Source organism: Dermacentor andersoni, chromosome 6 (genome assembly GCF_023375885.2).
Source record: "Dermacentor andersoni chromosome 6, qqDerAnde1_hic_scaffold, whole genome shotgun sequence".
Taxonomy (NCBI): domain Eukaryota; kingdom Metazoa; phylum Arthropoda; class Arachnida; order Ixodida; family Ixodidae; genus Dermacentor; species Dermacentor andersoni.
The window spans coordinates 52059508-52176431 of NC_092819.1; the positions used below are offsets into that span (position 1 = coordinate 52059508).

The following is a 116924-nucleotide window of genomic DNA, read 5'->3' on the forward strand; positions in this document are numbered from 1 at the left end:
TGTCCCTAGGCGCGCCGTGCCGGCAGAAGTCGCGGGGCGCGGTTGTGCTGAACTTAGCATCGCAAGTTGGCGGCTCGACGCAATCATATTTAATCGATCATGTTTTTACTAATGAAAACAACGTGTCATTATTTCGCATTATTGGCGGCGCCTCCAGGACACCAAAGCGGCAACGGGGATATCAAAGCTATAGAAGCCGGACTGGTCCGTGGGTTGGGGCTCGCAGAGGCCGAAGCGTGCCTGTGGGTGTTCGCGTAAAACATTGGCTGTCCGCGATAGCGGACAGCCGATCTTATACTCCCCTGGCACGCTTCGGCCTCTGCGAGCCCCAACCCACGGACCAGTCCGGCTTCTAGCTTTGATCCCCCCGCTACCGCTTGGGTGCCCCGGAGATCCTGCGCCGCCTGCTTTAATATAACCTCAGGTGCTCTCCTGAGGCCTCCGTTTGCCGGTTACATGTGCCCTCCTGGAGCAGTGCTTGTAAAAAATCCGATCTATCGTCGCGACGAAAAATTCGACCCGCGACTTATAAAACACCAGTCAGAACATTGTCCCTTCAGACACAGCGATCACCAAGCGGCGTCCGCGCCCACTGCCTCACCGCGCGGGCAGCCAGCGGCGGAGCGTATAAACCAACTCGACCGAACTCCGCAATGCCGGCATGTCAGGGGACAAACGAATACAACGCAATCTAAGAAACCTCCTCCGTAGTGCCTAGGCTGAGTCATATATTCAAGGAGCAAAAGCACCCAGATTTTCTCTCTCGCGCCCGCTCTTACTCGCGCCTGCGCAGAAACGTCGAGCTCCGTCAAAAGTGGCACGCCCCGTTGTACCTACGAGCAATTCTAAATACGCATCCGGGACGACGGCGCTTCCTTTCCGTATGCCATTACACAAGATGCTGACGCACTGTGGTTCAATGTGAAAAGGGAAGTTGGTGCTTTCTGCGGCCCACAGTGCACTACAAATACTTCTAGTTCACTGTACTGCGGCCCTTGAGGGAGCACGGCTCAGCGCCACGTGACAGCCCCCTCCTCCCCCTTCTGACTTTCCCTTTCATCCATGTCGCTCTTTCGGAGCACACCTCCTGAAACTTTCTGTTCCGTGGGAAAGAGGAAGGGGGGCTTTGCCAGAAAATATCGGGAGAGGGGGGGGGGGTTCGACCCTACCTGAGCCATGGCTACGCCAATGGCAACGCCGATGCATTACTCCGCAAAGTTCTGGAATTCATATCTCGAAACTGGTGTCATCCTGACAATTCCTTTCAAGTGGATCCGCCTTGCGAACTCTCCGGCTAGAATCTGTAAATTGAAATATGCGCCATAATCTAATTAGTTGAAAACGTAATTAGTGATTTGTTTCTTAATTAGTTCATAATGCATTTAAATTCTTTGTGCAAGTAACGACCGCCTCTTCGAGTAGACCAGCTCATAAACTAGAATTGTGCCATCTGCCACAGGCCACCGCAAAGCAACTTCACCAGGCCTGACCCGGCACACAGGCCAGGCCCGGGTTTCCGGACTAGCGCGAGCCCGAGAAATGCTCTACTCTAGGGTGCCGGGTTAGTGCCGGGTGCTCTATTGCACGCACCGCGGCACTCAGCCGAACTCAAATAAAACCCCTTAAACTTCGTAAAGTAGCGCCACGCTTTGAAGAATGCCGACGCCTTCTCCTCGCGCGCTCTGGCCGAGGCCGCGTCGCTATTGGCCTAATAGCATCACGTGGGCCCTCGCGCCGTGCATCAGCGCCATTTTCGCTCTAGAAGCGTCCACGGAGTGGCCAAGGCGGATTTGGAGTGGCGAGGAGCGCATGCTAGCTGCATCTGCGCCAGCGTGCGCTCCTCCGAATTCTCAGAGCCATCTGCTAAGAGCTCAACCATGTATTGCCACATTCATCTTCCAGTATTCAATGCATGCAGGGGCGATATTTTAAGCAATGCAGACAAAGCGAGCTTGATTGCCAAAAAAACAAATTAAAAGGGAAGACAAATCTTTTTAAAATTTTTTTGCCAGAACTCCAACACAGGCACGTCAGCGTGACGTCGCAGATTTTAAAACATCTTAATGTAATAGGGCTTAGCGGTGCAGTAAAGCTTTTAGAAAACTTGCCCGCTTCCTTTAGAGTACAATACAGTACGTCGTAACTGACGAATAATTAGGCCCAAACAAAATCAATGACGTCACAGACCGCTGGCACAGGTAATTCAAGGCAGTGTCACCACCCATGTAATTTTGGTGCCTTTTCTGTTTATCTTGATAAGAATGGCTTATTCTTTATTGTATTGCAGAGACATAATTTACATATGGAGTTCAAATTATTTTTCTGTTTAGTCTCTAACAAACCTGCAAGGATTCTGGATTGAATGTGAAAATTATGACAAACATTTAGGGCTGTTTTTATGTGGCGCTGTTCTTGATGTATGCAGATGATGAAGAACCTGCATAGATGTTACTGAAGTTCTTATTTTTAGTCTTGTAACTCTCCTTTTTATTTTATTCGTGCAAATTCTGGTAACTGCTCCGCCCTTTGCACAATGTTTATGCTGTTACTGTTCGTTATCTCAGGAAAGGACTCACACAACCACATGCAAAACCTGTGCTTACACAGTTTATTCAGAAATGAAGAAAAATTCCCAAAGATACATTTTCTTTAAAAACGAAGCTCTGTTTCTCCGGCACAACTCACTTGTTCATACCAAGTCAATGTATACCTCGCAAGAATAATTCCGCACAAATTGGTATACAACACAAAAATAAAGTATCCAAAGGACACTGTTTTTCACCATTCAGTGCAAAAATGTAGGCACAGGCAAGCACAAAAAGATAAGAAAATAAATTACCTCGGTATGTCCGGATCGGCAGACAACGCTCCTTTTCATTTCTTCTTTACCACTCTACAAGTGCTACTACGGTTTCTCCTTCATCAAAGACTTGCATCACATATAGCTTTGCTATTAGTACAACTAATTTTCCTTAGCATCAGAATATCTGTCTCCAGTATTAAAATAGTAGTAGCAAAAAGCAGAAAAGTGACGAGTTCCTTAACTGCTGCACACTTTGAACTGCGTGAACGTTGAAAGCTGTGCTCCATGAATTATACAGCCAATGATAGCATGCCAGCATGCCACTTGTATTCACTAAATATGAAAAAAATAAGACAGTAGTGGCTTATCGGAGTCACCTTATTCCATTGGTGCTAGGTACTAACAGTGTTAAAGATGCTGCAACTGTTCACTAATTGAACTATAAAGACTAAGACGTCTCCTAAAACAATTTAATCTCTTTAGCATTAATACAGGAACAGCAGCAGACAACTGAAATCAAAGTGCAAATTGAAAGCCAACGTCAATCATTTCAATGTAACACTGCAGGCAATCACATCAGCAACCATGTTTCAGCCTGTTCCACGCTCGTTTGAGCCCAATTTTAGCGTGTTTACTGTAAGCTCCTCGTATAGTATGGAAAGGAGGTGCATCAAATCATTGTGTCAAGCAAGATCAACAAGTGCATCGTAGCAACATGTTAAAAACTGACCAAACATGCGAGCCATGAACACTTGACCAATACCAGCTGAACAATAAACTACAAAGAGGTAGAAGCAAACCGACAAAATTCATTTGCATGGACAATTTACATAAATTAGAGCAGCCTGCCAAATGAAGATGCTGTCTATATAATCCTCTGACAACACATACATGCTATCACAAGTGCTTGAGTTTACCTGCCTATAGCCAATGTGAAGCAACAGTCGCTGGCCAGATCATTGGTCTCCAATCCCCACATCGTCTTTGACAAAACTAGCTGTGCGCTGACTGCATGCAAGAATGCCTCACAACTTCCGTCTGCCCACTAAAGAGAAAGCAAAAAAGAAAAACAGAATAGAAACAGGCGAGATGCGCCCAGTCTAATGACGCGAGAGGGCCAAGGTCTTGCAGCAGAAGCAAGCTCTAAGGTGGCTACAAACACAGACACAAAATGACTTTGCACCAGACATAGCGGGACGCTGAGGGACGGTTGTTCGAAGAGGAGGGTGGGGACCGTCCTAGGCTAGATGTTCAAGTGGGAAGGGGAGCGTCACGAGGTCATGTCTTCGGGTCCTGAAAGCGGAGCCATCAGGGTCCCTCCGAGCCTGTGGTAAGCAACCTGAGTGCTTTCTGCAGGTTTTCAATGGCTGTTGGAACGTCTTCATACTGCAGCGCGCTGCCGGCAAACTTGCAGTACTTCTGAGCTTTGAGAAAGTCTTCCGAGTTCAAAGCCACGCCATCTGAAAAAAGAATAAAGAAAACCTACTGAACAAAGGAACTACAGTGAAGCTTTGTTACAACAGAGTTACGAGGACAGTGTGTGGACTTCATTATAAGTGGTATTTCGCTAAAAGCAGGTAGCTTTAAAGGAGCCATAGTAGCGCAGCTCGCACAATCAGACTGTGTAAGAGCTCATAAAAGGTTTACTGAAATGAACCTGCACACAACAGTGACACTACACCAGCAGCAAGATTCCGCCTTGTCTATCGGTTATCGTCATAAGTACATTCGGTCCCAAGGAGCTGGCTCCACTTGGCAGAGTGACCTTCACAGCACTCTGTGTTTCCAGGTTTGTGTCAAGAAACCCGAAAAGCCATTGCGGATGCTGCACTAAGCAGTCCTCTGCCAATATCCCACTTTGCATTTCATACTAAGTGGTGTACAGCAGCACTGGACTTTGAATACTCCAGTGATTAAAGTGCATGCACTGTGATCAGCAGTAGTAAAGACTTCGAGGAAAGCGATAATTCAACCAAAGCGATTTTTCTAAAGTGAAGAACTACTGTAATTACGATACTTATTCAAATCTAATGTGCCTAATGTGCCTAAATCTAAAGCGCACCCAACCACTACTCCCTCAGCTTGCCGCATATGAATGCACAGGACTGGAGGGTGAACAGCCACCCATTGCACGTGACCCCGTACTGAGACATGCACAGATTCTTTATTCAAGTTATTCAAGGGGCCCCAACACCTTTTCTTAAGAACCTAGCAATATGGTGGAATGACTGCAATGCCTTTCGAGGAATAAATTACTGAAGAAATTCTTGAAACAGGCCCAATGTGAACAAAGATGTGAAGAGTGCAATGTTTACTTTCCCCACTTCTCCTCGACTTATCAGTTCCTCAGCACTGGGACGACCACTCACAACAAAGCATCCCAACCTCCTCTCCCTATTGCTCCTTCCTTTCTTCTTGCCAGAGTGTACCTCTCGTTGCCCCTTGAGGCTGGTGTTTGACAAATGTGCCCAAAAGCAATGGAGGCGTGTTGACAGGATGCATTATGCAAAAGCTTATGGCGAGTAGTTCATGGTCATGGACAGTTGCTCAATGGCAGCCGTTTATGCACCATTGCACTAGCTGGAACATCATTGCCGACTAACATACGGCAAAAAAAAGAGCAGAAGCTGCAAGAGAGCATTCAATTTATCATGCACTATTGTAGGTTCCCTGCTGAAAGCAGCACAATATTTTGTTTGCATGTTCACGGCAACATTGTCTACAGCTGGGAAGAGTTCTTTTTTAAAAAAGGCATTCACACAATATCTTTGATTTTTTTCTCTTTCATTAAATGAAGGCACTAGACCTCTAAACCCTAGAAAAAATATTTACAAGCCTCAGAATGCCCTAAATAATTCAATATAATAGTTTTTCAATGGCCAGTTCCACTTTTGCTATGCAGGAGGTTGTGTCGTGACATAATGCAGGAGGAGGCCATGTAGGGGCAGAACATTTTAAAACTCCATAAGTCACTTCCTATGCTGCTACTTGTGAGGGCCAATGTACCAGCACAGCAGATGACCAACCGAGTCAGAGTGAGTGTTGAAACCTCACAATGGCCTGCTCCTACGTGACTATGTCCCGCGCCATGACATCCCGACAGAGAAGAAATAAAATATTATGAAATAATATTACAAAAATGTATTATAACATAACATTAAATTATTTACGGCCAGTATTTTTCTAGGGTGTAGGACTCAGAGTTTCATTTTAACACTTTAACACAAAAAATGAATAGCCTAAAACATGATGTCAGTACTCCTTAAGTTCAAAAGTGTTTCAGTGCCCCTCTTAAAGAGTATGGCAAAGTGCTTACTTGCAGCCCGAATGTCATCAATCGGTGCTATTGACGGTGAAGGCTGCGTGGAACCGCTAGGTGTAGAAGGGGGGGCCTGAGACCCTGGGGTGGGAACAGGAAGGGACGATGGCATAGGCTGGTGGTCACCGTAACTTGACCGGGCACTGCTGGGACCAGGCTCTGAGAATCCAGAGGCAGTGGCGCCTCCGACTGCAAACCCTGGAGGGAGCGGTGGAAAGCCATCGCTGCCTCCCACTGCTCCAGTTGGTCCGTTCGAAGGGCTTGGGTTGCCTCCGACAGCTGAGAAGGCCAAACAGCGTCTCATAATGTGATGAGATAATGCAAGTTTTTAAAACTACTGCTACTACACCATCATCAGCCTATTTTAAGTCTACTAGAGGATGAAGGCCTGAATTAGTGCAGTACATCAAAAAGAAAATTTTGATCTAGCACCGCTGACTTCTCCACTTTGTCTACGCATTACAGTTGGGCTGCAACAAATAGCTCAGAAGGCCAACAACATTGTATCGACAATCCTAGCGAAACGTGTCCCCAGAGTATGCAAGCTTCAAGAAACCACATGGAAAATGTCACCGTCAGCAATCTATTCTATGTGTGCCATGGGACAAAGACCAGAATTAGGCACACAAGAACCAAGAATATTGAGACTCCTACACCAGCTTTACAAGAAGGCTGAGTGTTTGATTGACAACAATTCATACCACAGGGTAAGTGGCCATTTTAGAAAGACCAAGTCAGTATTAGCTTAGTGTAATATTACTTCAGTGAGTAGACACAGAACTTAAAAGAAAAGAAGATTACCTATAACCATTTCTTACAACATTTCTTTCAGGCATAAATTACACAATTACATTCAAATATGAGCAAAACTGACAAGTGCTGATGATTTGACAGAAGTGATGGTAAAGCAGACAAGGATAATATATATATATATTAGGAATTTTCAAACTTAAATTACTTCAAGTAAACTTTTCAGTAATGCTATTCGCTGGTTGTGATGAATGACCATACCACCAGCGTCTTCTTCAAATCCTTCATCTTCGCCCTTCAGAGGTCCTGGAACTGGCACTTCGCCGTTCTTGAGGCATCGGTGAATGTATGCTGCCTTCCATCTTGCATACTTCCGATGGTTGGAAACCTGTAGACAAAGCGTTTAGTACAGCTTTACCATGAGAACTCTCACATGCTGAGCTGCCTCCAAGGCCAGCATGATGTAAAAAGTCTATTCCAATGCTGTTCTTTTTCATGCTTTTCATTAATGGCCAAAGCAGTGTTCTGTCCACGTTATCACTGAGATTTGCTGGCCATGAATGATGGTTGATTAAAGAACAGAATAGAAGAAAAGGAATACTTAGATTACACCAGCCCAAGTCACTTTCTACCCCACAAGCTGAGCATACTACGCACTTCTGCAAAGACTGACTTGCATTATTAAAAACAGGAGATGCAAGACGAAATAATTTTTTGCTGACAAAGTGTCACAGCAGCAGTTCACATCAGAATTTGTAGAGGTTCCGACTTGTTTCCAATGAGGGTGCCACAATGCAGTCGCATAATAATTGCCCTTTTGTGCTATAGAAGGTGGGCGCCACTGTCGCATTCACATAAATGTAGCCTGTAAGAGAAGCCATAGTGGGGTCTGTGTTAATTTTGACTGTTTCAGGTTCTTTAACCCTTTATTGACGAGCGCTGCCTGTAGGCAACGTAATTTTTTCTTACCGAGGTTCGGTGATTTTCAGTATGAGTGAACAGCTGAATGCTTCTAGAGAGCTGTTCACTTTAATAAAGGACTGGTGCACTTGAAGGCATATATTTGTTACAGTAAAGATATTTGGGTAGTGTTTGTTGTTTCGCTGCAAAATTCAGTGGAGAGAAGAGCCGTTAGAGAGCACATCTGTAACGGTTGTACGTCTTAAAGAGCTAGAACAGTGGTCACTGAGCGACGAATACGCACCGTAAGTCAATTGCATGTAGGCACACGGCCTTTGCATTGGTGCCTTTCTATGGGCAGTGAAAAAGCGATCCCCATAAAATAGGCAAAAGTGCCTAAAAAGGCTATTCACTATGATACCAAGCCCTTGAATTCTCAATTCTACCCAAACACTTAAGTTGGAGGTTACACAGGGGCTAAAAAAAATCAGGTACCTGCAGCAGTCAAATAGCTTTATCAGAATATTTAAAAAAATATATCTGCTCTACAGTCACAGTTTCCAAAAATAACAGCGGCTGCAAACAACAATAACTGTCCCTGAAGAGAGGCCAACATCAACATACCTCGTCTGTTAGTTCTCCAAACGTTGTGAGGACATCAAAAAGGTATGCAGCTGTGTAGAATGCCTTGATGACATTCCTGCAAAGTAAAATAAACCGCCGACAGCTAGCTGATAACACTGCTACAAGACAAACGATAACTGTCAAAGCTGGTATGAAACGAAGAGAACATACTTGTTAAAGCGCGCTGCCCTGTCCTCACCATCTGCCCAAAGAAATAGCTTCAGTGCTCTAGTCTCAATGTGTGCCTGGGCAACGACGTCACTATTGATGGCTTCTTCATCTTTCCTCTTGGCTTTTTCCTGCACAAGTATTAGGCAATGTTCCTGCAGCCAACCACTCAAGTGAGCTGGACACGGCATCCTATTACCTACTCCTACACAAGAAAAAATTCTTTCCCATTAAAACATAGCAATGTGGAAGCAAATGCAGCTTACTTCTCGTTTGCTTACAAAGCAGTTTTCTCAATTCTGCTAGACAGCTAGCACATTATTAGGAACGAAAATTCGTCGTAGGTAAGGTAAATACAACGGAAATATTGGTGAAGCTAGACTAGTGGTCATAATCCAAACCAGATAAAAAGTTCACAGAAAGATGAAAACTTGAAGTAAATGACAGCGAAATGACATAAAAGCCCGTTGTATCTCCTGTGTAAGACTTGCAAACACCTTCAGAATGACATAAAAGTTAAAAGCACTGCAACCAATTTTGTGCACTAAATTATAGTTTTACCTGCACTAGTTTTAACGTCATTTTATATGCTGGAATGTTAATTCCGCTCTGCCATGAACAATACATCCGAGCAACAGGACGGCCCATGAATGTTATCCTAAACAGACGTCGTACGGACACGTCCAAGAAGCTTAACACTACAGCGACATTTCTTGTTCGATCACTGTTGTTCACTAGCGGTCATAATTGTGTTCTTTTATCCAGAACTACACGCATACCTTCTCCAACCAATCCATGTAGGCCATGAGGAATCCCCTGCTTTCAGAGGAAGATCTGTCCACCTTCATACCAGTCTGCAGCGCATAGAGTCGGCCTGCAGCAGTGAGAAAACGCAACATATCAGAGATAGATAGCTGTAACGTCCGCAGCTGTCAACGTGAACCGCAAGCATCCGGAATAGAGACGAGATCTTGGTCAAGTCTGGCGCGCATATCGAGCACCAGTTCAAAGTCGCCACTCTTAAATCCCCAACACCAAATCTGCGGAGCACACATTTTGGGCAGAAAAGTGTCATTCTTTATCCGGCGATCTTGTGGCATTTAAACACACAAACAACACGGCGATCCTGCTGTGCTTCCGAGGGCCCGCCCCTCCTCGCTTCTCTATCCGCAGGCATGCATTCGGGATGACAATGACTTAAATCGTTGAGCTTACACCAGTAGGCGATGACTGGGTCTCTGGAGTCATGCTCGGCTGCTATTTTTACGTAAGGAAGCACTGACTTTAATTTATCGGGCACCTGCGGTAGCGGAGCGGCCGCCATTTTTAAAAGCTCCCTGTCTTGATGTTTGCCTTTCGGCAATATAAAAAAGTGACAGCGATTGACAGTTTAGAAAATAACTATTGCGTCTTAAAGTATATATTGCTAATTTTTAAAGAACTTGTGCTGGCACAGCTGCTTCAAATTTTATTTTATTCAAAACTTGGTTACTACAGTGCGCATTGAGGCCGAAGCGCTGAATCAGTTGCGGCAGGTTTCGGGGCAAACATGGCGCTGCCCAGCGAAAATGTCGCACACAGGCCAGGCGCCTTCAAACAGCAAAATAAGGCACATAAACATGGTCGTCACAGAAGCAACAGATCGCTGGAATCTCTGAGTAGGGGTAAGGCGTCAGTCTCTGCTCAATCCTTGCGACGGGCGCGTCAGTGTGTTTGTTGCGCTCAGTTGCGTGTATGGCCATGTGCTTTCATGTAGCATTGCTGTGTGGCCTGCGTTGGGAAGTGCTTCTTTCGTTGCAGATACATGCAGTTCGTCGTTCTGATGTTGTTGTTGTTTTTTTCACGTTAGGAAAGGTGAGCCTCAAAGCTATCACGCGCAAAAACAAGCACGAGCTGAAGAGGCAAGAGAGGAAGAATCAAGTAAGTGCCAAGTTGTAGTTTGTGTCCCTATTCACGCTGTCCCTTCTTGGAGCGCCTTTCAGGCCACTTCGACAGGCTGTGCTGCTACAGGTCGTACCTTTTTGTTAGGATACTCACGTGCCACAGTAAAATAAAAATGCGGGCACACCTTACGAACTTGTCATCGACAGAACGACAGATTTAGCCGGTGACAGCAGTCCGCGATGACACCTTTCCACGTCCACTGCCCGCAACAGAAGCGTTATCTTATACGGCTGTCACGCGATACACTTTCGATCACGATCTATTCCTATCGGGATCGAATTTCTCGATCGCGATGGGCTCCGCAAGCTGGGAAAGAAAACAAATCGTAATCGAGTAATTTGTCCGCGATCGAAAGTGGCCGTGTGACTCCCGCATAACCTAGCTGGCGGCAACTTGAGCTCGCGATCGTTACAACTGCTTGTTACGGGTTTTGTAAGCATCTAGATGAATTAACAGTCGGGTCTTGCCTTCTGTAAAACGGCCACCAGTAGTGCTTTTGACTGCTCGTTAACTACGTATTACCCCGATCGCAGATTCAGCAACTCAGAAAGCTGAAACGCGAGGAGGCAACCGAAAGGAAAAGGTCGCTTGGAGGAAGTGGAGTACCCCCTTTCCTTACAGTAAGCATCGTGAGGCAGCTGTTCGTGGCTGGCTGTTCACAAATTATGCCTCTTTTTTCTTTCTTTTTTGTAATTAAGGGTTTTATTACTTGCTCCGCTTTTCCCCAAAGGCGATCATCCCGCTGCACGCAAACGAGGACCCAGCGAAGTTTCTCGAACTCGTGAAAAGTTGTGACGCGGAAGCGGTCATCAGCGAGAGCAGCCAGGGATACTGCCATATCAGGTAGGGATCGTGTCTTTCTGCGTCAGTGCGTTGTGAGGGAGGGACTTCACCAGGATAAATGACTGCCTTACCTTTTTTTCACAGTTATCATTTGAGTGCTGCATTGAAGTTCCCAGCTGATACACATTACTGTGCAGAAGCAATCACGCATGTCACTTCCGAGTTGTATTCCACGAAGTTATTCTAAGGGTCCTTCTTTTTTCCTTCAGTCTGCCACGATTTAAGAAAAGATACTCCTTTGTGATTCCAAGGCCAGGGGATGTGTACGCAACGCTAGACGCTGTTAAGGTGAGTCACTCATCTCCGTGTCGTGATCGCAGAGCATTGTTTTCATTGTTATTTTGCTGGACAGTTTTTACCTTAGCATAAACTTTGTTGTGGCAGTCATGTCATGACAGTTTCACTACGATATGGAGTGTAGTGCAACAGTTCAGGTGCAGAGTTTCCTGGGAGCATTACTGCTCGGTGTGTACTTTACTGCCTGGTTGGCAACAACAGTTGGTTTGCAGCTTTCTCGAATGTTACGCGACTGGGCCCAGTCCCTTGTCACACTAGTGTATATGGGCCACATTGTTGCTCACTGAAGAGAGCTTCACATTACTTAGATGTAGGGATACTTCAGCACTGTTATGTAGGGATTCATTAGCACTGTTACATTTACTCCTCTGTATTTGCTCACAATTCTAGGTTGCTGACTCAACGGTGCTCCTGTACTCCCTTGATGGTGGCTACGATGATGTGGGTGACACGATGCTGTCAATCCTCTTTGCCCAGGGATTGCCATCTGCAGTCCACGTTGTACAGGTCAGTGCTGAAGCTATATATTTTAAGCATGTAGTATGACTGCTTACAGAGTGCATACGGCAGGCATTGCCAGATCCTGACTGGTAGCTTTCCAATATCATTGAAAGGAAAGGTGTACTATCACTGCATTTTACCGGTGCTAACATATGGGGCAGTAACTTGGAGGTTGACAAGGAAGCTCTAGAACACGTCAAGGACCACGCAAAGAGCAATGGAACGAAAAATTTTAGTCGTAACGTTAATAGACAGGAAGAGAGCGGAGCGGATCAGAGAGCAAACAGGAATAGCCAATATTTTAATTGACATTAAGCTAGAAAAAATGGACCTGGGCAGGCCACATAATGCGTAGGATGGATGACCAGTGGACCATTAGAGTTGCAGAATGGTTGCCAAGAGAAGGGAAGTGCAGTCCAGGATGGCAGAAAACTAGGTTGGGTGATGAAATGACGAAATCCGCAGGCGCAAGTTGGAATCAGTTGGCGCAGGACAGGGGTGATTGGAGATTGCTGGGAGAGGCCTTCATCCTGCAGTCGACATAAAAAATAGGATGGTGATGATGATGATGATGATGACTGCTAAACAGAACATCAATACTTGTGCCCGCAGTCATAATTTGTGTATGGATCATTAATATTGTTTTTGTAATTTAGTCGGATTGTATTCAGAAATAACCAAAAAAAAGCTATGACTTCGGCAACAGAAATGCTGTTTGACAGAAGCATGCTTATCAGAGGCCCGTCACGAATCTCCGACATCGGCATTTGTAGAGAGACATAAAAAAATAATCCGTTTAGCCAAGAGCCATAGTAAAAATGCGGGCATGGAGATTTTCTTTAGTTCGTCCAACAAAGTTGGTAGTCACAGTGAATGCCACTGTTGCAGCAGTTGCTCACTCTGCCTCTGCATTGTGCTTCCCCATTCATGAAGCAAGCAAGCTTGGAAGTTTGGCTCAAATGCCGTGGTTCCAGTCCAGAGTAGCTCAGCTTGATGTTTGTAAGGGTTGTATGCTATTTTGACTTCACTGCTTTCATTGTTGAGGAGAGTGCCTCAGAGCAGTAGGTTGATGCAAACCTTGACAGAAGTTTGTGGCCCGCATCCTTGATGTGGGGCATTTTTCTTGTGGAACACAAATAAAAGAAGCTGGTCTTTAGAGGCAGAAATATGGTGGAGAGGGTACAAATGCTAGAGAGTTGCAAGCCACACTCGGACCCGCGAGGAGCTGCAGTTTGGCCACCCCGTGTCTATAGCCTGTATGAAAAACCACTATTTGTATTAAAGGTACTTAAAATAAAGGTCAGCGTGTTCTAGCCAGACATGAGCTGAAGTCTAAAAGAAAATTAATGCCACAAGAGCACATTATTTTCCCAAAATAAATTAAGCTGTAAATTATTACCATGAGCTCCATTTAAGTTGAGGCTGATACTCGAAATTCTTTTATGAGCTAAACAATGCGAGGACCTTTGCCTAACTTTCAAGAGACTTTTCACACTTCCAATCATATGAAAAGATTCGCAAGGCTCGTTGAGGTTCTTTCTGAGGGGCGTCTACTGTGTAAGCATGCTTCATTTGTTATTGTCATGGCATCAAGAATACCTCAGTGCCTCTGGGTTTATCGTCATCTGCTGGGAAGATCTTGGGTGTATGGCAGCTGGTCTGTAGTAAATTTTTGCTGGTGCTTAATACATATAAGCAAGATATTTTTAAATAATAAAGAACTAGCAAGCATCTTAAATAACTGAAAAAATTATCTTGGGCTTAGCGTGACCACTTTGGTTTTAACCCGCTATTGTGATTCAGCAGCTGTGATGCTGTGCTGCTAAGCAAGCGATAGCGGGTTCAATATGTGGTGGTGGTGGCTGCATTTTGATATACCTAGCTGAAATGTAAGAACGCTTGTGTGCTTAGTCTTGGCCGCATGTTAAAGAACCCCAGGTGGTCAAAATTAATCCTGAGCCCTTTACTTTATGGTGTCCCTCATAGCCCACTGTGCAGTTTTCAGAAGCTAAACCCCGCAGTTTAATTAGCCCTCCATGTGGCATCTCTCAAATCACACTCTGCAGACATTAGACGCCACAATTCCTAACTTTGATTTTACAGTTCACGTCCTTGCATAACAGCAGCATCGAGCTGCAATCTTAGGTGCAATTCACGCTGCGGTTGTAATGGTCATCTTTTGGGCATCATATAATGTAGCAGGGCATCTTAGCTGTTAAAGAACCTGCAATTTTTTTTTAAATTCTGACAGCAGCATTCGTTGTGTGAATGTATACTACTCTCTCCTGCTACCTGCAGAATGTCATCTAAGTTGTTGAGTGCAGGATGCTGGTAAACTTGTCTTGCCAACTTGCCAAAGGAAGGAAAATGCATTCAGAGGCAGTAGAATTTTGGATTGAGTGATGAAATTAGGAAACTTGCTGGATGGGCTCATCTGATGCAAGATAGAGATACTAGCTGGAGGACTGTGGGACATGCCCTTATCCGTCACTGGACTTGAAGTAAACTGATGCTAACAATGAAACTGGTCTGGTTTAAAGAAATTCGCATGCAATTTGTAGTTTAGAGTCTCTTTTTTCTGTTGCTATTTACACAGCCACACTAAGCAACAATGCGCATGTGGCATCTCAGATGTAAGCTCACCTCGAAAGCTCAGAAGTCATGGACTCAGGCCTATGACTTCTGAGCTTTCTTCTTGGGCTTACTTTTTTGCCATTTTGCATGAAGCACTTGACAGCACATCCTTTTCTTGTATGCACATGCTCTTTTTAATGTACTCGCCTATTATGCCAGAGAGAAAGTTTCCTAAAGTACCGTATTTACTGGCTTCTAGCAGGCCCTAGATTGTAATATCTTCACAGCTAGATATGTAAGAATGCAAGGTCCTTCAGTGGTGTGGAAAGTTCGGCGAGTTGGTGATTAACATACCATGTTGGTGAAGCAGCGCATTAACAAGGACAGGGTGGAGACACACAAGAAGTTTCATGTTTTCTTGTTTGTCTCCCCCTTGTTCTTGATTGTTTGCTCCATTTCTTCATGCTAAAAAAAAGAACGGGTAGCGACTATTTGTTGCCACCTTGAAACAGAAACCTTATCGCATCCAAGCTACAGTGGACCAGGTATTACTTATTATCGCTGTCTGAGGCCTCCTTATCGCTATGAACGGCCCTGAGCATATCACCTTCGGTGCCATCTATGGCATTTCAGGTAGCCCATTTCTTAAACGCCTTGCAGACATAGGAAGGCTACCGAACATATGGAGCGGGCAGAAAACTATTGCAGCTCCCACAGCTGTATGCAACGTGTGGATTGGCTTACAAAAATTTCTGCTGCCAATGAAATAGCTTGTCACTATCTCGCACTTGAATGTAACCTTCCTGTTCTGCGAGGTTGAGTTAAACGAAAACCCTAAATGTATTTTTTTATCTATTTATTGTACACATGCAGGCCCAAATCTGTATTACTTTTCAACATAATCTCCCCATACTCAATGCACGTTTGCCAGCACTTACAAAGTGCCTGAATTACGGTAAGAAAGAACTAGTTTGCGAGTGTGCGCAACCACTTGTGCACTGTGCGAGTGTAGCGGATGTGGAAAGCACTCAAGCTTCAGGTCTGTTATTGTCACAACTGTTGCACGGGCTGTATGCGGCCGTGCATTGCCGTGTTGCAGGAGGACACCTTCTGTAGCGATTCGCATCATTTCGATTTGATTGCAGGCCATAATTTATTTTTTATGAGGTCACAGTACGAGTTCCTAGTGATAGTGGTTCCTCACGGCATGTAGTGCTTCAGGGTGATGCCTTTTTTATCCCAAAAGATTGTCAGCATAACCTTTCTTGGTGATGACTTGGGTGATACGAAATGGCGTAATTCTTTACCTGCTCACTTTGTTTCTGGTTGGCAATAGTGGACCCAGGTTTCGTCCCCAGTGACGATCCTTGCAAGGAAGGCATCACCTTCTTCAACGTGTTGCAGAAATTGATCAAAAGCATCAACACATCGCTGTAAAATTCAGGAAGCAGCTGCTGGGGCACTCATGTAGCAGACGTTTTGTAAAATTTGAGCACATCATGCACAATATGGTTTGCTGGACCATGACTGACATTTACACTTGCTGCAAAGTCATCCAGTTTCACTTGGTGGTTTTCAATCACAATGGCTTGAACGGCCACATTGTTTTTTCTGGAGTTGCAACGTGATGGTAGACTTGGACAAGGAGCATTGGGCGCGGACGTCACACCATTTTCAAACTTGCGACTCCATTCGTAGATTTACTGTTGTGACACACATGGCGTCACCGTACTGGACCTCCGTTCTGCGATGAATTTTGATAAGTTTCACTCCTTCACTATACAGAAACCAGAAGCAGAGCGCTGTTCCTCCTTGGTGCAAGTTAGTAGTGGGGTGGCCATCTTTATATGGTTCGTGTGGTGGTGTTTCTGCATGTGAATGATACTGCCACTTAGTGAACATCCATCATACTACCAGGGATATGTCTGCCAACTTACAGACTACTGATGCCATCTTTTGCTTTTTTGTTACAAATTTACAATATTCATTTGGCTCAGCCTTATATTTGAGTAAATACTCATGGAAAAAAAGATACGTGCTATAATTGAGTAACTACAATAAGTAACCTTGTTTCTTTGTGTTTTATACAGGGGCTTGAGGCGCTGCCGCAGAAGCAGAGGGCAGAAGCAAGAAAGCAAGTCACCAAAGCGTTGGAGTCTAGGTAAGCACACTCTTGTAAGCAGCTGATGTACTGGTGCCTTAGCATAGACACTGTTCTTTCCTTTGATGCCACGTAAAGAGATAGATGTGAGTTAAAATTTCCGAGTCATCTCTGTGCCTTGACACAAGAGTCAGACAAAAACTGAGCGAACACTGTGTGATTTTAAGAATAACTGTGCAGTGGAATCTCAATAAACGGAAATCGTTTAAATGGAACACCACGTTGGTTGGTTTTGTATTCATGCAATGCTCTCTGCAATGTCACTCAGTAAGTGAAACTCTTGATAAATGGAACCAGTTTCCCTGGTCCCTTGAAGTCCACTGTACTTTAAATCATACAGTTTTTGCTCATAGGTTTCAGGAATGCAGCGCATCATACTGTTCCAACATAAGAATGCGCATGCCCTCGGAGATTGAGGTGTACATATACAGTAGAACCTCGTTTATAGGATCTCGAAAAAAAATTTCAAGAAAGATACGTAATAATTGGGAAAATGTCAGATTCGAGGCCATTACAAAATTTGGCAAACTGTAAATGAAATCTGTATAATGTGAAGCATTGCAGCACATGACGTTGACACACGCTCGTTTGGTGGGTCCCTAGCAGCCCGAAATGCATTGTCATTTTTGCAGCTTTGGCACGCTTACATTGGCACTCCTAATTCAGCCTGAATCGGCAGTTTTTTGGGGCAGAGCATTCTGGTGGGAACTTTCGACATGCCTACTTGGCCAGAATCATTGTGGCATCAGGCATGCACCGAGTTCCTGGGGCTTGAGTCACCTGAGACATGCGTTATCGTTTTAAGATTGTGATGGGAAACTGAAATGAAATCGACCTGGTGGGCAGTGCCGGAATACGATGCCACAATGCCGCCAGAGCGAAACATGACACCCACTTTGCGCCGCCTGCAGCTGGGAACGACGGCACACTTGGTTTATTGCCTATTAGTTATGAAGTGGCACAAGCCACTTTATTCTGGTTTGTGTCACGTTATATTCAGCAGTGCTGCCCACCGCTGACAATGCAATAACACCAGTACAGTTGTTGCGAAAGTGCACTAATCGAGCTAGTAAGCACCATTCAAGAAAACATAATTCTGCTCCAACTCCACAGCTAAAGCATGTTCCTAATGCATTTAGAAATTTTCTGACGTTTGAATGACTTAAATAGTAAAAGTGCAGTTGTAATAATATACATGTTCTCGCACCACTAGTAAAGGGACATTGTTTCACAGCACAGCATATGTGAGACCTGTTACTGGGAAATGGCCACTCAATGGACGAGCAGTGCAGCATTCCAAAACAAGTGACCTCCAAGATTGAGTGTACAGTGGAACCTTGTTAAATACAATCCCGTTTTTTATTATTTCCCAGCAGCCTTGTTCGCAAACGAGAACGCATAGAATGACCCAATACACGTACACTTCTTTACCGGTTAATGTCTTCCCAGAAAACACCATCTTTCGGCTCCCAACGTTCAGCACAGTGCCAAACTGTGATCTTAGGACACGTTTTCTGGCCGGTAGATACAATGTAAACAAGAAAATGTGCAAAACACACATGATCGAGAGCAGTAGGTGACCACAATGGCAGCTTCCCCACAGTACTCGTGTGCCATGTTAAAATGCTGCCATGCACTCAGTTTCCTATATCGCTAGTACCAGCAAATCTCCCCACGGGTCGTAGCACGTCGGCATTCACAGCTATTGCCGCCAATTCATTACGATAGGTATCTTCACCTATCTGTTTCACAGTGCGTATAGTGTTAAACGATAGGCGATAACCAAGGCAACAATCAAAGTAGGCACTCAGCTTTGCTTCATTGAGCTGTAGGGTTCGTGGATCATCCAGAAAGTTCTTTTCCCAACTTTGATAGATGCGTAGGTGTCCATGTGTTTTCCCTTTTACCTATTCTGGTCACTACAGGAAATCACATTACTACTGCAATTGTTTCTGTCGCTTTGCCTGTTATTATGCTCTGAGGTGACATCTGCACTTAATTGTTGGCTCACTGTAACGCCGTTTCTAAGCGAAACATCGCAGTTGCCAATACCTATAAGGAAAGGATGGTGGTGGTGATATGGGCAGGTATCTTACATACCTTACATTACAGTAATGTTTCAGTTCTGTTTCACACAAAAGCAAAGCACTTCTTTTATTTTTTTGTTCAGTACTGGCCTAGTGCCCTAGTTTTAGGAGCCCTGATACTATTAACTTAAGCTGTCTGGTATGCATTACTACGGTATGCTCACAGAGAAGAAACAACCATGAAATCATTTAGCACTCCTATAAGGGTTCCTTCTAGTGGTTGCATTCCTCCTTGGTACCCGTCAATTATTCACAAGTTGCGGCCCTTTGTCTGTCGTAGGTTTCCTGGAGAGAAGCTTCGTGCGGTGGACAAAAAGGAAGATGGGCTGCTGCTGCTGAGGCAGATCGCTGATCAGAAACGGCGACCGATAAGCTACAGAGATTCGCGGCCACACATGCTTGCAGAGAGCGTAGAATTCTGCCCCCACGAAAGCCAGGTAAATAAAGGTGCTCTTAATGCGGGCCATTTAATTTTGTGTGTGTAAATTTTGTTCCTGATATTTATTGCGATGGTGATTGTAGCGACACTCCAGGAAAATTTCTGCCGTCGTCATTGCCTGTATAAAGTTGAGGCGTGATGAGATCCTCTTGATGCCCACATGCCGTATGCTTTAGGTGCAAAGGTAAGCATGCTAGGGTGAGCCAAGAAAGATGATGGCCTGGTGCGCGCAGTAACGTGATCAAGTGTGCGCTAGCCTGGCCCTGACAGGGCATGGCGCAGCTGAGCACAGTCCCATGCATCCTATCTTTGAGACTATAATGCGGTGGCTGCAAAGCCTAGCCAAGCCGAAATGGCTGGTGGCTTCGTGTATGTCGTGTTCTTGCACACGTAGTGCTCGAGGCGATGTAATCTCAAGGTTCAGACGCTTCGATAAGCAGCTGAAGCATTCGCTTGCCACTGCTGCTGGCCTTCATCATGCCAACATTGTGACACAATGACCGTGGACAAGTGTCCACGGTCATTTGACTAAAGTCTGTTCATATTTACCTGTGGGCATGGGGCACCAGGCTTGTTAATTTAATTACCATATCTACTCAAAGATTGGTCAAGCATGAATATAGGTCGGCACCCATATATTAAACTCGCTGACAAAACAAAAAAATAATAATTAGAATATAGATTGATGCATATCTTTTTAGAAAACGAAGATCTTTGAGTATGACACACCTTTAGTTAGGTGAATCTTGGCTACTAAAGCTCGTCAGAAACTCCAAAGTCGTCCTCATCAGATGTTTCGCAGGCGTCCTCAGTACCCCAAATGACGTGCTCAATACCGTCAAGTGTGTTAGATATGCAGCATTTCTTAAAGCCAGTCTGGATAATCTCTGCTAACAGATCTGGCAGGCATGATGGAGGAATTCTCAGTTAGCTTAGTGCTTTTGCTGACGTTGTTCACAAATATAAGTCGAAATTCTTTGGTCGTGAATATGAGTCAACAGTCCATTTTGGGTGACATTCTCGAAAAAAAGGTCGACCTATATTCTAATGAATATGGTAGTGAAGAAATGTGAACTACAGTTTATATGGCTGATAAAACTGCAACCCTTACTTCATGTAGTTGTGTAATATTTTCCTATCCCTGTATATCATATCTTCGCCTATTGAATGAAACTGTGACCCGGACACAAGAGTGTTACTTAAGGTGTTGAATTGTAGTTCAAATATGATGGCTATTTATCTTTAATGTCCCTTTATATCAAAACCTACAGCTGCGAAAAGTATGGTGAGTCACTCCTGCAGATCTTACTTTTCAGAACCTAGTGGGAACACTCAAGGTTTCCGGTTACATCAGGGGAAAGCCACTCAGCGTGAACTCACTCATACACATCCCAGGACACGGAGACTTCCAGATGACGCAGATTGATGCTCCTGACGACCCTCATGGGCTCATCCTGAAGTCTCGGGACACTTCTGTAAGTGACACTGCCAGCATCGACCTTTTAACAGTGGTCACTCCACTTTCAGCATTAGGTCAGGCAGTTGCTGCATACTTCACAAAGTATCCTATGACTTGCACAGAGCAGAATAGAAATGCGAGTTTTCAAATTGTTTCACTTCTTGCTGCTTCTCTGTGAATATACTTGTTTCTTGTTGTACAAATGTGTTTCCTTAATGTTAAGGTGCCTGTGAAAAGTTTTAAGTGTTGATACACTTGCTCCTGTAGCGCTTTATTTTGCAGGCAATTTTGTGCCTTGCACATTTATGCTCTTGTACCCAAGTAACTCCACTCCCCCCTTGCAGTTTCGACTTCAATTATTGCATCCGCTAGCAAAGATCCCATTGTTTCTTCTTGAAGATCAACTTCAGGCAAATAACTACGTCTTAAACAAGAATTAACGTTAATTGTTACATCAAGTGCTACATCAAGTTGCGCTTTGCAACGATCCTGGAGGGTGGTGGGGGTCTGTTACTTTGGCTTGTAACAGTACTTTTGTTCAGAATTTTGTCTGGGTAGTGTTGTAGCAGCATCTCAACGCGGTAGATTGACAACCACCAGTAAAAGAACGAAGCTCGAACTGATATTTGCAGAAGTCAGTGGAAATGGCAGACCTGACCCCCAAGCTGTTGGAAAAGGCTGACCCTCTCAAGCAAGAGTCGTTGCAGTCCGAAAACGTGCCGGATGACATGGACGCCGAGCAGACTTGGCCAACGCCTGAAGAGCTGGCAGAAGCTGAATGTGAGTGCTAAGGCAGACCACAAGTGTGCTGATACGTTGCGTTCAACCACCATTATATTGCAAAAGGATAGAAAGTTGGGCGAGTTGGTACGGTAACATGGCCTTGAATTGTAGCATGAAGTGACACAGACAGAGTCTGTCTGTGTCCTGTCTGCTTCTAGTTTCTGTCTGTGTCACTTCGCACTACAATTCAAGATCATGTCACCATTATATTAACTACCACAGCAACTCAGTGGCTGTGGCCTCCAGCTGTTGAGCACAAAGTCATGATTTCGATTCACGATCACTGCGGCTGCGTTCCAATGAGGGTATAATGAAAAAATGCTTGTATACTTAAGTGCATAATAAAGAACCACAGGTGATTGAAATTACATCTGTAGCCCCCATCTCTGGCATCGCTTACAGCCCATGTGGTATTTCTGACATTAAGCTGGATAATTTTATTTTATTTGGTTCATTGTAGTATTATTCAGCCTTGCAGGAATTCTTGTCAGCTGCAGTTGTAACTATGGCTGCAGGCTAGATGTAACACATCTATGCTACAGCTAAATGTGAGCTTGAAATGTGCTCGTTGTAGGGGCATAAATGAAACAATAACCAAAGAATTCTTGCATTGTGTTTTATCTCTTAGTGGTTCATTAGTGCTTGCTTCTGTCACTCTGTTGATGAAAGAGGTGCGGGTAGTGTCTGTTGAATGCGTATGGTTTTATTCAGCCTTGGTATTGATCCATAAAAGAAGTGGCTTCAGTAAGAGAAGCAGCTGTACGAAGCATAAAAATATCTTCATGGAACTTGTGCAGAGGATCCTTAGGCACCAATTATAGGATCACTGCTTTGTGCGAAGAGAGCAATAGGACGGCCTCTTCAGCAACTGTGCTGCCATCTCTTAAGCCGGATTCACATGATGGGATGGACTGCCGATTCAGCTAGCGGATGAACATGGCATAGCTGAATGCTGTCAAACCATGCCACTCATGAAAACACCACAGACAGGCTGCTGGCACCGCGATTGGTTGCAGCTCAGTCATGTCACAGCCGTCGACGGACAAAATCGGCAATCCATCCTCTCGTGTGAATCTAGCTTTAAAGAATGCTAGTCTCTACAGCATCAGTCTTGACGGACTGCTTTTGTGTCTTTGGGACCAGTGCAGTCCATATCCATTAATTTGGCCCTGACGGAATCAGGAAAATTGGTCAAATTCAGTGATTCAAATTGAAAGGAAAGGGCAGAAACAATACTTGAGCTTGTCATCATTTTATTTGTGAAAATAATCCGTAATACTCTGTTGCTGCTTGCACTTGAAAAATTGTTGGCGATGGCTTACTGCACAACACACCATTGTTGGTAAACACCTCTTCTGCACAGATTTCATGTGACAGAACTTCTGAAGCTGCTTGTGCTCCATAACCAATAAATCTCTGCAGTGCAGTGAAGGCTAAGGATCCTGTCAACCTGTTGGTAATGAAAGCCCGTTCCATGTTCTAAGAAATGAGGAATGCTCACCCATTGTGCACTGCTTGTCCCTCCATAAAGCTTTCTCTCAGTTAGTGAGATGGAGCATAGCTTATCTACCGGATCTCACAGCAGCTGCACTATAGCTTGTTTCATTTTTGTGCAGCTGCATTCTAAATGTTGAACATTCTCTTCTGAAGGCAGGAAGAGAGGAGTTATAAAACGCTATAGGTAGTTACGAGATCCAGTCTTGCACTGTATATACATAGGCAGTTATGTTATAAGTAGTCTGAATGGCAACTGCATTGCTTTTTGTTTGTCATGAGGGTTATCGATAGTTCCCTCTTGCATTAAATTTGTGGCAACATTACATATTCATTCAAAAATACCACTCACATATTCTTTAGTGTTTCTGCTGTTTTTTTTTCCATTTATTTATTCCTTGAAGTTACAACTTTGAAGTAATGCTGTCACTCTCTTTCTGAAAATTTTTGTTGTAGGATGCTTTCTGGACAGGGCTTTACGTCTTTGAGTCTTTACATCTTTACGTCTTTTAGCGCACACACCCAGTAGCCAGATTTAATTGTTATAGCCAATAATGCAGCATGGGAACATTGCGGTAAGCAGTTTATTTTACCATAGAACACAAACAAAAATTTATGTTGCCTCAGCTACTCATTGTGATATCCGATATGTTGTTAAAACCAGTATCATTATAAGTGGGTTTGACTGTAGTACAAACTGCATGGCTAAGAACATAATGTCATTTTCGCTTCGAGCCCAATGCCTACGCGTGCTCTTTCTTCCTTGTTATGTGACTGCAATCCCTCATCCTCCAGCCGCACAGTCCGAGGCAGAGTCGAGAAAGAAAGTGGTAAAGAAGGTTCCCAAGGGCACATCCGAGTACCAGGCCTGCTGGATCATAGATGCAGAGAGTAGTGGAGAGGGGTCCGACTCTGGTTCCGAAAGCGGGGATGAAGAGGAGGGAGCTGGAGGCTTTGAACCAATGGACAGGGATGTTGAGGAAGTGTCGGACACCGACAATGCAACCATTGCCGACGACACTGAATCGGTATGTTGGGGGCTCCACGCTGCATGCACCATAACTGCTGAAGGACAGATGCACCACAACATAAACAAATATATGCACAAGAAAGGTAAGGCACAAACTTACAGATGCGTTCAGCTGTTTCTTTTTGTCAGACAAAAACATTTGAAAGTTTGTGCCAGTTCATGCCTAGCCCTGCTCGCCCTTGCCTATGTTGTGCTGAATATTTACTTCAGCGTATGAATGAACTAGCCCTGCAAGAAGTTTTATTCACAATGAACTGCTAGTATACAAAACCTTGGTCACTCAAGCATTGGGCATTGTTGAATGTGCACAGTAAAATCTTACTGTAATAAAGTTAAAAGGGATCCTAAGGTACTTCGTTGTAAAGTTGAACACCTTTATCACGAAGTGCTTGGAGCCTCTGAAATCATTCGTTATACTGGTCTCTTTGTTGTAAAGTTTCCACACCGCACCAGTCACAGTAGGACTGGGACGGAATTATACCATTGTTATACAGGTAATTTCAGTGTAGAGGCTTGCGACTGTAATTGCCATTAGGTAGTTCTTTATAACTGCTATCCACCCTCACGGCCGACATTGCCGTCTGGCTTTGGGGTTGCCACCGTCTAAGTTGAACCGCATGCAGCTTGGCACGCACCATCGAAGGACGACGAGAGAAATAGAAAAAAAAAGCCACAGGCCTATTCGGCACAAGCAGCACAGTCACAGCATAAGCTATAGGAGCTCCATTTCCGGCAGTGTGCACTGGAGGGTGTTCGCGACAAAGACTTTCTGCATTGTTTTTACGAGAATAACTGAACTGTCCACCCAGTGTCGACGGCGAGCTAGGGTCTATGGTGCTCTCTGCACAGTGGTCCACTGAGCTCGACATTGCTTGGTTGCAGCCGCACGCAGTGCTCTATGATTCGCTTCTTCAACAGCGATTCGTACCTTACGAGGAGGCACCATAACGTGTACCGAAGGGTAAACACAGGTATTGAGATTACGAGGTGCGCATGTCACATCACTCGACCCATGGCAAGATACAATGCAACCGCTACGTGTCGTGATACCTGGTGGAATACAGTGCAACTGCAATGCAAAATTCGCGTATAATGATGCTATGCAGCATGCATCTCGCATTGCGTGACAAGTGGCACAAAACGATGCATGTGCACGTATCAACGCTAGGCAGCACACATGTCACATCACATGACTACTTGCGCACTAAAACGCCTGTATAGGGCATGTCTCTGCAGCAACTAGCAAGCGCTGGTGTGGCGCAGTGGTAGAGTAGCTGACTCCTACACAGAGGGCCAGAGTCCGACCCCGGCAGGAACAGTTGTTGGTGTAATCTTTTCTTTTTTTCTTCACTCTCTCTGTCTTTTGTGTATGTGTGTGTGTGTGTGTGTATTCCTGGCGATAGCTACGACGCACACTGGCGGCAACGGAAAACATTGTCAACCAAAACGGCTATTGGCATGAGCCCAACAGCTTACGCTGTAAAAGTGCGCATCTGTCGATTTATTGTTCAGAGTTAAAAAAGTTATCCATCCAGCTTACAACACATGCTGCACCATCTTACTGCGTCATCAAGCCATCGGGCTCGCAGTTTCAATTGCAAGAAATAGTAAGTAACAAGCAGCACATGGCTATTTCTTGCAACCATGCTAAGCCAATTCGCTCTAGCATCAATCCTTACTCAACTTAAAATTGTGCTCTTTTGTCTCGACGATTGCTTTGCTTATCAGCATTTTGTGAGCTTGCTGGCAGATTGCTGCAAGCCTTTGATATTGTATGACGCTCATCACTGGACCTGACCGGATGCTTCTAAACAACCACAGTAAAGCAATTGCTTTATGCTGCAGGCATTTTAAAATTTTTTCTTTGTTGCTAAAAAAAGAACCTTTTGCACCATATTGGACTATTTCTTCATTATTCTGGCTGCCTCGAATGGAAGCAGTAGGTCTTAGCCGCTCATCATTGACAGTACAATTGCTCATGGCATTCTACATGAGGTAGAGTCTATTTCAGATCTCCATTGCCGGAGGAAAGGAGGGCTATGACAACCATCTTGACTTAGAAGAGGAAAAAGCTAGGTAAGAGAGACTTCTCTGCCACTTTCTTTCTATTATTATGTCTTCTTTCCCCTTTCTCATGAGGCATGTTTTTCAAAAGTTCATTGACACCAATGTGTATTAATAAGAGTTATTAACATCAAACATTTCCAGGGTGATATTTTGAACTTTAACTCACTTGGTCATCTCTTGTGCCATACTTAGGCATACGTATTGCTTGTAACGTAGCGGACATAATAAATTGTACTCCACAATGCTGCACTGGGCATGTAGTTTTGTTAGAGCCCTAAGACAAGGTTCAGATTAAATTTTTGGTGACAGGTACTACGTTATTTAGTTGCTTAAGACACAGAGCCTATCTTATCCTTTTAAAGCTTGATATGCCTTTAAAGCAGTTGATTTGAAGCGTGGGATCTTATATAAATTGATATATTGTTTCATTATGTCAAGCCCCATGTAAAACTATTGTTTGTAGTTTGTAGTTTAAAGAAGTGTTGTTGGCCTTACAGAAACTCTTTTCTTTTTGTTTAGTCTTGTGAGATTCAGGGAGGAGCGCATGGACCAAATGTTTCCTGATGAAATCGACACACCCCTCGACCGACCTGCACGAACAAGATTTGCAAGGTGAGGCCTTTTGACTTCTTGATGTGTTACAGACTTCAGAACAAGTTATTCAAGTCTTCCGCGCATATTTAAGTTCTGCACCACATTTTCTCTTTTTCCTCTTTGACAGAAAGCTAGTGTTTTAAAATTTCATGCTGTTCTTTCAGCGCCAGTACAGAGCAGTACATGTTTCCCATCTGTACCTTGGTCTTTGCATGCATTAAGGCACTCTATATAGGAGTTATTTCATTGGATCCATTTTTATAATTTATGTCCTGACATATCAGTGTTGAGTTAGCTCTTTTTACTTGCATCTGTCATGGTTATGTGCGGCACAGTCATTGGCCATTCATGGTTTACGATGTCTAGCAAACACATTAGGCAAGTAGCTTTCAAATTAGTTATGCTAACTTATTACCCATTGATATTTTTTTTTTTGTAGCTGTTTGTTGTACCTACCTCACTGTCATAATAGCTGAGTGGTGATGGAGTTGTGCTGATAAGTGCAAGTCTGTCGGTTTCATCCCCTGCTACCGTGGCCACATTCCAATCTGAATAGTAGCCACTGCTTGAGTGTTCTTACGGAATTTAGAAAGTTTCTTGTAGTCTGATGTATGTGTACATTAAAGAACCCTAACAAGACAGAAGTTTACTGGAAGATTCAGGCTCGAAGTGAATGACAGTGGTCAAACAAGGGAGTGTCGCTAGAGCTAACATTTCAACTATAGGACTTTAGACAAAGGGCTCTGTCGAAGACAAAGTCTTCTTGTTGAAACCTTTGAGTGGGGGAAGGGGGCATGTACCAGGAGTGCCACCTCCTGGCTATGCCACTGCCAGCAGCATTCCTTGTTAGACCACTGTTATTCAAGAACCTCAGTATATCAGTAGTCAACCCCAGTACTCAATAGTCAAACTGTGGATTTGGGGTGTAAAAGCAGTTCATTTATCATTACTAACCCTAGTGTTATGTGTTTGATGGCCTTGCGGCCAAACTTGGCTTTCTGTGGCGATAGCCGCTACAGTTTCATTGCATTATTTCTTTGAAAGTTCGTATAGAAAATACTCTTCACTGTATTTGCAAGTCGTACAATGTTGTGGATTACGTAGTGGACAGTTTTGCAGCTTCTGACCATGCCGGTGTGCCATGCAGGTATCGTGGTTTGAAGAGTTTTCACTCATCCCCTTGGGATCCCAAAGAGAACCTTCCTCTCGACTATGCCCGTGTGTTCCAGTTTGAGAACTTTGCCCGGACCAAGAAGCGGGTCATGTCTGAAGAAAAGGAAGGTGCCATGGTGGGTGTGCTGTTTGTTACGTTTGCCTGTTTCCTCTTGTCTACCTATTCAGTCTTATTTGCATGGCGTACGAAAAGAATGCAAAGGTGCAATTTCTTAGCTGCCTCTCGTAACCTCTCGCACATAGTATTTTTCAACTCATAGTAATGACTCATTGCCTGAATCTGTCAATTCCTGTGTATGATACTGCACTTAATCTTCAGGCCAAATTAACCAGAATCGCTAAAATGCCTGTGCACACAATAATTTGATTGGTTCTTTCATTGGTTCTTTCATCATTGACGATGACATTTTCCTGTTCGCGGGATGAGCACTACTAAGCCTTTTCCATCAGCTCGTTCTCGTGCATAATAGAAACCTGGGCCACTATTTTGTAGTGAAGCCTTATGCCTTATTCTATGCTATTCTTATCATCCACCACACACGGCCGCCTGATCCCGTTGATAATGTGGGCAGACCGTCGCTCTGACCACTGCCCAAGCACAAAAAGTGTGAAAAAGCATAGAATCGGAAATGGCATCGCTACAAAATACCGGCCCTGGCTGGCCTGGTGACCACTTTGTTTCGTTTGGGTCATACTGGTCACTGTACATAGTAATCTGATGAATTTTCCTTTAAGCTAGCTAAATTGGTTTTCACTCTGAAAAATAAATTGGTCTGGAATGAACCTGCCTTTGCGTGATGAGTAGAAAGAAGCAGACATTTTTTTCTTCACAAATGACAAAAGCTGTTCACTTTTGCAGCCTGGATGGTACGTCACCATACACATCGCCAATGTTCCACGAACTGTTTATGGTAAGTATCAAAGTTTCACTAGTTGACCATGTTCTTGCGATTCCTCCTCGCATACAGAAAGACTTGGAAGAGATTGTATGTCTTTCTTTTTTTTTAAATAGCACTGTGTGATCTTATAGAACAGAGGTCTCATATACGCAGCATTTGGGTCACACGAGGCCCTTCAAGCTTTTGTGTGTGGCCTACATGGTCTGCTCAGTTTTAAACTGCTCTTTCTTGTTTTCTAGTAGTTTAATTGATTGCTCAACTCGTACCCCATTTTACAAAATGCACTCCAGGGCAGGCCATCAGAAGCTTCGTGCTCTTTATTGTGGCCTGGTGCATGACATGAGTTTTGAGACCCCTGCTGTAAATGAATGTAGGATTGATTGATTGACCGACCGACCGATTGTTGCTCTTCAAGCCCGATCGATTGATTGATTGATTGATCAGACAATATAAAAAAAGAAAATCTAGTAGAATAGCAGAAAATAAATGTCTTTGTGTAGCTGCAGGTACCGTAACTGCCTCACTGCCTTGTGGGCACCTGAATTGTACTCCGTTCCATACATAGCAGGCAATGCTACAAAGGCTGGAGATCCCACTGCTTGCATTTGCCATAAGAAAGTAGTGTTCCACACATGAAAGAAATATGTAGGTATCACCATATGGCATCACGTAACTCGATGTAACATCGTCTCCTACTCTTGTGTGGGAAACTAAGATATTGTGAGATATTAACATATGTGTGAGAATTAAGATATATAGGCGTCACAGATGTGAACCCATTTACCACCACGTAAGCGGAGTGACACATTTGTGCAACCAGCGACCTCAGCGCATCGCTTGTGCTCGCGACCAAGACATAGTAATATGTCTTGAGATAGCAGATTCGGTATCGTGTCCAATTGCACTGTACAGGCAATTTTCGACCCATTTGTCCCGAAAAAAAAACAAAAAAACTTGTGTTAGAATTGGGTAAATGCCGTATTCGGACATTGTCAATTACACTTACTGCTTGAAAACTTTCCTAAAGCAGGCCAAAAATAGGCATTTTTGATTAGATATGTGATATGTGTTCAATGCGTTCACTGTTCCGTAACCTCCGCCGAGACAGATGCTGCCACCAAAGTGGTCGCTATTTGCGTCATCATAAGCGTGAGGCGTGTACATGCTAACTGGTCAAGTTCAAGTTATCCAACAAAGGTCAATTTTAGGATCGGAACGAAAGTTTGGGTCCATAAGTCCATAAAAATGTACGGGCGCCGGCCGGGACTTTCAGCTGGGATCATATTAACAGAAGTCAAATGAATGGAAGTTTACTGTATCACTTGCGTGTAGCACTTTGCAGGCCTATATATAGAGGCATAATTGCCTTGTGAAGACGGTGTGCTGTATAACGTCATAACCATAGTGGCTTAGGGGCTGCTGCATTCTGCTGCTTAGCTTCAAGTTGTGCATTCAGTTCCGGACCACAGGGGGACGACATTCCAATGAAGACCGAATGCAAAAGCACTTCTGTACGAAGCATTAGGTGTACGAAAAAATCCCAAGTAGTCAAAATTGGTCCGGAACCTTCTTCTATGGCATCTGTCATGTCTTGGGTGTTTAACTCCATAATCAATCCTTTATTACTAAAGTTCAAAAAGAAAAGTGCTATATTTGCACTGCTGAAGCAGCCACTGTTGCAGGCAACAATGAACATCTGTATTTACATTATTTTAATTGGTTAATGTCTCCAGCGACTTCCAAATGTTGACTTATTTTGTTATGCAGGCACGAGAGAGTTGTATACAACAGCATTAGACATTGCTTCATTTGAGCACTGTTAGCCATTGTTTAGAATTTCTTTTTCTCTGCGTTTGGTGGGCACAAGCCTTTTATTTAGTTTATTCTTGTGTGACAGAAAAGAAAAAAAATATTGTGTACCAATCCACAACACCACATACGTGGGAACATGTGACAGGTTCATGTCAAGTGAAAAAATGCCGAATAATGCCAGCTCCTTCTGACACTTCCACTGATGTCACTGACCTGCTCTTGTGCTAAAAGACGCGTTCCAGACCCAAGGGGATCCCCTGGTGCTGTTTGGTCTGCTGTCGCACGAGCAGAAGATGTCTGTGCTGAACGTGGCCATCAAGCGACACCCTGGCTACACCGACCCCATCAAGTCCAAGGAGAGGCTCGTGTTTCACATTGGCTATCGCCGCTTTTCTGCCTGCCCCATCTTCTCGGCACACACCAATGGGGACAAGCAAAAAGTGAGCTTGCGGTTCTGTTCAACCCTACTCTGATGTCTGTGCTATTGCGCCAGAACGAGATGCGCCAACATTTATTAGTGCAAGGAACTCATAGGCTTGGTCCTCGGGTTTGCTTTCTTGTCATTCGAGTAACCTCATTTGTGCACTCTGCATTGCATACACAAAGGTTGTTGAGAACATGTGTTTGAGCATGTGACATCAAGCATCCTCTCCCTTATCCTCTCTCATATGCAGCAGGTGTTGTCTATACAGCCGACTCCTATCAATTCAACCTTTGCAGGACCGCAAGATTTGGTCGGATTATCTGAAACATTGAATTAGCGAACAATGGCAAAATGAACGAATTCAGGTGCTTTATTGCTTGAAGTAGTCTGCAATGTCTTTTTGCTTGTTGCTCTTCAAGCCCGACTCAGCCACCATGCGGTGAAGAGTACCGACATGTTTAAGCACTGCCTTTTGAGTTCAGACTTGAGAGGTTTCCTTCCATAGCAATCTATGGTTCTTGCCGGGACTTACTGGTGAATTCGAATTAAGGAAAAAGTCAAAGTAATTGAGATCGACGCAAAGGGAATCGACTGTACTCCATTCCATATATGGCCGGCAACACTATGAAGGCTGGAGATACTTCTCTCACCGCTCACCTTTACATAGGTACGTGTCTTGTATGCACAGCAAGATCGAATTTTATGGTCCCGAATGTTCAGTACTATAACACTTAGCACTGTTATGTGCCTGTTTATCAAGAAAATAAAGCAGCGCAAAGTTGCCTTTGTCGGTGCCTTTCTCTGTAATGGTGTCCTAAACACGGTAGCCATGACATCACTGGACGGCTCGTGCGCCTGCAGTATGGGGAACATGGCCTTCAATGTTGGTTTACATTGCTTGGAGAGTGAGGCTCTTGCTGGAGCTGCAGTGTGGGCACTATGAGCAGTGCAGACAAAGGCAACTCTTTAATTTTGTTTCCTTTAAGAATCGGGCTAGTTACAGTGAACAATCACGACCATAAAATGCGATATTGCTGCAACATTCGAGCAATAGCAAAACAACAAAATGAAAGCTTTTTTTTTTAACATTTGTAATTGGCTCTCGCACTGGCACGCCGCCACTGTCACTGCAATCGCATATTACTCAGCTGGACAGACGATAAGAAATGAATGTAGGGGTGTATACATTTTGCAAAGTTAGCCTGCTCGTCTTCATTTATAGCATATAGCTGTCTTCACATATATAGTAATATCATATGGTCTACTACTATTATGTTTATGTTTATGTCACAATATGCCAATATGTCTTGCAAGGTTATCCTGGTCATTAATTTTGCTGTGCATAGAGAAAACTAATGCATGTGATTTTGTTTTGAAACCTGTAGGCAAGACCATAATTAAGTTGGCGGTAAATTGCACATGAATGCTTATTGTGGTGGCACCTATTTCACTGCAATAGAAGCTCCTATGAAGACAATAAAACTAACAGCGTAGAGGTTTATTTTTGCACAGAGTTCATCTTACAGTTAAACAAGTGTTTTTATGAAGTATTCAAAGGTACGCAATAGTATTAATAGCTTTTCCACATGCGCTTTCTTTGCAGTATGAAAGGTTCCTACGGAGCGATGCAGTGTCAGTCGCAACGATGTTCGCGCCCATTGTCTTCCCACCCGTCTCAGCAGTGGTGTTCATTGAGGACGAGAATGGTATTTATTTATTCCTAGCATCAACCTTGAGTGAAAAGTTGGGGAAAGACTGCCAAACGAAATTTGTACCAAGGGTTTGAGCAAAAACTTGCCATACTTCTTGAATGTAATTCAGTGGAGATAAACAGGTAATTTATTTGATGCACATTATTTGTGCTGGGGGCACGTCCGTAAATGTATGGTGATAAGTAATGGTGTGACATACCGTATTTACTCGCATAATGATCGCACTTTTTTGTCAGAAAAATTGACGCAAATTCAGGGGTGCGATCATTACGCGGGTTAAATTTCCCGCAAAAAAAAAATTTTTTTTTTCGTCCCGCATTTGCTGCGGGATGTGGGTGCGGGACACCAAAACAAAAATGGCGGCCGGCGGAGCAAGCCGAACGCGCCGAACGCGATTTTTTTTTTCTTCTCGTGAGTACATTACGTGCATTGAAACAGTTTCTTCCGTATCAGTGATGAATAATATCGTTAATATCGGCAAGTTTGCAGCAATAATGTAGCCATGTCCACTTTGAGGGGACAGAAACAGATGGGCGCGCTTAGCTGCCAGTGACAGAAACGCATGGCCGGCGTGCTGCGGAAACTGCGGCATCTGTCTTCACTACTATCCTAACACGGCACGTTTCCGCTAAGGGTGGGCGAATATCTTAGCTGTGTTACAAGTGTCCACGTATGAATAGGGTACAGTTTTAACGTATCAGCGTAAACGTGGCTACTGTCATTGCCGCGCGCGATTTGTTGCGTGCTCACGAGTGCAGGTGAAAAGAATCGAAAGGTGCCTTTTTTGTTTTTGTTGACCACAACCATTGTAAAGCCTACCCATAATAAAGGCAAGTTTGGTTGTACCTCTTTTTGTCATGGAAGTTCGGAAAGTGATGAAAGTAATGAAATGAGGCATCTACTTAAGAATGTTTGGTGCGTGCAGACGAGTCCTTCGCGTAGCATTCGAAAGATGGTAAGCGCGATCATTATTAGCTAGACTTGGCACACAACATATCGCTGCGGCAAGTTCGGGGTGCGATCATTACACGGGAAATAAAAAAAATCAAATTTTGACGACAAAATTTAGGGGTGCGATCATTACGCGAGTGCGATCATTATGCGAGTAAATACGGTAATTGCGACTCCTCATGCCGACTAGCCCTACTTTCTCCCTTAGATATTACTTATGGGCTGATTAATGCAATACGTATTATTGTATTTATTAAAAGACTTCTTTCAGTGGTCAAAGCATGTCAGCTTAGTAGGAATTATTAGACTGTTACTAATTTCAAAGTATCCTTCTCCAAATTTGCATATGAAACCTACTCACAGAGCATTTTGCATTGTGGGGCAAAACATGAACGAATGGTGTAGTATTTTGAATTTCAGGTGCCCGCTGTTTGACAGAGTTACGATGCAGGTTATTCATGCATTTATTCCAGCAGTGGGCTGGAGTGGATTCTTATAAGTACGTCCAGTTCACAAACTTGACTAACCCTTCGTAGGTCAGCATAGGCTGGTTGGGTCGGGTGCTGTGCTGGGTGCCAATCCAGACCGCGTGGTCATCAAACGAGCTGTCCTGAGTGGCCACCCTTTCAAGATCAACCGCAAGTCTGCTGTAGTCCGTTACATGTTCTTCAACAGGGGTGAGTTGATTGCAGGGCTTTCATGCTTTGTTACGTCACTTGTATTTATACTTGCTGTACTGTACTTGGATTGTGACAGTAGTGCAAGTTCGTGGCCTTATTGAAACTAATCTGTCATGTCTTGTGAAAAGTGAAAACTCCCTCTCTCCTTTTCTTTTTGCGTGAGGGGCATACGTGGAGAATACCGGCATGATTTTTTTTTCTTATTGTCATTTTCATTTCACAACAGAGGATATAATGTGGTTCAAGCCTGTGGAACTGAAGACAAAGTACGGAAGGAGGGGGCACATCAAGGAGCCGCTTGGTATGTTCTTCTTTATCCTTTCTTGCAGTCTTTTGATTGATTCATTCATTCATTCATTGCAAGCATTAAAATTTAAAAATTTTTCCATCCTTTTAATTGGAGCAAACTGGCACAAAAGCAGTTTGCTCCGTCTGGACGTTTAATATGAAGTTGTTTTTCAAGCAACCTGTACAAGCTCTCTCTGCAGGATCTTGCAGCATGTCTACATTCAATTTCCGTGGAATTCATTTCTTTGTACATTGAAACATTAATTATACTCGACCTTCCCATTTCATTCAGAGAAATTCATGTGAATGTTATCCTGGAGACATATTTCATCAGTGCAAAAAAAAAAAAATGGCGAAAAACATGCATAGGCACTCTTTGTGCACATATTTTTAAACTACATATGTATCTTTGTGTTCATTCTGCACATTGTAAGAACATCAACGAAATTAATAACTGTATCTCATATTCAACTACTACTACTATGGAAACTTGCAGGTCAGGTGTCACAGTGACACCTGTCACTTAACCTTTCTGTGCATGTTTACATTTGTGCTTTTGCATGGACCCAAGTGAATTCACTAGGACAACATAATCTGTCAACAACTAACCTTTTGTAACCTTCCCTTGGATCTATTAGTGGCAGAATGCAAAAACACTCATATACCGAGCAGTAGGTGCACGTTAATAACCCAAGTGATCATAATTAATCAAGGGCCCTCTACTGTGACATTTCTCATAGTCACTGTATCACTTCGGGATGTTAAATTTCATCAGTCAATCAAACTTTAATTGGAAAAAACGCAGGGGCACCTGTCAGCCAATTTCTCTGCATACACATTTGCCTACTGCCTAAGTTGCATTCCTATAGTTGCATAATGGTTGTACAATTACTGCAATTAGCGTTTCAACCCATTTTTCCTTTCACAAGAGCGGCTGGCATGATCGGATGCTCTTCTTTGCAGGTACACATGGGCACATGAAGTGCGTCTTCAACGGCCAGCTGAAGTCGCAAGACACAGTGCTGATGCATCTATATAAACGCATGTTCCCCAAGTGGACATACGACCCTGAAGTGGGCAAGCCTGTCCCCTACTATGAGAGGCATGACTCGACGGCCGACGGCGAAGATTGCAAAGCATTCAGCCTGATGGATTAAAATGTAAATTTGTTGTTTGTTTGAACTGTGGTTGCACACCACATTTTAAGCCTGATCATACGGAAAAGGCCATGTCTCTTAACTTCACCATTGAGGAGTGCCACTTGTACAAATGAGAAAGGCTCAGAGTTTTCTTTTCTCTTTGAAAGCACATTGTACAATTTAGAAACATCATGCTGATGTACCAATGCTGAGGAGTTTTCAGAGTGACATTCAAGGAATAGAAAGATTGGCCTCCATTTCCTGCAGTAATAAGGAGTACCTCCCTGCCAAGTTAATGAAAAATAGACTTTCTTGAGAATGCTTTACCAGTCTAAACTGATTTTCTGTTACTCTTCAGTGGGCTTCTTTTAAGTGACCTAAGAAACTGAAAGTTACGGTTTGGCAAGACAGCCGCGGTGATGCAGTAAAAGCTCGTTACATCGGATTTCACGGGACCAAAAAAAAAGAAGGCCAAATAAACCAAATGTCACATCATTGAAGCTATCAAAAAGACAAACAAACTCTTTACTAAATTGACACACATTTACTTGCTGAATGAATCAATAAATCTTGTTCCTATTTAGCAAAGTGGTGCGGAAGCTGCAATTCTCATCTCGTGACAGATTAGCACTCGCAGTGGTGAAGGCCTCGTGCTTCCTTCGCAGTACGGTAGCGGCGCAAGATCTACGTCCTCATCTGAGACATGCCTTTCAATACCACGCGCACATCCAGATGATATTTTTCGACATTGAGCTGGTTAGGAACAGAGCGTCCGTTCATCGCGATGTAGCGGCCGGATTTGGTGCGAGCATTAGGGCTGCAGTAGAATATGCAGCTCCTTACCCTCAACAGCTTCCACCATGTTTATGACATTGTGCGTGCATTGCATTGATTCGAAACGAAGCTTGTGCTTCCTGCAATCGCTGCGGATAAAACCGTGGTTGCTGTCGATGCAATCATGCATGGCAACCATAGATTTCTGAAGTCAAAGCAAAACTACCGTTTGCCACAATAGCGGCCACTATAGACGCAATCATGGATGGTGAACATGCATTTAAGGCAAGCAGCCAACACACGCGCCGAGTCAAAACGAAACTTCTGTTGTCCGCGGTGACTATCGACGTAATTATAGATGGCGACCACACATTTCTGAAGGCAAGTGGCCAACGTGCACTCCGAGTCAAAATGAAGCTACTGTTTGCCACAACCGCTGCGGTTGAAACAGTCCCTATCGATGTGATCATGATAGATCTGAAGGCATGCGGACAATGCTGTGGTAAACGCAAGAATAAAGGAAGGCTACAAAGGCAAAAAGCGTTCCATCATTCTTGTCAGTGTCGTACAGTTTCCACTTGCGATGAAGGCAACGTGGATTCTGCTGCTTCATTTCGGTTGGATGCTAGTGCCGCTTTTGCTCATTTGTGTCGTACATTTATGGCATGCCGGGCTCGCCATGCTCTGAGCTGTCCTAATTAACGAGTTTGATGTCGTGAAGTAATGCATGGGCTTTCCGAAGTAACGACTGCCTAAATAACGAGGTCTTACTGATATTGTAAACTCACTTGGTCAGCGACTGCATGTTATGCAGTGCTTCTATGCGACTGTCGGAGACCCTTAGCTTAAACAGACATTTCTCAGATGAGCAAATAAATCCGCTGACTGTTGTGTTTTCTAAGAATTGGCTGTAAATTTACACAAAGCACAAAAATCTGAAGAAAGACAGCAGTACCAATATTCCAAAAGACCACTGAAACAGTTTAATTTTTCCATCGTTGTGACATTAAAACACAGAACAATTCAGTACAACTTTTCACAATACATTTCCTTGTTGGAAACAGCCGAGACCAAACATGCATAAAGATTCTCGTGACAAAAATAGGGTTAGTCAGAAAGAAGTGTTAGCAGCCAGCATTGAAATTTCTAACATGAACCTATATAATCACAACACACGAAGTTATCATCATTTAGTCGTTTCAGTGAGCAGCCTGAAAAGGAGGGATTGGTCCCTATGTGGGTTAAATTTATAAGCACGGCATGTAAAAAAAAAAAAATGTGCGTGTTTTCCTATTCACCTAGTTTGCCTTCCCCCTTAGTTATCTGCAAATCCAGAATTGCTTCGCTGTTGTCTGAAAGCAGAAAGCCTGTTCTTGCTCAGGTTGTTTCCGCCTATTGTCTTGAAATGATCTCGCATCTACAACAGCTATCATATTCACAGTACTGACAGTCACTGAACTATCTTCTAAGGCCTATTTGGGATGTACGGTAGTTGCAGCTGCTTTCAAATGGGAATTGAATGACATTGTTTTGTTCTCAGAGCTAGCAGCTGACCATTCATTTTCACAAAAGATGAGCAAACTCAATGGTTTCAGTGTTCACTGACCGATGAGAGTGGTCTTCATGACATCAGTATAAGACCCAGGGCTAGCTGACTTTTCCAACCACATTTACAGTAAATTCAATCAAGAAAGCTCTGGTAAGCAAAGTGGCGCTTTCATTCATTCTCATTTCTATCCAAACCTTCAATATTCACAGAAATAGCAGAGGGCTCAGGAAGCCAGACGCAACTTGTTTTCATTGCCTCCTGTGCCTAGCTGGCAAACAAACTTTGTTGCACACACCACAACAGGGCAGGCAACAAAGAAGGGTCACGCATAACATGGCCTTCGGTGTTGCACACACCCAATCCCAATCTCTGATGCTAAGCCACACATAACCGCCCTTTTCTTGATCTCTGAGGCTACACCGTATACTGTGCCACTTCTTTACTGTCTCCCATGTGGGCATATCATTATTATTATTTGGTGTGACTGAGTGTGTGTGGTTGACGCTGCAGTAAAATAGGTTCATGTGTTTGTGAAGCTCCTTGATGGTATTTAAAGGCTGGCAGAATTTTCAGAACGTTGCTGAATTCTTTCGAGAACTGGAGAAACCAGCAGGGAAAAGCCTACCTTACTGACACTTGCAATTGCTGCATCCTGCTGTTTTTTTCTTTTTCTGTTCAAGCACGCGCAAACTTGCGAAATAACAAATGCTACTCTTTACTCTTTAAGCTGCCATGCCAAGCATATATGTTATCACAGACAAGACTTCCACATAATGGGAGAAGCAGGGACATTGCACTTTTCTCTACAACCAAGTCATTACACACATGGCGCACATTTCTAGTTTGTAAGTCTTCCTCTGTTGTAAACGCAGATGGAAAAGTAGAAGCCATAGGTTATAGATTTATAGATAGGAGGCACTTTTGCACTTAGATCGAGAGCTTTTATAGATGCAGCAGTCCAAGCTACAAAAATCTGGGGGAAAATAAAGGCGCCTAGTTTGAACTGATAGGTATGTAATGCATATATATAGCAACGTAAACAAAGCACCACTTACTGCTAAAAAAATTTATAAAACCTTCACATCTTGGCTTCTCTGTTAGCTTAATGTACAAAAATGCAGCCTTCCTGCATATTTCATCTGCATACAGCCATCTGAAAAAGTAAATATACCACACAAGCCATGAAGGAACTAAATTTCTTCATGTTGTAAGAACAACAAACCTTCAGGCTGTGCCTCTATATAAAAGACTGTAAAGTAATATAGGTATATATTTCATTTTTTTCAGGACACCAAATAATTTTGGTCCGTAAGCTTTGTTCACTGTTTTGCCACTGTCTTGTATACATCTTGATTGTCTAAATGTGCTTAGAGTCACCAGAATTCCACAGACGGTACAAGATTATATTTACATCAACACCTAGCTGGCCATGTTTCATCCAAATGTGCTATCTCGCGTATACATATGAACGTAAGTATTGGGACCTGTACACTGGCAGTAGGTTAGCGTGACACAAAGGCACATCAAGATGATAGATGCTCACGAGAAAGCACTCGGGAAGACAGATCAGACCAAGGGTGCTATTTTATAACTGTCAAATTATGCCATCTTAGCATTTGAGACAATCAAAGAAGGCATATAGCCAACGAGAACTGACAAGATGGCAAAGTTGGCAACATGATGGAATTAGACGACGTCCAACATGGCACCCCAGCGCTTTTATAATGAGAAAGGTGTATCGGTAACAACCGGCCAAAAAGAAGAAAGGCATAACATATTACAGGAATAAGACATAGCTGCCAAAGTTGGCAGTTTTCTAACCCCGAAACATATACCAAGATATTTAGCTACCACACTTAACAGCTTTTGTAACCAAACTCTCCAGCTGCCTTTTAGATCTGTCGCTACAGTAAAAAGTCTTCTATACAGTTTCTCAGTTCTAGAATTCACCGTGAAGTGCATTGACAACAGGAGTTTTATAGGTATTTTGTTACCAATAAGTGTCGGTGCTGGCATTACACGTAGCAGAATAGTACCAGTACGGCAATGCAAAGCAACACAAACAGCAGCACTTGTGGCAACATCTGGTGATGGTGCGTTTCAAATGAGAATGTGCTATAACTTGTTTGTCTCACTTTCTGGTAGGGAAAAGTACAGTATTGGTAAAGTTTGCATTGCTGCAAAAAACTGTTATGCCAACAGATAAGTAGAATCACAGAATGCAGATGAACCCATTTGACTTGCTTGAGCATGGCATCGCAAGATGTCTCCAGTGGTGCTGTTCGCTGCTTCGTACCAGTATTCCGCTGATATGTTAATGCTGAAATGTACTACTATCCGTATAGGTTAAAACTCTATAACACCCCATTTGTATTTGGCGACGCTAATTTTTCTAGGTTATATATGTTCTCTCTATTCTTTCACCCCGCTGTGCTTTCTCAGGACAAACTGATCATGTTCTACTGTTCTGCGAAAAAAGAAAGAGCTAATTTCCTATGTTTGCATCACCCGAGCCTTTGTTCTGGTGTGGTGGCGCATTTGGTTTTGCATGCATGTGGTTTTTCCTGACTTGATAGAAGTGTGGCTCAAGATTAGCTGCAACAGCGCTGTACACAAAATGTTCTTTTCTTATAATATCGTTCTGAAACAGGCAGCATTCTAATGTACAAGCTTTTTCTCTACAATGTAGCACTTTTCACAATGCCACGTTGGAATTTTTACGTGAGCTGCGCATGCAAAACCACTGCACGTGTATACATATCAAGATTTAGGGTTACAAGTGAAGCATTTTTGACTTGCAGCGTAAAGGGGAGACTGCAAGCATATTTTCTTCTGTGCAGCAAAGATGGCTGCTGCGGTGAGCGCAAGTCAATAAGACATGTTTTCACCTCGGAACTTTGCAATTGCTCGTCTAGCACAGAGTGGTGTCAGTCATATAAGGGAGTCATGAAGCCGACTGCAGCCTAAGAAGCATGAGCTACCCGTGGCCAGGGCACAGAGCTTCCTATAGCACTACCTGAAGGAAACTTTGGTGCCACCGTTTATGCGAGTGTCTTAATAAAGGACAGTGTGACTCCACGGGAATGCTGGGATGTGGATAGTTCGGCTTATCTTGGACTTGGCTTGGCCAGACGTGTGACATTGCTGTGCAAATAAATGCAGATTTCTTAGCCTGAAATCTTCATTGGTGTTCTCCCATAACATCTCATGCATCAATGTTTGCCCGCGTAGAGTATGCCGTACCAAGCAAACGAAGAAAATGAAAATGCACAACTGAAGTCGATGCGCAGTAAACGTGGTCCTCATCTTTTCTCTAAGTTTAGCAATGCACCATTGGTATTGTTCCCATTCTGTATAACTCTGCACACTGGTATGAGTTCTTGATTTAACCAACATTTTTCTTCCTTAACAGAGAAAAACAGTTCATTTTAGACGCTGTTCTATAGAGACCCAACTATCATGACAGATGGAGTGCTGGTTGCCGAACGTGTCTTCAAATGTGTCCTGACACTACGAAAAAGGTAGCACTCTGAAACCCTCATTTCCCGGCACTGCCATGCATACATACAACAGCACAACAGCGGCACTTTTCACTCTATAGGTAACTGTAAGAAGCTATGCGCCGGGCCATACGGTCACGTATGCACACAGGAACTAACCTTAAACCAGTAGCCTACACTAGACAACACAGATGCTCTTCCGAGTCCACTGCTCCCATGCTTTAGATGGGTTCATTGGAGTCTGTACTGGTACAACACGCCACCAGTTCCACAGACTAGCACTCTGGTTGCGAGGCTCCCAACAAAAGTGAGAACAGCTTCAATGAAGCTCTCCGATAGTGCTCAGGGGAGGCCCATCTTGTCGAGCAGGCTGTTGACGCGCTCATTGAGCCATGCGCGCTGTTTAGGCAGCAGCCCCTGCACCCAGGACTCGGGCAGGGCCGAAAAGCCGTCCCGGCAGCCGAGGAAGGCACCCGCTAGGCAGCAGTTGACGCTGCTGTGGCCCCCTTGCATGGCTAGGCGGCTGATGGTAGACCTGGGGGAGGGAAAAAAAGAAATAATGAGGATCCTACATGCTGTGAGAATCGGTTTAAGCGAAGCTTTGTTTCGTTTTGCAAGGGACACTGTCCTTGTTCAGCAACCATTGGCCAGCATAGACGCAAGACGAAGTTGGACATGTTTTTATTGGGAAGCACCTCGCTCAACGTAATCTTGCGCTTCAATACCATGGACATGCCCTACATAAACCAGACTCTATTGCACGCACTACAAGCTCAACAAAACTTGTCCTGCATGAATTGTTTCTCAAAGTAAAACCTATAAATAACATGGTCTTGTCCTGCTGCTGCCTCATCACTGCTTCTCAGTGCCCCTCCAGCTTCGCATTTACAAACACATGTGTGCTCACATTTTAAGAAGCCATTCCTCGGGGCCTGTCTATGCTGCTCCATATCATGTTTGCAAGTCTCACATTGCAAACCGTACTTCACTGTGTATTGAAAACATGCCTGCTCTGCTTGACGCCTCTTGTGTCCTTCACATTCAGTATGTGCTTCGACTCTATTTTGCTTGTGTTGGGGCCTGCATCTCTACTACAAGTATAATGCTGCTGGTTGCCCCAGGCCTCCTAGGTCTACGCGTACATCTTTGGGATTGGCCCATTGTACAAGGCAGCAGCCAGTGTCCGCAAAGTGGGAGGAAGAAGCAAAGAAAGCCTTGCTTTGAAAATAAGGTGAGATTGGTGCCTCACACACTGACATGTTCTGGCTAAGAGGGTTTCCAGGTGCCACACCTGAGAAGTAGCCACGATATTTCTGGAAATAGGCAGGTAGTAGCTAATGTAGGCTACGCACAATAAATAAGGTAGCCAAGGAAGTACCTAAAATGCAACTGTACGTGATTATCAAAAGTACTCGCACTGCATGCTTACTGATGTGCCCTTGAGACACACCTTCAACTAACAACTTGTACGTAGAGGTACATTTTAATGCAGCACTAGAGACAAAAAATGTGTAACTGGCTTTGAAGGCATGTTACACGTGTAGTAAAATTGAGTATCCGTTTCGTTAGAGCTCATTATTATTAACAGGTTCATGGTAACACTGCAATACCTGACATTTAGATGAAAGAGCCAGCCAGAAAATAGCAAAGAAGCAGAGGACCCATACTTGTGAAGGCAGGAGTACTCTAAAGGTAGCTAATTTAATGCAGAGTAGCCAAACCTGGCAACTTATTCATAAAATAAGCCTCTGGAGCATGGATGACACTTCAAAAGTGATGCTGTGGATGCCCCGTTACGATGGTCGTCACAGTGAATGCACAGTGAGGTAGCGTGTACCACCTTTATTAGGCTGTGTGGATCTTACTCAATGCTTGTATGTGCCACAGGTCAGGTGTTAGGGCACAACAAAACATATTATTGGACTAGTTGCTGTGTCAACAGTACCAGAGAAAACAAATGACAAATGGGGAGACCAAGACGATCACAAGACACTTTATGATCTTTTCGGCCTCGCTGCTTGTCCTTTGTGTTTGTTGCCATTTGTTAGAGCACATATTGATGCTCTGCAAATGCAGCATGTGCCCTAGAGCAATTAAACTAAATGTTTAATTGTACCATGTTAATTTACGTTGTAATCCGTCACGCTGACATACGATATACAGCTAACTGTTCAAGTAATGCACAAGAAGTGGAATAGCGCCAGGTGCTGCAGGTGACTATTAGGTCTGTTTACAATCCTGAAAACACGTGTGGTATAGCACTGTCTTATCAATTAGCTCTTAAATGCCTGTCCTTGAGCTGTAGGCACTAAGGAACGCGCTTGCATGGCGCAAGTCGTGTCTTCTTTTGTCATTGCACAATGTCCTCACCTGTAATCATTGCACTGCTTGAGAGCCATGATGCTTGCAGATAAGGACTTGAATGGGTGACTGCTCAACTGCTGATCATTCAGCTGCAGCCTGCACATCCAAAAATGTGACAAGTCTTACATTGTTACTAAACCGGCTCCATTGTAGACCTCTATTGTGAATTCTTGTGCAAAAATAAGCTGTGCAGTTACACGTACTTGTGTGTCAAACGTTGGTGTGGCCAAATGTTTGGAGCAACAAAGCAATTTTTAAGCTGAGTTGGTCACACCTCATTTTAGAGGAAGCTGGAAGCTTCTTAACAAAACCAAAAGCAAAGATCTAGTATGGCATACGTTATGAGGAGTAGGTGTTACATTACACTTAATCAAAGTTGCATTTACCAATTATCAAGACATTGTGCTGCTGATGGGGAGAAACAATTACTACTAGACCCTTTCCCACATATCTACAATCTGCCAGCATGGTTCTCTTACTGTGAATATATCTCGCTAAACACTGCTCTATCAAATCAGAGTGAAAGATAATGTCATTAAATGCATGTAAAGGATTGTCATTTCTCATTAATAATATCACTGACATCCACATGCTTTTTGTACGTGGTTTAAACTACAGTGCTATCCACAGCAATTTATCGTATGTCTACTGTTACAACAAATATGTGACGATTCTTATGCCACTGCATTATACCATTGTTGAGCTACTGTTCTATTTGTGATTAATGAACTCGGCACGTTAGTTGCATGTTCCAAGCAACAAGCACATCACTAAAAGCTACCGCAGCGGTAAACAGGGATTCTATTAATCAGCAGACAAATCAAGCATATAAAAAAAACTATTTAAGAATGTTCTTTTGCAGAAACTCACTCTTCAAAGCTGCTTGCTTCAAAACATTTCTTGAAGCTTGTAATGTTGCCCTCGCTTGTCAACTGCCTCACTGATAGCTGGAACACTGTGTCAAGTAGCCTCTCCACATCCGTGCAGCTGTAAAGGTTGTGCTTACCCTGCGAAGGAAGCGTCAAAGTGAAATTATCGCACATGAGCCTTCATCACCGTATCATAACTGCATCATCGGCTTTCCACGCAGTGCAATAATTCTGCCCCATTCATTTAGTTTCTTGTGAAAAACATTTTCACATAGCATTGCAAGATTTACAAGTAGAGACGCACTCCACTTAGCAAGAATGTGCAACCAGAATTTGATTTTCAATTGCTATTGCCAGCCAGCTTAGCATGGAACTAAGGGCAACTTGCATCACTAAAAAGCTGCAGTGTATTGTTACAGACGATAATAACATTTCAGGTTTAACATTTATAGCTTTAACAAGCTATAAGGCATGCCATACTGGAAAGGTGAACAATTTTGAGCAATTGGTGATGTTCCTTAATATGTACCGAAATCTAAGGACACAAACTGTTTTGTGTTCCACGCCCATTAAGACCTGTAATCTCATGCCCAGCAGAAGAATGCCATAACTACAGAGACACCGGGGTGAGAATGTGATTATGAAGCTAGAGGTGATAATTAAACCTTTACACTGTTGCAGAAGATTGTTAAATTTGTGTGATAGTAAGCAACAGCTTCTGTTTGTTATGCTTCTTTCTTCACAATTTTACATGTAAGAAATGAAGCAGAGCTTGAAGTTATGTAATTTCATAAGGAATCTTTGCATGATGTGTCTGTAAACATGTGCTTCGGTTCACACATCGTCATAATAATAACCCACGTTCAAGTTGGCTGAACAAAAGAAAAAGAATGGTTCGGCATGGTTTTCTGGAAGATAAATAGTAGTTTTCAACTCGGCTCTTTTGGCAATTAAGTTGTCGTAAGCTATTGTCAAGTCATGTTCGACTCCTAGCAGCATGATGGATATCTATCACGTGCTCCTTCTTTAACTCGGTGAAAAGCTTGCTTGTGGCCTGAAGAATTCCATTTATGATTGGTAGTCTCATGTTCCCTCACTTCAAACTTTGGCAAGCATCAACTTTCTTTTTATACTGAATCAACAGCAAGCAAGAAATGGCCAATGTAATTTGCTTTCACAACTCTTGCTTCAGCATGACAATCAGGTTTAACCTAGTTTAATACAGAACAGTCGTTATTTTAGCTATCCATGGAACTCTAACACTTTCAGTTTAGCTCTGCTAAGATCTGCTAAGCTGAACTGCAGTCTCTGACAACAAAAGCAGTTTGTGAATCTCTGTTCAGTCTTAAGCAGATTCAGAGCGCATCTGCTAACTAGAAGTTCTGATAAGATAAATAGGTTTCCAAGGTCTCTCTAGATTATTTCTGAAGGGAGGCTACTGTACTCGCGAGACTGTTGCTACCCCTGAATGAGCTTTGACCGCAATGCAAACCCATTGAGATGCAGCCCACACACCTGTAGTATGGTTGCAAGGGTTGTCGAAATGGCCACTGATGCTGCCTTGCACTGTTCCTCTGGGTGAGTGGCTAGGCAGATCCGCACAGAGTTTGATGCAACCTCTGACAAGTTGTGGAACACTGGTATGCCTGCACAAGAAAGGCCAGTTCATGTTCATCTTAAGGTGCACTATGTTAAAGTAATAATTTTACAAGATGGACTGAGTACTAACAACTAGGCACTTTTCATACCAAATTAGCCACAAAATGCCAAGATCAGTGCGAATGTCCATGCATCTCTACATTTTGTTAAACTAATGGTGCTGCTTTATACATTCAAGGTGTGGATTTGTATATTGCTATAACTAGCTTCACGTTCGGTTTATCTCATAACATTTCTATTCCACAGTCTGCAGGACAAAAAGGAGAAAGTGACTGTGCATGTGCCCATGCAGACATGCCCATCAGACATTATACCTAGCCTCTTGTAAAACTTGTATTGTTACAAAGCCTCAGAGATTGAAAGAGACAGAGTTCCCCATTATCCCTAGTCTTTGGTGCACCAGGCTTGCTACATGTGCCCTGCAACAGAGCCTGGTGACAGACCTCGTCGATAGCAGAGTGGCATCAAAACTTTCAACAATACATACAATTAATGTAAGGGTTTGTATTTGCTGTTATCAAAACACACACATTTTAGTATACTAGCAACACTGATGGGATTGGCTGTTCGCTGCGTGCCTTACAGCATTAAATGCAAATGCTTGAACACCGACAGTCTTGATGACAATGCACAGAAAGTGTTCTCTGACAGCACATAATATGACATTTGTGGGACACGAAAGCCTCCAGCACGGTGTATTCAACAAAATGCAAACAAGAGCACAAGTTTCCAAGACGAATAATGCTTCTAGTGCATACCTAGTGCAATAGCTCTTGTTAGGGAGCCATTGTCAACCAGAACTGGAGTTCCAGCTTCGTGTGGTTTGCCAAGGCCATTGTTGCAGGCAGGCTGGCTTCGTTGGAAGACTTGCAATGCTACTTGGTGCGGGGCGCTCATGTAGCCTTCCTCCTGCAGCACCTGTTTGAAAAGATGGTGCATTTGAACAACAGGCCTTCCTGAGACTCCTGTAGTCGTAGAACGTCTTACGATTACCAAGATGGAAAAGCAGTGCTGTTTCATGCATGGGAATGACGGAAAAAGGGAGCCTGTGATTGATACCTACAGATTTTCATACTGGATTAACATCTTTCTCAGAGAACCAAAATATCCTGAAGATGAATCTGGCAAATCAGTTGTTGCGTTTGTCGAGCTAGTTTGACCCCTCCTAGAACACTGTGCAACATGCTGCTTTTGCCATGGTAATATATATATAGGCAATTTCTATCAAAATATAATGGGTCATGCTACAGTGTGAGGTTAATGTTGAATGTTCTTTGCATAGCTTTGACCATGTTTTAGATGAAGCCACTTTCAAAGCTTCCTTATCACAGCGTTTCCACTGGGTCGCAAAGCCTTCTAAGAGACCCGCATATATGGTGGCACTTCATTTCCTGCTTCATGCCTATAGTCAACATGAGGCCAGGAATCGGGTTGACCTGTCACAGGTGACCATTAAACAGACCTTTAACTTTCACAGAAGCTTTGTCAAGATAGGATGGTTTGGACCAGGTACTTGAATAGTCTTCCTTTATAAACACCTGCCTGATATGACATTCCAAAAATGCATGGAATGTGCATTTCGCATTTAATGAAACAAACTATTCAAAGGCAACATGTGACTCACCAGTTTCGTGAGGTCAGAGAGGAGGAAACCTTCCGCATCTCCAAGCTCGGCCACGCCAGAACGTTTCCAGGATACTAGTCGTTTCGCAAAGTCGAGTTCGTCAACAACGCCAGCCCATCGCAGCAATGAATCGAGCACTAAAAACTGCAGGAAGGCATCACAAATAGAAAGCAAAAGGTCTGTTGGGATGTTATGCTCATATACATAATGAGTAAATGGAATGAAAGCATGGAATGTTTCGTGTTTCTTCTTGGCTGAACAAGAATTTTATCGATGCAGTAGCATTACGCTATCTCAGTGAATTCTTATTGGTAACTAAGGTATAAGCATCCAAGAATCAAGTGCTTGCGGTATACCTGTCCTCTTCCTTGCATAATACTATGTGGATTCCACAACGCCTATGGGAGCACTGACATCTAATATGAGGATCTGATTATATTCATGACACCTCATTGGCACCACAGGTGAGCAAATAGCAACATTATTTTGTTCATATAAATCAACCTCCTGTATACTGATACACATAGAAAATTCTGCATCTCTCAAGATATACCTTTAGTAATCAGCAAATGAGATGTCTCAGGCTGGAGCCAACATTTCAACAAGGGAACTTGTCTTCGTCAGGTACTTGTCTTGATCCTGTGAATGTCCGTCTTCTTAGGACATACCCTCGGCATGCAAATATAATTGTCATTTATTTTATGTGTGCCCTTTCTTTAATTCTGGGGGCTAGGCACTTGTTTATTAGGAACACCATGTACATCTAGGCATTTCAGAGCAGTACTGAGAGCAAAGTACCAGGCATTAAGTAAATTACACTCTAAAGGTGGCACAATTTCTTAAAGTATTACAAGATGTTCTGTTTTACTCCTAATTTGGACTTGCTTACTCCTTATTTACTCCTCTGCAGTGTGAATAATTATGACAATTACTGTTGTGTCAAAATTACACTCTAATAAGATGAAATTTTGTAAGAGTGCACTGTAACAAAATTTTTGCACTTTATGGCTCATCTTGTACCCAAACAATAATTGTCATCTTCTTTCATGCGTTTCAGTTCATTCTTGCACTTGCTAGTTTCCTGTCAAGAATGCTGTGTTGTGCTGATAGGCACGTGCCATCTGTGACCTGAAAGCACAGAAGATAGCTGACAATTATTGCTTGGGGACAAGATAAGCCCCCAGACAGTGTCAACATTTTTTAGAGTGTATGTTACTAAACATTGTCTTTTACACCTCGCTTTGCATTCGCTTAGTCCTTGGTTACTCCTCTTTACTTATCTGGTAGAAATATGCACAAGAATGATCACAACTACTACTGTGTCAAAATTATGCTTTAAATGGTGTACAAATTTTTAAAAGTAATATTGTGCATACATTGTTTTGTTTTTAAAAGTGAAAATTTTTTTTTACCATATTGTGCTTAGTTTCTTCTTCATCACTATGTGGCAATATTACACTCGAAAAACAGTTCATACCCTTTGAGGTGTATCTTTGTCCCACAACAATAATCATCATCAATTCTGCGTGCCTTTCTTTTCTTAAATGCAGCAGGCCCAGTACTTCTAGGTGACAAATGAAATGCATGTCATCAGTGTGATGAAGCATTCTTGACAGGAAAGTAGTTAGTGTAGAGTTTGTGAAAGGAAACACAATAAAGGGTAGACGACAATTATTGTTGTGGAACAAAAATATGCCTGAAAGAGTGTGAACTGTTTTTAGTGTAAATGTTATTTTTCATTCCTCTATTTGGACTCGTTTACTCCTGATTTACTCTCATTGCTTCCTTGTTTACACTTTCTTCACTCCATGTCTGTATACACTCTTACAAAAGCTTACCCCCTTTGGGTTGTATCTTGTCCCACAACAATAATCATCACCTGTCTTGCCCGCGTTTCCTTTCTTTCACGATGCGAGCCCGGTACTTCCAAGTCACGAACGGCTTGCACATTATCAGCGTGACACAGGATTCTCAACAGGAAAGATGCGAGCACCGAGTTTTCAAGAAAGGAAAAGCAAGCGAGGCAGATGACGATTATTGTCATGGGACAAGATAAGCCCCAAACAGTGTAAACTATTTTAAGATTGCAAAAGACAGAAGCACATGCCAAAACAAGGTTGAGCTTGCCATTTGATCAGCATTGCATGTCCAGTCCCCCTGTTTCCATCGCACCCGATGCTCATCTCTCCTTATAGATGCATACTCGAGGCACTGTAGGTCATAGTAGAAGGCGCACTCATCTACAGTCAGGAACTCAGTGGCAATGCCAATTGCGTCGCCAATGGCAGCTCCGTACAGCAGGCCTGCACACAACGAATGATGTATGTCACCAGAATCGAAGTACCGAAACTGAGGTGAGAGGGTGCAGATTTGCGATTGCAATAAAGCAGTTTCATACAATGAGAACAGTTGAGAGTGGTAAATACATGCACATGAGTGGAGTGCATGCATGGTACTCTCATATATAGATTTATTCTTCAAGCTAATTGCTTCTATACCTAGAAGCTGCAAATACTAAACATCGGCAAGAACATGGGGCAGTTAAGCATGTGTAGCCAATGTCATAACGCAATCTAATTCAACAACAACAAATGCTTTTAAGGTGCTCAGACTCTTTGACTAAAGTAAAGTATGTGTGCTTATTCATTGGTTCAGACTGTGAAATACTACTTGTCCTTGTTGCAACATAATCTTAGGTGATGTTTGGTCGTTGTTTGTGTCATTTTGTTACATTGCTTGCTTTTCATTTTTTATCGACTAATACAAGCCACTGCCTCTAACAAAAAGTTTAGTTGACAATAAAGCGCATGCGCTGTCTGCTTTCCACTCTTTTGGTGTCCTTGATTCATCAGGTGGGATATTTAACCAGATTACTAAAGCGTCAAGCAGTAGAGACAACATTATTTAAAGAAACGCTCATTATACAGGGTGTTTCAGCGAACGCTTTCAAAATTTTTTAAAGGTTGCCTGTGGCAGATAGCTCAATTCTAGTTTATGAGCCGGTCTGCTCTAAGCAGTGGGCACTACTCGCACAAAAAATTGAAATGCAAAATCGAATAATTAACAAGAGTTTACTAATTAACCTTCTAGCTAATTAACTTATGACCCATATTGCAATTTACGAATTCTAGCAGTGGACTTCACTAGGCAAATCCACTTGCAACGAATTCTCGGAACGACACCTGTTTCAAGATATAAATTCTCGAACTTTGCGGAGAAATGCATTGGCGTTCCAGTTATTTATGTGCTTCAGTGCATGAAACGACGTTTTGTTAACTGGAATGCCAATGCATTTCTCTGCAAAGTTTGGGAATTTATGTCTCGAAACTGGTGTCATCTTGAAAATTGCGAATTGCCTTGCGAATTCCATGGCTATAATTTGTAAATTGCAATCAGGGCCATAATGTAGTTAGTCATAAACTTAATTAGTGATTTTTTTATTAATTAGTCAATTTTGGATTCCAATTCCTTTGTGCAATTATTGTCTGCCGCTTCGAGTAGACCAGCTCATGAACTGTGATATCTGCCACCAGCAACTTTTAGAGATTTTTGAAAGTGTTCGCTGAAACATCCTGTATACCGTTACTGCATCAAGCAACCATGAACCATGCAATATTGCCTTTTCAACCTTGAAAATGGTAGCAACTGTCGCTTTAGAAGTTTTTCAAGTGGCCTGAAGAACTAGCACAGCAGCTTGTACTTGCGCACTGCCACATGCATTAAAATTTTTTCTTTTAATGTGTGGTACAGCAATACAGCTATATGATAGTGTGCCGCCATATCTCTGCGGACAACATCCTATTAAATCACATTAATATCAGGCTACGAATCAAGGCTCTCCGTTTTCTATAATATCACTGAAGCAGGAACCGAACCATTGCACAGGTCTACTGCAACAGAGAAGATCAAGTCAGTGACTGTGGCGGCACGGACGTGTGTGACCATATATGCATAGTGTGTGATCCCACGTACCTTTTTGTGTCTGTTCAGTGCTTGTGCGGTGACACTTTTTTGAATATGGACAAGACGACTATTTGTGACTGGTCTAAGCACTCAAAAATAAATGTCTTCTCGTCAGCTACTGACGTAATATAATACACGGGCATCAACGTGCAAACAAACCTGTTATCCTGTCCGTAAGTGTATTGGGTTCCAATTTCGTGGCACCAATAGGTGGGAGAAGTGGAGTCTTGATACGACTTGCCGTGTTCACAGTATCGGTCTGTATCTGCAAGTACTGTGCGTGGGCTGAGTGGAGGTTCGGCACTGAGGATGCTACTAGGTTTCCACGCACTCTCGGGAACTGGTTGCATTCGACAGCTCGCAGCGTTGGCTTCTCTTGCATGCGGACTGACTTTCGCAGGTGCTGTAGGACGGCGTCCGATCCTTTCTCACAGACTGCAGGCGGTGGGTTCGTAATGTCAACATTCCCAGAGGCAAGAATCGTTTTAAGGTTGGGCAGCTTCCCCAGTGACTTTGGCAGGGACGTGAGCTTGTTGTGACTCACATTAAGTTTGGCCAGGGTCGCGATTTTCCCCAGGTTGTCGGGGAGCCGTGCGATGGAGTTGTGTGAAAGGTCAAGCTTTTGCAGTACCTTTAAGTAGACTACCGTGTCTGGTATGGAGTCGAGCTGGTTGAACGGAATTAGCAACTCTTCGAGGTGGAAGAGGAACCCGATGCTCTCCGGCAGCGACTTGAGCCGGTTGTAGCTCAGGTCCAACACGCGTAGGTGCGGCAGTCTGAACGGCAGCTCGGGAGGCAACGTTGTAAGTTCGTTGAACGACACGTTGAGCGACTCGTACAACGAAACAGCGTCTCTGAGGCCCCACGGAAGATCCGTAAGGCTCTTCTCGCTGTGGTCGCCGCTGATGTGCTGAAACGATCGAGAAAAACAACCGCTCTTTGAATCTTGCACAGGTACACCCTTGCAATTTTTTTAATAATGTCGCGCGAGCGTCGACTGCACAGCATATATGTCAGCGCGGCCTCGATGTAGCTGCGAGGAACACGTACTCCTGAAGCGAACAGCGCAGCATAACGCATTCTAACTGGAAATCGCCTTCCGTGCGCGCGCATACTGTCGCCGACCCTACCGCCCCTAGCCGCTACAAGGCGACTGAAACGGCGTGTGGTCGACGCTCGCGCGATATTGCTGCAAGGGTGCGTACGTATAAACGTTAGTTCGCGTACGTACAGCACGCTAGTATATGCGAAATGTTTTGGCCGTATAACTTACCTTATGGAAAGAGCGGTCGTCAACTTTGACACTGAGGTCGAGATGTCTGTTGAGCAAGTCTGGCGGCGGGGATCCTTCGTGGGTTTCGGCATTCCCCATGTCGCTGCAGCTCGAAGTCCGTCCGGACCTATAATTGCAGGCGGAAAGATTCCCAGACCGTTATTGCATCTGCAGCGTTCAGTTGTGCGGCGAAGTGTGCATACAGTTGTTAGAATTAAGGCATCGTATGAACTTTCAGCGAGCGATTTCGATGAGATGTTGAACAACACTCACGTTTGTTAGCTGGCGACGAATCCGAGGAATGGCTGTGCGAGGACAGTACGGCCGCTGAGCATTGGTTAGAACGGGCTCAAATAGTCACACAGAGTCTACATAACTGTGTTAACATATTCGTAGAAGCAGCAGCTTAGAACGATCGCCGCAGCAATCCAAGTGTTTGACAGCAAACGCATCGGCAAAACTGCTGTCCGGCACGGAAACTACCCGCTGCCAACGCATCAAGTGTGCAGACGAATTCTGGAGTGCGCGTTATCCCCTTCAGCTTTCAAGGTAGAATGCAATAAATGAACCACTGTAAACACACAAAATAACTAAATTTAGTTACAAATCTAATTTACTAGCATCGATCTAAATGATTTCGTCTCCCAATATTTCAGAAGTTCTCAAACGAGAATGTCTCAGGCTCAGGTGGCACCACAGTCGTTGCAGCGATGGCGGCGGCGCACGAAAGTTTGTTGACGTCGCGGTGCTGCTAGAATTTCGTGAATGTTTTGTTTTTCTACCCATCGTTCGGCTTCGTTTTCATTATGGGCGTCGTGAGGTAATGTTGCGTTATTACCATTCCTTTGCACAGCTAGCGTGCCTCCCCTGAAACAATGACACAAATCATGTTTTGTCACCTTTAAAACCCCCTAGCATTCATCAGTTTCCGATACCTGAAGGCAAAAGCGGCCAGCAAGCTGCGGAACTTCTCCAGAAGCGTCTTGAAACATTGGGGGCCGTTCGAGAAGGAATATTTACCGTGGACTGCGAGACCTACTACAGTGCACCTAACATAAGTGAGCAACGCGTCCATTTCGCGGACCTTTCTGTCGTTGTACAGTGCCGAGACGTTCGCATACAGTGCCTAAACAGTCTGTCGGCACCAACTGTGGCACAGTTTTAATAAGAAAGCATGCAGTACAACCTTCTTGCACAAGCCTACATAAAGTGTCGCGCCAAGCACTTTCTTCCCAGAACGTTGATAAATGTTGGTGTAGTGTTGGCTTCAATACTAATTCGGTGTTATCGTTAAGTGCGGGTCGCACTGCGCGTTTACACACTTTGTTTAGTAAGATAGAACTTTTGAATAAATGTGCTTTAACAACATGAATGCATCGCAATTTTCAGGCCCCAGTCATTCTGTGAACATCATCCACGACACCGAGCATCCGGCGACATGCTTCGCTCTGCTCGACACAGGCATGTGCCTTGTCGCGGACATAACCTTCGACATGCTCATGCTTAAGATGGCCGGAATCTACAGCTCCAAGAAATCTACCAAGATTGAGTCCAGGGGACCACGTTACGAAGTTGCAGACTTCCTTGTCAAAGTGGGCAGCGTCTCGATGGGACCAAGCTTTCGGGGCATTCTCGTTGAGGTGAACAGACGTTATTTACAAAGTGAACCTCTTTAGTTACCACGAATTGTCAGGCTGCTTGTGACAAATTGACAGCGTCGTAAATCGGCTGTTTAAGAGAAACATCAAAAGACTGGCAGGCAGTCTTTGCGAGGATTCGTTTGAATACGTCGTAGCTAGTTAGTCAAACATGTCTGCACAATGGAGACACTGCCAAAACTGGTGTTTCTTTCGTTGCAGTAGTGCATTGATGTGGTTACAGTCTGTTGCCTCCCACGGTTTTTTACTCGTCGAAAGTTCAGCATGTTGTGGCAGGTCTCCGATAAGTTCAACTTAAAAGGGACTTAAACTTAAAGTGTAAGTACATTGTACTATGGTGTACAGTTCAAATTAATCAACTAGCGTAGCTTTGCATCCTGTTAATGTGCCTTCTTTTTCGCACTATTTGGGTAATGGAGGATTTGCCCGCCATGGTGGCTCAATGGCCGAGGCACACTGCTGCTTATCACAATGACATGGGTTCGATTTTCGACTGCATCCCGATGGGCTTAGAATTAAACAGAACTGCTCATGTTCCAAGCATTGGATGCACATTGAAGCAAGCCCATTTGGTCGAACCTAATCCAGAGTTCTCCTGCTACAGCGCCTCTTGTAGCCTTTGAGTTACCTAGAGACGTTAAAACTTCATAATTTAAATACAAGTGAACACTTGACGCACTGAGAAAAACATTTTTTTTTTTTTTTTTTTTTTTTTGCTGAAGCTGCTTCCTGCACGTCAGAGGTGTTGCTGTTTCTTTCAGGTTGAATACCTGCCATGTGTGGTCCCATCAAGTTGCTGGGACCTGATGCGCGAGTTTCTCCAAGGCTTCATGGGCTCGACTGTGCAGGGTCCTCCCCAGTACCTTCAGGGCCGCATGAACGAACTGTACAATCCTGTGGACACTGTCCAACAGTACATGGAGCACTTCAACAATTTCCGAAGGGCATCTGCCACGCCCGTGACAGCACCCGCAAAGTAAACTCCGCTGCCCACCTATGTCATAAAGTCATAAACATCATTCTCATTTCATGCATCCCAGTTTGTTCTGTTCTTGCTGTTTGCATAAACAGTTCAATTTTGTTTACACATGACACATTACCTTTGTTTCTGTTTCTTCCATTTCCTTTTTTATATGATTGTTTATAGTGGTTTGGGTCATGATGCGAACAGGGAGCAATGTAGTACAAGGCAAATTATATAAGATGACAGATACCAGACAAAATGAGTAAGAAATAGGCACAAAAATATTGCCCAAAGCAATGCATTTTGGAAGAAGGCCAGTCAACAATTAGGTAAATAATGGTGTTATGCATTTTGGTGCACAGAACTATTTTGGTGCTAATTTTATCACTGTTCAATATGTACCAACTAGCTGAACAACAAGTGCTGCTAGAGCCATGAAGATATCTCTGCAACTCGGTAAAACTTGAACAAGCATGGTTTAGTAAGAGAAATGGTGAAAGGCATCTATTACAGTTTTATCCTGGTCACTTTTAAAGGAGAACTGACATAAAAATTTTGGATATTGTCTATTCTGTTGTAATAAGTGGCTAATGGCTCCGACTGCATGAAACATTGTTTGCTTTATTGTGCGACATTTAATTATTTAGAGTCTTGTTCATAGCGACTTGTCCAAGTTTTGATTTGAGAGTGCAACCAGAGGGGACAGTAGGTTTGTAAACACAGCTGGTCATGTGATTGTAGAAAACTGTGACACAACACCGACACGTGAGCTTCGTTGTTGCTAGTTGTTTTTGCCCATCTACATACACACGTGCCGCGCAATGTCCTCACCGTTCTCATCATCCTAATTCGTTGTCTAGCGCCGACAGTTTTCTGCAAATGGTAGTCACTGCCATACTAGTTGTGGCTGATCGCTTATACACACAGGCATCTTCAAACCACATAGGAACCCACGTGGGAACCCTGCTGGAATAACTGCTTTGCTTTTAGCAGCTGCGAATAGAAGGTGATACAGGTCCATCCTAGTGCTGTCTTGGCAACAGCTGGCTTCCCCATTAATGTAGCTAAATTCACATTTTTTTCTAAAAACGAGGCAAGTAAGAGTGCCACGAGTTATAATGAAAAACCCGCACAATAAAATGCTATCTTTCTGCAGATTTTCAGTAAGTCAATGCAGCAGTAAACACGACATAAATTTTTTTTTCTAGTCACAAAATGAGGTGAGCAAATGCGGCTGTTCTTCAGCGAGGTCCACTCCACGTGTTCAGTGGCGTGCGCAAACTCGGTCCACTTCTGCGGCTGAGGGCCATCACGGAGAAAGTTGCGCATGACTATACCCTGCCCTGATGTGTTGGGCAGGGTATAGTATGCACCAGATATTCTGCTGCGCTCGCCGTTTGTGCGTGGTCAGTGCAGCACAGTCAACACAGATAGTGCAGCTATGCACTGATGAATGCAAACACATACGTGCAACTACTGGGATATGCGCTCGTGCTCACGTGCTCCAGTCTGGCCGTGCCACGTGGTGCGGGCCAGCTTCGTCCTGCATCAGCTTGGCCAACAAATAGTAGGCAAATCTAGGTTGGGCATTTTGAAGTGCTATCAGTTGCAAGCTTACGTGCATTCTGGGCTTCTCTCGGTGGTCATACTGAGGAACTGTGCATTCCAGGTCATGTGTCACTTCTGGCAAGCTGTAATGGCGGCTTTCTTTTTCTGTTTTGGTATAAGAAATAGCTATTCTTGCGAGCTTTTCATAACGGTTTCATTCGTACTTAACACGTCAAATTTTTTACGAAGGATCCTTTATATCTTCACTATCTTAAACTATGCATTTTGTGCACCCGCCGTGGTTGCTCAGTGGCTATGGTGTTAGGCTGCTGAGCACGAGGTCGCGGGATCGAATCCCGGCCACGGCGGCCGCATTTCGATGGGGGCGAAATGCGAAAACACCCGTGTACTTAGATTTAGGTGCACGTTAAAGAACCCCAGGTAGTCGAAATTTCCGGAGTCCTCCACTACGGCGTGCCTCATAATCAGAAAGTGGTTTTGGCACGTAAAACCCCATAATTTTTTTTTTTTTTATGCATTTTGTGCAGTCCAAAATAATGTTGCAGTTGGCCATTAACAGCTTTGCCACAAACTAGAGCACTGCTCTGAGAAGGGCTCAAACTGCTATATGCAACGATACACTTGATGGTGTCTTACCCCCCACATTCATAAATCTTAACTTGTGAAGCCCTTCAAGTTAAGTCTGGCAGCGCTATGTGTGGTTGTTGTGTGTCTCTTCTGCGTCATCTTTCGTGTCGTTCCCTAGTTGCAGCCCTTGCTTGACTGGATTTAAACAACGCCTGTCATGAACAAACCGAAGGAAACGCAATGAGAGCCTTGGGTGGGTTCATATCAAGCATTATATAAATCAAGTCAAGCATGGGCTTTAATTTAAGATGGATTTCTGAATGTAGAGGTTAGTGTATTTGTGCACTCACTTTGCGTTTTTGGCTGTCATCATTGAGAAACTTGAGTTCTCAGGTGCAAATCTCATTCAGAATGTAGGGCTCACTTTGGACATTCAGGAAATGTTCGCCACCATCTCTAATGGACCTATTGCTGATAGAGTTAGTTCAAAACTTCAATCTGTCTCGGGCAAAAATTCCGCTTTCACGATACCGCAGGGAACTGTTAAAGGTTCTGACTGGCAAAATGTTGCAATTCCACATGCCAGATCATTGAACATTCTTAAATACAACTATGCACCGCTAGCTTCGGTGTATGTTTAGCTTTCCTTTTCTCCATACAAACTAAATACTTAATGAGCAAAGGTAGAACATGAAACCCAAAAATATTGGGATGGTGCTCATTACTGCTTTCATACCTTTTCCCGTGACGTCTTTTCACACTGAGATTTCAGATAAATCTCATAACCTAAGCAACCTGCATCATTTAGTTAATAAATTAAAAAAATTAGATGGATTTCACAAAACAGGTTTAGTGGGCTGTGTTCCTTATAAAATTATTATTTATCCTCACGTGCACAGCGAACGTTCGTATTAATTAAGTTTATACATGCCTAAAGGACAGGAATTGGTGCCTATATATGCCTTAAGTGGCAGCTTTAGTGCCTATTATAGGTGTCTAAAACAATAGTTCTTAGTTCCTATACATCTGGTCTCTAGTCATCAGTGAGCAGTAACTTTGGCAAAAGCAAAAGGGAAGGAAATCCATCACTTGGTGGGGCAGTGGCAGAGAACAATAACGCTGCTCTAATACTTTAGCCTATGAGATGGGGTTGCACAGCCTACAGCTGGGCTACATAATCTCGATGCCATGCTGTTACATCAGCTCAGCGCAATAATAGTTGAAGCCTGGCAGGCTTCACAATTATGGCAGTTATCTGCACAGTTATGGCAGCGCAGATTTTAGCGCTGTTTGGATACTGAAAGGAGGGAAACGACGAGAACGTCTAAGCAGCGGAAGCATTTGATTGCCAATAACTTTGTTAGTGCAGGTGCATTCTGGAACACTTTTTTTGTTGTAAAAGATTTGCAAGGAGCTGCCCTATAATACCAAATGCATTCCTGACCTTTCGTTAAAAATGTTTCAGTGCCTCTTAAAGGGGGAACAGTTGGGTCTCTTACATTGTGGGTGTGGTGTGTTCATGTGTGATTTGATCTGCATGCATGCATCTGTTGGCGTACCTGCGGCATGCGGTGTGCATGTTCTGTAGTGTCTTACGTCACTCGCTGTACATATTATGTTGTCTCTACTTACCTTCTTCTCTCTTTTTCGTGTTTCTTTTCTGTCTCCTTCTCCCCAGCATGGAGTAGCAAGTTGGTGACATACTGGCCCATCGAATTCTACAGCCTTTGCTCCACTGAAACCTCTTCCCATTTCTCTCTCTCCTTCTGCTTTTCTACCTTGGAAGCAAGACTGGCGGAAGCCACATTTATCATCTTTCATGGACAAGCTCCTGTGATGTGTAGCTTTTATGTGAATCAGTGCATTTCCGTGTCACTTGTTGACCCAGCTGTGCCCATGCTGAGCCCGTAGGGTATCCTTACAGACAGTGTGCTTCGGCATGTAAAAACTTTTAACATATGAGATGATTTGTGGGCTTGTAGTGACAGCCAAGTGGAGACACATTTCGTTGAGCGTTTTCTACGGCTTTCAGAGCGTTTTCAGCATCCTATGGAGCTCTTGCTGCAACACAGGGTCAACATTGCATAAAAACATTGTCATTCTTACCAAAACATCAGCATTCAGTCACTTGCTGGTTACCGTGCACATCTGATCGTCATGACAAATGTTCTGTGGCTTCGATACCTTGCTATTGGTTATGGACTGTTGCATACTCCTGTCACCTGCTTTGTGTGGATTCCCAATTACACTGGTTATGTTGTCAATGAGAGCAAATTGAATGCTTGCTAGTACACACTCTTTTCTGTGCTCTCCATATAGCTGTAGAGTCATCGGGCCTTTGTGCATGCCACCTACTTATATTGTGTGTGGCATGGTGTGAACAGGTGGGCCAAGCCAGACACCAGAAAGATTTTCTCCTTTATTAGAGTGTCCAGTACAGTACTAAACGCTACAAAACTGTTTCTCAGGGGTGACCAGGCAGTCACAAATAAATCATCATAAAGAGCCAGTGAAGCAATATCAGAGAGATGCTATATGCTTACTATAATTCTATAGAAAAATGCTACTGGTTTGTTCTTGTGCACAAAACGTTCAGCAGGAGTGAAGTTAGCCCACAACCCTATCCAGCACCTATCAGTGGTTCACTGTACAGCCACCAAGGACCCGTCTCTGTGGATCAGCGCTTACCAAACTGTGCTGCTGAGCACAAGATCAGAGTATTTATGTATCGGGCTTTGGTTAAATTATTAATAACCCCATTGTGGTAAAATGAGGTAATCCGAAGCACTCTCTTGTGCCATTTGTCATAGCCCCTGTGTTGCTTCAGAACATCAAATCCCATTGATCAATCAATAAGTCTCACAGAGGCAGTCTTTGCAGGATGCTGCTGTAGGCCCTCGTGAATGGTAATGCCCTGGCAACATTCTCAAGCACGCATGAATCGAACAGCTTACTTAAAGTTTATTAGTACATTCAAACACACATGAATCGAACAGCTTAGCTAAATAGATTATTAGATGCAAACGCAAGCAAGAAACTCTGCCAACTAGGCATCTTACTGCACTTTGGCTGCCGAAGGTGCATAGTCGCCTGCACATTTACTGCAGCTTTAAATGCACGCTCGAAAGCAATGGCCAATGCTAAAGTTGCCTGCTCCCACGTTTTTCTTCCTTCCGACCAATTTCTTAATGAGTTCGTCGTTTGCTTCATTTGGCAGTGTCACCAACAAAGCCGGGTCATCCTTCATAGCTCGCTGGATAGTCTCATAGGCGTACTTGTTGCCCGACCAACTTCTGCGACATACCTGCATTGTGGAATAAGGCTGCGTGAATTTACATTGCCATGGAGTTAGGCCACTTAATGAAAACGCCAGAACTCTATGTAATATTTTATGGAAGTGGGCATGAATGCTGCCATCTTGGATTGTTTAATGCCACTTTTTTCTATCTAACAACCAAATGCAAGGTACTACTGTTGATTCATATTCATAGAAATGGTTGTACGGATTGATGCCTTGGGTGTTTTATGATCATGTTAACTTGACATCACTTGGCACAAAACCAGAGGATCGTTCAATCTGTAACAACCAAATGCAAGGCGCTTCTGTCAGTTCATAATGAAAAGAGTGTTACATATGTTTTGCTGTGTGATCACTATGTTAACTTGACATCAGTAACTGACAAACTGTTGGTGTAACAGCCCAAAATGACATGCCCATAAATCGAAACTCTTGTTCCTATGAGTCAGTTACTGCTCAGACTCAATTACTGCAAGCGGCTGTTGAATCTCGCAATGAGTATGCACACTATATCGCAGTATGCAATATATTGCAGTAGCAGGAAAACTTGAACTAGTTGTTTCTTTACTTCGAAAAAGTTTGCCCTGTGGCATAAAACATGTGAAGCATGCACATTATATATGTATACTTTAGTCCAGTGGGGATTTGTAGTGTATATGACAGATCCACAGATGGTTGTCAGATGGGCAGCTTGGGCCTGACGAAGGTTTCAGCTAGTTGGTGAGTGCTCATATTGGACAAACACCGTGAATGAAGGCAAGGACGAAAAAAGTTCTTGTGTCCGTCGATCGTCACGAATATATTCTGGCTTGGCCAAGCTTCCAATACTTTTTGCTACCAGGACACATTTACTATACCTAGCGTTCTAAGTTCTCAGAGTTTATTTTAGGCCAATATTGGAGAGCGCCTCTCGGAGTTTACTTTTCCCTGGAAAATTGGAGTTTATTGAATCTTTCTTTTATGGTGCAACAAAATTAGCGTTCTTCAGATTTTTCAGTGTTATTTTCCCTTTTAGTTTGGCCAATACTCTGAAAACACCCATAATTGCAATAAAAGAAGCAAAATACAAAAGCAGTAAGAATGTTTCTTTTATTTATAGGCAATGTGTACTGTAGCTGAAGTATTTATCACCATTACGATTTCTTGTAAGATGTACAAGTATATTTATCAGCGTGTGATTCGGCCATTGTGGCGTGCTCTTTAAAATTTGAGAATGAGAATTTTAGCTTGGCCTTGAACTACTTGCTGTTAATGGATTACTGGGTTAATGGAGCAGCAGTAGCGTAAAGCCTGTTTCCTGTCTCTAGAATAAACAAGTTCATAGTAGCAAAGCTGGTAGTGACATCTAGTGACGCTTTGTGCAATTGCAATAGGTTTGAAATATTTTTGTGTTGTGCGAGTGTTCTCATCGAAGGAAAACCATAAAACGACTGCACGTAAACAATCATGTTGAAACCAACTTTTTACACTAGCACTTAAGTATAGCATGATATGTTACTGCAGTATAAGCTTTGTGTGCCCTCTGGTTAAAGTCTTTTTCAGAAGATGTAGCTAGCAGCATTGTTGCTGCCACCAGTAAGCCGGTATTTTGCAAAAGGTAATATCTTTCGTTAACAAGGTAACAAACAAACTGTTGAGCCCTTTCAATGTTTGCATTCATAGTGGGTCCAGCGCAGCTATTGAAAGGATGGGCCTGTCCGCACTAAAAAGCAGTGGTGAGTTTAACGGTCACGCTTTTATCATTTTTGGCAAGCCATTGCCGTCATTCCGACAAGACGTTCCTATCGCCTTGAACGAGGATGAAAGTAGAGACCCTTGAATGCACACAAAGAGCGACAGAGAGTGAGATAGAAAGATAATAGTGATGTTGATGCGATTCGATTGGCTGCCGTGTGCAGTGCATAGAGGTGTGCACCGTGTCGGTTTCGACCTGCGGTGGCGTGGTGGTCATTTCTAGACGGCGGCAGCACACGGCCATTTTTTTCGTTGGCGGTGGCGTGGAAACCGAAACCATCAATTTAAAAAGCTGTTTCGCGACATCCTTCTTTGCCAAACTGGTTGAAATTCTGGTCTTTTCATACTAAGGGCTGACAAGACCGAATGCAGAGGTGTTGAAAGTGGGATAAATACAAAACGTTTTGTAAGCATTTTGCTTTTCACCTGATATATTACCAAAAAAAAAAAATGGGCACATATCTGAAAGCCTCTATGTTGAGTGTGTTTGTGTATTCCTTCCTCCACGAATATCAGGCTCCGTATGGGTGAAAGCGTGTGAGGATAAGCCGGCACATGCGGTTCAATCTCGCGTGCGCGAGCGAGGAAACCCCCCCCCCCCCCCCATGCATGTCCTCTCCTGTGGCGCGTGAGGCAGGGGGGTCAGGCGAGGGAGAAGGGTCGTTCTTTTCCGGCGGCTGCTCGGATGTCTCGGATGTCCTCCTCGCCCGCCGCTGCATACAGAGTGGAGACAACCGCGGCGTCTACTACGGCGGTGGCCACGCGAATCGCGGATGCCGTGGGGACGCGTTGCCGGCGCTCGTGTGTCTTGAAAGCGATCGGCGACGTGGCCAAAGTGCGCACCCGCGCGGGCCTTATCTTCGAAACGATCTGCGATGTTTGCAGAGTGCGCGTAGTGTCCGTAGCTTCGTATGCGCTGTGCTTTCCACGTTTCGTTCGTGTTGAAGCGACAGATGCACGGAGGTCAACTGGCTCGCGGCTGCTGCCGCGATTCCCAACTCCACAGTTTTCACAGACAGTTTCCGCTGTCATCGAGCGATGTGTGTTCATGTTTACCTGTGTACGCGTGACACCGTGCTGGTTAACTTAGTTAAAACACGTTGATGGGCTAGTTGGTTTGAATCTATGATAGAATGTGTAAACGCGACTGAACAAAGACGTAGAAAGAAGCAGACACGCAGAGACAGCGCTGTCTACGTGCGTCTGTTTCTACGTCCTCTTTGAGTCACGCTTACACATTCTGTCACCGTTTAGTTAGTAAGCGAATGTTTACATGTTTATACCGCCGATAAAACTATACTTCGTACAGCTATCTACTAATTTGCTATCGCAATCGGTGCTTCGCCTTTCGGGCGGAACTGCGAATTGTTTTGTTATGCCTTGGTTTCTATGATATTTTTCCATTGAGCAAAGAATCTGTGAATTCGTCTAGAACTGCTAAGCCACCACCGACGCCCGCGATACTCCCTAGGTATGTTAACCTTGCTTCCACTTGTTCCGAATGAGATTGTGTTTATACAATATGCTTTACGTAAAAAAAAAAAAAAATACTCTTCTTCCATGATCAACTTTTGCTGGGTTCAGCCCTTAAGCTGTCAACCCATCAGCAGATGTTATAACGCACATTCCCGACTGGACAATACGTGAAGTCACTTGTTGTGAATATTAATCACCATTTGTTTATGTAACTTTTCTTATAACGTCCTTCTTTCCTTAAAAAAAGAATGAAAGTACTTTTTTTTTCTGAAGCAGGTGAACATGTTTTTTTTTTTTTTTTCAGCTCAGACATGTTATATGATGCGGTAGAAAACAAACTTGCTCAATTAACTCGTCGTCACCAGCTTGAATTAACGAAGTGTGGATTAGTAGAAATGCAGACATTGCTCGGATGCACAATTATTTCCTGAAAAATAAAAGTTCTTTTTTTACCTGCACGTCGAAATGTTTATAGTCAAGTGCAGCTATCGGTGTCAGTTGCATTCATTTTTTGATATGAATGCTTCAAAGAAACAGCACCACGCTGTAGACATGTAAAAATATTTTACATGTAAAAATGTAGAAAACGTTTTCGGATGCAACGGCCGGAATAATGCGAGAAAATTGAACCGCCATCTTAAACAGATCGGGGCCAGAAATTTCTATCTTGCTACAAGTTGCAACTCTCGCGTTGATGCCGTTTTCTGGCATGTCGCCGATTCTACCCGCAACTACAATGCTCACGACCCTCGAGCAGTGATTTCGACGTTCCGAGGCTGCTGTTTATTCTCGTTGCGCCATATTGCGCTTGTGACGGAGAAGTTTCGGAATCCCACGCTGCGCCGACTTGTGACGACACGCATGCGCAGACGCGTCGACAGCAGGGTTACTTTTGCTTGTATTGTGTTGCTTCATTGTTCCCCTGCTTGACACGACTCTATGCTTGAGACAGGCAAAAGAATTAAGCAAGACAACACAAAATCTCGAACGAAGCTGTGAATCTTCATTCCTACTTGGATGGCACGCCGATCTCGCCGACTAGAAACATGGGCGGCGGCGGCGAGCCGGCGTCTCGGCGCACACCTCTAGCGGTGCGTCGTGGTGTACGCCTTGCAAAATAACGGCCTGCCGCTATTTCGACGGTCGAGTGCTTAAAAACAGAGCTGCCAATGCATTTCCCGTCGTTAAGGGCAAAATGTTGATGACTTCACAGCGCTTCTCCTCGTCTGGAATCTAAAGTATGCAGACGACGTCCGCGAGGAGATTTTCGCAGATGCGTCAGTCCGTGGACATAGCGGCGCCTGCAGGCGCATATCATGCAAAGAAGCATATGTAGACTCGGGTTCTAGTTCCTTGACTACGAAAACCAGCAGTCACCATTGCGTTTGGGTCTTTCTTGAAGAACGTAAAGCAGGAGCTAGCTGAAACTATGACCATTTTCAGCATCTCCCGATTTTTTTTTTCTGCGAATGCAGTCAAGTGTAGCCAAAGCGTGATCACGTGATCACGACTGGGGGCACCGAAATTCAGTTTTTCGGATAATCCGAATCGTCAGTTTATTATTTTTTTTATGGCGAATGGTTTTCGGATTTTATCGGATCAACCCGCAAACGCAGAACTTTGTGTCCCTGAGTCGTATTTTTTTTCTCCGGGGATCTACACGCGCACACGCTTTTTCACTTACCCCGTTGTTGACGTCCCAGGAGAGAAGCGTCGTCGCGCGACTGTCCGCCTCCTGAAATGGGCAGTGGTCAAGCATTAGTCGCGTGCACTTTGCGGAGAAAAGCCATATGTTCGAAATTTACTCCGGGATCCCTTCACTGCGGCGTCTCTCAACTTGTGTTTCTTTGGAACGTTAAACCCAATCAAACGATCAATCAATCAATCAAAGCTGCAACTTGAATGGAATTGGAAATGGCTAGTCTTCTACACTGGCTAAACCAGCGCCAGCTGTGTCCGTGCTATTTCCGCCACAAACTGTGACAGCCGCAAGTAAAAGATCGCGGAGGTCCCGGTAAGCATTCGTGCGCAATAGACGACTAATTTCTAACCTTGGTTCCGTCGAGGACACAGCCAAATCCTCCGTTGATGACTTCACCCCTGCGAGAAATTGCAGTTTCGCCCGAAAGGCGAATCGTTGAAAAGAGATAGCAAAGTATTAGACTTTATGATTGTCTATAGAAAGTGTTGTAGTTAAACACTTCTGGAATAATGATTTTAAGATACGGTATACACCAGCCCGTTCCCTAAGGCCTGAGGCCGAAGGAACTCTGTGTTATCCCCAAGGCGGCGACAAAGCATGGAAGAACGCGGCAATATTATGTTTCATCCGTATTTAATAAATTACCAACGCCTGTGTTCGAAGCTGACACAAGACGTGGTATCCAAAACTTACTTAGGATTTTCGAAGTTTAAAAGAAAAGAACATTTTGTATAACTTATCAAATATTTTGTTCCGACCCCCTAATGGTTAACTCCGCTAATAACCATGTGCAATTTTCTGTGACCTGACGGTGAGGCACTGCCAGTCAAGCCCTCTGTGGCTTTGGCAGGCCTGCTACTTGTATTTTGTTTTCTTTATGCACACTAAAGATTGTATTGTATTGTAAAATTACACGAAATAAGGTTCGTAGTATTATGGGCCGTGTAAATTGCATAAACATTCGCTTACTAATTAAATTAACAAACACGGTGTCGCTCGCGCAGAGGCAAGTATGAACAGATCCCACTCGATGACCACGAACAGTTGCTGTCACAACGCTGCCGCGATGAAGAGCGCCGGCAGCGGGCAGCGAAAGCTTCGTGCGGCCTCTCACTTCACCGCGACTCGGAAATTTGAGATTACGCGACCTCGAACACTACAGGCGCGCGGGAAGACGGCGTGCGCATCGAGGAACCAGCCATCTCGACTTGCCATTAGTTTTGCGACATATTTAACTACGCAAAAAAAAAAAGTGGTACGAGATGAATATATGCGCACAGGACACGACGCTAGTCTCAAGTCTGGAATACGCAGCAACTGTCTCAACTTTCTTTTCTAATCGCCCTTAGTCTTTGCCCCCGCCGAAAATTACCTCCAAGATATGGTGCGTGGCCAGCGTACGCGCTCAGCCACGCCCACCGCCATGCGCAGCCACGGCGGGGCTAGAGGAGAGACCCGCGCTCACCTGCCCCCCCCCCCCCCCCCCTGCCCCCCGCTAGTGCGCATCGAGCCACCATCCTTCTCGGCTCACCCTCGCACACTTTTCCTCGCGCCCTCGACATACGGCGCGCAGGGAACGATAGAACCTTATCGCTTATCACACTTGGAGTTTGTATGGAACCTCGCGGCGACGGCAAAATTTGCCTGGAGTGAATATGACTGTTATCGCAGTAAAATTACAGACAAGCTCGAAGTGTACGATGTCAGGCCGCAATGTCATTGATGCAGGCAGCATAATCCGAAATCGAGTTTCGTGGGCCGCATGCATTCAAAATGCCGCGTACACAATTACATGCTCTCGGACGTAGGTAGCTATATATTCTTCACGGGGAACTTGGAAGTCCCTGTGTCCCACTCCAATTTCATCGTCGTGGCTTTTGCTTCGCCTCATACCTTTGTTGATTGATACACGTTGTTTTGGAGGAGAGCGCTGTCTATATGGTGCAGAAAAGCACACTCGCGCATGTTCCGAGTGTATATAGAAGGTCACGTGCCTTTCTCTATCCGTTTCCTGAAATGCGGCGGGCAAGCACGTTGTTGGAATGATAAGTGGGCAACTCGCGTAAGTTTAAGGTAGGTTGGTTTAACTAGTATAAAGGGGGGCTATATATAGTTAACGTGTACTTGAAAGGTAGTTTATGGTGTACGTTTCCTTTCATAACACCATTGATGCTGGCCCTCGCGCCATTAAACACTACGCGCCATCATCACCACTGATGTTTATGTTACACGGTGCCTGCTAAAGAAAATTTGGGGTAAGTGAGTTTTCTTTTGCAGTACTTGACCGAAATTCTCGATGCAGCACTAAATCACAATTATGTCTTTAGCAAATGGCCTGGAAGCGAATAACCAATTACTATATACACGCGTAGGAGTGTATCCATGGTCTATGCTACCCCCACCGCCTCGGCAACCTGGCATCTTAGCACGTACTATAACCAGATGAAAGGACTCTGCTAGAACCAAGCCAAGCCTTAAAAGAAGCTGGTGCCGGTTAGCTAACACGAACGAAGCTGGCAGGTTGCGGAGACGGCTGCAGCGGTAGAGGAATGCTGAGGCAGTATTGTATTGACTTCTCTTGCGTGTTGCCTTAAATGAACATAATATCGGAAATGGCATATATGGTTTGCCCCGTGCGACTGGGGGCATAAAGTCACGTGCTAAAGCGACGTTGCCATGCATACTGACCAGCCAACGCCTCCGCCGTTGTGAAGTGCAACCCACGTCGCTCCTCTGAAAGCGTCTCCTACGAAGTTCTGGACCGCCATATCTGGAAGGAAAGTGTATGAGCGTAGCAAGCTGACGGACACGATGCAGGTTTCTCCACTACGCGAAAAGCTGTATAGTCACTTCTACGTGTGAGCACTAAGATTTCTAGGTTCTAGGTGTTTCCAGGTTCTTGGTAACGTCAGTGAGGGTTGACTTACAGTATATCAGTTGTGTGAAAATCTAGCGGAGGACATTTTACGAGAAGGCACGAAGCTGCAGAGGAAACCAGGATAAGTTTATCGAAAATAAAGCTTTGCAGTTGAGGAAAGAGTATTCCTGATCCGGGGATTGAACTCAGGACTAAAGCTTTTCTGTGGCAGTGGCTCTACCGTCAATAAGAACCAACTTATCACAAGTCCACCGGTAGCAGTATACATCTTCGAATGTGACATTTACTCAGTTATACTAGAGTTCCTTCGGCTTTGGTTTTACGATTTTCAATATAGATATAACTTCCTGATTGACTGCCCGTTCTTATGACTCCACTTAGGGATCCGTGCACCACTGCGTTAGTAAACAGTAAACTTTTCGTAAGTATAACAATAATAAAAAAACGTTTTGCTCAGTATTACCTCTCTAGCTATGCGTTTCGTTTAGTTTTACGACATAAACTGTAAGGGCCTAGCAAATTGCGAGACAAACTTTGACTTCTTTTTAAGAGTACATATCTCGAAATTTTAAAGAGTGTTTGTTGTACCAACCTGCAGTGAAGGCTGATCCGTCGTACACGTTCGATGTCTCTCTGTACGGGCTGTCGGCGCCGCTAACGTCGTGATGGTCGCGGCTGATCACGACTGGCCCCTGCCGTGAGTCAGTGAAGGCAAGAAATACTAGGCTTCACATCAAGGTGTGTGAACACGAGAGCATCGGCTAGTGGTGCTCGAAAGTTAATGGAACAAATGCAAGTATGCGCCAGCAGTGGCTTTGGTTTTCTTGCAGTGCAAAGATTTGTTCGACCGTGGGAGGAAAAGCTTGATACTAGATGCAAAGGAGAAGCTACGACAAATGAGCCAAGCGATTCGCTAGTCAAGTGCAATGACTGAAAATGAAGAAACGTACCTGACGATGCACACATATGACTGTAGCTGCAGTTCTGCCCTAAATCTGTCTTTTCGACGCAGCCTCATAGTAGGAGCGTGAAGTGTAATTGAAATTGTCAGAAAGCGTTAAAAAAAAAGAAGGAAGCGACCCCGTGATTTGAGAAAGGGGTGCATATTATTGAGTTCAAAAGGCTTGCAGAAACGGGTCAACGTAATATGCAGAACTGCTGTCACTTGTTCGCCCGCTTAAACCAAATGTTTGTAGCCAGAACGTGGGACCAGAAAAGAAAGAAAGAAAGAAAGAAAGAAAGAAAACGCCTAGAATATGACACTTCTGCCCAACACATAGCTGGGGTTTCGTGTGCCTTTCGGTCTCGTACCTTGAGCCGCCCTTCCCTAACGGCGAGGTTGAAGGCGAGGGCGATCTGCGTCCTGCCCGTCTTGTCCGAGTAGAGGATCCGCGCCTGGGAGCCGACCACCTGCAGTGCACGAAGCCGGTGAGGAGGACGCGACCATGCTCGCACTTGCCTTTGTAGTGCGTTACGCTTTTCGGTAAGTGAGAGAGCGAGAGAGAGAGAACAAGACAGGAAGATCAACCAGACTGCAGACTTCCGGTTTGCTACCCTGTCTGCGGGAAAGGCGATAGGGTGATTGAAAGATAGAGCAAGCAGGTTCGTCTTTCGGTAAGAGAGAGAGAGAGAGAGAGAACAAGACAGGAAGATCAACCAGACTGCAGTCTTCCGGTTGGATACCCTGCTTGCGGGAAAGGCGATGGGGGGATTGAAAGATGGAGCAAACAGGCTGGAGAGTGGAAGGTTGCACTAGTTGTACACGCGCCACAGGAAACTGGTTTTGACAAAGTTAGCGAGGAGGCTGTGTGAAGGTGGAATTTCTTCACTGCTGTACACATTACGCACACGGCGATTTACCAAATTGCATCTGTCAGCTCTTTGCCGATCGCATCCTCCTAGTCGCTGGTGCTACGCTTAGGTAGGGTGACAAGCTCTTGCTTCGGTTTCAGAGAATGAGTTCTACGATGCAATGATTAAAAACAGGGACAGGATCGGAAAGTACAAAAGAAGAAAAAAAGAACGCTGGCAATAAGTTTTCTGCATTTTCTGTCGTAGCCTTCCTCTTTAACCATTTCGCAGGAAGAATATTACGTTCAGCTTACTTTTGGTTTGTATGGCCAATGGTCACACGCCTTTGTGAGACACCCGAATAAGCAATGGCGTATAAGGCGCTGGAAAACAGGATGTTTCCCGTATAATTATTTTGCCTTTTGGCGAACGCATGCACGAGCCCTACTTAGTAGAAATGGGAGGGTGAAAGTGCTTTCACCCGAAACGTGAGGTGTAAATGTACAATGTGCTAGTTGAAGACACGAGGTTCAATGATTCGTGGATTTTCGTCCGCCCCGGGCCATATGGATTTTAAACAATTGCTATGCTACGGTATCTATGGTATTAAACAGGCAATTCAAATATATATATATATATATCCTCAATGTGCCTGTGTACTATAAATCTATTAAAAACGTTTGTCAGAGCACACTGCTCCAGAACATTTGTTTTGTTATTGTATTTTTGCATGCTTTCTCTATCTGCGTGGTATATTGCGCTTGTATGTGTCTTCATATTGTGTGAAGAATTCATCTGTAATATCGTTCAGCCGATGGCGCTCTTTGTAATGGACGTTTGTATATTCTATAATTGCTGAAACGCCGCGTGATAGTCAGCCTCAACCGCTGCAATTCGCTACTGCGGCTTTTATTTCAATACCATCTTTTTGTCAGTATTGTGAATGAATTATTGTATTAATTAATTAAAAAATTGAATTATTAATTGTATGTTGGTATTACCGCACCTATATCAACGCATCAGTCACTTCAGCTGTGTTGCAAATGCCCTATATGTATATACCCGTTAGGATAGGCCGCCGCCCACGGCAATCTTTGAGTGTTTTATCGTGGATGGAGCGTTACTCATGGCCTTCCAAGCCCGACTTGTTCGCGGCCGCTGTACTATATTTCCGAAGTATTTTTGGGGCACCGGAATCCGGTTTAACGTGTCAACACACTTCGATTCTTTGTCCTGCCGAGCGATGGCCTCTGTGGTCGGTACGGCGTTGCGTCCGGACTCACCGCTATATCTTCAGAGGGCAACACTCACCAGCTGGTGCTCGCCCGCTTTCTCGATCCACCTGATGTTGTCCTTGTACTGCTGCTTCACGTGCTCAGGCACTGCAGGGGGGGGGGGGGGGGGGCAAGGGGTTCAATGGAAGGGAATGGTGAGCGCGAGAATATCGGTATCCGTCTGCAGCTCAACCTATGAGTTCAGTCGATAAAGTCGGTGGAGCATGAGATATTTAATGTCAGGCTCGTGCGTTTGAGCACCACGTTGGGCGTCGTGTGTGGGCTCGGGCCGCTGTTTCTGTGTGTCACTTGGTATGCGTCAGTACATAGGTGTGTGCCGCTCTACAATTTGACGCTTTAGCGAGCTGTGTCACGAATGCACCATGGGCATGTGACGCTGTTCCATGAACCTATTGCCAACTTCGGTCATTGTGTATGTGCCACTTGGTGTGCGGCAACCGAAGGAACAACTCTCAGTGTTCGCGCACGCCGCGCTTCTAGTCTCGGAGGCCACGCCCCGGCTTCTCAGCAGCGCCGCCAGACGGCGCGGCGTGTTTAGAAAATAGCGCGAGAGAGGAGCCCGGGCTTCCTCGAAAAGCCGCGCGAAGGCTTGGCGGCGGCAGCGCTAGATGGCGCCGAGTCTTCTTGGGGAAGTGCGAAAGAGGGGTCCCGCAGCAGTACAAGCCTCACACATAACTCGTTTCGATTGTGGCAATGTACGTTGTGGCGCTATGTCCATTCACTGCTTGGCACATTACCATCGAGAGTCATCGTGAGACGGGTTCTGCCGATTTTTTTCTTCTTTTTCTTGAATACCGAAATTGAAAAATACATGCCCGTTAGCAGAACCTTCGCACGATGTTTGTGCAACAAACATTACTCCATGGTTGGTCAAGCTAAAGCAAGCATTATTCGGCCAGTCCTGTGATAGCCCTTTCGCGAAATCACACTTTACGGCCAGTGCGGGTGCCCGTTTTCTTTTTTTTTTTCTAACTTCGGGCTGCCTTTGGAACGATGATAGTATGTTGCCTGGGCCAGCAACGTCGAAAAGACAAAATACTTGTCCCGAAGCCGTATTTAATTTTCCATACTAGGCCCTCGGGACAACAAAAATGTTGGCATTAAACTTTGTCGCTAAATGCGTATTACATCATCGTTTGAAACACCCAGTCCTTCATCATCACCATCATCATCAGCCTGGTTACGCCCATTGCAGGTCAAAGGCCTCTCCCATACTTCTCCAACTACCCCGCTCATGTATTATTAGTTGTGGTCATGTTCTCCCTGAAAACTTAATCTCATCCGCCCACCTAACTTTGTGCCGCCCCCTGCTACGCTTCCCTTCCCTTGGAATCCAGTCCGTAACTCTTAATGACCATCGGTTATCTTCCCTCCTCATTACATGTCCTGCCCATGCCCATTTCTTTTTCTTGATTTCAACTAAGATGTTATTAACTCGCATTTGTTCTCTCACCCAATCTGCTCTTTTCTTATCCCTTAAAGTTACATCCATCATTCTTTTTTCCATAGCTCGTTGCGTCGTCTTCAATTTAAGTAGAACCCTTTTCGTATGCCTCCAGGTTTCTGCCCCGTATGTGAGTACTGGTAAGACACAGCTGTTATACACTTTTCTCTTGAGGGATAATGGCAACCTGCTGTTCATGATCTGAGAATGCCTGCCAAACGCACCCCAGCCCATTCTTATTCTTCTGATTATTTCAGTCTCATGATCCGGATCCGCGGTCACTACCTGCCCTAAGTAGATGTATTCCCTTACCACTTCCAGTGCCTCGCTACCTATCGCAAACTGCTGTTCCCTTCCGAGACTGTTAAACATTACTTTAGTTTACTGCAGATTAATTTTTAGACCCACCCTTCTGCTTTGCCTCTCCAGGTCAGTGAGCATGCATTGCAATTGGTCCCCTGAGTTACTAAGCAAGGAAATTATATCAGCGAATCGCAAGTCATTAAGGTATTCTCCGTTAACTCTTATCCCCAATTCTTCCCAATCCAGGTCTCTGAATACCTCCTGTAAACACGCTGTGAATAGCATCGGAGAGATCGTATCTCCCTGCCTGACGCCTTTCTTTATTGGGATTTTGTTGCTTTCTTTATGAAGAACTACGGTGGCTGTGGAGCCGCTGTAGATATCTTTCAGTAATTTTACATACGGTTCGTCTACACCCTGATTCCGCAATGCCTCCATGACTGCTGATGTTTCGACTGAATCAAACACTTTCTCGTAATCAATGAAAGCTATATATAAAGGTTGGTTATATTCCGCACATTTCTCTATCACCTGATTGATAGTGTGAATATGGTCTATTGTTGAGTAGCCTTTACGGAATCCTGCCTGGTCCTTTGGTTGACGGAAGTCTAAGGTGTTCCTGACTCTATTTGCAATTACCTTAGTAAATACTTTGTAGGCAACGGACAGTAAGCTGACCGGCCTTTAATTTTTCAAGTCTTCCAAGATTCCGGTACGCTCGAAGTCCTGAGGCATTGCGTATACAGGGTGGCCAGTTTCTCTAGAACAATCTGCCCACCATCCTTCAACAAATCTGCTGTTACCTGATCCTCCCCAGCTGCCTTCCCCCTTTGCATAGCTCCCAAGGCTTTCTTTACTTCTTCGGGCGTTACCTGTGGGATTTCGAATTCCTCTAGACTATTCTCTCTTCCATGATCGTCGTGGGTGCCACTGGTACTGTACAAATCTCTATAGAACTCCTCAGCCACTTTAACTATCTCATCCATATTAGTAATGATATTGCCGGCTTTGTCTCTTAACGCATACATCTGATTCTTGCCAATACCTAGTTTCTTCTTCACTGCTTTTAGGCTTCCTCCGTTCCTGAGAGCATGTTCAATTCTATCCATGTTATACTTCCTTATGTCAGCTGTCTTACGCTTGTTGATTAACTTGGAAAGTTCTGCCAGTTCTATTCTAGCTGTAGGGTTAGAGGCTTTCATACATTGGCGTTTTTTGATCAGATTTTTCGTCTCCTGCGATAGCTTACTGGTATACTGTCTAACGGAGTTACCACCGACTTCTATTGCACACTCCTTAATGATGCCCATAAGATTGTCGTTCATTGCTTCAACACTAAGGTCCTCTTCCTGAGTTAAAGCCGAATACCTGTTCTGTAGCTTGATCCGGAATTCCTCTGTTTTCCCTCTTACCGCTAACTCATTGATCGGCTTCTTATGTACCAGTTTCTTCCGCTCCCTCCTCAGGTCTAGGCTAATTCGATTTCTTACCATCCAATGGTCACTGCAGCGCACCTTGCAGCACTCAGTCCTTCAGCCCAGCTATATTCGCATATTTCTACATCTCAGGTGCGGGGTCATTACTGGAAATTCGCATACTCATTCTCTCTGAAGACACCGATAACGCGAGTGGCTAATGGAACCAAATGATTCGACCGTTGCTTACATAAGGTATCTTGGAATACCTGCACATCTGCTCTGGCTACTATGCCATTTTTCCCCTCAGTATCTATTGATTATTAATGGCAGTCACGATGTAGATGTATAAGTTTAAGAAGCTTCAGGCTTGAATGTCATCTTTTAATTTATGTCACAAAGATATTCATACATTTAAAGTTATAGTGTTCAAACTTTAGTTACTCATGGTTATTGAAAGGCGGATCCGTTATAGTCCCGCAAGGCTGTTCACAAGGTTGAACTGTACAAGGTAAATATAAGGGTTTAAAAAGTTAGAAAAAAAAGTAATAAGGAGATGTAAGCAAAATGCTAGGTTGTTAAGCATATGCGCTTATATATGCTTAAGCATATATAAGCATATGTGCTTAAGCACATACTTGGTTGCAGCTCAAGCCGGCGTAGGTGACTATTCGTAACCGCCCCGTTTCAAAGGAAATGCCAATGACTCATCATCATGAGAAGCGCTTTCTCATCGAAAAAAAGAAAAGAATTCGCCCCGGCACTCACACACAGCTACTGGGAACTGGAATGTGTTCTAGTTCTGGTGGACTAGAATATGTTCTAGTTCACCGAACACATAACATGGTGGGCTTCAGACCGGGCCTCTCCACACAGGACGTAATGTTACAACTCAAAAAGCACGTAATCGACGGCATAACCAGAGACACCAGGGGCATACTGGCCCTGGACCTAACGAAAGCGTTCGACACGGTGAAACACAGATTTCTAATGGAAACGATCTCGGTGATGGGGCTCGGCCGGAAATTCCACTCTTACATAGGCTCCTTCCTCAGAGACAGGAAAGCCACGATCAAAATAGGACAGGCCACGTCCGATTGTTACACGCTGGGCGCGAAGGGCACCCCACAAGGGGCGGTGCTCTCCCCGCTATTATTCAATCTAGCATTGAAAGGGCTCTCGGACCGGCTGACGAGAGTGACCAACGTCAATCACGCCCTGTACGCAGACGATATTACGGTGTGGTGCCCGGGAGGGTCCGACGCAGAAGTCGAGCGGGCTCTTCAAGAGGCGCTGGACACAACGGAAGAGTACCTGAAGGAAACGGGACTCCGCCTGTCACCCAGCGAATCGGAACTGTTGCTCTACAGGCCCTCGAAACAAGGCATGAGGAATTTGACGCCGATCGATCAAATACCAATCAAATTACGCACGAGTGACGGCCAGCCGATCCCCAGAGTGGACACTATAAGAATCTTGGGGCTGCTAATTGAGGCTAAAGGCGGTAACACGCAAACGGGCATGAGACTCACGTCCAAAACGGAGAACATGCTCCGGCTGATCCTCAGGGTGACCAACCGCAGGGGAGGGCTCAGCGAGAGCAATCTCATCAGACTTTACCACGCCTTCCTCATGAGTCACGTAAATTACGTAGCCTCGGCGCTAAAATGGACCAAGAGAGACGCGGCCAAGATAGACACACTGATGCGCAAGAGCATCAGGAGGGTGCTAGGTCTTCCGATCAGTACAAGCACGGAGCGGCTCGATCGGTTGGGGGTCCACAATACGCTAGCAGAAATCATCGAAGCACAGACCAAGGCACAGGTCGTGCGGCTGTCGACCACCAGGGCCGGCAGACGCATCCTAGAAGAAGCAGGTATAAATGCCGAGGCAGAGTGCAACGCACGCAGCGTCGCGCTCAGCGCGGCGGTCAGGGGCACTTTCAAGGTAGAACCGCTTCCGAGAAACGTCCACCCGCAATTCAACGAGGGGCGCCGAAAGGCGAGGGCCCGAGCACTGCTGAAATCGACCGCCAGCTGTCCGGGACTGGCGGCATTTGTAGACGCGGCCCAGTACGGGCGCAGCGACCGGTACGCGGCCGTCTCGATACGCTGGGATGGTACGATCATCAGCGCAGCATCGGTCAAGGGGGTAACGTCCGAGGTGGCCGAACAGGTGGCAATAGCCGTGGCAATGAGGGACCCCGAACGTCCATACGTATACACAGATTCGCGATCGGCGGCCAGAGCATTCGCCTCGGGCTCGATATCGCGGAAAGCAGCGGCCGTCCTCGGCAGTGAGGGAGCCGCGGGTCATCACATCCTCAAATGGTTTCCAGCCCACATGGGGGCCGACGTGCACCCCGACTTTCCCAACGCCAACGAGCTGGCACACGGACGCGCGCGAGGACTCGCGCACCGCGACGATCGTGGCGAGCGAAGTGGCGGGGAGGGAGGGGAGCACCGAGACCCGCTGCTCACCTTCAACGAACTAACAACACATTATCAGCTGTCGAGGAGGACCTTCCCGCTCCCCCACGCTAAACTTACTAGACCACAGTCATCTATATTCAGAATGCTGCAAACAAGGTCGTTCCCCTCGAGAGGCAGAATGAGCCTTTATTCACCGGACGTAGAGCCGCAATGTCCGGATTGCGGCGAATCGTACTGCTCGCTATCGCACATGCTTTGGCAATGCTCCGCGTTAAGCGGCACCGTGTTCAGCAAAGAAGAAGACTGGATGGACGCCCTGCGAAGCGACGACCACCAGACCCAGCTTCGGGCCGTCCAGAGGGCTCACGAAAGGGCGGAGGCTCACGGGCTTCCCGTCCCAACGTGGGTGCGGCCCGCGACCCCTGCCGACCACTAAACCAAGAGTGGGTGGGAAGGGGTTCCTCAGGACCCAATAAAGTTCTTTCCTCCTCCTCCTCCTCCACCGAACACACGGCTCTCCGTCGGCGCTTTGTTTGCATTGCGGCTGCGTACGTGCTGTCCCTCCCATGGTTCCTGCAGCACGCCCGCGCGACGAGTGGAAAAAATCTCGGAGGCAACGTGTTTGGATTTGAGCCATAAGCGTAACCGCCAGGCCCGACGCACGCGGTCTGTTCAGGAGCCATTTAAAGGCCAGTTGCATATACCGAAATTTAACTTTATCTAAACTGATTATTGAGTAAATACCGGGTGTTTATATAGGCACAAAAAAAAAATGCTGTCTTAAGTGCCTATGTAACGGGCACTAAAGCTGTCATTTCAGGCATATGTACATAGGTGCCGAATACTGTCCTTTAGGCATGTAAATTGTAGGCTGAATATGGGAACTTCCACTCTGCATCTGAGGATAAATTATTATCATTGTTTTCTAAGCGAAACAGCCCACTAAATCCATGTTTTGTGAAATTCGCAGCATTTTCACTTCAAGAAATGTTGAAGCAGTATACGTGACGTACAACGAAGCACCATCTCAAGATTTTCGGGTTTCATATTGTGCCTCTCTCTCTCTCTATCTCTCTCTCTCTTCTTCTTCTTCTTCCTCCTTCCTTTTGTCTTGCTGGGTATTATTTTGCAGCTAGAAAACGAAGGCTCAACATTACCTGAAGTTAGTGGCACATACTTGTGTACTTCGGAACGTTTGATTGTAAACTGTCGTCTGGAATGGCAGAATGTTAGCCGATAAAAACCTGTGGAAGTTCTTTCAGTATACGAAAAAAAATAAAGGGCGGGGGGGGGGGGGGGATTTTTGTCCGAAACAGATCGAAGTTTCCAACTAGCTTCATCAGCAGCAGGTCCATTGGGAATGATGGCCAACCCATTTTTGACGTCCAAAAATAAGCCTCACATTCCAGGCCACAGTTGCGCCTGAGCATTCGATTTTGTCGATGATGTCGGCTAAAAAAGGCGAAGCGATCGAGTGCACAAGTATGCTACGTCGTCTTTAAGTATATGCACGATACCATCGCCAGTTTGGTCCCTCCGTTATGGTGGCAAGTTGCGTTCAGTGGTGTTCTCGTCTGTTCTAAAGCCGTTGAAAACAGCTTTTACACCGGTAAAGTGTGTGTTATAGTAATCGGCTTTGTTTAGCCAAATCCCCTAGGGGGTCATAACAGTCTAAACAGGATGAGGCTCGGACAAAACTCGGAAAAAGGCATTCTTTAGGCTCTGGAAATCCAATGTAGCCGCCAACATCGAAATAAGGATGTATAGGCACCATAAATGTGCCACTAAAATGTTTCTGTAGACCCATATTTCGTGCTTATGTGTTCAACAGGGACGATAAGCACGTCAGGGGAAAAGATTGGCGTTTGACCAAAAGTTTCGGCCTTTAGTTATGAGTAGTATATACAACTGACGTAACATTCGCAGAGCCGCAGGGCTGGTTAATTGCATAATTTTCTTATAAGCAGCTTCTAAACAGCACTTAAGCAGACGACGGGTGCAGCTGGTGGTTAGCGGTGGCTGCAACGTATCTTCCATGCAGCCAAGGAGGTATTTTAAGAAAAGTGCAGTGATGGTTTAGCGGTAGATGCGAGAGAAATGCGTTAGCACTACGTCGCACCTCTTTGGGGTCGCGCGGATTGGTGATTTAAGCACCAGTTCACCACATTGCAAAGTGTTGTTCAGGAGGTCACTCGACACGCGTCCTGCCTCTTCGAGCACCGAAGTGCAACTGATGGTTGGCCGGAGCAGATCGCCGTCACATCGTCAGTTGTACTTCATATGTGCATACATACACATGGACACACACACACACATACATGCTATTATATATAAGCTCTCCCCATCCCGTCTCTACCTCTACCACGTGACCGGCTTCCCCCATTTCACACGCGTACACTTTCTTTCTTTCCCCCACTTTGACACTCCTAATGTTAACCATCGAAAATCTCCTTTGCCCCGGCACATTGTCTCTGAGGTTTGTCAGCGTTCCATGGGGGCCGGCGCAGGGGCAGCTTAATCTCGCAGGTGCCATGTCCAGGAGCTGAGCGTTAATTCTAGGTCTTCTGTCATGATTATTTCCAGCTGGAGGTAACGGCAGCGTATATTTCTCTCATTCTTGTCTTTCTTTGTTTTGTTTTTTATATGCTCTCTCCGATGGCACTTATCAAACGACCACAATCAGCTTAAAAAAATTTGCTCAAACTGTTCACGTACCGTTTGTATTTAGCAGGGTCTTGAGCACGGAAGTGGCCAGTTTGTCCGTCAGCGCCAAGTCTTCCTTAGACCCCGAGGTGCAAACCCACCTGTAACAGTTTCTTTATGCTATCATGACGCTTTCTAAACGTGTCTTCAGCGTCTGAAATGGTCGACACGAGTACACCGAAAGCACTGGTAGTTTAATGTCGTCCTGCCTTATGAGAACTGTTCCGGTGTTATTTTGTCAGGGTGTCGGCGTGTTTGGGGTAATATATTATAGCATCTTGTGACTGAATCAATTGAATTAATAGCGCTGGATTGACACGGACAAGAAAGACGACAGGACGCTCGCTAACTATCAACGTCCTGTCGTCTTTCTTGTTCGTGTCAATCCCGCGCTATGACTTTAATTGATGCAACGAAAAAAACTAGCCCAAAAATCTGCACTCCTGCATCTTGTGACTGATCTTTACTTTTGTGTGTGTGTGTGTGTGTGTGTGTGTGTGTGTGTGTGTGTGTGTGTGTGTGTGTGTGTGTGTGTGTGTGTGTGTGTGTGTGTGTGTGTGTGTGTGGTGTGACACGTGATTATAAATCCTGATGTATTGTGGACATGATGAATGTTTATGATGTCATGGATGGCGATATCCACAAACATGGACACCATATGCACCCACTATCATGGTGTCTATACTGGATATATGTGATGTCTGGCTCGCATTACCGTTGACAGTCGTCGTGAGATGAGTCCTACCGTAATTTTTTTTTTCTCTCTGTTTTGTTGCGACTTCACGCATATACATGTATCGTGTCCACGGTGTGATCGTGTCCTACACAGTGTGATATTGATAGATAACGTGCGACCACTTCACAGTAAGCTCGGCGGCTGTTATATCTTTGATGATTTGATGACAACGTAACAGTACGATTGTTACTTGCTTTCGCTCCGCGGCTATATCGCAGTGCATGCTATACCAATCATCTTCTCTTTTTTCTTCTTTGTACATTTTTTTGCTTCCTATTATATAGTGACTGGTATCGTATAGTGGTTGGTATGTGACGTGCATAAACGTTTGCCTAATAATATATTTCGGTTGAACGTCAGCGCTTTGTCCGTAGCATTGTATCCTCCTTTCGTTTGGTGTCGGCTAAAACGCTACCCTTCAAACGTGAACACTTCATTGAGGCGCAGCACAAGGCAGACAGTTACATTTAAATAGAACGCAAATGAGACGAAAGAAATGATGAACACGTGCAATGCGCTCTGTAGCACATTCTTCCTTTCCTGACAGTAAACTATGCTGCTCGATTTGGAGCAGCTTTTTTTCTCTCCTTTACCTCCCCCTCCCCCCTTTGATGCGCAGGTGAGAGGGTGTACTTGTTTTTTTTTGTTTTTTTTTTGTTGATCAGGCATGATATCAAAGGTTTGCTCGTAGATTCTGATTAACCCTTTCTGGTTCAATGACTCCCGTGATAATCACAATGCCTCGCGAGGTGCAGTCCTGAGCGATTGAAACGCGATAATCACACTGCGCCACAAAGTGCGTGACAAAAGGTCTTGCTTTTATAGTATACGAAAATGCTTCAGGTTGGATCGAGTCCTCGGAGCACTCAGACGGCTCAAAAAAAAAAAAGAAAGCAGGCAGCCATGCGCTCCAAGTATCGCGTTTCAATCGGTGAACACTGTACACTGTAAAATAATTGACACCCTTAAAGTGAACAAGGGTGCAAATTGGTCTATAACTCACACCCTTACACCCAAGGGTGTAAGGGTGCGAGTTATAGACCGATTTACACCGTAAAAGTGGGAGCTGTAGATCGATTCACACCCTTATTCACTTTTACGAGGGTAAATTATTTTGCGTTGTATACCTCTGAGCGAGAGAAATGTTGTACTGAAAGTAGATGTGATAAATTACCGTTCCAGCAACTGTGATTACATAACATATGTAGAACTGGTGCCGCATATCACTGGCTTTTTTTCTGAAATTTCGAAAACGTTCGCACTTCTTGGCGTGCACTGCGATTGGGCATCTGTGCCGTGCCTCCAAAATCTATCATACTAAAGGCCGGCTACATGACTTAGGGGGCACGCAAACAGCCTTAAAATAAATTGTGACCATGATTTCTGCGAATTTGGGAATTTTGAATGTCACAAGGTTGCCTATATGCACATTTTGTGGTATAATGCTTCGATGTATTACAGAAAACTACACTGCGACATTGTTTATTATTCTATCCTTTTGTTGTGTGTGTGTGTTAAGGTATACACATTTGTCTCGTCAAAAATGAAATTCGGACCAGAAAGGGTTAACGTCTTCCGGTATAACGACGAAATGTGTGACGTTCCATAAGCTCAAACAACCACGCCTCATCAACCGTTAAGGACCTTGCTCCAAATAACCCTTTAGAGTTCGTTAGCAACGACTTCATCTGGTGGTGCTTTACGCGTCATGATGACAGGAAACAAGTTGTGTAACTCGAAAAGCTGGCCGTTCTGCACAAAAATTCTGCTTCATCTTCATCTCCTGTATCATGTTTGCCCTCGAGAGCATGACATGGACATTCTGATTGTTTTACAACGCCGCAGGAACATACCTGAATGGTCCGAAGCCCAGGGAGAAGATGTCCCTGCAACACCGAAAGAAGAACAGCCTTACGTCAGTTACTATACTGCGTTTAACTTGGCCAACTTGGGGCAGGCACCACCCTACAACATGTAAAGATCATCACCCCATGATGTCCTGAACATAGGACGGGTAACGGAACTTGATGCCGTCGTGGCCGACGTCAGCGCCTGCAAATACATAAATTCCAGATGATGTAAGTAATTTTGAAAGGATGCATGCGCGAGAGATCCGTAGCAGTTTGTCTGAAGCTAGAGTTTTGGTTTTGGTTAGTGGAGAACGTCGTAGGGACAAACGTCATGCTCAATAAAGGCTCCTTAGTTCGTGTGCTGTTATATCCCAAGCAGCCTTTGAAATTCGTTTGGGAGGATAACTTCACTCGCAAGACTGTCATCGTTAGGACAAAAATGAACTCTCAGTTTCGCCCGAAAGGCGAAGCATCGACAGCGACATCAAGGTGTTAGAATGTTACACGAAATTTTATGTACATTATAAAGTGCGATAAACACACTCTTACTAGCTTAACATGCATGGTGCCACGCGCCCTATGACACGCGTGAAGAGTACACTTGAAGAACGCAAGCACTCGCGGTCACAACACTGGCGTGACGAGGAGCGCCGGTAGAGGGGAGCGCGCGTGGCTGTTTCGAGAGCGAACGTTCCGCGCTACCGCTCCCTTCACCGTTTCAACGGTGCCGTGCCACCGCAAGTCAGATCACGTGGCTCCCAACACTGGGCACTCAAGAGAGCGCGCATCAAGACGCCAGCTAGCATAACCGCCCTGACACCAGCCTTGCTGTCGCGATCGCGTGCTCGCTCTCGCACCCTCAACAGATCACGTGACCTCCAACACACTGCGCGTGCATCCTCCGTCGCAGCCGAAATATGACGGCGCGAGCGTGCTTCGAGTGCCCGTGTAGTAAAATACGAGTTTGTATCGAACAATTTTTCTCACCTGCCCTAGAGGCTTCGAGGAGGAAGGCGTTGCCGTAATCCCAGAAGGCCATGCCTTTCTTCGCCATCTTGTTGATGGCTGCCACTTGTCGCCGAAGGCTGCGCAGAAAAAGTGTGACGTAATATGAGGGCAGCTTCTGCAGCTTTTCTTGCGAGTACATATCATTATCGAACAGAAATAAAACAGTAAATAAGGTGAATAATTAAGCATAACAGTTATCACTAAGCCGGAAGATTATGCGTATACTACGAGAGCTGAGCGAAAATAAAAGTCGCAGTTTTGCCCTAAAGGTGAAACATTGATTGCGATAGCAAATTGTTAGACAGCTACACGCAGTAAGGTTAGTAGTTTGATCAGCCGTACAAACTGATGTAAATATTCGCTTACTAAAGTAACAAGCGCGACGTGTCACGCGCGCGCAACAGGCAAACGTGAAGACATCACACTCGATGACCGCGGGCACTCGCTGTCAGAACGCTGCCGTGGTGAAGAGTTGCAGCATCGACGAGCGAATCGCCTTTCGGGCTGTCTCTCGCTTAGTAGGCGTGCGAGAACACTGCGCACACGAATCCATCAGCTTTCTCAGGCCGCCAGCCTTCGAACCCACCGCAGGTTACCTCCAATGTGGAACGCGCGCGGCCGCGCTCAGGCTCGCCGTGCCCAGCCGGAGTACAAGCTTCGATGCGCGCTACCCTCCCTCCTCCTAGTGCGCGAGAAAATTCGGCACGCCCCATCGCAGCCATCCTCCCTTGCAGGCGCGAGAAGACGCCGCACCTAAAGCCCCTTTTTAGCCGCAGCAAGCCACCATCTTTCTCTGCTCAACTTCGCATGCTTTCCTTCTCGCCTACAGTACACAACGCGCGGTGATCATGTCGCACTTGAACTTTATACGGAACATCGCGGCGACGCCACCGACGACGGCGGAAATTCGCCTGGAGTGTCCATATCGTAATAAAAATAAAAGTCGCAGTTTCGCCCGAAAGGCGAACCATCGATTAGGATAGCAAATTAGTAGACACCTGTACGAAGTAGTTTTATCGGTCGTATACACTTGTACACATTCGCTTACTAAATAAGTTAACAAACATGGCGTCGCGCGAGCACAGGTAAACATGAACACAGCTTACTCGGTGACCGCGGAAACACGCTGTCAAAACGCTGGAGTGAGGAAGCGCGGAAGCAGCAGCGAGCAAAATGACCTTCGTGTTGCCTCTCACTTCAACGCCAACTAAGCGGCGAAAACACAGTGCACACGAAGCTATCAGCACTCGGTGCAGATAGTTTTCGCAGATCGCAGATCGTTTTCAAGATGCAGCCTGCGCGGTCGCGCCATACGCAGCAGCCACCGGAGTAGAACGCCCTCCCCCCCTCTCCCTTCGGTGCCCTGCGCTCGACGGAAAACGGCGCGCTTCCTCCCTGCTTTCCTTCCTTGCGCGCGCGAGATCTAGCCGCCATCGTCAGCTCACCTTCCGCACGCTTTCACTCGCCCATACAACATACGGTGACGATGTTACCGCCCTTGGAATTTATACGCGACATCACGGCAACGGCAGAAATGCACCTAGAGTGTCCACATAATTGCTAGCTCAATAAAAATTCGCAATTCCGCCCGAAAGGCGAAGTACCGATTGCGATAGCAAAATAGTAGATAGCTGTACTAAGTAAGGATAATAGCTTTATCGGCCGTATAAACTTGATTCGCTTACTAACCAAATTAACAGTGATAGAATATGTAAGCGAGACTCAACGAGGACGTAGAAAGAGACACACAGAGACAGCGCTGTCTTTGTGTGTCTGCTTCTTTCTACGTCCTTGTTCAGTCGCGCTTACACATTCTATGATGGATTCAAACCAACTAGACCGCCAGCGTATTTTAACTAAGTTAACCAGCATGGTATCACACGCGCACAGGTAAACATGAACACATCTCGCTCAATGAGCGCAGAAACTCGCTGTCCAAATTATGGAGTGAGGAATCGCGGCTGTAGCAAAGGAATTGACCTTCATGCGCCTCTCGCTTCAACGCGAACGAAACGTCGAAAGCACAGCGCATACGAAGCTACCGGCACTACGCGCCCTATGCAAACATTGCAGATCATTTTGAAGATGAGGCCCGAGCGGGCGGGCGCTTTGGCCACGTCGCAGATCGCTTTCAAGACACACGAGCGCCGGCAACGCGTCCTTACGGCGTCTTCTACGGCGTCCGCGAATCGTTTGGCCAACGCCGTAGTAGACGCCGCGGTTGTCTCTACTTTGTACGGAGCGACGAGCGAAGAGGACATCGAAGCACCCTAGCAGTTGCCAGAGAACAATGCCCCTCTTTCCCTCGCCTCACTTCCCTGCCTCACGCGCCACAGTAGAGGGCGCGCATCCGGGCCGAGTTACTCGCTCGCGCACGCGAGATTGAACCGCGTTCGCTGGCTCACTCTCACATGCCTTCATTCACGCGGAACTTCACGGCGACGGCAACGCCGGCGGCAGAAATGCGCTTGGAGTGCCCATATAATTGATATCGCAACAAAATATATTTGAGAACGATGCGAGACATGCTTTGAAATGTTCAAAGTAGAAAACACGGGCGCAAGAACAACGGAACGTGTTACCATCTTCGTTCTCTCTGTACCGGCGTTTTCTACACTTAACGTTCCAAACTCTGCTTCTCTTTGTTTCCATCAATGCACAGATCCACGCACAACTCTAGCGAACTCTCTGGTTACCCGAGCAGCCCTGTAAGCAGGGTCAATTGCTGGACCAACCGACTTATCTAAGACCAATGTGGTCCCACACTGGGTCCCTTCATTTCGTTAACTTCTTATATCGCCCTATGTTCAGGTAACGCAGGCTCTACTATTCAACATGCGCCAGCTATAACCCAGACCCAACAGCGTATTAAACGCTGTATCATCATATTCATGTTCACCGTCGGAACCCTCCTCCTCCTCCTCCTCCTACCCTCGCGTTTCTAAACCGTCTCCTTCCCCTATATTGAGTAGCAGGGAAGAACTTGACCTATCGGACCTTTCTCTTTCAGCTAAATTTCGTTCTTTCTTAACAGAAGATATCTCCCCAAACATAGTCTGCCTTATAAGTTATGCACAATTCCTACTTGGAGGTCTATAGAGGCACATTCGCACTAGTCTCAATTTGGTTCTTCCGGCGTCGTGGTTTTGCTCCAGAACTTTCATGTTTTGCGAGTCGTACGCACGTGTACCTTTCCTGCACGAGCATCTTGAAGGTCTTTGGGTCTTCTTTCATCTTGGCGTTTGCCTTCTCATAACTAAGCTGCAAGAAGAAAAAGAAAGTCTGAACATCAATACGGTGAGCAAGTATATAATGAGTTATATGATACAACAAAGTAAATTGAAATCTGACTGGTTGCGCCGTATCTGAATGTGTTGTCTACGGTTATGATGAAACCATAGATTGTAGATCCGACACAGTATTCCTTACAACGAAGCGAATCTTCGCTCATAGTTGAAAATGTGTATTCTCTTAGCAAAAACAAAAAAAAATAAGTCACGTCCTGCACAAAGAGTAACTTGCAACAAAAGTTTTTCGCACGTTTGCATGATCTCACGTGCTAAGGTGCGCACGTCAGGGAGTATAGCCTTACGAGAACACGGTCTGTTTGAGCTAAGTTGTCACAGTGCGTTACCTACCATGATAGCTCCGTGTATCTAGCATTATGTTGCGGCGCACGAGGTCGCGGGTTCGCTTCCCGACCGTGGTGGCTGCACCGATGGCTGCACCGCACCTTATGTGTACGTTAACGAAACCCAGTTTGCTGAAATAGATCTCGAGCCACGCTATAGCGTCGGTGAGTTCCTTTAGGACGTTAAACCCAGTCATCGTCATCATCATCGTCATCATCATCATCATCTTCATAATTCGAAGGAAGGTTTCACTCTTTACGTGTGGTGGATGGGCAATCATTCTGGATTGTCGTATAAATTCCTTTTAGTTTTGTAAGCGTTCTTTAATGGCGTTCTGTTCTAGCCATGTAAGTATGTAATGACAGATGCACCTAGTTTCACCACGCTTACCGAGTCAGTGTGCTCTGGCAATGGAACTACATTATTATTGAAAGTCATAGCGAAAATTTCCTTTAGTACTTTCTCCAAGATATCCTGTTTTGTTTGCTTAGATTGTTCTGATACGCCAAAAAAGAACCAAGTTGAAACGCTTGCCCGTATCGTCCAAGTTCGCAACTTTTCCAAGAAGAAAGTGAAACGGATTGTTCGAACTCTTGTGCGGTCAATTTTTCTAGTTCCCGAAACTGTTAGTTGAAGTTTGACGTAGTTTGACGTGAGATTGCGTAAGTTTTGATTTGTGACTCCTGAGCGTCCCGACTGCGGTGTTGTTGTTTTTTTTTCTTTCCTTCAACAGGCGATGGCAAGAGTCATAACCAGCGGTCAAAAGAGGAAATGATTTTGGAGCGCCGCGAATGACAACGGCACATTTGAGCAAATCACGACGAAAACTTGGCTTCAAAATATCGTTACAACACATACGCAACATTGAAGAAGGAGAACACGAGCTTGGAGCGGAAGACAACGACGTTAGAGACTTTATACATGTTTGTTAACTCACTGCGCCGCATTTTTGGCGGAGGTGCGAGGTATTGACCCCCCGTAGCCCTCGCACGTACGTCAGGGCTCCGTTATGAGCCTCCTCGAAAACATAAAACATTACCCGGGGGCCGCGATATATCGATGCGCCGATACGGAGGAAAGAAAAAACACAGCCGGGACGCGACCGCATTATGTGCGCTTTCGACCGCCAGAGGGCGAAGGCATCGCGTTCAGCACGCAATCTGTAGCGTGTCTCGCACCAGAGTTAACGAACGGCTGAGGCTTAGTGGGCGCATGTCACCCAAACATCGTGGCGTTTTCCTCGCGAGCTTCCACGGCTTGGAGAGACAGGGGCCGAGCTTCCGCTCGCTCGCGTGGCAATAAATCATTCGGCCGTGCACTACGTCATTGTACCGACGACCATATATACGTCTTGGTCTCGTCTACTGAAGGGCCTCTTCAAAAGCAGTTTTTTTATCTCGTTATTATTGTTTCCTTCGGGGCTTTCTATTCTCGTCCCGTTCGATCTCCGATCTGTCTCGCTCTCTTTTCCTCTTCCCTCGCCTGCCGCTCGTCGGACGCGTTGTCGTGCTTCGCGGTGCGACTTTCTGTGCGCTCGGATACCTCTTCTTGTACAATACTAGTAGCTTAAATATTGCTCGGTAGCTCGTCAGTGTCGAAGGCAGCACGTATCGTGCCGGCAGCGTCCGTGCTCGCGTGTTGAGCAGCCTGATCACACCGCCTTTACTCGAAGCTGGGTCGTGTACGATCCTGCATGCCAACGCACAAGCCTTAGAGCAGCTGGCCCTTGGTCTGCGCACCCGTTGCGTGCTGTTGCTGACAATGTGTGCGAGAGTGAGCCGAGTGGTCCTGCGCACATCCATCACGGAGACGTATAATGGAGGCTATGACGTCAGGGCGTCAGCCCTTCCGCAGGAGTCGCAGCAAAATGAGGTGAAAACACTATGGGCAGTTAGTTCTCCGAGCTAAACAAAATACGCACACGATTTTGGCCCTGCGGCGTGTCTTTAGCCCGGATGTGTCTGTTATTGTGTCCTCATTTTCCGCCTTTCCTTTAATGCGATCAGCGCTCCGTATAGGAGCTTCTCCCACTTTCAGGGGACCATCTTTCTACAGGCATTTTCCCGCCAACTTTGGTCAATGGGTAGTCCATGTTTTAGCCGGTACAGCATTGGACTGCTGTGCTGAGGGAACAGGGTTCGAAACCAACCGTTGGACCAACTTGGGCCACTTGGTACGCGCCATTGGGTATGTTCCGCTCTTAGATGATAAAAATGACTTAATACGTTACCCGGAGGTGCAATCGAACCCGCATCATGCACACTAAAGCTTGTCTGAGTGTATATTCGAACGTGTGCCACGCGTGGACTTCGGAGCGGCGCCACTAGATGGCGCGGCATGTTCAGTGGGTAGCGCGAGAGATGGACCCCGGGCTGGCATACGTTCTTTATAAATGACGCGCTTCGGCGCTGGCAATATACGGTTTGTCGCTATAGCATTGCTTCGATGCTAATCGCGTCAACGTCGACTTTCATCGTGAGATGGGTTCTGCCGGTCTTCTTTTTTTCCCTCCTCCCACTCTCATTGTAGGGTAGCAAACAGGACATTCTGTTCTGAATCAACACACTTCCTTTCCCGAACATTTCAATTGTCTATGCGTTAAACATGCGGCAGAGTTAAATGGATGTCAAACGCCCACATATTATATGCAAAAGGTAAGATTGCGACGAAGTGGAGTTAAGCAGGCAAAGTAGTGCATAGAACAGATTAACATGGGGGTATATCAGAGTAACAGAAATGGTTTCAGAGGAATGAAAACATATTCGATGGCGTTAGAGAGCGAGATAGCGTGGTATGATCAGAAAAAAAAAATTAGGAACAGGTTGCGCTCGGCTCACGCAAGACAATGTGGGTGGGAACCTTTAGGGGGAGCTTTCATTATACAGCGTACTTATAATATAGACCGATGATAATGATGGCAATCTCTGCGCTTCTTGATGAAGTATACGTGCGCCCCAAATTTTGGGAACTCTGTAACTGTCCATTTGGTCAGCTCTAACGGGCTGCACAGGCCGGCTACGACCTCCTTGAAGAAGGCTCAAAATGACGCGACGGAATTTGACAATATGGCGGACTCCGCGATGTTAAAAAATAGCAGCTGGTACTTTTTTTTTTTTTTTGTCATGCGGTTGTTCCAATGCGCGCATATCTCAATGACAGACCTGCACAGGGTAGTATCCACCGTTGAAGGGGTTGTGGCAGGACGTTTGGTCTGATCCCAAGTCGGCAAGCAGCTCGCCTGTGTTCTCCAGCTCCTTCGCTAGACGCTCCCTGCAGGGACAGAGGTTGAGTCATTTTAGTTGATTTTAGTGAATCGCAGCCTGCCGGCGGGACCACTGGTGTCGTACCAATGACCAAGCTTCCAACTAAAACTTCTGAGCTTTGAGGTAACGGAACAAGATGTTAGATGCTTGTGCAGTTTAAACACCTTGAACTCAGTTGCTGTCTATTCTGAACTCGACTAGCCCGTTTGCTGATGCCGTGTACGATAGCACTTAAGGAAAGCTAGCGTTACATTTTCCCGAATATTCTTGCAGCCTTCCACCACGAGGAAATAAGACACACAACTGAACATTTCATTGGTACCAATTTTTGTATGAATAAACGTTTACAGGTGCAGTTGTTTTTCCCAGAACAGTGAAATAACGCAACGAACTTGACCGTCACGCATGTTAAAATCTAACAGTTTTCTACAAAAGCCGTAGTATCCTTTTTTTTTTTAGGTTCTTTGGCAGTGTTACATTTATCCCAATATTAGGGTTATACTTTGTCACCTCTCTAAATGTTATCATTTTCATGTATTTGACTGTGTATTCCTTTCTTAATTTGTTGTCGTTTGCACTTATGTATGCTTCCCTGAATTTTTCTATATCCCTGCTTTCAAAGCCAAAGAATTTAATCGCCAATGTGCTTAAGTAAATTAAATAAAGTAATAATTACAAATGATGAATAGTTCGATGATCTCAGTAAGGGTACCATCGAGTACGCTTCCTCTTTTCTTCAGCGTCAGAGTCAGATGCTTTATTTTTCTTGAATTTTTTCTTCAAGAAAGGTACAGAAGCTAAAGGTACGGTAATACCTGAGGCCTCTGTGCCGGCTTCTTCCTGTGCATGCTAGTGTCAATAGTGTTAGGCGTCGTGACTTGCGACTTCACGACTGTAGACCGCCTGCCGTTGTTGCCTTCCTAATGCACATTTTAATACGCTAGTGCGTTCTCCTAAATAAGACTTCCGGTAGCCCATATTAAACTTAGAACAAGCGAGCACGCAGGCATGCACACGAAGAAGCCAAAGTACATCATGTTCGTTATATAGTCATTTAAAAAAAATAGCGCCCGCAAGTTTACGAGTTCGAGAGACGTTCGTTTTATAGAAAATCGAGAGACTGACTCAACAAGATCGACTTGTTTTTTCTGTCATGCTGTCGAGTGACATACCAGTGGCGAAGCACTGTTTGACGCAGGCATTTGTTAGGCAAAATCGCCAAGGCACCGGAATGACTTACCACATAGTAACGGCGTTTCCAAGGTAACCGATGCTCACGCTCTCCTTCGCTGCCTTTGCTTTTCTGCAAGTGGAACGTCGGTTTGCTTTGATTACGTGGTTGGTTAATTTTATGAAACCTGTTGCCTATAAAACATTTTGTTAGGGGACATGGACCTATTTCACGGCAATTTTCCATACTTTCTTCTTGGCCCATAAATTGCTTACATTGCGTACGAGTGATGACAGATAAACTTTGACTAACCTAGCTCCCTATGCTTTGTCGTATATTTCGGTCTTGTCAAACGCATACTAAAGAGAAATTTGTAACGTAAGCTTCTAATTTAGCAAACCAGCCATTCTTCTTAGGCGAGGAGGCTTGATAATTCAGAAGTACAGAAAAAGATGGCCGAGTATAGACGCTGTCCTCAAGGTCCCGCTCATGCCCGCTATTACGTCATGCCATTTTGACAGCGTCTCCTAGGGTCTTGTTAATCGCTTATCAATAAAGAAGGACTACGTTGAATTCTAGATGGACAGAGAGACGGACCCAGCCAGTTTAAAACACTTTTTTCCCGCGCCGAAACTGCCAAATTACGGGAACGTGCATTGAAAACCATGACATCAGGCTGACGTGTCGGTACTGCAGTTTCGGCGCTAAATACGGGAAAGCCAAGTACAGCCTTTCGTTTTCACCAGCGATAAACATCGTTTTCCCGCCAAATGAACGAATACATGTGATATTGAAATAATTCTTTTACAGTTCAAAACAGATGTAGTGTCGCTCATAGGTGTCTCTTTTAAGCGTGGGTGTTAACTCACTTCATTCTCTTGATCAGTTGTTCAATGTCCTCGACGACCTCATTCAACCAACCCTGCCGGTGACGTTTGTAGGTGGCCTCCCGGGAAACCTGTGGCACCAAGAAAAAGAAAGAAAGATATTTTTTATGCAACTATGCCAGCACTGTTGCTGAGCATGTCAGCTAACTTCGCGTAGGACACTTTTAGGTCGTACGTATACTGTGACTCGATCGTGGCTGTTTAGCGTCACTTATAAGCTACAGATCTATAAATGCAGCTGCGCTTTGAGGACGCGAGAGAAAAGACTGAAGGTAGGAAAGAGAGAAACATTATTTAATTACATGCGCAGCGTGATAGTCCGGATGACGTGGTCGATATACTGAATGCGTCATGCACACGTAGTACAACAGCACACCGATGTGGCAAGCGACTAGAGTAGTCGAGAGCAGTGTCCCTGAGTAACTGGAAGAAGGCATCGTAATTTAGGTAAATTGCCACTTGCTAGGCATCCCATGACAGTCCGTGATAGCAGGAAACACGCGTGGGTTGTTCGTTCCGTTCTGTTTACGCCGCGCATGCTAACTTCTTTTTTTTTTCTGCCCGAGGGATCGTACACACTTGGTTAAACATGCAGAAGGAGGTATAGCAGGTATAGCTCGAGGCTCCAATAGGCCTCACATTTTTACATGCAATGCAACATCTTAATTTTTTTGAAGAGTCTGGAAATCAGGCGAGACAGGAAGCTGCCTTCACGCCGCAAAATGCCTGTTCCGAGGCAAATAACGCTCTGCGTTAAAACGGAACATGGCGCACGGTGAATGGTGATGCATACATACCTCTGCGATGACTCCAATGCCGTTTGCGATAACGACTGCTTTCGCCTGGGCACCGCTCATGCCCCCGAGACCAGATGACACGAAGATCTGAAAATTAAGGCATACAGTCTTGCATATAGCTTGCGAGTTTGTGGTTAGCCCTTTCTTCTCCTTCTTAGCTGTGATGTGATTTCTCTATACGGCTTCGAGTTGGTTCAGGCTTGTTAGCATGATTCCGATAGACTAAAATCCCAAAGGAGCAATGCAAAGTCGACACCACCTACAACATTTAAAGCGTCCCGCCCTTTACCCTTCTTATTTTGGATGTAGTGAACGCTTGAATAATTGAAAGTTATTGCGTTTGAACGCTTCCTCAACGGCGTTCCTCGGCGGTAGTGGTTGTGACGTCAACGTCACGTGGGCCTTTTGCTCCAGAATGAGTGACGGCAGGAGAGGAATGCCACTCTTGGTGCTTGCGGGCGCTGGTTGAGGCAATGAGAGAAAAAGACTCTTCTGCATTGTAACGCAATTTACGACCTTAACCGTGAATAAGGGTGGAAATCGGTCTATAACTCACACTCTTACACCACCCAAAAAGGGTATACGGCTGTGAGTTATGGTCATAATTACACCCTTATTCACTCTTAAAGGGTGTAAATTATTTTATAGCGTGCGGAAGAGGATAGCTCGCTTTCTCGCTCTATTGCTTTTGAGGTTTCATTTGCTTCTGTCTATAGGCTATGACAAAACTTTGCTTTTTAATATTGCTGCAGAATGGTTCCGTGACGACGTTTTGCAAATTCAAGTTTATACATGAGAAATCCCCTACGAGGCGGGCTGAGGGGCCCTTTAACGTAACCAACACCACCAACACTTTGTGCAACAGGGTCTGCATCTTAACCGCTAAACCGCAAAAAAATACCCTGCTGAACCACTAAATGGCCGAATCACAAGAAATTTAGGGTGTTAGAAGGACGGACTGTACACGATGTTTCATGCATAACATGCTAAAGTGTGCGCTAAAAAAAAAGTCCCCGATGTGTAACAAAAGTTTCATTAAGTGTGCGTTCGCTCACCTTTCCTCTGAGGTCGTCGATCTTGAGATACTTGCGTCCAGCGTTCATCACAGTGATCTGCAATCGGCGCAAGAGTACTGGGAGTGCGACCTCTGGTAACAATACGTTAGTTATCTAAAGGAAAAGACGCTTAAATATGTTTGCGCGTATGCGGACAGACCTCGGATCTGTTATAAAAACAGGTGACCGAGTGCGCCTAATATTAGGTGTCAGTTTCAGATCTTCTGTGTAAGATCTTGTGCCAGGTCTTTTCTGCCTATGTCGGTAGGTAACGTCTATCCTAGGATGTGGTCGAATGACGACGAATAGGGCGGGGAAACCAACGCATAGGGCTTAAAGCTGCCAACGAGGACGCAGATGAATGTCGTTACTCAAGTTTGTAAGATCTGCCAACCTCTACTCGAGCTAGTACCGTACTGTTGTTGAACGAAAACGAGACATGAGATGGAAAAGGCAGGGATGTCAACCGGAAGAGAAGTTTTGGTTTGCTACCCTACACCGTGACAAGGGCTAGGAGACAAAAAAAGACAAAAACAATCGCGGAGAAAGGAAGCAAACACGCGAAAAAAGAAACAATGGATGGGGAACGGTCGGAAGCATCAATGTCTCTAATAGGCCGCTTGAACTTAATAACTTCAGTAGCAGCTTTACCGACTTCTGGCGTTTAGGTCGTCACGCCGTATAGGTCATACAGAAGGTCAATAGGTCATACAGAAGTCGCCGTATAGGTATTACTGCTGTTGAAACAATGTACCGTTGTTCCGTGAACAATTCCTTGCGGCCCGATGTAGCAATAGCTGCCCGCAGTCATCTGCCCGTACCTGGAAATGCAACAAAAGTTCAGCGCAAGTGCGTTATTCTATGAAACACAAATATTCTTGAGCAGCTGTACAGTAAGCCGTTAGTCTGAATTGTCACTGTAATAGTGAATTATTACTGCGATTCAACAAGCCACAGACTGCGCAATGGATGACCGATTTTGCACACAGTCGACCACAAAAGCTTACGGATAACTGGATCTCAGAAAGCGTCGAGTTTTCGAGCAGCCTGCAACAGTAGCCAGTAAAGGCGCACATCCCAACGTTGCTCGCATATACTACAGTGGATGCTAGAAATGCAAATACCAGGCTGCGTTGTAGGGCTGTGGAGATTTTTTTTTTTTTACTCAGGTCCCGTGATCCGCGAACATTTGTTGCCGAGTGTGCACATCCACATTTATGTTTTTAACGTAAATATCACGATGCTTCGTCATTTAAAGCTTCCAGATACCTAGGCAAACTGGCTTTTCCATACGTTGTGCGGTACAGTTAAATTGATTTTTAAAGAAGAACTTAGCATTGCACACATCATTCCACAGCTCCAAATACAGGTGTCGACGCATTATGAGACGGACCCATCCCTGATGTACTGTAAATGCCCGAGCGGACCGATCTTACTCCCAGTGCATGACGTCTCCTCGCAAGGATTTGTAGTGCGGGCCGGTCCTGGTAGCAGTGTAGTCGAAGGCGTCGATGAGTCGATCCTGATATAGTGGCACCACGAGTGTCCTGACAAGGGTTTTAATACGACATCAACGTAAGGATCAATGTAGCCTTCGGAGATGTATATAGGAAGGTACGTGTTGGTGGAGCAACTGGCGAGGTGGGACGTAAAAAAGGCACGTGACAAGAGGAGACTTAGCGGTTGCGCGGCTGTGCGGCAGAATCAAGCGCTGCATTGCGCAATTGCTCGCCACCGCAGTGTTCTGTATGGAGATGGTTCGGACGAACCACTTCTGATGGAGAATTGTTGCTTGATATGACGCCTGAGTGATACTTGATTACTGTCTCTCAGGTTCAGCACGAGGAACTGTGAATGTATGGGCACGGTTGGTTGGACACGAAGTGGGCCGTGATGCGGTGAAAAATGCCGTAGGAAGAGGAGTTTCACAATGAGGTCGACGGATAGTTACTGAAACTCGCAACTGTTTATCTTTCAATGATTGCTCGCCTACCAAATAATGAGGAGGCGTCACTGGTCACGTATTACACTATTGCTACGGGGCAGTTTGAGGACCCGTGAGCTTATTGCTGTAAAAAATCTCGGCCGATAAATCGCACTACAAGAACAAGTGATAGCCGGAAACATCATTTGCGCAGCAATAGGTTGCTGTGCCATGTTAACTTCGTTTTCCACAGTTTCGTAATCGCTTACGGAATACGTTAACTGTGCTTGGCACCAATAACAGCATATATTTTTGCCAGCACTCCCTGTGTTCTTATGCTAATAGGTATACAAGCCTGGAATAAAGGAGTGTGTTAATGTTGTTCACTCGTGCGAAAGCTGTTGCTCACATGGTGACTCCCATGGCGAACATGCGGTCGTAGTCCTCGCGCGAAGAGTGGTTCGGGATGACCATTCCGTTGGTGATGACCACTCGAGGACTTGGCCGGGGTGACGGGAACACGCCGAGAGGGTGGCCCGAGTACATGACCAGCGTCTGCGACTCGTCCATCTTGGACAGGTAGTTCATCACCAGCCAGAACTGCAAGCACGCCAATACGAAGCGATATGTAAATGAATGACCACGATGTGGGCAAGCGAGTTAACGTGCAATTGACTAGGCTATGAGGGAATGCAACGTGCAAGTCTGTTAACTTGCTCGCAATCTTCTTTCTTTAGACGCACACGAAGAAAACGATACAGCCGAATCTCCCTTAAGGGCAATTATCGTGGTGCGAAATATTATGTAGTGGCTCCTTATTATCGTGTTGGCGATATAAACGACCTTGCTTCTGTTGTTCCGTTAGATTAGCGTAGCACTGCCTATACCTGGCTGTTCTGGCGCATGACGTAGAAGCAAGGCTTATTTGGTCCAGGAATGTTTGCTGTCCGAGAGCAGGAGCAGCTGTGCAAGGTGACGAGTGGAACCCGGCGTCCAATCATTGTGCCGGAGACGTGCAGGGGGTGGAGCTTCGGACTTTGTTGCGGGTGATATGGCCTTCGTTCCCAAACGAATCAGGACCCCAGAGTTATCGTACGATCACGTGACTCACCCTAAATCAACCCTTACTGCATAGATAAAACAGACTGGTTATTTTCAAACTCCTAAGCTAGCTTACCACTTCACGCGCCTCACAAAACCAAAGAATTGAGTTTTAATTTAAATTTATTTAGTTAACTAATGTACACACCCTCGTAATTTTTTCAATATTATACACATTACAGGGTCTAGATTAAGATTGTTGGATTATTTTGGCGGATGCAAGGCGTTATTTTTTTTAAGGTGAACCGAAAACTTGAAGGTCATTGCCCGACCTTGCCCAGACCTTCTTATATAATACTTCGCATTATTAGTACTTATATTGCGCTAGTTGCTTCAGCTATGTAGTTGATTCAGCTATATAGCAATAGTTGCTATTGTAATTGCTATGATATTTATTCGCTCCAGTGTGCCCTCCTGGAGACCGGAGGGTCTCAATCACATGCTTACCTGTGCCGACTAAGCGCGAGGAATCCCGGCCACGGCGGTCACATCTCGATGGGGCCGAAATGCGAAAACACCCGTGTGCTTAGATTTAGGTGCACGTTGAAGAACCCCAGGCGGTCCACATTTCCGGAGTACCCCAATACGGCGTGCCTCATAACCAAACCGTGGTTGCGGCACGTAAAACCCCGTAATTTATTTATTTATATATTTACCTGTGCCCAGTTGGAGAACACCTGTCCGTTGCCGCCGTAGGTGACCAGTTCCTCGGGAAACTGAGCCACCTGCGGATCCAGGTTGTTCATGATCATGAGCATCACGGCGGCGGTTTGCTTCGTCTTGGCCGGGTACTCGTGGATCGGGTACGCCCTGCGACCGAAGTGGAAAAGAGAACACGCGCGTCAGGCGTTCAGTTATCGGTCTGCCAGAAGCGGTGTTTTGAGTTCGTGTTGCCGGAGTGATAATTTGCGACTTCGTTACGCGAACCTGCGGGAAAGGGTCGCGGGGGTCGTGTGACTCCGACAGATCGTTTCGGGGGGTCACTTTCAGTTTCGCTTGGCGTAAAACGCGCAGTGCGGCTCCTGTTGCGACGCCGGTTTCCCGAAGCTCGACCGGCGTGGGCAGCGTGGCGTTGTCAGCGGGTCGCAGGTGTCCGGTAGACCATGGCGACCAGGCAAGGACGAGACGATTTCTAGTGCGATACTTGCACTGTTTATTCAATGGTTGGTGAAGGATATAGAAGAAGAGTGTGAATGAATTTTAAGAAGTACATTGCGGGGCCCCTTAAATGGGCCCACTAAAATCGCGGGCGGGATCTTGCTCGCGTCAGCGTCACGTGACATGCACCGAGTCCCTTCGGTGCTTGGCGGCTGCTCCCACTTTCCTAGGCGGCGTTGCACTTGCTTGCCTCCGCTCGCGACATCCCGCGGGGTAAGGGATCGTAGGCGGCTGATCCTTTCTTCAAGGCGACGTTGGTTCGCGCAAAGGGCCTCCCCTAGAGTCGGACAGTTCGCGGAAAGGGTCTCTCCTAGTGTCGCACAGTTTGTGAAAAGGGTTCTTCCCTTGGTCTCAGACACACACAGAGAGAGAGAGAGAGAGAGAGAGGCAAGGGGAAAGGCAGGGAGGTTAACCAGAGAAAAAGATCCGGTTGGCTACCCTACGCTGGGGAGAGAGGGTAGGGGGAGGTAAAGTGGTAACAAAGTAGAGATAAGGAAAGGAAGGCACACAGAGGGGCCTGTAAACACTGCGGAGCGCCCGCCAGACCGGCTACCACTCGAGACAGCCATAGTAATTTAGGAATCCATCCTCCGTTTCGGTTGAGCAGGGTCTTTGAGCATCCTTTTTGCCCGGGGTGCTACACGCCAATCGTAACACTCCCCACTAGAGCGACGAGTATCCCGCGATTGCACTCGTGTACAGTAAGACGTGAAAGTGCGCGCGCGTTCATAGGGGGTACGTCATTGCTTTCGTCACACTCACTTCTGGCGGTTCAGCGATTCAGCTTGCTCGTATACCCCAGAAGGCGATCGCTCGATCGAGGCTATGGCTTTAGTCGATAAACGCACTTCCTTATGGTACATTTTGAGAAGGCCTAAGGTTCCATCTAAAACAAGCTTTTGGAGAGAAATGCGAAACAGGCATAAATAACACAAACACATCAAACAAGTTGAATGGCAGAAACTAAAGACGCCCTTTGCCATTCCTCAGTAGGTATGTACTACACAAATTCAGGTCTAAAGAGACTTCCAAATGTGGCAAACATATTTCACAATGAATTACTAGTACGAAAACAACACGGACGATTTTTTAGCGAGCAATCCAGCCGACAACAAAAATGCGACCTTGTTATAAATTTAAGCGAAAATAAAGCAGCGACAAATACAAAGTATCCTAAAGCGAAAGAGAAACTCAGGAAAGAGAAAGAGAAACTATAAGAGAAACTCAGGTCCCTTGTTACGCAGAGCTCCTTTGGATCGTCCGTGACATTCCTGCTGGCTGCGATGGAATTTCGTCCCTTCAAATCCAAATCGAAATCTTTATTTGCACATCATATGTCGGGGAGCATAGCCAAAAAAGCCACCAATGGCAAGTCGAAGGACTGCGCCCCGTAAGCGTGTCAATACATTGCCACGTTTTGCCAAGGAAGAGCTTTTGTGTTCGATGATAACCTGTCTTCATGTTCGCGCATAGAATTTCTTCTTAGACGCTTTTATTCTGAGTCAATAAACTTGTTTTGTCAATGTTCTGTCGTTTTCTTTCCTAGTTTGCAAATTATTTTCTTAACTTGTGACTTTTCTTCCCTTGGTTTGTGTTTCGTTACCTTTTGATTCTTTTTCTATCCCTCGTTTTCTTTCTTTTTGTGCAGTTGCGTTTCATTGAGCTAATATTTTTGATTGGCGGCTGTCTAGAAGCTAAATTTATCATAGAGCTAATAAACAAACACACCATCGATCTTTCTGTTCATCCCCACTGCGAGCTCTGTGACCGATCATCGCGCTGTGCTTCTTGTCACTTTGGCACCAATCTGTCCGCGCCCAGGGCTGCAGTGCCTCCTGATTGATTCTCCCATCCGTCACTGCGCAGAGGTCAGCGCACGCTGGAAGCAGGCTCTATACTTGAGACATCGCAGCCATCGATCCGCGCACAGTGCTCATGCATTGAGGAAAAGCAACGTAGCAGACGGAAATCAAGCTCTTCGTCCGGTCTTCGGTTTTCGATATTGTCTTACGTCGGCCTGTAACGTTTGAAATGAAGTGTATGACCGGCTGGCCCAATCTTTGACGTTATAATGAACTGGTCGAGTTGCAGTTTAGCCAGCAGAAGCGCGATAGCAGGACATTGAAATAAAGCAAAAAAGAGAGAAAGAAAGAAAAAATGAAATAAAGAAAGCGAATGATAAATGAAAGGCGGGGACGTTAATCATGCAGAGTGAGCCCTTGGTGCACTTGTGGCAGGAGAAAGTGAACAAAACACAAGCGCCGCTCTGAGGAGATTACACGAAATAGTGTAGCTCGCTCTGTTTTGTTGAGATCATTAACTAGCTCTTTGGGTTTCTGCGGCACGTTGAACTTTTCACAATGACGACAGCTCTTAAATGTCCTTGCATCCACTTGTGCAGTTGTATATTATCGCGCTGCATCGGACAGCGCTGGTGCAGCGCTTGGCGCTGCCATGGCTATAGCCCGATCGGTGTACGAAGCATGTCCAGGCGTCAAATGTCGAATTCCACCACGTTGCCAAATTCGCCATCTTGAAAGCTCTGATTGGCCCTGGGAGTTGCTACAGCGTCTCTGATTGGCCCACATCGAAATGCGGCCGCCGTCTTGTCGGGACACAAACGGCATCGTGATTAGACGTGCACAGCGCGTGCAGGAGGACGACAAGAGCACGAGCGCACATACCACACAACGCGCTTCTGCGGGGCTCGTGTTCGTGCTATGAACGTCCAATCATAGGAATCCTAGCCCCCCTCCCCCTCTAGAAGCAGAACATTCTACTGTAATGTTCAACTGCAGTTGCAATTGAATCTTATGAAATGCACTTAGTTGTTATGCCGTTGCTAGAAACATGTATGCTGCGCACTTTTTCAACGTCCTTTCTTTATAACATAACTCAGAGTTTCTTACGAGGTGCTGTTTACGTCAATATCAATACGAAGAATACCTATACCCGCCGTGGTTGCTCAGTGGCTATGGTGTTGGGCTGCTGAGCACGAGGTCGCGGGATCGAATCCCGGCCACGGCGGCCGCATTTCGATGGGGCGAAATGCGAAAACACCCGTGTTCTTAAATTTAGGCGCACGTTAAAGAACCCCAGGTGGTCGAAATTTCCGGAGTCCCCCACTACGGCGTGCCTCATAATCAGAAAGTGGTTTTGGCACGTAAAACACCACAAAAAAAAGAATACCTACAACGAAAGCGCTTGCGTTGGTGCGATATGGGCGCGTACTGTGGGCGTGTTCGCAGGTGTAGTTGGCACTTTAGCGTAATATCTTATATATGTCGCATGCCAACTGAAACGCACACGTACGTGCACGAATTATCATAGTCATGTGCGTGCGAGCGAGCGTGCGTGCGTGCGTGCGCGCATCTCCCGCCCTGTGACTGTGCGTAATGAAGGACAGCTCACTTCATGGCAATGGTGGGCACGAAGCGGTACATGTAGATGTGGCCGTAATCCGAAAGCTCCTGCGCGAACTCCGGCGCAAGCGTTTCATGAAGTGTCTGAGGGAAATACCGTAGAGCATTCTTGAGGGCCGTCTGAAAGAGACAAGAAAACCTGTCAGCCCGAGCACTCCGTGCAGATGGTTAACCAGCGAAGCTGAACCGTGCGGCGCTTGTGTTTATCACTGGGTAAATCCCGACGGTTCATTGAAGACTTCTTCAGTTATCGGTTACGTCTTTGTGTTTCTGATTGATTGATTGATTGATTGATTGATTGATTGATTGATTGATTGATTGATTGATTGCGACGAACGCGTTCGCACGGTATTGCCGAGGAGCGCCAACGAGCCAGCTGTGGAAAAAGACAACGATGCTGGAGGCATTGTTAATGATAACAGCCTTTTTTCTACATGCGGACACGATACTGGGGAAAGTAACCCTTAACAGCTTCGCTGTAAAAAAAGAAAGAAAGGGGTGGGGGGGGGGGGGGGGCAGGAGCGGCGATAAAATGCTCTTGTGAGAACACTGCTTATAAATTCGAAGTGTATTTCGCCTTGCGACGTACTTATCATTTTTTCTGGACCAAGATAACTAAAAGCGCATTTCGTAGAATATTTGGAGTTATCCGAAAATGAACATAAACTCATCAACATTATTATCCTATTTAATTATATCCCCGGATGAATACATTTCCCTGAGATCTCCGATCACCGTTATCGTGCATCTATGCTCAAGTGGAGATTTCTATATGCCCTTGCTCCATCTGATTTCGTGCCGCTTTTGAATCCGTTTTTCTTCTCTTGGCAACCATTCTATCACTTTGATAGGTCACCGGTTAATAGTTCTGCGAATCAGGTGACCTCCCCAATTGCTTTTTTTTTTCTAAAGTCAGCAGTTGATTTAAATCAACCACTTTCGTGAGCTCTCTATCCCACGCTACAATCTTTATACACCTTATCTTTACGTCATGGTTTGCTTGTAGTATTGTCCATAAACAACAACCGGCAATGCAAAAAAGGAAAGCAATACATTCGTTGACTGCCCATGGTTGTCCAAGGGTTTCATGGGAATACGTCTGTACGTTTTCTATAGACTGCCCCGACTGTGTGCTGATAAACAAGAAAAAGAGTTTAAGCGGTGCTCATGATCCTTTTCGAGTCCACTTTGCTGGTTGCAAGTCTACGACGCAGTGGATACGAATGATGGGCATACAGACATCTTTAAACAACCGTCAAAACGGAACAGAACGCGACCATCGCAGTTGTCATTACGTTTCGATCAGCTCGTACGGATCCTACATTCTCCTCATGGCGCGTCTGTACGTTTGCTCCGATGTTCGAGAATTGTTCGTTCATCTTCTTCAAGGTTTCGGATCCGCCAAAAGCCGACGTGGCACTTGGAAAAGGAAGTGCTGCTTGTTGAGCGCATGCGGTCATTCAGTTGTGCGGTAATATTGTAGACTATATGGACAACTGTGTCGACATTTAGACAAGGCTTTCAGCTGCAACTGCAAGAACTGGAAGTCATTCACTTATTTCTGTCCTGTAACTGGATACCAAGCTTCTGCTGCAATTTCTGTCTCTTTCCCAGTGTTTCACCATTGCTGAGGGACGGCGATCCCATTACTTGTTCGGTCTCTAAATGTTACACTGCATCATTACGTTTAATTACAATAATGTTAAGCCTTCTCCGTTCATTGCACCACAGGATTCGTCGCCGCTCCGCCGTAGTAGAATGCCGCGCAAAAACCATTGAGACACCGCAAAATTTGAGGTTCTTATCTCTCTCTCGCTCTCTCTCTTCTTTATATATATATATATATATATATATATATATATATATATATATAGCCAGAGGGAAATGCTGCTGAATTAGATGCTTGCTTAAAGTGCTCTACAGCTTTTTTCATTGCAATTTTTTTTCTAAATTTAATACTTGCTAAGTTGGTTAACTAACCTTGACTAATTGTGCAGTTAAGCTGAATGCAAACAAATAGTGTGACTTGCTCCATGCAGTTGCCGACAACATCTATTTCGTCACGTCCGCCCAGGAGGCTCCGGTATAATTTTATACCTTGGCTAAAGTTAGCTGGGCCACCCTGTATAGTACGCTTCCATTACCTCACGTGTGAAGTCAGATTCTTGCTTCCACCGAGAATCTCACCGAAACATGGTTGACACATGCAGGCGCCGAAGTGTGCAGACGTCTAAATAACACGCAGGTGTAATATTGCTGTTTTCTTCAGGGTTAGGCCCTGTGTTGCTAAAATGTTCAGAAGTTGCCACAATTAAGTTGTGTCAAAGTTGCTTGTATATCATTTTTAAAAGGAAATTAGACATCCACCCGTTCGTAGCAATTGCTACGAAGGAAACACATACGGGTTCCTCGAAAGAAAAGCCTCATAGTTGAAGAAAAATTCGTCCTGGTCCTGTATATCATTCCACCCTTAAAGGTGTAAACTATTTTACAAAGCAGTTTATTTCCACAAGTTCTGCCTGCGTTTGCCTTCTTTGGCACCGATTCTCTTACTCTGTTTCCAGTATTTAGTGCTCGTATGTTTGCTACTTCTTTTTTCTAAAACGTGTGCTGCACCATACTGGTCTCGTGTATAAATTCTTTTTTTTTATCGATACGTTCAGCCTTTCAAGATATTGCAGGTCGTGGGTCACTGCAACGCCATTAAAGAAGCAAATAAAAAATAAACAACAAATCAAAAGTTTGAGCGCGAGCGAATGTTAAGAAAATATGAAATAACACTATAGGGAGAATTCAATACTATCAACTGCAATATTACTCTATCTTATGATCGCTGTACTTAGCGACACACTTCGTATTTACAATTTCAAGAGACAGTGTCTCCGCAGATTACAGAGGGGATGAGGGGGGGGGGGGAGAGAGAGTTAAGAAGACTTCAATGTGCTGCAACTCATGATAATTGGTCTCATATGCTTATAATAATTCGTTCTACATGTGTGTCGGTGAGACATTTTTATGCATTCATATTTATCTATGTTTACAGAAGCGTGGCAAAACGTGAAAGGAAACCTCGAAGCTAGGTGTATCCTCAGGGTTTACAGAGCAGCATGACTCGTTTTTCGAAAACAAGAATGAACGTCAGGACGTACCTCGGTCTCTTCCGATGTGAGCGGAGCACTTCTATTGGGAGCGTGGGCAATTTTGGGGTTCCTCGACCTGGGCGGAGGCAGAGGGTCCAGGGGCAACCCAGAGCATATCTCTCTGAGCGTGCTCATCTTGCAGATCTCTCAAGTGGCAATCAATTCAGCTTGGTAATCAGTTGGACTGGCAATCAGTTCACCAGCTAATCAGCTGAACTGGCGATCGGTTAGACTGGCAATCAGTAGAAAGAGGGTGTCGGCTCAGACTTTCCGGTACTTCTCTCTGTATGGCGACGGCTGTCTTTGTTCGGGAAAGAATAACAACTTTATCGTTGCGACTGGAACTATATAAAGGCCAAGGCCTTCGATACGTCATGGGCTACACAGCTGCTGCGGCAACTTCGCAGTGTCGGGAGAAAGTGACTCGGAAACTAGGAAGAAGGAGAGAGACAGAGTATGAAGAGAAGGTAGGAAGGTTGACTTCCTTGTGTCACCTATGGACAACAAAATTTATCATATAAAGCGTCATTTTTACAATGGCCCAAAGAAAAGAAAACTCGAAATTAACACCATTATTAATGTTTACTTCTTTTTTCCATCCACATTTTCAATTTTGAGCCCAATTTTAAGCGATAGGCGACGGCAGGATTGAAACAAACTTTATTTTACTGCTTACTGGAGACGCGCAACCAAATTAACTCCCGCAGAGTATGCCTTGTGTTGCCGTTCCGGTAGGTAGGCTGATTCCTGATTAAATAATGGAATATTAGGTTAAGACACTGCTTATCTGTTGTTTGTCGCTGCCTGTAAAACGAGGCCGTTAGCCTCGTCAACACCTTAGTGGCTTTTTGTTCACGGTCCTAAAGCAACAAGAGATGTTGACATAAAGCTGAATTGAATTACTGTCAAATTCTGGCGTGTTGTCGCGTTCCGCCATGTTGACGTTTCTAGCCAACCAGAGATCGCGCGGCGGCGTTGTGAGCCAATCGGAACTGACAAGATGGCGAACTTCAGAATATGGCTGAATTCGACATTGTTCGGAATATAACAGCCCCGGCTTCGAAGCGGAGTTTTGGAAATGGTATGATCGAAGAACTGTGGACGCTCCTTAAACTAGTTCTCTGCCGCCAGCACTTTCTTGACGAACGAATCGTCCGCTTCCTTGGGCACCATCGGCAGCAAACCGGGGTCGTACTTCGTGGCTCGCTGGATGCTCTCGTAGGCGTATTTGTTGCCAGACCAGCTCCTACGGCACACCTGTAGCATGAGACGATTGCTACGTCATTCCGAGTTGCTATGGAGTTCTCTACGAATGAAGGGCATCGATAGTAGTGTCATCGCGAGCGTGACACGAAGACAATGTCATTGAAGACAATGCCAGCCGCGCAGCCAGAGTTGCTAGCGTGCGTTCCTTGCTTCTTCCTAGCGTATTATGCCGTTCGCGCGAATGCGACAGCGCATCAAACCATCTTATTGTCGCGTCGCGTTCAAGCAAACTGGGACGACACACTTGGAAGAAGCAACACGTTATGTGATTCTAACACGTTCAATTGTACTTGCAAGAACAGATGTAGACGCAAGCAACGATACCTTAAAATTCAAATCGATGCGCGAGACTCCTAACCCGCCTTCAGACGATACACGGCTATCTCAGAGCGGTGAAGCCATGCCTGTGCTCTGACAACCCACGAATTTAAAGTGGACTCACTCATCGTTGTTAACGTCCCAGGAGATAAGCGTCGTCAGGCGCCCATTCGTTTCTCAAACGGACAGCCGACATCACTTGATTCATTCACCGAAGTGTTAGTTACAGACCTAATTACAGCGATGGACTGCACTTTCGAAACGTTAATGCGATAGAGTTTTGAGACCCGGAGGCGAGCAGATGACTCTGCGTACGTGATATGCGTGCCGCAACCGTGCAGAAGAAGCACAATAGGCAAACCTTTAAAACTGCAGATTGCGTGTGATTTTATCTTGCATATACCACAAGTTGACGGCTGTATCAAATGCTTTCGAATCGATATATACTAATAAGGGTTGTTTTTTCGAAGAGTGCCAAACATTTCTCAAAATAAGCTACTCAAAAAAGAAACTACGATTTTTCAGAAACTCGATAATTCGGAATGGTAGACGTCGGGAAACAGTTTGTGTTCTATTTCTTTCTTTTTTTCGCATAATCAATTAAATAAGAATTTATGATCTATTTATTAGGCGCAGTAAAGCGGCTGCTGACAACGTAAACCACTTGTAGCTACTGACGAGGTGATCTCATATCAATTTTCAAATCACGCAAGAAGTCATTTTCCTAGCCCCTGTGTCGCGAGGAAGTTTCTCACTTTTTTCCTAGGGAAACTTAGAACTTAGCTCTCGAGGTGTGTAGAAGAGCACGCGTACGGGTGGTAAGTCTCTCTATACTAAAGAGCTTCCCATCACACAACCACAGCTAAAGATAAAGCTGGGCGGTGCGAGCCCGGGACGTTTCGAACCATGCCAAATTCTCTACTTCGCCTTACAATGGCTTACGTCTAGGTCTTGCTGAGCATGCTACGTGCTGCAGGTTTGACGTAGTAGTTCTGCGTAAACCCGCAAGGTGGAGAGAAGTAATGAAAAAAGGGGAAATCAGACATCCACCCGTTCGTAGCAACTGCTACAAAGGAAACCCCTACGGGTTCCTCGAAAGAGACAGCCTTTCGAGAAACCCGTATGGGTTTCCTTTGTAGCAATTGCTACGAACGGGTGGATGTCTGATTTTCCCTTTCTTCAGTGCTGCAGGTTGCGCACCATCTCTCCTTCTGGTACGCTGCACTTGTGACGTTATCGCTGTGTGTGTGTGTGTGTGTGTGTGTGTGTGTGTGTGTGTGTGTGTGTGTGTGTGTGTGTGTGTGTGTATGTGTGCGTGTGTGCGTGCGCGTGCGTGCGTGCGTGTGTGTGTGTGTGTGTGTGTGTGTGTGTGTGTGTGTGTGTGTGTGTGTGTGTGTGTGTGTGTGTGTGTGTGTGTGTGTGTGTGTGTGTGTGTGTGTGTGTGTGTGTGTGTGTGTGTGTGTGTGTGTGTGTGTGTGTGTGTTTTCTACCCTCTTTACGTCCCTTTTTCCCCTGTTCAGGTTCACCTCTTTTCACCGCTTTTCGCCTTGTCCTCCCCTGTAATCTGCACTGAAAGCAGGCTCAGGTTGAGTCACGTCTACAACGTCAACAGCCGGCAATCTTGCTTGAAGGCAAGCTTCTCTGCGTTTTTCATACATTTTAGTGCATAAGGAAAGAGAGCGAGAGAGTCAAACTATTTCAAGGCAGAAATCTTTGACGGCGTGCATATGACCGCTGACAGGCTACGCTGCAAGAAGATGAGAGCGTATTAAAGAATTCCAAAGGAGACTGGCGAATAAAAATGAAAGTAAAAATATAGTACATCACGAGAGACAACATTGCTGGAGAGAGAGAGAGAGAGAGAGAAACGAAGAGGGAAAGGTGGGGATGTTAATCGATGACGGGCGCGGTTGGCTACCCTACACTGGGGCAGGGGTAGGTATAAGAGGCAAGAATTAAAAAAAATCCGGGGACACCCAAGGGCTTCTTATGAGTCGTGAATGCGAAAGCATAAATGTTCAATTGAACGCCGCTGAGCGATCCTTCGAGTTATGAAGTCCTCGCGGGCAAGCGAGCGCGTTAAGACGCTTGGCGCATTTTGATTTGGCCTTACCGAGACGCTAGAGCCTCGGTAAGACCAAAGCTTGCGCTGACAGGGAACGCGCGGATAACAGAGGCTTCTGAGAACGAGAGAGAAAGTGACGTGGCGTCGCGGCGACGCCCTCTCCCCTCAGGTTACACCTGGCACGCTATGGCGGCAGCATGTGTTCCCTTTCGCCCGCTCTGCTCCGCCCAGGCACGCTCATGACGTGGCGTCGCAGACAATGAGAAATTAGGTGCCGTTTCGCTCCTACAAATGACAGACGCCGTCTTTCGTGCTCAACGGGTCATTTCATGCTTTCGCATCAACAAAAAGAAATGCAGGCTGTAGGAAATACGAGCCTACAGATGTTGGGTAACTGCATGAACAATTTCCTTTTGAGATAGATAGATAGATAGATAGATAGATAGATAGATAGATAGATAGATAGATAGATAGATAGATAGATAGATAGATAGATAGATAGATAGATAGATAGATAGATAGATAGATAGATAGATAGATAGATAGATAGATAGATAGATAGATAGATAGATAGATAGATAGATAGATAGATAGATAGATAGATAGATAGATAGATAGATAGATAGATAGATATCACACTTTGTAAAGTGACACTCACAAAGGCTTGTTATTCTGCTTCAATATTTTCTCGAGCTCGTCACGCACCACTGATGTTGAGCAAGCCTTTGAGCACGAACGTGACCAGGTTCTCTGTGAGCGCCAAATCGTCCTTAGATCCAGTCGTGCAAACCAACTTGTAATTGTTTCTTAAGTGTTATTTTTCTTTGACTCTTCTCCCTGCTTCGCGGTTTTTGTTTCTGGTCTTCTATGGATAAATTGAGATACTGGATTAAGTTGAGTTTATTTGCAACAATGTTGCGGGAGAGTAGGAAGAAAAAGCTGCTAAAACTTCATGAGAGGACTTGGCAACCCTGCACACAGGTCGGCATATACAATGCATTGCGCTCATGCATACAATGCATACAATGCTCATGTACAGACAAAACATGCTTGCGTAAGCTACGTGCCAGGAATTTATACAAACATTTCCGATAAACAACCAAATGAAATAAACAATCAGCAAGATTTTACACAATCATGAATGAGTTCCTGGTAACAATGGTATTCCCAGTAACGCCCTTCGTAGTTCTTTGAATGAAATTTGTGAGATATGAAAGGGCTGTTCTCTACTAACTTCATTTAGTATTGTGGGTCTCAAGAAATGTAGCATGTGTTTGCCATAAGGTGTGCGACATAATTTGCCAGTCTTCCGGTTTGCGTGTGTCATATTTTGTTATGCTTGTTTCTAGTCCAGCTAGTTTTGCTAGTGCGTCATTACTGTTAACTGAACCAAAGTTTTACTGACGACACAAATTATAAGTGTACATGGAGTTGACCTTAAAAATACTATGTTTTATTAAAAAAAGTCTCCCGTGCGAAAAAGGTATGAGAACTTACACATTAATCGAACCACACGCTTTTGCAACACTGCAAGCTTGTTGACATTTTCATTTGTGGCTGTACCCCAAACCAGCACTCCATAGTTAATCATTTGTAAAAAAAAAAAAAAAAAAAAAAAAAAGAGAGAGAGAGCGTTGTAAAGAAGCATATTGAAGGTGCAGGGCATTCAAAAGAAACATCACAGTGCGTCACACCAAAAGTTCTAGATAACTCACTAATGGCGTGGTTCACGTGGTCACTACTTGCCACTAGAAATAAATAAAATAAGTAAGTAAAAACGTCCGATGGTGGGTTTCGAATCCTGATGTGTGCTCGTGTGTGCTGAATTACAGATTTAGCCACTCCAGGAAATCTGCGGTCTTAGTTCTCCACAGGCTCTGCGTAAAGGGGAGCGTAGGTAAAAACCATGTTCCGGGAGAACTCAGTGGAGCAACCAGACATGCTTATCATTGTGCAATTCAGTAGCAGAAAGTGTTACTGACGCTGGCATTATCGGAGCACGTACGCTGCGAGTATAGTATAAACATACAACACTGGAGAATCCAAGCTTCAGAGAGTGTGCTCAGGCTTTATTATAAACAACAGCTCAGAAAGGCGCCAACTTCACAGTTTTTTTAAACTTGAACTTTTTTAAACGAGGTCGTATAGGCGTTTTTTTATTAAAACACTACGTATCTTCAATTAGTATTATTCAGTATTTAACTGTTGCCATTTCTTGCGACGCAGCAGCGTAAGCTTTGGTACATACTTAAGAACAAAACTGTAGCTATACGTACTTAATTGCTAAAGCTGAACGAGGTATGTTTCATATTGGAAGCCTAAAGAACGGCAACCTGCATTGCTTTTATCTCACTAGAGCAAGACAGTTCCAGGATACATGGTGCTATTTCCGAAATAAAAGAACAGCTGTCGCCAGAAAGAAGCGAGTTCGCTTCATATCTTCGTTCTTTAAAAAAAAAACGTCGAAACAAAATAAAGTCGCATGGTCGTACTTTTGCCGAAACAACGTCAACAAACGTTTGTGCCGAGTTCAGACAATTGGCTTACGTTCTGCGGTGACAGGAGAAAAAGAAACAAAGGCACTGCGCTGCGATTTCCTTCTTCAATGCCATTCGAATTCGAGAAACTCATTTGTTAGTGCACTTCTTTGTGCAAGCCTACATATATGGCGAGGTTTCTAGAGAGATACTTGACTCACTCGCACACAAACAAACGCTATGTGCGCGTGCATGTCTTTCAACCAGGGTGCGTGAACGAGATGTTTGTCGTTCTAGTTTTAGTTTCGTTCCACTGAAATATGTTCCGTTCCGGGTCAGCTCCGGGACGAAAAAGAAATTCCGTAACGCTTCATAACGGTTTTGGTTCGAGTGCAAAAATTTTCGAAGCAAGGTAAACATAGCATTTCTTTTTCTCAATAAGTTAATTATGAATTTTGAGATCACGCACAGTGCCCTGAGTCAAGACAGTGAACATGACCTCACAAGCAGCACGACATCGAGTGTACTCGCCGAAATGCGACACCGCTGCTCCGATAAAACGAACTGAAACGAACATAAAGGAACGATTATACTTCGGTAACAAGGCGTTGTACGCGTAGAAAACGAAACGATAAGCTCTTCAGGGCGCAATCCCTGGATTTTGCTAAGATGCCGATCTGCTACTGCACCGAGTGGCAGGCTCAGATTAGTGGAGCGCTCGACCGGATACATCGCTCGCACTGTCCCCCTGCCTGAGATACGAGTGCTAATGCTGACGTTGCCTGACGTCGGTTGTTTCAGATTGCCGACTTTCCCTTTGAACCGAAATCTGATAAAAAAAGTTATTCATTTTCACTCCGAAACAAAATAATAAGTAACGTTTCGGTTACGTTTTCGTTCCGATAAAAAATATCGTTTTTTTCTTGTTTTTTTTTTTTTTTTTGCTCTGTTCCGACACACTGCTTGGAACAGAGAAACAAACGCTCACTGGACAGTTATCAAAAAGCGAGAACTATGTACGATGCAATTGATTATCTATAGCAACGCAACTGAATTTTTGTTATAACTTGTTCAAGTGATGTCTCAATGATGTGAAGGCGCCTCAACAGAACAAGAGGCGTGTAATCGTGCGTGTATCACAACGCAGGAACAAAAATGCACTGCGTAGTTATCTTAAAAATAGACGTGTATAGAATGCAACAGAAAGTCAATAGAATTACAGCTTATATATTTTGTGATAACGCTTTAAGTCCTGTCTCTTTTATGTCAGTGCACCTCCACAGAACAAGCGGAACGTACGCGTGGATGTTTCGCAACGCAGAGACAAACGTGTGCTGCCAAGGTATCGTGGACAAAGACCCGTGCATTATACAACAGAAAATCAATAGAAACGCAACTAACATTTTGAAACTACTTTCGTAAGTGCTGTCTCTCCCACACACCTCAACAGGCTAACGCCATAGCAGCGGTCGTGCATGATGTCCAAAGCATTGCCACTCCATGTACTAACTTTGCTGGACTCATCCACATCGGCGCACTTATTTTCCATAATGCAGCGCCGTCGAACTTCCTTCATGTCGCATCGTTGGTAGCCGTTCCTGAAGGTGTTAGGACTAACCAATGCGTCTTGAAATACCCTCCGCAGCGAATTTCATGCAGAAACTTCGCATAATGTCTCCACAAGAGCATATAACACACATTCGCCAAGTACACCCATTCCAGAGAAAAAATAAAGCGTTACATTTTTCTGCATATCAACAGAGTAGTATTGAATAGAATTTATTGATAGGAAAGACAGAGAGGTCGACCTGAGCTAGTGCGCTCTAGTCTGCTACTCTGCACTGGGGAAGAGGGAAGGGGAGTGAAAGTACTGGAATGGATGATCAACAGAGAATGTATAGAACGCAACAGAATGTCAATAAACACGCGACATAACTTCAATAACTTTTTGAGGGTTGATTTCCATGATACATCATAAATGAAACGTGAAATACGATAAAAGGCAAAGTCTAAGTGATAACGTGCCACGTAAAGTAATTGTTGTGGGATAGAACGGAGACTTTATAAAAATGGGGTTGTGAGCCCTTTGTAGCTTCCTAGCCAAAATCACGCATGGAATTTCATTGAATCTCGAGAGAAAGTTTGTTGAACGCAAGAAAAGATCGATAGAAACAGCAGTGAATTGTAAGTTTGGTAAGGACTCTCTGCCTGGTGTGAAGATACCTTAACAGCGCCACACAGGGCAGTTGGAGATAGGCAGAGGGAGAGAGAAAGAGGCAAGAAGGAGAGACAGAGATGCTAACCGAGGTTTCTCGCGGTTGGCTAACCTACACGTGGGGAAGAGAAAAGAAAGGGGGTAAGAAAGATAAGTAGGAAAGTGATAGGGTGCGCCCTCGCAGATGAATGTCCACTCATTAGCGCTTATCTACACTCGCGGACAACTTTCTGTGGCAATGAAGGGAATTCTATGGGGGCGGAGCTTCTGCACATGTGTTACCGCGCCAAGTAGTCCGCCAGCGTTTGACAGTGGTTTTTGAAGAGACCTGAATCGACACACTTTCCACGTGCGACGGTTTCGCGTTTGCTCAGACGCGGGAGGGAAAAGCCGCAAAATAAGTAAACCGTTACACTCAGTGGTGTCTTTTCGCTTATTTAACTATTGCTAATGAGGTGCTTATGTTTTCTCTTCCCCAGCCTAAACTTAACGTGGAATGAAACGCGGGACTCTTTCTAGAAGCGCTCTCACTTATGCGCGCTTTGCCTCCGTAGCTTTCCCTTGATTGCCACAGGAAGTTGTCGACGAGTATAGTCCGATTGCCTTCAAAAAGCGCATTAGCTCTTTGGTGGCCTTGTGCATACTAGAGGTCCGTGCCCTGGGTTCCAGGATCCTAGCTTCCGATAACGGTCTGTCGTCTAAGCGGCTAAGACTCAGAACATGTCGTTGAGAGTTGTAGGTTGGACAGCGGCACATAATGCGTTCCATGGTGTCATCTCATTTGCAAGAGTTGCATACGGCGCTGTGTGCCGTTCCGATGAGGAATGATTAAAATAGGATAAAGGGGCAGAGAGGACACAGGGAGTAGCTAGAGGGCGGTTCACAACGTATGAGCCGAGCACCGAAAGCCTAGAGGTGCTGGCTATAAGCCAATTTCTTCAACAGAGTGTAACATAGTTCGCGTTTACACGAGGACTTCCAAGGGCACACGACCACCTCAATGGTTGTATGAGGCAGCCTAGTGAAGCTATACCTCAAGGGCGATGTCTGTCACGGAACATCACGACACAGAGAGAGAGAAAACAAGAGGTGGCTGCAGCATGAGCCTCATGGAGGAAGTGTTGGACTTCTCAAAAGAAAAAGAATGCCAATTTCGCTCTCGCCTCCTCGCTGATGATTATCCTCTTTTGCCCATGCTCAGATGTAGCCAGTCACACAAGAAGTACCGTAGCCTCGTTGGTCTAACCCGCCTCTGCATATATATAGCGCGTATGAGCCACACGAACAGGCGCATTACAAAAGCGTAACATTGTAAAATTGACCCAGCACACTTGTTCGGTTCAAAGCGAAGCTCAGGAACCCAATGATGATATGTAGTCACACATCATCGACTTTCACTGTTCGACTCTCTGTTGAAGCATCGTACGGCTTCACGGTAGCCAACGTGTTCGCCTTTATACGTGGCTTCTTAGCAGTGACTTACGCCGTGCCGTGAAGCCACAATTGAACTCGGAAGTCGCCTATGAGTTCGCACTCCCACTTTGCACTAGAAATTCCTTCTTTCTTTTTTTTGCGGATTATAAGCACAGGGATGTTACTAAATCTACATTACTGCAGAGCTGCGAAGACCGAAATAATCGCAATATTAAAGCGCCAACGCTACAAGCTCAGGAAAGAGAGAGATATAAAAAATTAAATTATGGGGTTTTACGTGCCAAAAACACTTTCTGATTATGAGGCACGCCGTAGTGGAGGAGTCCGGAAATTTCGACCACCTGGGGTTCTTTAACGTGCACCTAAATATAAGTACACGGGTGTTGTCGCATTTCGCCCCCATCGAAATGCGGCCGCTGTGGCCGGGATTCGATCCCGCTACCTCGTGCTCAGCAGCCCAAGACCATAGTCACAGAGCAACCACGGCGGGTAGAGAGAGATAGACTTTGAAGAGAAGGATGTAGGTGGGTTAATCGGAAAAGCGTCCGGTTCGCTACCCTACGTAAGGGGGCGAAGTGACTAGAACATGAGAGAGAGAGAGAGAGAGAGAGAGAGAGAGAGAGAGAGAGAGAGAGAGAGAGAGAGAGAGAGAGAGAGAGAGAGAGAGAGAGAGATGAAAGGAAAGCTTTATGTACTTACGGTGCTACGGTAGGAAAAGGCTACTGGTTTGTCCACTCATTCGTTCGAAGCACTTTGATGAAAATTGCTCTCTTCCACCTCCGTGCCCATCGCTGCTTCGTTGAACGTTTTCGATGACGGCGTTTTGCACGGGGCTAGTGTTAGCCTTTGCCGTCCTATTGGGTAAATCACCTGTGTTTTAAGCAACTTAGCTTGAGTTTATTACAGAGAAAAGAAAGTGCCGACGACCAGGCACCTTATCGCCAGGCTGAAATCGCTCTGCATTAGTCATGCATTTGGCGTAGTCAACCGCTCGCACCTTTCCATCACCCAGCGTTGGAAACTAAACTGCAAACAATGACTGGGACTATCCCTCCGCAGAGCTCCTCAATCTTACCAGTCGCGCAGATCCTTATTGGTGGACACCGCCTTTAAGAAGCCACATACATTGATTTACAGAATGCGTAGGGTCCGGTGAGACGGCGAGGAGGGGGGGGGGGGAAGGAAGGAAGGAAGGAAAACTTTATTTGGTCCTGCAAGTAGTGATAATTAATCACTAAGCGGGCCGCTCCCACGTCGGGACCGGAAGGCCAAGCCTCGCGGCCACA

At 45.0% G+C, this 116924-nt stretch overlaps 5 protein-coding genes across 6 annotated transcripts; 2 read left to right on the forward strand and 3 right to left on the reverse strand.

Moving 5' to 3' along the window:
* Window positions 1-2591: 2591 nt before the first annotated feature.
* On the reverse strand, window positions 2592-9910 carry Vta1 (vesicle trafficking 1). The gene is made up of 7 exons (XM_050171758.2): window positions 9780-9910; window positions 9344-9438; window positions 8568-8695; window positions 8397-8472; window positions 7134-7260; window positions 6120-6401; window positions 2592-4263 (listed from the first exon to the last, which is right to left on the reverse strand). The coding sequence occupies exons 1-7, from the start codon at window positions 9886-9888 to the stop codon at window positions 4112-4114; spliced, it is 969 nt and encodes a 322-aa protein (XP_050027715.1). The 5' UTR covers window positions 9889-9910; the 3' UTR covers window positions 2592-4111.
* A 183-nt stretch (window positions 9911-10093) lies between these two features.
* Tsr1 (Tsr1 ribosome assembly factor) lies at window positions 10094-35958 on the forward strand. The gene is made up of 20 exons (XM_050171753.3): window positions 10094-10228; window positions 10414-10484; window positions 11042-11128; window positions 11239-11351; window positions 11561-11639; window positions 12039-12155; window positions 16814-16884; window positions 19252-19408; window positions 20727-20885; window positions 21502-21649; window positions 23942-24174; window positions 26188-26252; window positions 26763-26855; window positions 27985-28126; window positions 28870-28921; window positions 30953-31161; window positions 32749-32851; window positions 34345-34485; window positions 34715-34789; window positions 35740-35958. The coding sequence occupies exons 1-20, from the start codon at window positions 10114-10116 to the stop codon at window positions 35931-35933; spliced, it is 2424 nt and encodes an 807-aa protein (XP_050027710.1). The 5' UTR covers window positions 10094-10113; the 3' UTR covers window positions 35934-35958.
* Window positions 35959-37649: 1691 nt separating this feature from the next.
* LOC126522913 (uncharacterized) lies at window positions 37650-54105 on the reverse strand. The gene is made up of 10 exons (XM_050171756.3): window positions 53764-54105; window positions 53491-53617; window positions 52377-53127; window positions 50382-50557; window positions 48255-48398; window positions 47389-47548; window positions 46487-46617; window positions 44973-45109; window positions 44109-44198; window positions 37650-42273 (listed from the first exon to the last, which is right to left on the reverse strand). Exons 2-10 carry the CDS (start codon window positions 53587-53589, stop codon window positions 42081-42083), a joined length of 1881 nt encoding a protein of 626 aa, XP_050027713.1. The 5' UTR covers window positions 53590-53617; window positions 53764-54105; the 3' UTR covers window positions 37650-42080.
* A 90-nt stretch (window positions 54106-54195) lies between these two features.
* On the forward strand, window positions 54196-83674 carry MED20 (Mediator complex subunit 20). 2 transcript variants are annotated; one of them, XM_072288730.1, is made up of 5 exons: window positions 54196-54310; window positions 54406-54548; window positions 54880-55130; window positions 55910-56124; window positions 83301-83674. In XM_072288730.1, exons 1-5 carry the CDS (start codon window positions 54297-54299, stop codon window positions 83431-83433), a joined length of 756 nt encoding a protein of 251 aa, XP_072144831.1. In that variant the 5' UTR covers window positions 54196-54296; the 3' UTR covers window positions 83434-83674. The 2 variants fall into 2 exon arrangements, with proteins under 2 accessions (XP_072144831.1, XP_050027718.1); XM_050171761.3 differs by lacking the exon at window positions 83301-83674 and adding an exon at window positions 59927-60260 and having other exon boundaries at window positions 54199-54310.
* LOC126522911 (urocanate hydratase-like) lies at window positions 60618-106155 on the reverse strand. The gene is made up of 22 exons (XM_050171754.3): window positions 105873-106155; window positions 102713-102843; window positions 98800-98953; window positions 97452-97642; window positions 95873-95939; window positions 95119-95175; window positions 94064-94150; window positions 93249-93337; window positions 92449-92511; window positions 91107-91215; window positions 87504-87574; window positions 84293-84390; window positions 83444-83507; window positions 83309-83341; window positions 80732-80820; window positions 72439-72509; window positions 70648-70746; window positions 69929-70028; window positions 69147-69228; window positions 66808-66856; window positions 66441-66491; window positions 60618-61552 (listed from the first exon to the last, which is right to left on the reverse strand). The coding sequence occupies exons 1-22, from the start codon at window positions 105996-105998 to the stop codon at window positions 61358-61360; spliced, it is 2076 nt and encodes a 691-aa protein (XP_050027711.1). The 5' UTR covers window positions 105999-106155; the 3' UTR covers window positions 60618-61357.
* Between the last annotated feature and the right edge of the window lie 10769 nt (window positions 106156-116924).

Excerpts from the sequence above, each read along its gene's own strand:
- Tsr1 (XM_050171753.3), top strand. The coding sequence starts at position 10,114 with ATGGCGCTGCCCAGCGAAAATGTCGCACACAGGCCAGGCGCCTTCAAA. Across the intron at positions 24,175-26,187 it reads TTGCCGACGACACTGAATCG|ATCTCCATTGCCGGAGGAAA; the intron begins GTATGTTGGGGG and ends AGTCTATTTCAG. Across the intron at positions 28,127-28,869 it reads AAGAAAAGGAAGGTGCCATG|CCTGGATGGTACGTCACCAT; the intron begins GTGGGTGTGCTG and ends TCACTTTTGCAG.
- Vta1 (XM_050171758.2), bottom strand. The coding sequence starts at position 9,888 with ATGGCGGCCGCTCCGCTACCGCAGGTGCCCGATAAATTAAAGTCAGTG. Across the intron at positions 6,402-7,133 it reads ATTTGAAGAAGACGCTGGTG|CTGTCGGAGGCAACCCAAGC; the intron begins GTATGGTCATTC and ends TGGCCTTCTCAG. Across the intron at positions 4,264-6,119 it reads TGATGACATTCGGGCTGCAA|ATGGCGTGGCTTTGAACTCG; the intron begins GTAAGCACTTTG and ends TTCTTTTTTCAG.
- MED20 (XM_072288730.1), top strand. Across the intron at positions 55,131-55,909 it reads TTCGGGGCATTCTCGTTGAG|GTTGAATACCTGCCATGTGT; the intron begins GTGAACAGACGT and ends TGTTTCTTTCAG. Across the intron at positions 56,125-83,300 it reads CCCGTGACAGCACCCGCAAA|GAACATACCTGAATGGTCCG; the intron begins GTAAACTCCGCT and ends ACAACGCCGCAG.
- LOC126522911 (XM_050171754.3), bottom strand. The coding sequence starts at position 105,998 with ATGAGCACGCTCAGAGAGATATGCTCTGGGTTGCCCCTGGACCCTCTG. Across the intron at positions 97,643-98,799 it reads TGTTCTCCAACTGGGCACAG|TTCTGGCTGGTGATGAACTA; the intron begins GTAAATATATAA and ends GCGTGCTTGCAG. Across the intron at positions 84,391-87,503 it reads AAGATGCTCGTGCAGGAAAG|CCTTCGGCGACAAGTGGCAG; the intron begins GTACACGTGCGT and ends TTTTCTGCGCAG.
- LOC126522913 (XM_050171756.3), bottom strand. The coding sequence starts at position 53,589 with ATGGGGAATGCCGAAACCCACGAAGGATCCCCGCCGCCAGACTTGCTC. Across the intron at positions 53,128-53,490 it reads ACGACCGCTCTTTCCATAAG|CACATCAGCGGCGACCACAG; the intron begins GTAAGTTATACG and ends CGATCGTTTCAG. Across the intron at positions 42,274-44,108 it reads AAGCAGTGCAATGATTACAG|GTCTACCATCAGCCGCCTAG; the intron begins GTGAGGACATTG and ends TCCCTCCCCCAG.